Source organism: Serinus canaria, chromosome 13 (assembly GCF_022539315.1).
Source record: "Serinus canaria isolate serCan28SL12 chromosome 13, serCan2020, whole genome shotgun sequence".
Lineage (NCBI taxonomy): Eukaryota > Metazoa > Chordata > Aves > Passeriformes > Fringillidae > Serinus > Serinus canaria.
This window is the reverse complement of record NC_066327.1, coordinates 16,806,462-16,914,406: the sequence shown is the minus strand read 5'-3', so window position 1 is coordinate 16,914,406 and position 107,945 is coordinate 16,806,462. Positions and strand designations below refer to the sequence as shown.

The window sequence follows — 107,945 nt, the reverse complement described above, 5'->3', positions numbered from 1 at the left end:
AAACTTCTTAAACCACAGCACAGCAGCAGCAGAAGAAACAAAGAAACCTCACTACAAAAACTTCCTTGTTGTCTTCTTGGGTGTTTTAAATCTGAGATAAATTGAAAAAATTAAATTTCAGCACCTGACTGGGAACTTGGTCCCTGTCTCTCTTGAGCCCTTCCTGCTCAATTAGCCAAAATATTTTGGAGATCAGTGTGGTTCTCTCTGCCCACAGAGTGCCAGGATGGCTCAGGCTGGGAGGGACCCCACAGGTCCCAGCAGGGCCATCCCAGAGCTCAGGGACAGGATTGTGTCCAACTGCTCTGGAGCATCCCAGAGCTCAGGGACAGGATTGTGTCCATCTGGAACACCCCAGAGCTCAGGGACAGGATTGTGTCCATCTGCTCTGCTCCAGAACATCCCAGAGCTCAGGGACAGGATTGTGTCCATCTGCTCCAGAACATCCCAGAGCTCAGGGACAGGATTGTGTCCAACTGCTCTGGAGCATCCCAGAGCTCAGGGACAGGATTGTGTCCAACTGCTCTGGAGCATCCCAGAGCTCAGGGACAGGATTGTGTCCATCTGCTCTGGAACATCCCTGCTCTGGAGCAGATGGACACAGGGAGACCCCACAGGGCTGATTCAATTCTATAAAAGAGCTGTAAAGTCCTGCAGGATTCTCTCCCAGATTCCCCCCCAGGATTTCAGCAGCAACCAAAGGCTGTCCCCAGCAAAGGTCTCCCAGCACACCTGGGGTGTCCCAGCCAAGTGTCACAGAGTGAGCCAGGGCTGGCTCTGAGCCTGCAGCAGGGATGGCACAGGGATCACACACATTTTCCTGGCCTCATGCCCAGGGATTTTTGCTTGTGGAAGGCTCCTCTTTGTTTTTGCTGAATCCCAGAATGACTGGGGTTGGAAAAGATCCCAGCCCCATCCCCACCTTGTCCCCAGCCCAGAGCCCCGAGTGCCACCTCCAGCCCTTCCTTGGGCACTCCAGGGATGGGGATCCAACCCTCCCTGGGCAGTTCCAGTACCTGAGCACCCTTTGCATGGGGAAATTCCTGCTGTGCCCACCCTGAGCCTGCCCTGGCCCATCCTGAGGCCGTTCCCTCTCCTCCTGTCCCATCCCCACCTGGCTCCAAGCTCCAGGTCCATGAGCTCAATTAGCACTGGCCTTGATGAACCTGCAAGCTGGGCTTTGCTTTTCCCTGAGATTTCAGAGCTTCCTTGCTCCAGGAAAGCCACGGAGGCTGTGCCTGGCTGGGCTCTGTGAGAGCTGCTGCCACAAGCCTTGCTGCTTCAGAAACTTCCCCAGTTTCATGCTCAGAGAGAAAAAAGGAAGAAATGTTTCCCTCCTGCCTGAATGCAGAAGCATTTGAGGGTAATGAAGAGCTGAATTCCCAGCATCCATCCCAGCAGTGATGGATTTTTGGGTGAGAGATGATGGGAGCAATCATTTGACTGGAGCAGTCAGATATGCTTTAGCACCTGCAGTGATGACTCAGGAGCACTCTCAGCTCCATCAGCTCCTCTCATTTCCCCCTGGAACGTTGGAGATGTTCCACTGTGGAGGTGCCAGCCCGTGCAGGGGCTCCCAGGGAGCTGTGACAGCCCTGGCTCCCCCTGACCCTGAGCAGAGCCCCAGCCCTGTCGCACTGCAGAGGGGCTCTCTCCTGCCAAAAATGACTTTTTAAGGCCTTTCCTGCTAAGGCCGAGGCTAATCCAAGAGTAGGTCCTGGTGGGAATAAGCAATGATTCTTCATGAATAACAATAGCACAATCAGGCCCTAAATGAGGCATTTATTCAACCTTTCTCATCTGCCTTCTGTAAATCACCTTCCCTCGTGTCCCTGGAGGAAAGCACTGACTAACCCCAGCTTTATTCCAGGAGGCAACAGCAGGAGGAAGGAGGAGGTTGGAAATGATATTTCAGGCATATTGTGCCAGCCCTGCTTGGTCCATCCCGGCAGGGAGTGGGAAGTGTCCTTCAAACAGGGTCAGTGCAGTGCAAATGCACACAGGGGGGAAAGAGGAGCCTCTGAGCATCTGCAGGTCCCTGCCCCAAGTTCAGCTCTGCAGAGTCTAAAGGGACCCAGAGGTGCAGATTGCTCCTGTTCTCTTCAAACTGAGACTTTGCAGTACCTCATCCTGTGTGAATGAAGAATTCAAAGTTTGGTATTAGCACAATCTCCTCCTGCCTCCAAAGACCTTCCTGCACTTCCCACAGCTTTCCATTTGTTCTTTCCAAATGTTCTCTCCCTCCAATAGGGAAGGAATTTTCTAGGTTAAAATCAGAGACAGAGAAGACCCCACTTATCACCCCAGCCTCTGTCTGGGCCATTTCTTGGGGCTCTGCTCTGCTCTGATGCACAAAAGCCCAGCAGGTTTCAGTTTCATGATCCTTCTGCAGAAGTGTGTGAAACTTCCTGGGTGCAGAGGCTGTGCTCACCAAACCACGACTAAAAGGGCTTGAATGGGACAGAATTTCCCAGGAAAAAAATCCTTGGGCACAAGGAAAAAAAAATCCTGTGTTAATTGAGCTCTCCAAGTGGTGCCAGCAGCCCTGAGAGAAATAAAAATTTCAGGATGTCCCACAAAGAGCAGAGGAAGAAAGGACAGAGGCAGCAGCCCTTGGGTGGCTCTGGGATGAGGGTGGGGTTAGTGGGGAGATGGAAAATGTACATCACTTTTACATCAATGCCCAAAATACACAGACAGCTATTTTCTCAAGTGACTAGGAATAGTTTAGAGATTTTTTTTTCCCCAATCAAATAGCAGGAGGGAAAATAGTCTGCAGGGGCTGGTGAGGAATGAGGGGGTTTTGAGGGAGGATGTTACAGAAAGAACAACTGCTCCTTTCTGCCATTTCTGTCCCTAAAATCCAAGCTGCTTTTTGTGGTTTTGGAAGAGGAGTGTCCCTGTGAGGAAATTAAAAGCTGACAATGCCTTTGCTCCCTTTGAGCTGACAGGAGCTCAGGAGACAACAATAAACAAACAAAATGAGCCCGAGGAGAAGGGGAGCAGAGGAATTGCTCAGCACCACCTCCCATTTCTGCAGCTTTGCCTTAAAGCAAAATGCAGATTTTGAGAGAAAAAGCTGAAGCACAGAACCAAATGAACCAGAATAAACAGAAGCAGCTTTCCCCTGCTTCCTTGGGGGGAATTCAACAGCTCCAAGTGGGTTTTAGATCTTGTGCCATTCTCATTCATCTGTGGCCTCCCTCACTTCACACTGTCAGTTTTGCTGAACTGCTCTGCATGAAAAGTGCTTTTGATGTTTGGCAGGGGACCAGCAGGAGAGAGAGAGATGTCAGCAGCTCTGCCCTGTGGGGATAGAGCTGCTGGATGGGGCTGATGCAGCTGGGAATTCACTGGGGCTCAGTCCAAGCAAAGCCCTCCTGCTGCAGCTCCTGCTGTCCCCCAGCTCTGAGCTGGGGCTCCTTGCAGGGAGCAGAGAGCCCCTGGCTCAGGGAGCTGCTCCTCCAGGGCTGGGCTGCTCTCTGGGAGAGGGAGAGGGCACAGGGACTGAGAACAGGGGAGAACACAGGGATTGATCACTGAGCACAGGGATTGATCACTGAACACAGGGATTGATCACTGAGCACAGGGACTGATCACTGAGCACAGGGACTGAGCACTGGGAACAGGGGAGAACACAGGGATTGATCACAGGTATTGATCACAGGAACTGATCACTGAGCACAGGGACTGAGCACTGGGAACAGGGGAGAACACAGGGATTGATCACTGAGAACTGGGATTGATCACTGAACACAGGGATTGATCACTGAGCACAGGAACTGATCACTGAGCACAGGGATTGATCACTGAGCACAGGGATTGATCAGTGAGCACAGGGATTGATCACTGAGCATAGGAACTGATCATTGAGCACAGGGATGTTCACTGGGATCAATCACTGAGCACAGGGATTGATCACTGAGCACAGAGCAAGGGAGAAAAGGCACCTTCACCTGTCCCCTCCTGGCTCTGAGTGTTCATCAAATGAGGGAACTCTCTGTACTCTGATTCCCTTACCCCACTCCCTCTGGAAGACAGCAGAGCTGCTGGGAATTCCTGCCAGGGGATGCCCCAGCACAAGAGACCTTTCTGCCCATCACAGCAGTGCCAGCAAAGCTCCTCTGTGGTGTTTTTACTCCCCAGGGAGTTCCTGTGCTGGGGTTAAGGCCGTGTTCCACCTGTCCTTGGCCAGCTTTTCCCTCACTGGAGCAGCCTCAGTGCTCTTTGTCCTGTCCAGGGAGCCATGTGAAGGAACATCCTTGCTCCCATCTCGTTCTTGGGAGAGGCAGAGCAGCAGAAAGCACTTCCATGTTTGATATTTTCTGGAGAGGAATGGAAAGGAGAAGGAGACAAACCACTCCTGAAAAACTTGGTGGGGCAATGCCAAGCCATGAGCTGTCATTAAATGAGAGAGCCAGCTCTGCATGAATGGAGGCTGAGGTTTCCATGGGATCCCCAGCAGTGCTGCATTTATTCCCTCAGGAATTCAGGCAGGTGGGGCACCAGAGGACTCCTGAGCCCTCCCAGGGGCAGCACTGAGCACACCCCCAGTGGTCCCAGCCCAGGCTGCTCCTGGAGCTCAGCAAACACAGACAGGACAGATGCTGGGATGTTTTGGCACAGGCTGCTCCCCTCCCAGGCTCTCTGGGGAGAGGAGGAAACCAGGAATTCATTCCACTCTCCTCAGCCTTGGATCACTCCCAGTTTGGCCAAAGAGAGCTTTCCTCCACAGGGGAAGCTTTCCTGGAGCAAGGATCCTGCAAAGGAGAGGAGCTCCAGCCCTGGGGGGAAGGTGCTGGTCAGGCACTTGGAGCACCTCGAGCTTGGCACCAGATCTTTCCCTTTCTTCCCCCTCAGTCAGAGAAAAGTGCTCAGGATTTATTCCCTGCTCCCTTTGTGCCAGCAGAGCCATTTTTACCAGCTGACCATTGCCCAGAGCTTCAATTTCCTGCTGAAGATTTTGGTTTTTAATTTTTGTAACGAAGCTGGTCCCAGAGGTCCAGAAATTCCTAATTAACTTTACCCAGTTTTCAAAATAACCAAACACATTTTGTCACTAAACCCTGAAGTTTTGGAAAGAAGGCCCAGCCCCAGCTGGAGAGGGTGAAGTTCCCTTTTCCCTGATCTTACATTTCCCTCTAGTGGCCGAGCCCTCGAGCATCAGCAGCCAAAGGAACTCAAGGTTTTCCTGCTTTGCCCTTTTTTTTTTAGTAAAATGTTTCTCTTTAACCTCGTTGTTCCCTGCTTGTCTTGCTGTGCTCTGTGTGAAAACTCTGCCTTGCTGTCCCCTCCCCAGGGTTCGGGGATAACAGGACACAGGTGCTCCCAGACCCACCCTGTTTGGGGGAGGTAAACATCCTGTGCTGCCCAAACCTGGGGGCAAAGGAGGAGTTAAAGGTGGGTGTGAGGAGGAATAGTTTTGGTTCAGGGCTCTCCTGGGACTCTCAGGCCCAGAAATGTTGTTCTGGTTGGACAAGACCCAAAATTTCCTGTTTCTAGCAGGGCTCTCTCCTTGGTGCTCTTCCAGAGAAGTTCCTCAAGGCAAGGCTGACTTCCAACCTGGGTAAGTCTGACTGGATTCCAATATAGTAAAAAGCAGGAGAAGATTTAGGAGAAAAGAATCTATCACATTCCTCCATCTTCACTTCATGGCAAGCCAATAATGTGAAGAAATTGAAGCTTAAAAAAATACCCTGTGAAATAAGTTATTTTAAAGCCATTTTGGTTATTATACCTTCTAATCAAAGGTTGTTGGGGCAGAGGGGCTGTAAAGTGTCAATCTGGAGCCTGTGGGATGCACCAAAAAAAGCTCCAGAGAGACTGCAGGCTGTGGTTCAGGACATGCTGGGCCTGGGACAGCCACCTCCACTCTGGAAAACTTTATGGCACAAAGTCTGAGCTCTGAGGGTTCAGAAGCAGAGAGCTCATTTCTCTCTCTATTTGAAATGAGTCTCCACAAGAAGCTTTTTCAATGAAAAGGGTTTCTTTCTCATAAATACTTGAGAGCAGACATGGAATTTCTGTTCACCTCAGGAAGATGATGCCATGTCTCTGGCTTTGTGCTCGTGTGTGTGTGTGTGTGTGTGTTTTTCTCCTCCTCAAACCACGCTGATTCTGTCAGAACTGTCTGAGCCTGGAAGCCTCCTGAGCAGGCATTGCAGAACTGAGAGTGTGCCTTGGGAATGCTGGGGGAGAGGAGCTGTGCAGGGCCCGGGCAGGGGGATGCACAGAGCAGCAGGGAAACCTCCAGGGAGAGAGGAGAGGGTTAATTACATTAACCCTGATAAGATTTTAAATGGTTGCAGAGATGGTCTTACTGGTAAAAGCCAAGCTGGGGATGTGTTTGTTTGGGATCTGCTGCTGGGTGATGAGAAAATCACCCAACAACTGACCCCGGGCTTGGCAAAGCAGGGCCAGCTTTAACTGGGGTGGTTTTAGGCAGGGTGATGGAGGAGCTGTGAGCAGGAGCAGAGGGGAAGGGGGAGCCTCTCCCAGGCAGCATTTTCAGAGCAGCCCTTGCAGATGAGGGCTCTGTGTGCCTGAACAGGGTCTGGGGGCAGGAGCAGCACAGGGAGGGAGCTCAGAGGCTGAGCCTGCAGGGTTCACTGGACCTGCCTGGGGGAGCTGAGCTGCTGCAGGAGGAGCCTCCAGCACCCCCAGAACAGGGAACCCCAACCTCAGAGTGCTTGCTCTGCTGCCTGCAGCCCCCAGTGCTCTGAGGGGAACTGCAGGGCTGGTTCTGCCCTGGTGCCCCCCAGTTAATGGGGAAGACCTCTGGGAAAGGAGGAGCTGCTGGTTTTGCTCGACCTGTTGGTCTGTGCCCTTGGTTTCTCTCAGTGCAATGGAGCTGAGACCACGTTGTGCTCACATCTTTGGTGTTAACCCAACCCACAGAACCCCTGAGGGGGGAAAAGCCCTCCCAGCCCATCCAGCCCCAGCTGTGCCCCTTGTCCCCACTGCAGAGCACCGAGTGCCACCTCCAGGTGACACCTCCAGGGATGGCACAGCAAACCTCCCTGGGCAGTTCCAGTGCCTGAGCACCCTTCCCATGGAGAAATTCCTGCTGATCCACCCTGAGCCTGCCCCAAGAAGGAGCAAAGCCAGGTGTCTGTTTAGGCTCTGGCTCCTGGCAGCCCTTTGGGCACAGAGGAGCTGCAGGGTGGATGCCCAGCAGAGCCTTGGGAAGGGGCACAACTGCCCAGAGGCTTCTGATTCAGCCAAAAACCTGAACTGAATACAGGGAAAATAACAAAAAGGGGAAGTAGACTGGAGAAAATGACTGATTGTACATTTTTTAAGGAATTGCTCTGGAGCTTGTTCATTCTGAGATGAATTGGGAGCTTTAGCCTTGCCAGTGAGCTCACCCTTGGTCTGAGCCTCTGATGGGGATTTATCCATCAGAGAGTGCCCTGAAGCTGCTGCACTTTCTATGGAGCTCCCCCTGGCAGATCAGACCCTGCAGATCAAAGCTGGGAGTGAATTTCTGACTCAGAGGTAACAGACACAGTGTCATCCTCGACGGTGGAAACTCTTTGTAGGATTTCTTTCCCCTTTTGAAAGTTATTTGCCTAAAAGAAGAGACTGAGGTTGTAACTGGAGCACATGACAGAAACAAATGGCGAGTTTGTGTTCCTTTAGTCAGGTACCTCAGTCTTTCAGTATTTTAATTGTGCAATATCAAGTGCCCTGGTAAATCCCCCCTGGGACTGTGAGAGTGCCGAGACTGTCACTGTGAAATTCTTGGAGGGAAGGAGAAAAGGATTGAATGAGGTTATCAAAACAATGAAGGGAGTTGCAGAGGTGGAAGAGGGAAGTGGTGCCATTTTCTGCTGTCAGTTGGTTCTTGGGGCAGCGAGCTTGGACAGCACTGATGGTTTGGGTGTCTCTGAATGTCAGAGCTCATTAGAGGAGCCTGGAGTGCCAGGATGAGGGGAACGGCTGAAAACTGCCAGGCAGTGCTGGATGGGATTTTGGGAAGGAATTGTTCCCTGGGAGGCCCTGGCACACATTTCCCAGAGCAGGTGTGGCTGCCTCTGGATCCCTGCAAGTGCCCAAGGCCAGGCTGGAGCAACCTGGGACAGTGGAAGGTCCTTTCCCTTCTCCTGTGCTCCCCATTCCTCTCTCCATTTCCTCCAAAACAACACACTGCCCACAGTGAGAGAAAATCTCATTCCACTTTTACCATGAGTGCAGGCTTTTCCCTCTTCCCAAATCTCTTCTCCCAGAGGTGCCTCCACCATGGTTGTTCCTGGAGTAGCAGGGCAAAGAGCAGTGGGATAAAAAGACCAGTTCAACCCCTGGCATGAACTGTGTGCCCTTTGCAGGGCTGCCCAAAGCCAGTCCCCTTGCCCAGAGCAGGTTCCTGGGCTTCATCCTCCCAGTTCAGCTCTTTTGGGCTGAAGTTGGCCAAGGTTTGGGCTTGAATAATTTATTTCCTAAGAAAGCCTTGGCAGGACTTTGTTTGGATGTCATCTCAAGGCCTTGCAGTCTGGCTCTGGGTCATGTGAGTTTTGCTGGCACCAGCAGTGAGACTTGCAGTCATGGTGGGAAGTGCATTCCTTGCCCAATTTCAATGTCAGCAGCACAGCTGAAGTTTCTGGTGGCAGCAGTGACCTCAAAAGTGTTAATGAGGTCAGAGTTTGGAGAAAACGTTCAAAGTTTGGATAAACTGCAGCTTCTCTTGGGCTTTTTTGGGAGTCACCCAGCTCTGGGAGGATCTGGCTGAACACTGCAGATCAAACACAGGGTAAACCAAGGCCTGGCATTAAATACAAGGAAAAGTTAAAAATGGGTGTAAAGTGTACAAATTTCAGGCAGTGTACATGATTCAAGTCAAGAGTTTCATGCAACTTTATTTTATTTCCATCGCAGCAGAGGAGGTTCAGCTGAATGCCCTTGAGGGAAGGGAGTGTGGAGGGAATGAAAAGGAATAACAGGCTCAGTGTGGTTGGGAATTTCAGGCATTCCACATGGGAATGGAGCCCAGGCTGTGATCAGAGGGATGAGGAGCAGAGGGAGGCAGGGGCTGGCAGGGGAGGAGGGGATGGGGACAGGGACAGGGACAGGGTGGGCACAGGGAGAGAGGCCAGCCTGGCCAGCCCAGAGCAGGTTCTTGTCAGGGACAGCCTGGGGCTTCTGCTGCTCAGGGTGAGCACTCAGGAACAAAACCTTCCATTGCAGCGGTGGCCATGCCTCCTCCCTGCCCTCTCTGCTGTCCCCATGAGTGGCTCTGCCCCCTCTGGGGGTGCCCAGAGGCTCCTGGTGACACAGTGACAACGTGACCCGCTGGGACTTCCGTGCTTTCAGTTTGGCTTTGCTTTGTGAAAGTGCTGCAAAGAGAGCAGCCACCAAAACTGACTGAAACCACAAGCCCATTACTAACTATGGGTAAAGCCCAAAGGAATAACTTCCTTTGGAAGGGCTGCTGTGGATTTGGTCACACAGCTGCAGCTGCAGTTTGCAGCAGAGAATTGGTGCCTTTCTGTCTAATTCCAAATTCTATTGAAAAAAATCACCTTCAGACTTTATTCTGATGTTTTACTTTGCCACCAGCTAAGCACTGATGAGAATTTTGAGTTGTGTACATTTAGCTGTGCTGCTTATGAAATGAAATCCTCCTTGTTTGTATTTATTCTCCACTTTAACTCCTACTGCCATTCCCCAAGTCGCAGGTACAAATAACAGGAGGGAAATCCTGACCTGGGGAGTTAAACACAAAGGTTTTGTTCATTCTGAGTTAAAGATTCTGTTATTTAAATGAGCAGAAAGATAACTGCAATTCTTCAGCACCTGGAAACCAAATCAGCCAAATCCAGAATTGGTGCCAGTCACCATCCATAGGTACAGGACTGTGCTGACATGGGAAATACATGATAAGAATTGATTGGTCAGTGTCCAGTGGAACGTGGTGGGGCTTTGTGTCAAAGGGAAGCATTGGGAATTCATACTTGAAAAGGTTTTCTTTGCAAATGAAGAAAATCAGTTTCTTTATTGTGGTCTGTAATGGTAAACCCAGTGCAAACTGTGCAGAATGTGGCTCAGGGTGGGCATCAGCAGGAGTTTCTCCATGGAAAGGGTGTTCAGACCTTGCCCAGGGAGGTTTGGAGTGCCCATCCCTGGAGGTGTCACCTGGAGGTGGCTCTGGGCTGGGGACAGGCTGGGGATGGGCACAGCTGGGACTGGGTGGGCTGGGAGGGCTCTCCCAGCTCTGGGGCAGCAGAGGAGCCCATCATTGGGCACAGCCAGCACAGTGACAATGACAAGGGACAGCAGCCAGGGTCAACCTTGTGGCTTTTGAGGTCAGGCCAGGTCTCCCAGCCCGTTCTGGGGAAGTTCTGCAGCCAGCCTGGCTTGTGACATAACAGAGCTGCCCTGAGAGCCCTGCCTGCCCCTCTGCCAGCCCACAGAGCTGCCCTGCCAAGGAGGGGCAGCCAGGGAGCTCAGCAGGAACCAGCAGAGCAAGGACAGAGCCAAACTGTGCCAGGACTCCCAACAAACTCTGGGAATGGGGGGCTGGGGCCTGGGGGGCAGTGTCAGGCTCAGGGGGGATCCCACACACAGACCCAGCCTGGGGCTGCAGCATCACCTCCCTCCAGGCAGCCATGCCAGCATTGTCCAGGCAGCCATTCCAGCATTGTCCAGGGGCAATTCCAGCATTGTCCAGGGGCAATTCCAGCATTGTCCAGGGGCAATTCCAGCATTGCCCAGGGGCAATTCCTTCCAGGAGTTCCAGGAAAGGGTGCCCAGGCAGTGCCCAGGGGGATCTGCAGCCCCCATCCCTGGAGGTGGCACTCAGAGCTCTGGGCTGGGGACAAGCTGGACTCCAGGGTCTGGGAGGGCTTTTCCAGCCCCCAGGAATTGCTGGGATCTCTGGCTCCTGCAGGGCCATCACAGCCTGGGCTGTTCCTGCCTGAGGATGTGCTGGGCTTACCTGGGAAATGCTGCCTCTGCTTCCTCTTTCCCTCTGTGGTTTCAGCACAGTTTTACATCTCCACAGGTTTGTAACAACCAAAAACGCTGCCGAAACTCAGAGCCAGGGAGTTTTTTTTTCACTGAAATTGTGAGTGAAGGTGGAATTTTCTATTTTTTTACCAAATGCTTCATTACCCCAGAAAGTCCTCACTGAGGGGGAGGGAGATCCAAACTTTTGGGAAGAATTTTCAATCAAAACTCATCAAGGCTGGAACCACAGGCAAAATGGATAGGAATGGGTTGTGTTAGCAGTTTGCTTTCAAGTGCCTAAAAATAAGATTCCCCAAAAGCAGATTTTGAAATTTTACATAAAATGTTTCTACTTTTCTTTCCTTCTGTTTCTTTCTTTCTTTTTCTGATTTTATTTCTTCTCTCTGCCTCCCTCCCCAAATCCATCAGGACAACTTTGAGTGCCTCATGTTCTAATAATTATGGTGAGACTTGAAACTCTTCCCAAGGAAATCTGAAATCCTTCCTGTCTCTGTATGGCCAGTTCAGCTGCCCAGACCTGAACTGATCTGAACAAATGTCAGCACTTTTCCCTTTCAGCCCAGCCAAACCTTTCTGAAGGGCAGAGCTCTCCTGGGTGTTTGTGCATCCACACTGCTGGGATTGATTGATAATTATTGGAAACTTGCAAACAGCCTGAGCATCACCTGGAGTTTTAAATGAATTAATTTGAAAATTAATTGAATTTAAAATTTATTTAATTTTAGATGAATTTAAATAATTTAATTTTAAATTAATAATGGGATAGTGCCTGTTTTATTCCCCATGTGCTCCAGTGGATGCTGGGGGGATTCCAGCTCAGCTCCCAGCCTCCTCCAAGGGCAGCAGTGGCACCACCTGGGATGGTTTTCCTTGGGGCTGGGATCAGGATGAAGAGCTCTCAGTGCCACATCAGCTGTTCCTGGAGCACTCCCAGGGCTGGGGACTCCACCCCCTCCCCAGGGATCAACAAAGGGGATTTTCAATTTTTTTTTTCTTTAGTTTTGACCAGGATTCCCCTTCCAACTGAAAATCTCAGTTCTTTTAAGAGAAGTGGCTTGAGATTTTCCTCCCCAGACACTGAAGTGGGTGGTGGGGAAGGTTCACTGAGCTGCTTTTCACTCTGCTGGATTTCAACACCAGGGCTGGTGGGGCTTTTATATGAAATGAGAAGTGGAGGTGAGGAGTCTCATGGTTCGTGTCTGCAGTGACGACAGAGGCTGCACAGAAGTCCCACAGAGCTCTCTGCACCCTCTCACACGTGGTGTTACTCCAGGGAGTTGGAGCTTTGCTCTTCCAGCCACATTTCTGCCTTGCAGGGCTCTGATTTCCCACCCCAGGTGCCTCTGGCTCAGCTCTGAGCCAGAGCAGCGTGAGGCAATGACACCTTCAATCCCTTCACAAAAATCAAGGTGATTTAGCAGAGTTTGTGGGTCTCTTCATCCCCATCTTTCCTTTTCTTTGGTTTATTAGATAGAAATAAATCTGCAGTGCAAGTGAGTGAAGGTCTCACTCCCCTGCTCAGCCACAGGTGCTCTGAGGAGACATTTGTGCATCAGATAAAACAATATTGGTGTGGTTCCTTTCTCTCTCCATGAACATTAACTGTCAGGAAGGGGCAGTGCAGGTGCAGCCCCTGTAGTTCAATGGTAATTTCAGAGTTGTGCCACTGGGAACCCAGGGCTGCTCAGGACCTGGCTGTTCCCAAATCCCGGCTGTGCCTTTGTGAACAAAGGTGTGGAGCCACCTCCCAGCCTGGAATAAACTTTGCCCTGGGTTATTCCCAGCCCTGCAGCAGGTCAGAGCTTTGGCTTTCCTTGGAATGTCACCCCTGGGGCAGAATTCTGTGCAGGGCTGGGTGGGGACTCCAGGGATGGGGCTGGCTTGGGTCACACCCCACACCCCGGGGCTGTGGTGGTTCCAGCTGGGTCTCTGGGGCAGTTTGGGGATCCCTGGGGCAGTTTGGGATCCCTGGAGCAGTACAGCCTGCCCTTGCAGGGGATTCCCTGCAGACCCAGCTGCAAGTGCCCTTCCATGAGGATGCTCAGAGCCCTTGAGCAGAGTGTTTGTTCAATTCAGCTGGCTGAGGAAAAAATTCTCCTGCCCACGTGCTCCATCCCCTCTGCACACCAGGAACTGGTTTATACTGGGCTGGCTCATCCTTTCACTCTCTGGTGAAAGTGGTTTTCTGCTGAGCTCTCCAGACATGATCCCAGGACTGTTGTCAATCAGGATTGAAGCTGATTTGCTCAGGGCAAACAACAATTCCTTTGACAAAGCTATTCATGGTTACAACTGCCAGACTAGAGCTCTCTCCAGTGGTTCTTAATCTCAGGCATTAATTAGAGGTGGAGGGAACTGACGCAGGAGGTTTGAAGTTGATATTTTTATTACAGGTGCAAACAAGCGTTGCATGAGAATATCAGTGTTTAACTGCTGAGCTTGTTCCTGGAGAGGTTCTGCAATGCAGGGCTTCTCCTGCTGCCCCTCCTTGCCTCAGAAATTCCAGAGCTCATGGGGAGCCAGCCCAGCTTTCCCTCAGCTCTCAGAGTGCTGCAACACAAACAGATGGGACTCCTGATTATTTGTGTAGGAAAGTGGAATGTTTATTGCACAGCTCCTGTTTTATAGGAATATTGGAAGGAACTGTGTTCATCCACTTGTTACCAATGCTCTGCCAGTTTATTGCTCACTAAATGGCCAGGGTGCACGTTCCTTAAACCCTCTAGTTTTGCTTAGTTTACTTATTTTCTTCATGGATTCTGATGGGGTTTTTTACAGGTGCAGACTGTTTTTCTACTAGAATGAGTTATTTAAACTGATTCTCATTCTCTCAACTCCTTCTCAGGGGAACTTAAGCTAGGTACTAGCTGTACTGAGCTGAGGCAAGGCTTAAGCTAGGGCTTTACAAAGCTTTTCTTTATAAGGTCTGTAACCTCAGAGGAGCAGTGGCAGTGCTGGGTTTGCAGCTGAGCCCCACGGTGGCTGTCACCACGGAAGGAAGTCGTGTCCCTTGTGGTGGAAGCCACTCTTGATTGACTCCCTGCTGCTGGGGAGGCTCTGGTGGAGACCAGAGGAAGTCCCCAGTTCCTGGGTCACTCCCCGAGCTCTGCTCACAGGGACTGGGGCTGCTTGCAGCACTGCCAGGAGTGTCCTGGCCATCTCACCTGCAGGAATAGGCAGGAAAAGCCAGAAATATAAGGGAAAGTGAAGTGATGAGTTTGTGGGGAAATAGCTTAAACAAATGGATTTGGGTGCAGATGAACCCTTGTGCCCTGCAGCTCTGCCCTGAGGAGCTGGAAAGAGTTTCATTCAATTTCCAGCTAGAAATTGTGAGGATTGTCCCCCCAGGTCCTTCAGAGCAGTCAGGAAGAGACAGAGGAGAGCCCCCACTCGCTGTGTGAGAGCTGCAGGGCTCTCACATTTATTTACTGGCCAGGAAAACATCCTCTTCTCCCTGAAATCTGCAAGTTCCACTTTCATCCCTTCATATCCTGCCCACAAGAAGAGCAGAACCCAGCAGAGATCTCCTCTCCAGGCACAGGACCAAATGAGCTCCCAGAAGTGCAAAAAGCAGTGAGTTTTTATTTGAATTGTGTTTCCATACACAACCAGGATCATCCCAAAAAAGGCATTATGTTCCATTTTTTGGGCAAAAAACAACCCAAAGTACAAATCCATGAGCATTTTATATGTGAAACACATCCTTTACTTGTTTTTTTGTTTTGTTGGGTTTTTTTTTCCATATCTCCTCAGGCAAATCACAAAATTCCTGCTCAGCTCCAGGAATTTACTGGCTGAGTCAATCATTCCACCTGGCTGAAGGACACTTTTCTGTGGGGCTGTTGAGGTGTTTAATCAGGGTGATGTCAGAGCACAGGGAGGAGCAAGGGAGCACAATTCCCAAAATGAGCAACTCCAGGCACATCCTCCTCCTGGCTGGCCCCAGCAGGAACAGATGTGCTCACTCCAGGCAGGAGGTTTCATCATTCTCCTGGGAAAGTCCTTGCTGGAAGTTCCCTCATGCAAAGCCTTCTCCTCACTCTGAATTATTCACAGCTCTCCAGCCTGGTGCCACGGAGCTGCAGGAACAGGGATGTGCTGCAGGACAGGGGCAGCCCAGGACAGGGAAATGGGAGAAATGGATTTGTAGAGATTCTCAAAACCTGACTGGAAGCTCACACAGCCTTGCAGAGCTGTGTGCCAACTCTGAGATGAGCTGTGCTGCCTCAGGGAGGCCATGGAATAGAAATCTCATTGTTGAGAGAGAGATGGAACTGGAAACAAGTTCCAAAAGATGGCCTTGGAAAAAGATCAGATGTTTTAGAGAATTAGAACTGTGAGAGATGATTTGTAGCAGGACCACGAGGGGTAAAAATACAGGTGACTGGTGTTAAATATAGGTAAAAATATAGGTAAAAATATAGGTAAAAATATAGGTAAAAGTATAGGTAAAAGTATAGGTGATTGGTGTTAAATATAGCTGAAAATACAGGTAGAAATATAGGTGATTGGTGCTAAATATAGGTAAAAATATAGGTGATTGCTGTTAGAGGTGTTAGCAGCATTGTGTGGCTACAGCTAATAGGCTGGAAACCATTTCTGAGGTGTTGTAAGCAGGAGATGGGCTGGCTTCTGATGGAATGGTGTTGAGTTTTACATCTCTTATGCCTCACCCTTCATCGAGACTGATAATGGAGCAAAACCTTTTAAAATGCCTCTCAGTGACCCTGGGAGCTCTGTAAAAGCTGGGAAAACCAACAAGAGACCATGGAGATTGTCCCAATCCCTGAGGAACTGGTACCAAGGTCTGCCCTGTCCCAGTCAGAACTGTGTGGTAGCACCAGAGTGAGCAGGAGGAGGATTTGCCATGGCACCATCCCCTCTTTGCTGTGGGTCCTGGAAACCCTCCCCTGGCAGGGCTCCTGAATTCTCATTTTAAAGGGCTGGTGACAGCATTGTCCATTTGTTCCATGGCTGCTGCAGAGGGAATGTGGTGTCACAGAGCAGCCCTGCAGTCATTCCAAAATTGTCTTTGGCTTTCAGAAGTTCAGGGATGCTTCAGTGGTTCACTGGTGAAAAGTTTTTGCTTTCCAAATAGGTCTTGTATGACCTCATTGCCTCAGTCATGGGAGGTGTCAGAGCTCTTATTACATCATTTAAAGTTTCTTTTCCCCACCTTGAGGAACTTGGAATTTTCTGACAGATAAAAAATGATGTAACAAGATGCCTGGATCCTGTCTGGCACTGAGTGTTCCTGTGAACTCCTGAATCCCTTCTCCTGAATCCCATCCTCAGCTTGGGTCCCCAGACTTTAGCACAAAATAAATATTCATACATTAATAAATAATAGCAAAATAGGAAATTGTCACAACTTCCTTTTTCTTCCAGGTATGTCCCTGAGAGCTTTAATTAGAGAATAATGGAATATCCTGGGCTGGAAGGGACCCTCAGGGATGATCAGTCCAGCTCCTGGACACCCTGTCCCTGAGCATGGTCCAAACTCTCCTTGGGCCTAGAATGGCCTGGCTGGGCTTTGTCTGAAAACTCCTTTTCTAGGAGCTGTCAGACAAAGAAAATGCTCCTTGAATTTCAATGAAATGAATTTATTGGGCTTTTCCCTTGACTTTCAGTTTGCAGTGTTATTTCCCCACCCCCAGCCCTGTAACACAGCCCAAGCAGAGCTGGTGGTGGAGTTCAGAGTTACAACATCCCCAAGAAATGAGTGCAGCTCAAGAGAAGAGCCCAGCTTGCAGCTGGCTCCTCCAGCTGGGGGCTGGCAGACTGATATCAGTATCAGGTTTTTATCTATGTCAGATTGCAGTGTCAGGTTTTTATCTATGTCAGATTTATATCAATGTCAGGTGGATCTCAGTGTCAGGTTTATATCAAGTCAGGTTTACCTCAGTGTGAGGTTTATATGAAGTCAAGTTAATCCCAGTGTGAAGCTGATCTCAGTGTGAGGTTTATATCAAGTCAGGTTAATCCCAGTGCCAGGTGTGGGTGGCAGCAGTGGGCTGGTACAGAGGAGCAGGGGTCTGCACTGCACTTTGGAGCAGCACTGAACCATCTCCCTGTGCATGCCCTGGGAGGAGCCTCCTCAGTTCCTGAGCCAGAGAGGATTGATAACTCTAATTCTGCAATAAATCTATCAGAAATACCAATTCCTCCTGGATCCCTGCTCCACATTCCCGGAGCACCTGTAAAGATTTGCAAAAGCATCTCAAGGAATTAAGCACCCAAATCCCATTGACTCTGCAGAGTCATTTACTGAGGAAAACGAGATTTGGCTCTTAAACCCCTTTGGAAATGTCACACCTCCCTTTTCCTCTCTTTACAAATCCCTGTGCAAGGCACTTCTGGCTCTTCCTGTTCCTTTTGTCCCTCTGGAGCTGTCCCCAAGCCCAGGGGTTTGTGCAGAGGCACCCAAAGCTCTGGGGTTACACACTGTGAGCTCCTGGGGCAGCACCAGGAGGTGAAATCCCCTTTTCCCTTCTCTCAGGGGGCACCAGCTCCTGCTCCATGGATCCCAGGTGCCATCCTGGGCTGGGCACAGCTCCCACCTGGAATGTGGGAACTTCATCAGCCTGTTCTTGGTTAGGGCAGAGCTCAGTGGTGCTCCTGCCCATCTTCCTGTCCCCTCCACCCCGGGAGGGGGAGATTCCCAACATCCCCATCCTGGCCAGCTGCTCCAGTGGTAACAAAACCAGATTCATCTCTGGCCTATAAAGCTTTCTGGTAGAAGTTGGATATAATTTTCCCCTGTGTTTTGTATTTTTCTCAAGGCTGGAGCTTGGTTCAGTGATTCCGTGGAGTGGCTTAATGGGAATTTTTTAGGAAAATTCATTGGTGCACTAATATGACACAGTATTTCCTGATGAATTCACATAAATGACTGAATTATAGATTAAGAATTATAGAATGATATATAGAATTACAGATAAAGAACACTGTTCCCTTCTCAGTGCTACTGCATTAAAAATCCTGGGAATAAAAGTTGATCTTTGGCATTAATCTGCCAATGGGCATCCATGGAAAATGGATTCCATAGAGAGGAATCATACAGATTGTACACTTTTTATCATTATTCCTTTTCCCTAAGTTACACAGGGTTTTTCCCCCCTGGATTGGGGTGATTTCTTTGTCATTCCACAAAGCAAAAATGTTAAGAAAGGAAAGCTCTTTTCAAATGGGCCTTTTCTGCCAAAAAGGAGTTTTCCCTCAGCATTGAATAAAGCACAGACAGGGTTTGCACATTCTCTGTCAGTGTCAGAGGGGAAGCAGAGTGAGGAGATGGGGAGAAGCTGCTCCCCTCCAAATTTCCCCTTCAGAATCAATGAGCTCATAGTGGAAAACCAGGCTGTCATCGAAAGAGCTTTTCACAATCTCTGTGTTTTAATATTTAAAAATTCCTCTGGTGGATCACAGGAAACCATCCCATCATGGGAGTTCCACCCAGAGGTGTCTGTGCTCCAGGACTGGTGTTTGGGATTCTTGGCATAAAGTTTGGGCACCAGGTCACTCCTCATGTCCTGGGACCAGAGCTGAGCCAAGGGAATTAGGAAGGCTTGATGCAGACACACACAGAAAATGTGTGTTTGTTTGTATGAATTATTGTTTATTTGTGTTGATGAGTAACTGTCCATGTTCCAGCAGTGAGCAGCACTTGAAGAGCTTTGTGGAGCTCTGCACTGGTCACTGTGGCTACAGAGACGTGCAGCCATGGAAGCTGAAAAGGGATGGTGAGCAGGGAGTGTGCCCATAAATTCCCTGCTGCCCTTTTTTGTACCTGGGACTGGTCTCAGCTCCCAGACTCCTGTCACTGCTGGCTCGCTGTTATCACAAAAGGGATTTTGGATACTGCAAATTGTCTTAAATGGGAACAAATCTGTGCCCAGCCTGGGCTCTCCCTCCTTGTGCCCAGGGCTGTGTTTGCTGCAGGAGGGGAGGGGTCCCTGCCCCCTGAGCTGCTCCTGTCCTCACTCCACAGTGGGCTCTGGGGATGAGGACAAGCAGGTGAGCTGGGAAATGGTGCCCAGCACAGCCTCCTCTGAGCTGCCCTCAAAGGCACCCAGGGACCAGGATGAGAGGGGACACCTTTGACACCTGGAATGCTTTGGGAGTGCCCAGAACTCCATCCTGTCCATTCTGGCACTGACACAGAGCTCAGGTGAGCAGTCAGGGGCTGCTGCTCAGTTCTGTGTCAGGAATGGCCCCAGGATCCCCTCTGAGCCACGTTCAGCATTTGGGGCGGGAAGGGAGCAGATTTTGGGTTGTTCAGCAGTTGGGGTTGGAAGGGAGCAGATTTTGGGTTGTTCAGCAGTTGGGGTTGGAAGGGAGCAGATTTTGGGTTGTTCAGCAGTTGGGGTGGGAAGGGAAGGGAGCACTTTTCCCCTCCCCTCAGCCCCAGTGCTCCGCCCGTGCCCAGCTCTGCCAGAAGCTCTGGCACAGGGAATTCCCGTGTTTGGGGAGCAGGCTGGGCACTCTGGGATTCATCAGGGAGTCATCAGGGCCACCTGGGAATGCAGGCCTGGGGTTGTGTCCTGGGGCCTGGGAAGGGGTCACAGCTCAGCCCCAAAGGTGAGTGTGACCCCATTCAAGCCACATTTCTTGCCTGGCCCCAGCCTGGGGGGACAGGACAGGGGAATGGCTCCCAGTGCCAGAGGGCAGGGATGGATGGATACTGGGAATTGGGAATTGCTCTCTGGGAGACCCTGGCACACATCTCCCAGAGCAGCTCGGGCTGCCCCTGCATCCCTGGCAGTGCCCAAGGCCAGGTTGGACACTGGGGCTGGGAGCACCTGGGACAGTGGGAGGTGTCCCTGCCATGGCAGGGGTGCAATAGATGATTTTTAAGGTCCCTTCCAACCCAAACCATTCTGGGATTCTGTAGCAAAGGATCAGGATTCTGGCACTACAATCCCTGCACTGTGGGAATCTTGCCCCTGGAAAGCCCCTGGAATCAAGCTGTGTCTCCATTAATTCCTAAAGTGTGTCAGGTTGAGTTTCAAACCTGTTTTTTATTTTTTGCTTTTATAAGCAGTGTTTGCCTGGCAAATAATAAGAATTGTGTTCAATTACTTCACAAACAATAAAAGAAAAATCCACACAGCCTTTCCTCATTTTCAAAGGCCATGTGGAGCACGGGGCTCTTCTTATGCCTGAGGTCTAAAAGGAACAGGAGGTTCAGGTTTTATTTAAAATCTGCAGTAAAATAATGTGCAAATAACAGGTGTCTCTGAAATAGAACTAATTGTTTATTTTTTGGTTGACTTAAGTCTCAATTCATAGAACAAACACAACTGGGAACCAGCAATTAAAAATTATTATTCCATTTCCTGCTGATTGATGTGGGAGCTGAGATTAGAGGTCATGTAATTATCTCATGCTTATCAGGTAGAAAGAGTTTTAGTTTATTGAACTTTCTCTTTCTGTCTTCATCCTGTGTTTCCCATCAGACACTCTGGGAGTTTATTATCTCCTCACTCTTCCTCTGTGGTGAAGAGACAGAATGAGAGACAGAAAACCAGCCAGGAAAAGAAATGACTCTGGCAAACCACTAAAGGTCGCTTTACAATCTCATAATTTCATTTCCTCCTCGAAGTTTACCTGGGAGTCCCAAATATTTTTTTTTGGGCTGTAGCTGTGGCCCAATGTGAAGTAGGAACTGCAGCCACGTGTTGCAATCCTGCGGCATTGCGGTGGCAGGAGGGTTTATAAGCTCCCCTTTCCTCTGCACACTTTGGGACCAGAGCTTTGTTTCCTCCTCATCTCAGAGCCAAGCTCCAGCTGCAGCTCCAGCCACAGGCTCCCCAGGCAATGGTGAGAACTCATTTCTTCTTTACTCTAATGCAAATTTAGCATTATTTATTTGAGAGTGGACTGAAATAGTTTTGGGGACTTTTCCTCAGGGCAGTGTTTATGTCCTGATGAAGTTCAGCACAGGATGTCCACCTGTAAACGCTGCTGGGGCTGTGCCTGTGTCACCAGGCAATAACAATCCTTTGATTGACCAGGGCTGGTGTTCCTGGGCTGGGAGTGCTGCCAAGCTCCTTTGTATGGCTGTTCTGTCCCATTGGCTCCTGCCTGAGCTGGGGCTGGCCCAGGTGATGTCCAGAGGTTCCTTCCTGGCAGGAATCCTTTGGAGATTCTCAGTGAAGGAACATGGGCTCAGTCCCAGCCCTCGAGCTCCAGAGGGGACGCCAAGGACACTCTGTCCCTGTGCTCAGGTGAGACCCACCTGCAGAGCCTCCTGCCCTGGGATCTCCAACATCAGCAGGACCTGGAGCTGCTGGAGAGAGCCCAGAGGAGCCCTGGAGCTGCTCCAGGGCTGGAGCCAGGCTGGGAGAGCTGGGGGGGCTCACCTGGACAGGAGAAGGCTCCAGGGAGAGCTCAGAGCCCTTCCAGGGCTTGAAGGGGCTCCAAGAGAGCTGGAGAGGGACTGGGGACAAGGATGGAGGGACAGGACCCAGGGAATGGCTCCCACTGCCAGAGGGCAGGGCTGGGTGGGAGATTGGGAATTGGGAATTCCTGGCTGGGCTGGAATTCCCAGAGCAGCTGTGGCTGCCCTGGCAGTGCCCAAGGCCAGGCTGGACACTGGGACACCCTGGGACAGTGGGGGTGTCCCTGCCATGGCAGGGGTGGCACTGGGGGGGCTTTGAGGTCCTTCCAACCCAAACTCAAACTGTTCCATGATTCTGCAATTCCCTGATTCCCTGAACATTTGGTGCTGGAATATTCTCATTTCTGAAGTGCTCAGGCACTGGTGGTGTTCAGAATCTGAGTTTATTTCTGATTAATTTTTCAATGAAATGTTGAGATGGGGGAGGGGTGCTCTCCCACATCTACAATGTGAATTATTTCCATGCAAATTATTGACTGGTTTCATCAAAAACCTGAATCATGCAGCTTCTCCCTCAAAGCAGGAGAAACTTTTCTATTTTGGAGGTTTTAGTTGTGATGAATGGAAGAGAAGGCACAAGTCCCACTGCTCTCCCCCAGTCTGAGCTGCTGTTTTGATGTTTTGATGCTCAGTTTCAGGTTTATGAAGGGTGGTGATGAATTTCATGTTTCTGTGACAGAAACCAGCAATTTTCAGAAAGTTGCCAAATGAATCTTTCTGTTGGAAATTCCAGCTAATCCTGCCTGAAATCTAAGAGTGTAATGAAGCAGTTATTAGCACTGCTAATAGGATATGATATATTTTGGAGCTCTTTTCCAAACCTAAATTATTCTGTCATTTCTGTCCAATAATAACTGGCTTTTCCCTGAGCCTTGTGCCCCTCTCTGAGCACAACAGGAGCTGCTGCCTCTCCTGGACACTCTCCAGACACTTTATTGTGGCTCCTGGTCCCATTAAGAGCTGGATACAAATCCAGAGGGCACTGGATGATTTATGACCAGGACTTAGGATGCTCAGAAGAGCAGGAGCTGCTCTAGGAACTGATCTGCTCAGGAGCACACTCTGCTCTCTAGGAATCAGGAGAGCTACTCCTCTTTCATTACAAAGAGAGTGGTTTGGGAGGAAAAGAAACAACTCAAAGCACTTAATTTTGTGTTTTCCACTTGCATTCAGCCTCCCACTGTAGTTAGAATAGGCTTTGAAAATTATATTCACCATCTCTCTCAAAGTGATTATATTTCTGTTAATTTGGTTTACTCTCCAGTTTGAAAAGGTCTGGAAGTGTACCTAAATCACTGTTATTGAAGCTTTTATGCACCCAGTAGTTAGGACAATGTTTGGCAAAGGTGTTTGGTGTTTTATGGAGAGTTCTGTGGTGTTTGGAACAAATTCAGGAGAAATAGCCATTTCTATATTGGACATAGAGCAGCAATGATCTCCACTCCCAGCCCTTCCTGCAGACAGCTGGGCACTGAACCCAGGAGGAATTTTGGCTGGGATTGTTCAGAAGCTCAGGCTGTGAGAGCTCAGCTGGATTCCAGAAGCAGGAGCAGCACTGGGGCTGGCCCAGCTCTGCACTGGCCCTGCTGTCACTTGGTCAGAGATGGGGACAGAACCCTTCAGCAGCTCCTTGGGGCTGTCCTCAGCCCCTGGGTTTGTGGGACTGGGGATGAGCTGAGCCAAGCTGGGCTTTGGGTGGCTGGAAGGTGATGCCATTGATCCTTCAGGGCAGTGCCTTGGCCATGGGGAGTGATGGAATCACTGGGGCTGGGAAAGAGCTTTGGGATCACCAGTCCAGGCTGTGCCCATCCCCAGAGCACCCAGTGCCACCTCCAGGGATGGGGATCCAAACCTGCCTGGGCAGCCCCTGATCCTTCATCCAGTGCCTTTTCTTTGGGATTGGCCTCACTGGACCAAGCAGGGCCTTTCCTGCATGAGGAACATTTACTGGGGGCCCAGAGCCACTCACACAATTCCTGTGGAGTGATTCCTCCTCTAAACTGCCTTGGGATGAGAATCCCAAGTGGATCAAAATCCTGGCTCCAGCTCCAGCAAGATGCTGAGATTCCATTTTTTAGGAATCCCAGAGTTCTCAGAATGGGAAGGTGTTCCTCAGCTCACTGGGACTCATTTTGTGTCCTTGTCACCCTGCCCAGCCCCAGCCTGACTCTGGAGCACACTCAGCCAACCTCAGTGAAGTTTAATAATTGGTTTTTTTCCCCTACAGATGTCTCACCTCCTCTGTGCCTTACTGTCCCTGTTTTCCTTTGCTGCCCTACTGGAAAGTGCCCAGTGGAAACTGCAGGAAAATGGTAAGGAAATCTCTGCTTAGACCCAAAACTTTGGAATTGTAATTGTGGCCACTAGCACAGGATCTGTTAACTCCAGTATCTTAGGCCAAGGCCAAATGTTTATTTGTTTGACAATAATTAATTGGAGTTCATGGAAAAATATTTAAAAGTCCTAAAATGTTTTCCAACAGCATATTTGCAATATTTGCATTAGTAACTGTTTTATTTCCTATTCCTTCTCCTTGTGGTCAAAGTCTCAGTCACACAGCCTGGATGCAAAAACTGAGACTAAGGGAACAGCCCTAAAAAAAGGGGAAGAATTAGTTGTGAAAAAGAAAATATATTTCTGAGTAAAACCTAAAACCTAGAAATAGTTTATCAGCTTCTCTGGTAAAGAACTTAAATGTAAATCCATTTGTGAAAATACAGGGTAGGTAGTAAACAATTCTTTTGAATAATTTCTCAGAAAATCGGGCTAAATTCAGATTGTCATCTCTTTCAATGACTTATCTGCACATTAAAAAGAATATTTATCCTGGGGGTTCCCCGGGAGGGATTGGATGCTGAAAGCAGCAAGTCTGTTTGTCAGCACTGAGAGTAAACTCTGAGTTTGTAGATTCCCTCTGCAAACTCCCAGGGAGTTTGGGAGGCTCCCAGGCCCCTGGAGCTGAGGTTCCATATTTAACAGGTTCCTCAGAGTTTCTCCTTGGTGGCCAGGCCTCCCTGGGGGAGCTGACTGCAGGCAGGGCTGCGGGAAGGGCTCAGCCCGAGCTCTCCTGCTCCCTGTGAGCAGCTCCCGACATCTCCTCCTCTCCCTCCCCAGTGTTTGTCATCGACTCCCGCTGGGACGCCGAGGCCCCGGCCACCACGGTGGAGCTGAGCTGTGGCAACCCTGAGGAGGCAGTGCTCTGGACAAAGGACTCCAGCCCTTTCCAGGAGGGCAAACAGAGAGGGAAGACGCTGAGAGTGGCGGTGAAGGAGCTCCCGGACGCGGGCAACTACAGCTGTGTGGGCGAGGAGAGCCTGAGGGTGCTGAGCTCCAGCCTGCTGCTGATCGCCAGGATCGGCCCCGGCGGGCGCCTCCTGAGGGACGCCCTCACAGCCTTCCAGGGTACGGCCCCAGCGCTGCCAGCGGCCCCTCAGGCTCCGGAATGGCCTTGCAAAGGGGTTCTCTGTGCTGGCAGGGGCAGGGACAGCATCCCTCCTGGGGCTCTGGGGAGTGCAGCTGATGAGCAGCACAGGAACTGGGGCCGTGGGATTTATCTGGGATTCTCCAGGATGATAGGGTGGAGGGATGGGAGGAATTCCTGGTTTGGAAAATCAGGGCTGCGTGACAGCACCCAGGGAAGGGCTGGAGCTGGGCCAGGGCAGGCTCAGGGTGGATTTTGGGGAAGGTTCTTCCCCCAGAGGTGCTGGCACTGCCCAGGTTCACCAGGGAGCTGCCAGAGCTCCAGGAGAGCTTGGACAGCGCGCCAGGGATGCCAGGGTGGGATTTGGGGGCTGGGCAGTTGGGCTCCATGATCCTTGGGGGTCTCTTCCAGCTCAGGAGATTCCAGGATTCTGGGATTTGGCAGAACCAGGGCCTGGCCCAGGTTTGAGGTGCTGTCATTTGGGCCTCTCCATTCAGGAGACAAGCTTGGGATGTTTTGCATTTTCTGCATGAGCCTCACTCATCTGAGTCTCGTATTTGAGTCCCTCACGGTGCTGCCAGGGAATCTGTGAATTCAGGAATTGTTTCTCTCTGCCTTGGCCATTTTGACAAACAAGAGTAAATAACCCCTGGTTTCTTTCTCTGTCTAGAGCCCAGGACATTTCTGAAGTGTGAGGCAAAGAACTACTCTGGAATTTTCACATGTTCCTGGATGACAGAAAATAATCCAAATGTGAAGTTCACCATCAGAAGCCTGGAAGGGTAAGAGTCTGTACTTCCCTTCCCAGGGCAGCCCTTGGTGTTACTCTGTGCAGGATTTCAGGTTGTTAGGGGCAGGCAAGTGGGGGAGATCTCTTTTCCAAGTCTGAACATCCCCAAAATGTTTTGAGTCATTCCTGGGACAAAGTTAACTTAAAAAGGGCATGGAAGTCACTCAGAAATTGTTAAAGCCTTGAAAAAGGAATGAGTCCAAGTGGGCTGGAGTAGCCCCTGGGTCACTTAAGCAATAGCAAAACAGTCGGTGGAGGGCAGAGGGGAAGTGGAGCCAAGGCAGAAAGAACCACAGCTCCCAGGGCAGGGTGGAGTGGGAGGCTGCCCCCACTGCAGAGCACAGGGCCTGACAAGGCTGGGCTGAGGAACCCTGCAGAGACCTGTGCTGGGAACCCTGGGGGGATTTCCTGCCTCCCACTGCCCCAGGAGTTCTCCAAGACATGAAGTGCTCCAGCAAAGGTCACCTCAGCCTGCTAGAGGAGAAACAGCTGCCAAGGGGTGAAGCTGGCTGAGACAAAACCAGAGCCAGCCTCAGGTGGTGCTTTGGCAGCCTTTGGTGTTTGTTCTCCAGTGGAGACTTCTCAGCCCTCATTCCTTCAGCAGGGTTTGGGAGAGGGCAAAGGGACAAAGCAGGAAACTGGAGCTTGCCATGGGATGGTGGGATTGGGAGGTCCTGGTTTAGGTTTAAATATTAATTCCTGCTGCTGAGGCAGGGGTGAGCTGAGGCTGAGAACTGACATTAATCCATCCCTCAGCACTGGGAGTGTGGCAGCTCCCACTGACCCTTTTCAGGCAAACCAAACCATTTCCTCCCCAATGCTGTTGTTGTGGCAGCCCATTGCCAGGACAAGCAGCATTCCCAGTCCTGTCCCTGCTCTGTTCCAGCCCCCAGGGAAACGTGTCCTGCAGCAGCCCCGTGGCTCTCACCGAGGGGGCCCTGACCACCTACACAGCCCAGTGCCACAAGGAGAACTTCTGTCCCTTTGCTGAGGAGCAGCAGCCCATTGACATCATCCTGGAGGTCATTGATGAGGTGCTCTATGAGAACTACACCGCCAGCTTCTTCATCAGGGACATCAGTGAGTAGCCCAGCAGTGGGGGCTGGTTCTGAGCTTTATTTTGCTGCTGCCAGTGGGAGTCAGGGCTCAGCCCAGCCCTGGGAATCCCTGCCCCGTGCTCTGTGAATGTCCACCAGGCCCCAGTTACAGGAACAGGGGATGCCAGGACAGAAAAGGATGAGGAAGTGAAGCAGCAGCATCTTCCTGGCTTGTGACCTCCAGTGCCCCAACACCCACAGGTCCCTGAGTGTCCCCAAAGGATGGATGTGGTTGGGAAGGGCCAAGGCAGAGAATCCAGCAGGCTCCTCTCTGAGAACTGCTCAGGCTGTGGATGGTTCCCTCCTCAGCCATTCCCAGCCAGGCTAGGTTCCCAGACAGGCACAGGGATGAGAGGGCTCTGAGTTGTGGCCACAGGGCACAGGAAAACAAGGCAGCATCCTACAGAGACAGAGCTTTTCCTAAATGCATTGATGGTCAGCAGTGCTGAGATATTCCTGTGTGTCCAGCAGAGCCCTCTGCAACCCTCCAGGCCAAAACAAGAGAAGGATCTTATCCAGACTGAGCCTAGGAATGTGCTTTATTTTCCATAAAAAGCACCCAAGGCAGCTCTCACACCTCAAGGCTGCTCCTCTCTTAACCCCAAGGCTCCCAAAGCTCATTCCCATGAAACTCTCCCCAATGATACTCCAAGAGCTGCCATTCAGCTGGCACCAGGAATTAATTCCCTCTGTGTTTTCCCTTGCAGTAAAGCCTGACCCCCCCCAGTGCCAGCACGTGGCCACCAATGGAACAGTGACCTGGACATATCCCAGGACCTGGAGCACCCCAAACTCCTACTTCCCTTTGACTTTCAAGGTCAAAGTTAAAAGCACAAGGAGACACAGATACCAGGTAGAAACACAACATTTGAGACACCATTTTCTTACCTGAATAGTAGAAATCATTTTTGCATGCGAGAATAATCAACTAAAATTAAAAACTTTAAAAAAAATGGTGCTGAGCCCCAAAAGTGGCAAATTCTGTCCTGGCAGAAAAAGCCTTTCTCAGGTCCATGAGCAGGAAGGTCTTTGAGGCAGCTGAGGACAGAAAATCCTGTCCAGCATTGCATGGTTGTGTTTACTAATTCATTAGGAGGCCGTGCAGGGCCTCATGTGGGAAAATCCCAATTTCCAAACCCCAGGATCTGTGACACGAATTTCCTGCTGAGTTGTTCATCCCTGGGCAGCTCAGGTTTTATGGGTGATTGGAAATCAGAGCTCAGTGACTCACCTGGAGGCATTTCTATGGCATTTCTGGTCTTTGCCCCCCAATTCCCAGTTCATTAATGGGATTAATTACCTGTCTCAGGGTTAAATCTCCAACGTGTGCCCAAAATACCTCAGACACACACTGGCCTGCCTTGGAGGCAGCATCCCACAGAGACAGAGCTTTTCCTAAATGCATGAATGGTCAGCAGTGCTGAGATATTCCTGTGTGACCAGCAGAGCCCTCTGCAACCCTCCAGGCCAAAACAAGAGAAGGATCTTATCCAGACTGAGCCTAGGAATGTGCTCAATTTTCCATAAAAAAGGGAAAGCCTCTTGCCCACCGGGCAGCTGGCACTGCCCCGGTGCTGCCCCTCCTGGGTCCAGCACTGAGCCGGGCAGGCAGCAGGAATGGTTATCCCGGGTTATCCCGGGTTATCCCGGCTTTCCGGGGCAAACCAAAGGCACCCAGGGGATGTTTCCCGCTGGGGATGGGTCCAGCCTGTCCAGCAGATGGGGCCGTTCCCCCGGGCTCAGTCCCGGCTCCCGGAGGTGTAAGTTCCTGCATCCCTCCGGGAGGGGCTGGGGATGCTCCTGAGCCAGCACAGCCCCAGCCGGGACTGGCACGGCACTCAGGAGGAGCAGCCTCTGGATCTCAGGGCTCCTGCTCTGGGAGAAGGAGGAAAAAGAGAAAAATACAGATTAACAAAGCACCCCTTTATATAATGAGTGTTTAGGGTTGGGTTTGGGTCATTTATAACACCAGGCTCAGTGGGTTTGGGTCACTTTGGGACACCCCTCAGTGGGTTTGGGTCACTTTGGGACACCCCTCAATGGTCCCTGAGCTTTCCAGCTCTTTCTGCTGAGCTCAGGTTCTCCCGAGCCCCAGGAGTTTGGGACCCGTGGGAGCCTTTAGGACCCCAGGCTCTGGTGGGGGCTCAGTGACCCTTCCTGGTGCCCCATGGTGGTCCTGCCCCCCCTGAAGGAGCTGTCCCTGTCCCCAGGTGTATGACACAGAGGAGCAGTCGGTGCAGCTGCCCCCGGGGCCAGCAGAGGTGTGGGTGCAGGCCAGGGACCGCTGCTACCTCAGCTCCTGGAGCCCCTGGTCCTCGCTGTGCAGGTAAGGACCCAGCCAGCCTGGGCTGAGCAGAACCACAGAGCTCTGGTGTGAACCCACATGGAAATGAAATTTCTGATGTTGTTTCACAGATAAGCAGTGAGGAGGGTGGCACAGTGCTGCCAGAGAAAGCAAAGGATGAATTGGCACAAGAACAGAAGCACAATTAGAAGAGAAGTTTCCATTTGAGAGTCTTAAGAAGCCATAACTTTTTTTATTTCTGTAACAGTTGAATGTGGTCCTGATTTTGGCAGCTCCTAAATCCCCCAAATTCAAGTTACACTTTTAGCATCCATCATGTCACATGAACATGATTTTGACATGTTGCTGGCAGCTATTATTTTATGTCCTGCATATTATTATTGTTCCTTTATTTATTTCTTATTTATTTATTTATCTAGTATTTATTTATCTAGTATTTATTTAGTACTTAATATTTCATTTATTTATTTATTTATTTATTTATTGACTTTGCAAGGCCAGTGGGTGGCAGTTGCTGCTCAAACCACTGCATGTGTTAACTTATTTGGAAAGTCACTTCCTGAAAGAAGTGTTTGCATCTTCCATTATTTAATGATTTAATTATTTGTTTATTTGTTATTTATTTGTATTTATTTCTGTGGGATTGTGCAAGCACAGAGAGTCTTGGCTGCCTGAGCAGCTGGGTGTGGGGTACCCAGGCCATCCTCACCCTCCAGGACACTGGGCTAGAGAAGGAACTGCAGGAATTGCAGAGCTCTGGGGATGTTTCCTGCTGCCCTGTGCCAGCTCTCTGTGCCCACAGCTGCTGATGCCCAGCTGGAGAGCTCTCCATGAGGGATCCATGGAACTGGAGCCCACTGGGAGCACTGGTGTGAAGGCAGCTCTGAGCCTCCTCTCACCCCTCAGGAGCACTGGGAGCCAGGAGCTGCATTTCTCACCTCCCAACAGCCTCCCCTGCTCCCACTGCGGGGGCCTTTCCATGATCCAGCTGTGCCCAGGGCATCTCCAGCTGTGGAATTGCACAGGGCACAGAGTCAGGAGCCCTCAGGGCAGCTGGAACTGCACCCCAGGGTGTGAAATCCCCCAGAGTGTGGGTGGGGGTTAATGATGCCATGAAATCAGACTTTTAGAGCAGAGATTTCTGCAGCCCACACTGCCAGAGTGCCCCACCATGTGTTGGTGTGTTCACAGAACCTCAGGGAAACTCCTCCTGGCACAGCCAGGGCCCAGCTCTGGGAGGAAGCAGCAGTTGAAACCTTTGTATTTTTCATGGAATTGTTTGGGTTGGGAGGACCTTGAAGCTCATCTGTTCCAGCCCTACATGGGCAGGGACACCTCCCACTGTCCCAGGGTGCTCAGAGCTCCAGCCTGGCTCTGGGCACTGCCAGGGATGGATCTTTGTCAAAACACTGAGCCCTGACTTCCAGGAGGACAAAATACTCTGAAATATCTTTGAATATTCAGGCCTTAATATTCTCTGACAGAATCACTGACATTAAAGTCTTTCACTGCAACCATGCTTCCTTGTCCCAGTCTTAGCCATGGGAGGTAATTTAAGATATTTAAACACTGAAATGTGTGAAGTATCTGATATTTCAGAAAACTGCTGATAATTTTTTTACAAGACCTGTTGGTATTAAGTTTACATGTCTTATTTTGGCTATAAAGGCAATTTATGTGCTTGTTTACAAAGGAGCTAATAATAAATACACCTGGAAACAAGAAAATTTGGTTTCTTTGTGGTCTTTTTAAGAATGATTGTGTCACTGCTCACTTTTGTACCAGAGGATCAGACACTATTTCTGTCTCAATGTCTGCAGGGCAAATGAATTGTTACTAATTAATAATACCAAATTCCCAGCCTGTAAAAGTGCAGAGGATGGCCCAGCCAAGGGAGCAGGGTGTGCCAGCAGGATCTGCTGAGCCCTGCCTGCAGGAGGGGAGAGCTCTGGGCTTCTTTGTGCTCTCCAGCTCTGAACTGAACCCGCCTGCCCCAGACTGGAGGGCTCAGAGGCTCCTCCCTGGTGTCAGAGGTCACAGAACCTTCCTGACCCTCAGGGTTTAAACCTTGAAACCAATCCCTGGAACCTCTCCTGAGCTTGGGCCCAGCCCAGTCTCCGTTCTTGGAATATTCAGCTGAATGTTAGTCCTGACAAAGCCTAAATTGCCCTTTGCCTTTCAGGATGTGCCTGTCTGTGCCATGAGGCCAGAAAGTGAGAGAGGCTTTAGGGGGAAGGCACTGGCTGAGTTTATTCAGGAAAACAACAAAGCTCAGCCTGGAGCTGCCCCTTTCTCTGCAGGAGTCAGCTCTGGCAGGTGGCTGCTCCCTGAGGAATACACTTGGCTTTGATCCCCCGTTGTCCATCCCCTGGGCATTCCATGGACCCAAGTGCCTGTGAATGTCTCCTCTGGAATTGTCAGGCTCCCATCTCTGCCTAGATTGGATAAAAAGCAAAAAATACTCACTGTGGTGGCTCCACACTAAGGAGATGACATTCTAACGTGCTCCATCCATCCAAGAACATGACAATGGATGTGTCAGTCAGCCCCTGGGCTTCTCTTCTTTCTTTCCTCTCCTTTTGCATTGTAAATAATCTGGAAACTCTGGATAAATGTCAAGTGCACAGATACAAGCTGCACAATGTACAAAATTCCCCCCGCCCAAAAAAACCCTTTAGATTGCAAAATCCGAATTTCGGACATAAAATTTTAGATCTAATTTATTCCTGAGAGAGAGGAGTCATTGACTGTACAAAACCCAGATTTTTCTGCTTTTTTCCCTGCTCTTTTTCCCAGGCCCCACCGTTCCCTGGGAAGGGGCAGCTCCTCCAGCTTTCCACTCATCCCCATCACTCAGCCCTTGGCTTTGGGCTGGGTACCACACCTGCCGAAATCTGCTCTGAACAGAGCCTGACTAATTGCCCCCAGGCTTTTCTGTGGGTGCTGCTCGGCTCAAGGAACGCGGGCAGATGAAGCCTCGGTGTCCTTAATGAGGCACTAATTGGTCACGGTAGGAATTTGCTGTTCTCCAAGAGCTTCAGCCCCTGAGCTGGGCAAGCAGGCACTTGCTGAGAGCAAAGGGGGGAAAAAAGCTGATGTTTAATTAGGGGTTCTGGGGGAGAACACAGATTTCAGCTCCAAATGCTTCACATCCACCCCTCCTCCATGCTGATCTTCCTCCCACCCCTCTTCTTCGTAAGCTGTAGCTTCTCTTTTAGAAACGTTTTATTTTTAATAAAGGGAAAACCAAAGTACATCCCCCAACCCTGCTGTGAGCCATGGAAACACCTGGAGACCTTTCTTGAAATGTCACTTTGATTGACATTTCAAGAAAGTCCAAACACCTGGAAATTGCATCTTGAGGTGATTTCAGATCAGTCCTTTTCAAATTAAGGACTGATTTCAGATCAGTGCTTTTCAAAGCCCATTCTGTGGAAGAGTTAAGCCATTAATGCTTTATTTTTGTGAAGAATCAGCTCAGAACCATCAATGGGCTTGATGCCTTGTGAAGGCTGACCTAGAACAGAGACCAGACAGAGCTAAAGAATAGAGTAGGGATTTATTAAAAGGCCTCAACAGATCCACCTTGGGCAGCACCAGAGCCCAGCCAGGCCAAGATGACCCAAAATGGTCCCAAAATGCACAGCGGGGCACGGGGTCTCTCCCTGGGATCAGCTCTGCTCCATTTGCATGTTGGGGTTAATTGTCCAATTACAGCTTCAGGTTATCCAGTCCCATCCCTCTTGTTTTTCTCTCTCCAGCCCACGGGGTTTGTGCTCCTGGGCTGAGATTTGGGTCATTTGTCCTTGGTGCCCAGCTGGAGCAGGAATTGTTTTGTCTCCCTGCTCTGTGCAGAGCTCACCATGCCCTGATGTGGATCTCAGACCCACACACTAAAGCAGCACAGAATGGGAAAATAGAAAACCTCAAACCTGAGGCATCAGTCTGACACAGGAATCAAAGGGTCCCTGGGCTGCCTGCAGGATACCAGAACCACTCCTGGCACTGTGTCCCAAAGAGTTCAGGAGGGACAAGGAAAACAAAGATCAGCTCCAGCCTTTGCACAGCCTGTTGGGTTTATTTTTAGTTTCTGAGACAAAACACGAGACCTTCAGCAGGGCTCTGGCCTGGCCTGACACCCACAGTGCTGAAGGAAGGCTCTGATGTCCCACAGGGGTGGAAAACAGGGAACACTGATACCTTCAGAGGCTGCCTGGAGCAGAGGCTGGGCAGAGTTACAGCAATAAATAGGTTTTTATGGAAATCCCTTCACAGGGCACACCTTGGGCAGTGCCAGAGCCCGGCCCTGGCTCCACCCCAGATGGACTCCTGGCCATGAGTTCTCCCCCTTGGATAGGTTTGGCTCCATTTCCATGCTGGGGTTCAGTGTCCAGTCCCAGCTCCAGGGGATGCAGTCCCACCCTCCCAGGTTGCTCTCCTCCATTCCCTGCTGTTTGCACTCTTTGGGCTGAAGCTGCAGCGGTGTCCTTGGTTCTGGGGCTGGACAAGGATTGTTCTGTGGGACTGAGCTGGGAGGAGACCTTGCTGACACTTTCTAGGGAGTTCAGAGTTATTCACCAAGGCAGAGTCTGGAAAATAGGAAAGCTCAAACTGAAGGCATCATCTCCTTTCCCAGGCAAACACCCAAAGGCTGTGGCACAGCCTGAACAAAGGCAGCCCTTGGTTCTCAAACCCTGCATTGAGCAAGACTTCAAAATCTGATGCTTTAATTGCACCTGGGCGGACAACCCTGAGCCACCCACCCTGGCTGGGGCTGGGGATGAAAACACCCAGGATACCAGGGAGGGGAGGGCCCCCTGTGACTGCAGCAGCCCTGGCTGGACCCTCCCTCAGTGACAAAGTGGTTTTTTCACCTTTTCCACATGCTGTTCGTCATCTCTGTGGATGGCCTGCATGGGAGGCTCTCCATGGATGGGTGGGTGCAGGTTCCTCCTCTGGAATGCAGCCAGGGAACATCCTGCCCTGCACTTAACTAATGACCTGCTGTGGCAGCATTTTTGGCATCCCAGTGGTGCTCCAACCAGGCCTCCAAAGCTAAAAGCAATCTAAAATTTGGAATACATAATAAGTGGGAAAATTTTCTTACTCTCAGAGAAATGCACGCTAATATTTTACCACATGTAACACCACAGAATTGCTTTTTCTTCTTCAACAGATCAACTTGGAAGGATGAGAATTTGGGAAACAAACAAGATATGATGGCAAAGGTAGAAAATTACAGGAGTTCCACAATAAACTTACAGGTATTCGCGGGTTTGCTGATGAGGACAAAATTGCTCACAATTCTTCAATAGAAATGATTGATTTACCATATTTACCCTAAGTTCAGCAATTAGTCCTTACTCACCCAGCTTTGGGAGGCAGCTGTTCCTGTACACATCCCAACATTTCCTTTCCAAGGAACTTTTTTCCCACTGTGGTGCTTCACTGCCCACGTTTGCTCTGTCAAACTTTAATTCATGAGGACAAAGACACCACAAGGTCCCTGAAAATGCCAGCAACACTTGAGGTTCTCAAGTGGGAATGCCAGACCCAGTTCCACCGGGCTGGCCCACGAGGTCACCTGGCTGCCCACACCCTCTGTGGCCCCTTTAGGACAGACCCATTTTCACTATCTCCAGTGATCTCTGTGGCTCCTCTCATGGTTGTGAAATTTGTTTTGCTCCCATCTAATTGGAATTTCTCTCCCTGCAATTTGCTCTGCTCCCTCTTCCTTTCACTCTGCAGCTCCAGGAGGACTCTGGCTCCTGTTCCCTCTGTTTCCTCCCTCTCCAAATGGAGCCAACCCCTTCTCCCAAGTTCTCCTCTGTGTTTCACCCCCCAGCACTTGGTGCTCCCTCACGGGCTCTGCTCCAGCATTTCAGTGCCCTTCCCTGCCAGGGAGCCCAGAACTGTCCCAGGGCAGCAGCTCCAGCCTCACCAGGGACACCTTGGGAATTATGGACTGAAATTCAAGTGTTGGAAAATCTCCCTGCATGAACTGGGCAGGATTTGTATTCCCTGAGAGGGATGGGATGGGATTGGGATGGGATGGGATTGGGATGGGATTGGGATGGGATGGATGCTGGGGCTGCATCCCAGGGGACACTGGGAGCACTGGGCTGGGCCCTTTCCTCATGTCAGGATCTGCCAGGCTGCAGTTTTAGTGTCAGGACACCCCTGGGGGCTGTGTGTGCTCCAAACCCAGGAGGAACTTGTGGCACAGTTTGGGTTTTGCTCCTGTTGCCTATTTGCTCATAATTGTCCATCAGCCACAGACGTGTCCTGAATCCTCCCCACGAGTTGCTGCATGCTCCTTGCCAGGATTTTCTCCAGAAAAGCTCCCCAGGACACAAAATCACCGACAGCCCCAAGCAGTGGGATCCAGACCAAGCCCAGTGCAAACCCCACCCTGCCTTTTGTCCTCTCAGCCTCGCGGGAACACATGTCCAAATTAAGGAAAAAGAAAAAATGTAGAACAAAACCACTAAAGGGCATTCAGAAAATAAAATTCCAGCTCCAACTGGATCTTTGCCCATCCTGGAATTTGGATTTGATAGTATTTATGGCTTTTGTTAAGTGATGAGAAATTCAACATTTATTGATTACCTACATTCTCAGCTCAAACCACAGCTCAGAAACAGCTCCAAAACGCCCCCCCAAAAAAAGAATTAAGCCCTTCTGGGATGAATATTTTGGCAAACACCCAGCTGGGATTATTCTTCCCTGGGAACTGCGTTGAGCTGTGAGTCCCCATGGCAAGAGCAGAGCAGGCAGCCCTGAGTCAGCCCTGGCTGCTGGGGCTGGAACAGTGAATGGGACTGGGCTGGGCTCAGGCAGGACCATCCCTGCTCCATCAGCACCGGGACACGCAGCCCTGCCCCTGCCCAGGACAATCCTCTGGCCCTGCCCTGGGCACCTCCTTCCCCAATCACCTGCAGGGCATTTCATCACCAGCCCTGGCTATAAATGGAGCCACGGGGCCATGGCCACACTGTCACCTCCTGTCACACCGCAGGCAGCTGAGCTGGCTTGGGGACAGCCATGAAGGTCACCCTGGTGCTCCTGGCAGTGGCAGCTCTGTGCCTGGCATGTGAGTAACTCCCTGGGCTTTCCTTCTGGGAGGTCCTCAGGGGGTTCCTGCACTGGGTGGGTGGGAGGGAGGGAGGAGAAAATGGGATTTTCTGGTTAAAATCCTGTTATTTAGCACCGTAATAGTTTATAACCCAGCTGGGGCTGGGCTGGAGGGAAGCTGCTCCTTGCAGGGTGTAGCTCAGAGCTGTGTTCTGTGACACCTCAGAACCACCTGGTTTTATCTGTTTATTTTTAAATTTCCATCTGAGAAGGGAGCTGGGAGCTGGTGAGGTCCTGCCCCTGCCAAACTGATGGAGCAGGGGGACAGCTGATGATGCTCAGGCCACATAAAACAGCTGGGAATCATGGTTGTTTAATCTCATTTTTCCAGGCTGCAGAGAGATTTGAGGGAGAGGTTGCTCTAAAAAAGAGGGAACTGGGAGGAATTTCTTCAGCCTTTACTTGGCAATTTTATTTTTACTAAAAAATTTCAGTAAAATGCATTTTTAGAGAAAGATAAGTGCATTAAAAAAGTGCAGGACTCCACACCTCGCAGGTAGTATAGAAGTTTTAAAGCATTATGAGCATTAAAGATGCAAAATAACAAAAATGTTGAATGCAAAATTCTGAAACAAAAGAATCTTTTGAGTAGCTCTGAAGAGGTTGCTCTGACATTTGTCTCAGTCTCAAAATTCTTACGAAAACCAGCAGTTTAAATGAAATGTGATGGAAATAATTCATTCAGTGTTTCATTAACTGCAGGGAAATAAATAAATATTCCTTCCATTAGAATTCCAGGAAATCTCTTCCTTGAACTTTCTGGTTTATCTTGTCTGCTTGAAAACTTCATGAATCAGCACTTTCTGAGCCACACCTTTATTGCATTCACTCCATTTGCAGAGTGGCTCCTAAAAGGTTACCAGAGAAAAAACCAGATGTGAATGGTTGGGGGGCAGTGGAATAAATCGAATCCAATTCCAGAATAATGAAATCTCAGTCAGCCTCTGGTGGCAGGGATGGAAACCTGGCCTGGAGCTTTATTTCTGCTCATTTTCTTTATGCTGAACAGCTGTATTTGATGTGAGGGTGTAAACAGGTTTGAAAAGAAGTTTTTTGTGGAAGTTTAAGCTTTGAAGATCAAAAAAAGCCAAATTTATTCTGAAAGACAATTGTTAGAGCTCTGCACAAGAACACATTTGGAAAGTTTAATCTTTAAAGATAAAAAAAAAAATAATCCAGATTTAATCCAAAACCACAAGTGCTAGAGCTCTGCTCCAGGACACATTCCTGCTCCTTCTGCACAGAAATCTCTGCCTGTTACCCCTGTAAGGCCCAGGATGTGATTATGGGACAGCAGAGGGGCAAATACATTCCTGAGGAAAGTGAGAAATGTGTCAGCAGCGTGGAGCCAGGCCAAGGAGCTGATTGCTTTGTGGGAGGTGTAATCAGCATTGTTTGGAAGAGCTCCTTGAAGCCCCACCTGAGGACAGGGCTCTGCTCCAGAGGAACGAGGTACAAACAGGAGCCAGGCACCTTAAAATCCATTCTGAAACAAGGGAAACACTTCCTAACGTGGGACCGTGAGCCAAAGTGTGTTATCATTGTTATTTACAGTCAATATTGTGTTTTATTCTCATTATTGACAGGAAACACAGCTAAGGAAGGGACAAGTGGTTTGCTCACAGTCACATGCAGCTCTTGGTAAATTCAGGAATTAAACCCCAGTCATGCTCAACCAGCAGTTAATCCTGGACAGTAAATAGAAAATAACAGGATGAACAGTAAATGTAATATTGACTGCTGGGCTGTCAGTGGTTCTGTGGTGAGCAATGGCTCCATTCCCCCATTTCCCCAGCAAAGGCTTTCCAACAGCTGTCAGAAGTTTCTAAGGTAAATAATGCACCAACCCCTCTTGTTCAATAGGTTCTGACCCCTGGGCCTCACTAAACACTGCACAGCTCTCAGTATTGAATTTCAGGAGGTAAAAGATTCAGCTCTGCTGAGTGAAATCATCCTGGTTTGCACCTCAGTGTTCATTAACTGTGGGTTTTCATTTTCTCTTTTGTTTTCATTTTCTCTTTCAGTTTCCACTGCAGATGCTGCCACAGAGAATGAGGTGAGTGATTTCCTTTTTCCCAATATAAAAATAGAGAATAAGAGGTAAAAAATTATAATACAATAACATGAGGTCAGAAAATCAACATGTTAAACTTTAATTAAATGCTGCCAATTTATTGAGGTTTCAGTGAAAGTTCTTGAGTTTGGGATATGGGGTTTCCATAGAGCTTTCCTGACAGCTTTCAGATGTTTTGACCTGTTTGGCATTCTGGGCAAGAAATTGGGCAAGGAGAAGTTTTAGGCCAGAGAAATCTATATTTAAAATAATAATAATTACTTGGTGAAGACACTATAAGGCTTTTTGGATGACTTTTAGCTCCTAAATGAGGTACCTGGAGATTCTCATTCTGAGTCCTGTGGGGTCAATGTCTGGAAGAAGGGAGGGGGTGGAGCCCATCCCTGAAGGGTCCAAGGAAGGGCTGGGTGTGAATTGATCCCACCTGGATTTACTGAGTGGTGTGATCAGATAATGATAAATCCCAACACTCTGCTCCTCTGTGTTGTCCCAGGGACCCCGTTCCTGCCCAGTCCCTGTCACAGGCAGCCCCCCTCTCAGCTCTGAGCAGAAATGTTTCATTTTTGGGGCTTGGCCTCTGCCCATAGAGGTGGTGTCACCTCCCTGGCTGTGCTGCACCAGAGCACGCCCCAAAATTGGATATATTAATGATTTCTATGCATGGAGGAGGTGTCACAGTAAAGCAGATGGGGCTCAGTTTCTTCATGCAGAAAATGCCAGTTTTTACTCAGTTATCTCATATTTATAGGAGTTCAAAATTCGCTGTGTCAAACCCAATTGGATAACAATTCACTGCCAGTTCATTGGCCAGTAAATGGAATTTTGTGCACCCACCAAACCTCTTTATTCTTGGATTGTTTACACATCTTCCTCATTGATTCCCACTGCACCAATTTCTTGGTTTTGCAGGTGCAAACTTATTTTTCTCACAAGAATGAATTGTTGTGCTGACTTTTCATTCTTACGATTTTTCTCTCGGGAACAAGCAGAGGAGCTGCCCCCAGCCCCAGCAGCAGGCCTGAGCCATGATGTTGTAAATCCTTTCTTTGTGAGGTTTCCCCTGTTTGGCCCAGGGGTGTGAGACTCAGGGCTGCCCTCGTTGCAGGTGGACTGCAGTGAGTACAAGAAGCTGGAGAGAGGGAGGCCCATTTACTGTGAGAGGCTCTACCAACCCTTCTGTGGCTCTGATGGCAAAACCTACAACAACAAATGCTCCTTCTGCAAGGCTGTGCTGTGAGTACTGAGCTGCCCACACCCCTGGGAGCCAAAAGCTGGGATTTCCACCCCATAAAAGTGCTGGGTTTCTTTAGGGCTGGTACTTCTCTGCTCCTGTCCTTTATGCCATAATTGTTCCTCCCACTGATAATGTCCAACTCATCTAAAGAACAAATGATGGTGAGAACTTCCTATTCTGGTAGGAAGTGTAAAATAGGCAACTAAAAAAGACCCAGATATTCAGGTCTGAACTTCCTATTCTGGCAGAAATTGTGAAGCTGGACACTAAAAAACTACTTGGATATTTGTGGGAACAATGTCCTATTCTGGCAGGAATGGTGAATTTGGACACTAAAAAATTCCTTGGATATTTGTGGGAACAATGTCCTATTCTGGCAGGAATGGTGAATTTGGACACTAAAAAACTACTTGGATATTTGTGTGAGCAATGTCCTATTCTGGCAGGAAGCATAAAATAGTGAACCAAAAAATGACCCAAATACTTGTGTGTGCAACTTGCAGCAGGCACTGTAAAGCTGAACACTAAAAAATTATTCCTGTTTGTGTGAGGAGCTTTCTGCAGGTACTGTAAGATTCAGTCACTGAAAAATACCCTGATATTTGTGTGAGCAGCCTCCTATTCCAGCAGAAACTGTGAATTTGGACAGTGAAGAGTCCAATGAGCAACAGAGACCTGACAAAGCACCTGCACCCAACGCAGGTCACACCAAAATTCAGAAGTGGTGCTGGCAATGTCTTGGGTTTATGGATAAAGTGTGTAATTTTGCAAAGAAAGCTGTTTACAGACGAGAGCCCTGATGGCTGCTGTGAGTGTTTCTGGTGTCCCCTCTGTCAGCAGAGGGTTGAGAGGCTTTGGTGCAGCTTTAGGTGCAATGCCCGTGTGTTTTCCCTGCAGGAAGAGCGGAGGGACCCTGCGTGTGAAGCAGGCAGGAGCGTGCTGAGGACAGCTCCACTCTGCCCCTCCTGCCTTTCCTCCTCCTGCCATGCCAAGCCCAGCCTGGGGAGAAGTGCCAGCCCTGCTGTCCCTGCTCCAGAGCTGGGACTGACACTCCTGCCTCGCAGCACAGCTGCTCCTGTGCCTTCACAGCAGCCCTTCCTTGGATCTTTGTCTCCATGGCTGAAGTTCAGATCCTCTGACAATGCCCCAAGTCTCCCCAGCTCATTTATCAAATGTTTTCTTTCCTTTACCCAGAAACTTCAGCAGGTATTTTTTCCCAAAGGTTTTCAGCTTTCCCAGGCACTGCTCTGACTCTCCCAGTTTTGTAGCTGAATTTCAAGTGCTTGTTTTTCATCCCTCTCTGTACAATTCTGGTTCCTGTATGTTGTTCAGCTACTCAGTGTACTTGTTTATTAAAATAAAACTTCACTCTATTTCTTTTGTCCATGGTGAACTTTCTAGAGAATTTATTGCATCCATGACTAACCAGTATTTCTCAAATTACAGAAAACTGTGGTGGAGCAGGGGCTAGGTCCAGAGGTAAAAATCCAAAGCTGGGATATAGAAGTTGTATATTCTGGAATTTATCCCCCAATCTGGCTCTTTTTTTTTTTGCTTTAAATGAGACAAATCTGGTAAAATGTAAGACTGTAGCAGTCTGTTAAATCCTGTCATTTAAATGGGGACATTCATTAATCTTTTCATTTGACAAATTTCAGAACCTAAAGAAATTTGTCCTGCTCTTAAATCCTGATTACCTTTGCTGTTAAAGTAATTTATGTCTTTTACTCAATACTTGGACATGGGAATGTATTTTCCCAGAATTAACAGTGTGAATGACTGACCTTATTGGAGGAAAATTTTGGAGCAGCTGGACACAGAACAAATCCATTCCTATCCTTAATTCTGTTTATCTGGAAACCAGGTCCCAGCAATTAGGCAGCAGGAATGAAAATGAGGAAGGTAAAGTAAAAGTTCCTCATAGTTCAGAGGCTTCTATAAAGAAGTTCCTAGAACAGAGTGAAAAATATAAAGATAAGAAAACAAAGATCAGATTGAGAAAACAAAGGGAATCTCAGAGTTTCCTCACAATGCCAGAAAAAACTGATTTGTGGATATTTGCTGCCTTCCAGCCTCATGGATATTCCCAGCCACTGCTTTGGTTTGTTGGGATATTTAATGGGCTGTGCTTGTGCACCAAACCTGAGGCACCAAAACTCTCATGCAGCCCCAGGAGTGATTCAAGAAGCTGCAAGTCAGAGGTGTGAAGCACCCCCTGCATTTCCCTGGCACTGCAGTCTGCCCCTGATCATTCCTGACATGGAATCCCTGGGATCCCTGGGCATGGATCCTCCCAGGAGCAGCAGGAGAGCAGGACCTGCCTCCCTGGGAGCTTTTGCCCTCCTGGGAGCTTTTCCTCAGCTCAAAGCTGGCAGAGCCCAGAGGCACAGCAGCTCCTGCCACATACCAGAGCACAGAACATCAGCTGCAAATTGCTGCCAGTGACAGCTGGAGGAAATGCTGGAGAGGCTGGCCAGGCTGGCCAGTCGGGTCTGTGGGATGGAGCAGTGCCATGGAAATGGGGGCAAGGGAAAATGAGCAGAGCCTGAGTGAGCTGAGCTCGGGTTCTGTGGGACAGGAAATAAAATGCTGGTGTGGAATAGGAAACAGAACAGATCCTGCACTCAGGGAAATGAGAGTGCAAAACTCTGCCCTGGAAAGGTACTTAAATACCTGGTGTGTCTTTGTAGCTGCTGTATTTACAGCTGAGGGACAAGGAAGGGCTTTCCTGAGGTCCTACAAAACATTTATTTCTTTCTAGGACAAGAGGTGATGAAATCTGGAAACCAGACAGTGGGGTCCCTGCAAAAGCAAAGCCAGAATAAAGCTGGCTGGGGTGAGCACAGCACCATTCTCACCTGTGCTCCTGCACCTCAGATGTTCTCTTAGAAGCTTTAATTTTGGAATGTTGAGGTTCTGCTCCCTGCAGAATTAATTACTGTGTAATTAACATCTCCTTTGGTGATCAGGAGTGTCCAAGGATGGAGCTCTGGGACAGTGGGAGGGTCCCTGCCCATGGCAGGGGTGGGGTGAGATCTCTGAGGTCCCTCCCAGCCCAAACCATTCCATGATTTATGGTCAGCTGGGATAGAGAACATTCATCCCTCAGAAGGTGAAAGCTTAAAAACATCTACTAGGGATGCTGCTAAGCACTGAGAGTTTGTGGGGTGCAAAACTTTGGGGTTTTAAAGGAAGGCATTAATTCCCTCAGTCCTTTTGTTTTGATTCAGCAATGCCTGTGTCAGAGAACCAGGATTCTGAAACCTCCCTAAAATATAAACTGTGTATGACCAAACAGCTTCCACCAGCAGTAACTGAGAAACAAGAAATGCAATGTGATCTTTTGTTTGGCAGCTGATCAAGGCCAGAACAGAATTTTTATTGATGACTGCTCAGCATCTCTGATTTCTGATTGTTTTCCTTTGGGGTTTAGTTCAGATATCCTTGGGTGCCTCGAATTCTAAATTTTCCCACAGATGGCAGTGGAGGGAGAAAGAAATGCAGGAACCCAAAACCCTACAGAGATTCATACAGCTGATCTATGGGATAAAGCACAGGATTTCTGTTAGGAAAAAATGGGGTGGTTTTGGTTTCTGCTGTCTGTCTTGTAACCACTTCACCATTCACATTCTGTGACTGTTCCAATGACAGCTCAACCCAAAGCCCTGCCCAAATTCCTTAATTCCATTTAGGTCTGCTGTGTCCTTCAGGCAGCCTCCTCTTGCTGCCACCTGTGTCCCCTGCCTTGGGCTGAGGGAGGGCAGGACAAGCTCTGCTGGACCTGGCTCTGCTCCTCCCACAGGAGCCCTCACTTGGCTCATTTTTGGGGCTTTTTGGATGTTCTGCTGTTTTTGAGGCTGTGTTGCTGTCTCAGGTTGGACTCGGTGACCTCTGAGGCCTTTTCCAACCTCAGTGATGCTGTTGACACATCCAAAATCCACAGGGATTGGCAAGAATTTATTTTGTTATTCCTACTTTGCCACAGAGTGTTGTGGATTCCTCTGGGGTTGTCACTGAACCAACAGCTGAGTCTTTGCATGCTGTCATTCACAAAAAATAACTCACCAGCAGTCTGCTGGCTGATGAATGAGCCTTGTCACCCAATCCCTCGGGGCTTGCATGAAACATGATTTTAAAACGTTGAGGGAATTGTGATTTCTGCTGGGATCCACCCAAACATAGCCATTAAAACAAGGCTTGGGTGCAGACCTGCCCAATGCTGCAAATACACCTGTGGGGCCAGGGTGAACTCTCCAGGGAAAATCCCTTATAAACCTTGCAGAGCCTCCAGAGGAGGGACATGGGGTGGGGATGGGTCTGAAGAAGCCATGGAGCAACAGCTGAGGGCACTGGGATTGTGCAGCTGGAGGAGGCTGAGGGGAGACTCCTTGGGGCCTGCAGCTCCTCCCGAGGGGCAGCTCTGATCTCTGGGACAGGGACAGGCTGGGGCTGTACCAGGGCAGGCTCAGGGTGGGTTTTGGGAAAGGTTCTTCCCCCAGAGGGTGCTGGGCACTGCCCAGGCTCTCCAGGGATGGGCATAGCCCGAGGCTGCCAGAGCTCCAGGAGAGCTTGGACAGCTGGGCTGGATGCTCGCTGAACGCTGCAATGGTTTGGGCTGGAAGGACCTTGAAGCCCATCTCATTCCGCCCTGCCAGGGGCGCCTTCAGCAGCCGCGGCCGCCCCGAGCTCCATCCCGCGTGTGTCCCTCGGCTCGGCAGAGCTGGGACTGCAGCCGCGCCAGCCCGTCCACTGACTCCCACGGCTGCCGCTCTGTGCTGAGCGAGCCCAGCCCCAAACGGAGCCCTCAGAACCCCCGATGCCCTCGGTGCCCTCGGTGCCCTCAGCGCGGCCCGGGCGGTGCCGCCCCCGCCGGGCGGGGCGGGCTCGCAGCGCGGGCGGAAGCGGAAGCGGCGCGCAGGAAGCGGCGGCGCTGGCGGAAGGGGCCGCGCAGGAAGCGGGGCCGGGGCTGCCCCGCGGCCACAACCGGGGCGAGGGCGACGAGGGGAGCCAGGGTAGGTGAGGGCAGCGAGCGCCAGGGGCGGGCAGCGAGCGTCAGGGGACGGGGGCGCGGCCGACTCGGCCCCCGGGGCGGCAGGGCAGGCAGCCGGAGGCCGCCGCCGCCTCCCGGCCCCGCGGGCTCGGGCTGGCCCCGCTGTCACAGGCCCCGAGGGCCCCCCGGGAGTGAGCGGCGGTGACGGGGCTCTGGGGGAACCTGGTTTTCCTCGGCTTCTCTCGGCACAAACCACCGTCCTGGCGTTTCCCCCGCTCCGGGATCGCCCCTCGCTACCGGCACTGCCAGGCCGGCCCTGGCTGCTCTGGCCGCGTTTGTCCTCGTTTCTCGCTGCTGCGGAGTCTCCCCGTGGTTCTTTAAGCTTTTTAAGGTCCGTGGGGTGTTTACCCATCCAGAACAGAGCACGTCGAGCTGTTGTTTCGTGCGACGTTCGGTGTCGGGAGTAAATTGAGGTGGGGGCCGCAAATCCCGTTTGCTTTATTGGATACGTAAAGCTCTTCCTGCTGTGGAATTTGTCTTTTATGTTTAAATGGGGTCAGCTCGCTGATGCAGAATGAGGTGTTAAAGCTGTGCTCATTAGCTCAGAATAACCCCAGGAGGAGCTTTTATTGTGCAGAAAATGCAGACTCATGGAGACAAATCCTTCTTCTCCCCCTTCATGGCAGGGACGGGTTGCGCTGGTGTCACTGGCAGCATTTTTCCTGCCTTGGTTCTTAATATTTTCATTTCTCTTGCCTTTTGCCCCAGTGCTTCTGCTGTTCTCTTTCCTGCTGGATTGTTCCCAGCACCTGGCTGTGCCAGCCTGGAAGGTTTTAGGTTGTGTTGCAATCCTCTGTTCAAACTGAGCTATCCCAGGTGACTGGGGACTGATGTTTGCCTTGGAATTCAGTCTATAAATAGTTAATTTTATGAGGTTGATCACCCCAAACTGAGCCCTTATATCCTGCCCCCAAAAGAACAAACACAGGGTCTTCACTCCTGGCTGGAGAATTCCCCCAATCCAGAGGAGCAGAGATCCAGTCAAACAATAAATCCAAGTGGGGATTTATAGTTCGGATATTCCCCTTTCAAATAAAATAATAGCAACAGGCAGGTGGTAACTTAAAATGCACCCAAAATGTGTGGAACCACGTGTTTTGCAGTAGCTAGATCACAGTGGAGCTGTCAGCATTTCAATTTTTGACTGCAGCGAGGCCTTGCTGAAAGCTTTTCCAAAATCTGCCTTTTTTTACTGGTTGTTTTTCCTCGATCCAGTGAATTTTGGCATCCAACCTGTTTAACAGGTTCACTGAGCTGGTGATGCTCTGCCCTCCTCATTCTTGTTTCTTGTGTTAGAATGAAATAAATCTTTGCCAGGTACAGTCATGAAAGGATCTCTCAGCATCTGTGGAAGGTGATTTTGTGTTAGCAGTGAGTTCATCTTTGTTTTAGTTGCTGATGTGTTGCTTCCATGGCAATTGTGGGTGTTTTTACACGAAGCCTTGGAGCCCCAGAGCCTGGCAGTGCTGCAGGGGGAGGATCCTGCACGCTGCTTCCAGTGACCCCCAGTTGTTCTGTGCCTTTGATCTGTAACTCAGCAACCTGAACATTTTTCTTGCTGTTCTCACCTCCCAAGAGGAACTGGTTTGAGGGATTTTAATGGGGCTTTTTTGGAGAGTGATCAGCAGGAGCCCTTTTTTTTTTTTCCAAAAAGAAGAATAAATCATTTTTCTGCTGGACAGACTTTGGACTTTTATTTTGCACTGGAACGTTGTAGTTGGTGCTGAGCTGGTGATCCCTGCATGGCTTCTCTGTGACTGCCTTGATCTCAGAGTGGGCACTCTGAAGGTTTTTTATTCACAAAAAGAGCTGATCTCTGGTTAAACCTATGGTGATATTTCTTCATCACTCCCTCAGCTGGGAGGGTTTGCCTGAGAATCCTCAGGTTTTGTGTGAGCCCTTCTGTCTAATCAAGCCACAGCTTGTTTTTTGCAGCTTCACTGCTGTTCCCTCTTGCTGTGTCCCTCTGTGTTTCAGAATCTCATGACTCTGTGCCCTTCTCCTCCCAGCAGAGCTCGCAGCAGAGATGGGGCCCCGGCGGAAAACTGCGAAAGCCGTGAGCAGGGAAGGGGCAGAGTCTACCAAAGCTGAGGAGCCAAAAGATTACATGAACCAACTCTCTCATGAAGTGCTTTGCCACATCTTTAGGTGAGCAGCCTGGCAGAATTCAGTTCAGTGCTTCTTACTTTTGAGTTGTTTGTTTTTTCTCCGACTTCACCTGTTTCTGACACAGCAAACAGTGGATGTACCACAGCTGGAGTGGGATAGAAAGGGGTGACAAATGTTTTTTTCAGTCTGCAAAATTCATTTGTAAACTGAAAATTAATTTATGTGAGTGTCATAATGAAGAAGAAATAAACAAGTGATTTAATTCTGTTATAAATGCTGATTTAAGAACAGAAATGCACTTTGGGTAGGGCACAGTTGAGGTGATTGTTTGGGAATTGTTGCATCTGCAGAAGGGATCTGGCATGAGGATCTGACCTCCCCTGCAGCAAAGTCCTTCTCCCAGATGTTTGCTCAGCCCTGTTACCCAAAACATAATGGCTCACCCACAAGTTCTTGGAAAACAGCAGCTCTCCAAAACATTTGGGAATTGAGCTTGCAGTATGTGCTAGAAAGAAAGTAACTTAATCAAACCTGTTGAGGGAAATGGCTTGGTCAGCAGGGGTTGGGTTGGTTTGCATTGTCTTTAAGGAAGAAATCCTTCCCTGTGAGGGTGGGCAGCCCTGGCACAGGGTGCCCAGAGCAGCTGGGGTTGCCCTGGATCCCTGGCAGTGCCCAAGGCCAGGCTGGAACCGCCTGGGATAGTGGAACGTGTCTCTGCCCATGGCAGGGGTGGCACTGGAAGGGCTTTAAGATCCCTTCCAACCCAAACATTCTGTGTTTCTGTGATATACCAGAACCAAATTATCTGTGCATTTAAGACTCCATTTGTGTGACTGTTCCACACTCAGTGCCAGGAGCTGCTGAGTCACTGCCCAGCAGAACTCCGGATTGAACTCGGGGCAATGCCGTGGGAGAAATGCCCCAGTGCTGCAGGCAGGCTGTGCTTTGGGCCAGCTGGAGGCTGCAGCAGGGGCTGTTTGTGCTGTCCCCAGGTACCTGCCCTTGCAGGACATCATGTGCATGGAGTGCCTGTCCCGGAAGTTGAAGGAGGCGGTGACGCTGTACCTGCGCGTGGTCAAGGTGGTGGATCTGTGTGCAGGGCGTTGGTGGGAGTACATGCCCACAGGTGAGCTGCTCCCTGCCTCTCCCCTCTGCTCTGTAAACCTGCACTTGCTGGGGTCTTCCCTTCCTTTGCCTGCCTGCCTTGGGGAGTGGCTTGCCAGGTCTCTGTCTGCGTGCAAATACAAATTTGGCATTGCTGTATTGGGTCATAGGTTGGACTTGATGATCTCAAAGGTCTTTTCCAAGCCAGTTCATTCTGTGATTCTGTGACTGGGAGTGCTCTGTAGGCACCTGTCAACACAATCTGTGTTTGTCTGATTGCTGGAAGGGAGCTGTTTGCATGCAGGCAGCAAAAAATACAATGGAGTGAGAAAACAACTCATCTGCCAGCACTTAACAATGTAAGGATAAGTTGTGATGTCACACCTGGAGTCACCTGCAGATCAATAGATAAATTTGTCAGTCTGGGTGAACCCTGTGAGTACCAGGATTTCTGTTGGGTTTAAAATGCACTGCTGAGATTTGGTGGGGGGCACAGCTAAAATGAGGGAATTCTGAAAATGAGAGGATTTGCAAATTGAGATTGACTGTGGCTGGTATTAAGCAGGTGTTTAGACCTAACCTAAAATTGGTGTAAATACAAGTCACTTAGCCAGTTAAAATCCTTTTTATATGCTGTCTTTCACTAGAATAAAATAAACCTTTGCTTTAAGAAACCATCCTGTTTCTGTGAGAAATGTGTGGTGAATAGTGAACTGAAGTAAGGGATCCAGCTGGGATCTTTTGACCCATGGAGTTGATAAATGGAATTCCAGGAAAAATAGACCCACAAAGCTTCCTGTGAGGAGGGAGAGAGCAGAGTGAACCCTGCAGCCATGCAGCTCCTCTGAAGGAAACCCGTAGCAAACCTGCAAAATTCAAGGCAGAGGAGTATTTAGGTGATGATTTCTAGAATGTGGAAGTAAAAGAAAAGCTATTGCTTCACCAAGTGCATCTTTTCAACACCGCAGAACTTGTACTGCCACATAGAGAGAGAAGTGTGTTTGGCTTTCCCTTCAGAGCTGAGTGTCTGCTGCCACACCAATACCAAATGTGTTGTTGTTGTCTTAGGTTTCACTGATTCCAGCTTCCTAACGCTGCTGAGGAAGATGCCAGACATTGAACAACTTTATGGTCTTCATCCCAGGTATCTGGAAAGGCGCCGGGTCCGTGGCCACGAAGCTTTCAGCATTCCTGGAGTTTTAGAGGCTTTGCAGGCCTGTCCAAATTTGCTGGTGAGTGGCTGGACTTGGGAGAGAACCTCCTTCAGCACTGTTAAAAATTGTGACAGGGACTTGGTGCTTCCAGGGCTTTGGTTTAGGCCTGGCTGCACAGGGAGGAGTTAATTGTGACCCTGTTTGCTGATGACAGCTATTTTTAGTTGCACCACTGGGAATCCCAGGTGCTCTTAAGCCCAGCAAGGAATTAAAGCTCCGATCCCTCTGCTTTTAAACAGACAAGTCTTGCTAGAAATGAAAAGTGAAATAAAGTTGCATTCTGTAGTTTACATGGTTAAGAGGATGTTGTTGTTGAACTGGTGTTAGAGCATTTGCTTTGCTTCCTTTTATCCAGGGTGTTGAGACCTCTCATTTAGAGCTGGTGGAAGCTATTTGGACATACATGCCCCAAGTCCACATTTTAGGGAAGTTTCGTAATCGTAATGGTGCTTTTCCAATTCCTCCTGAGAACAAGCTGAAAATTCCTATAGGAGCTAAAATTCAGACTTTGCACTTAGTAGGTGAGTGTGGTCGTGGTGAAGTAGTTGGCTTCAACACAGATGGATTTAAAGGCTTTGAAACTCTGCAGATTTGTAATTCTTTGGAGGAGAGGGAGTTTGGGCTGTGGCATCTTGGAGATCTTAGTTGGATATTTGATAGCAGGTGCAGAGGGCAAGTTCTAAAGAGTTATTGACAAACCAAGGTGAAGAACTTGTGTTTCAAGTGTTCACAGCTTTTCTCACTTGCCACAAAGCACAGAAAAGCTTCCTTTTGAGAGCCAGGAATTTGTCATGCAGAGGATTAGTTTAAAGCTTGTTTAAAATGTTTGTTTGTTTTGTTTATGTATTATTAGGGGTGAATGTCCCTGAGATTCCTTGTATCCCAATGCTGAGGCACCTTTATTTGAAGTGGGTGAGACTCACCAAACCACAGCCTTTTAAAGATTTCCTTTGTATCAGCTTACGTGCTTTTGTCATGAGGAACTGTGCTGGTAAGAGGGATTCTTCCTGTCTGAAGGGGATGGTAGAGCATGGAGGAAATCTGGTTCTGTTAATGTCTTGGAATTTCACATTCTGAGAGCAGCCCTTGTTTGATTTGTGGTGTTGGACAGAAATCTCTCCCTGTCCTGTCCCTTCCTTGGTGCTGTGTGGTTCTGTTGACTTCCTGCTCTAGAGGGATTTGTGTGGATGTGTTTTAGTTCTTCCATGGGAAAATTCAGGGAGAAGTGAACAATCTGCTCTGTCTTTCTGGCCTTGTTGTGTGCAGGACCCACAAACTCTCTGAAGTATGTTCCCCTGGTGACAGGCCTGGCTTCTGCCAGGAATCTGGAGCACTTGGAGCTGGTCCGTGTTCCATTTCTTGGAGGACTTATCCAGCACGTGGTAGAAGACAGCTGGAGATCTGGTGGGAAACTCCTACTCCCTCATACCTAAATAAAAATAAATAAATTAATTAGCAAATTCTGGGGGCTTTTGGTCTGTAGCATGTTCTTTTTTGAGTGTTTGGAACTATGGTCATAGTGCTGAACATGCTCTGTATTGGTTGTAATTTTGATATTCTAACTGCAATTAATTCTTAATGAGCTACATTTGCTGATGAGCAGAACCAGGATTGGAGGAGCTGGGTGCAAATATATGTTTTCTTGATTTGCTGGAAAAGGTTAAGACAAGACTGGTGAAAATGTGTAGGGCTGAGGGCTGTGATGTGGGGCTGAAGTGTAAGAAGGCTGTTCTTTATTTGCCAGGTGGTTTTAGGAATTTGCACACTATAGTTCTGGGAGCTTGCAAGAATGCACTTGAAGTGGATCTTGGCTACCTCATCATAACTGCTGCACGAAGGTACCTCCCTTCAGATCTCTCTTGGCTTCCCCTTTTTCAAAATGAATGTCTTAGAAATGACATCCAAGAGCCAGAACAACCATCAGAGCTTAAGGAATACACATACAAACTGTGCATAACAAGAGTGTCCTGTGGTCAAAATAACTGCAAATACCCTCTGAGTCCTGCCAGAGTCTCTGTTTTGTTAGAACAGGGCACTTTCTTGAGTGTTTTCTGTGTTTTGGCCTGAATTTTGACAGGAGCAATTCTGAATTCCCTGCAGGTTGCACGAAGTGCGGATCCAGCCTTCCTTGACCAAAGATGGTGTTTTTTCTGCTTTGAAGATGGCTGAACTGGAATTCCCACAGTTTGAAACTCTTCACCTAGGCTACGTTGATGAGTTTTTACTACAGTGTATGACACTTTTTATATCCATAAAAAACCCACAAGGATTACAGAAATCGCTGTGTTTTCCATCACGTTCTCAGTGATTAATAAGAATATTAATGTTGCATGTGTTGAGGCTGCTGATCTCATACAGCCAATCTGGTTTTCCTCTTACCTGAGGCTGGGAAAGCTGAGCTTTATTAAAGGAATGATTTGATCAGTAAGGAGTTAAAAAATCCTGCTATAAAAGGCAAATTTACTGCTGTGTCTGCTCCTCTCTTTTGTAGGTAAAATGACGAGTACGGACTTGGTGAGGTACGGCTTGGCTGATGTGGTTGAAAACCCAGGAATTATTACAGATATTGGTATGAAAGCTGTAAATGAAGTTTTTTCTTTCATCAAGTATCTGGTCATTTACAACTGCCCACATCTACATAACCCAAATAATTGGATCACAGGTATTGCACACCTTTGAAATTTCAGAGCTATTATATGAATTTCTGTGCTAAACCAGAATTTCTCTGCTCTAGTACTGCTTGTTCTGTTGTTAGTAAGTACAGTAGATGATGCTTGCTTTGGGGCCATGGTGGTGCTGGGAGCAGGATGGAGATCCAGAGGGTGCTGCTCTCAGATCTGAAAAGGGGGTGGTAAACAAGGAGTGAGGTGGGAATCCCTCAGGAAAGGCCTCTCTTGTGTTCCCAGACCACTCGAGGTGGACCCGCCTGGTTGACCTGACCCTGGTGAGGTGCCATGCCATCAAGCTGGACTCTTTCAGCCAGTTCATCGAGTTACTGCCAAGCTTGGAGTTCATTTCTCTGGACCAGATGTTTAGAGAGCCTCCAAAGGTAAATTCCAAGGAATGGTTTGGCTTTTTCTCATTGCCAGGGTTTTTAATTGTTTCCATTCCATTGGCACACCAGTGTGCATTCTTCTCAAGGCTGTCATTAATTGAAGGGATTGGTAATAAATGACTTTGGTTTGCAGTTGCTTTTAGCATGATGTGCTGGGGAGAGGGCTGCTACTTCTACAAATGGGAGTAGTGGCAGGGAATGAAAGTGTGACCAGAAAATAAAACTCCTTGATTCTATCAAAAGTAAAACTCACTCATTCTCTCAAGGTCTCTGCTGGTATTTCACTGTGCTGCTGCTTTTTGTATTGTTCTTTCCTCTTAGACCTGTCTTTAGAATACCAAGAGGTTTTTATGATTTTTTGATGGGTGAAATAGGTGTAGTATTTCCCTTTTGAAGTGCGTTCAGAGCTTAAGAATTTTATTTCTTCCCGTTGTCCCCTCCCACGCTGTAACACAAACCCTTGGTAAGCTGCTGGCAGGCAATGCAAAGTGTAAAACCTGCTTCCTTTGGCCATTAATGGCACCTTGTGTGCTGGGAAGGCTCTGATCTGCTCTTTGTATTCATGCCATCATCCCACAGCAAATTAATAGATTAACACAATTAATAGATTGAAATGAAGTGCTTTGAGGACTTTCCCTTTCATTAGGAGTTGAACAGTGTAAGTTCTTGGTTGCCAGCCTGAAGATGGACCCCTGCACTCAGGACAGTTTCCCTGGCAGTGTTGTGCTGTCCCAGACATTGCAGCAAAGTGGTTTCCTGGTGCCTTGAGGGGATGTGGAGAGAACAGCTCCATCTTCTCAAATCTGAATTTCTGCTCTGTTTCAGGGCTGTGCTCGTGTGGGCCTAAGTGCAGGCACAGGAATTGGGGTCTCCTCTGCCCTGGTGAGCAATCAGAACTCCAACAATGACAATGACAACAATAACAACCACCACAACAACAACAACAACAACAACCCCAACATGCACCACAACAACCACCAGCAGCCCAACGAGCAGAACGAGGAGAACGAGCTGCGCCAGGAGGGCCCCGCTGAGGAGCAGCAGATTGGGGCTGAGGGTAATCCTGGGGGGCTCTGGGGGGATTTGCAGCTGAGGGGAATCCTGGGGGGACTTTGGGGGAGGATTTTATCTGCATTCCCACTCACACAGGCTCCTGGTGAAGACGGGAATCTGCATTGAAAGCTTGTTGCTCTTTCAGCTCCTGGTGGGGAGCTTTAATCTGAGTGAACTAAACCCCAAAAGTTAGGCTGGGCTTTGGCTACAGAGATGTAGAACAAATCTGAGATACTTTGTGAAACACAGAGGCTCACCAAAGGAATCCAGGCAGTTTTTATTTATTTCCTGTGGGTGTTTGAGGGCTCAGTTTGTTCTCTTTCCTGTTCCTGACCTCCTGTTGCCCTCTGCAGCCCTGAATGAGATGGAGGAGGTGGCACAGGAGGAAGGGGAGGCTGCTGGGCAGGGCCAGGATGAGCTGCCAGCTCCCAGCCAGGCTGTTCCCATGGAGGTGGATGAGGAGCAAGCAGGTAACTGGGTTTGGGAAGAAATCACCTCTTGGTATCTCTCTGAGGGATTCATTTTCCACTCTGAATCTGGTTTTGGATGTTTGGCTTCAGCAGGCTTGCCTGATTTTGAATAATGATGTTAGCACAGCTTAGTTCTGTGAAGGAATTTATTCTCTGTTACAGCCCAGAGCTTTCTTTGCATGTGCAGGGAAATACCTTGACCTTAAACCTGATTTTGTGCTCAGCATAATAAAAGTCAGAAGGCTTGAATGAACTTGTCCTGTTGCTCTCTTGCTGTTCATGGCCTTAGTTCTCTCACTGCAGCACTTGGGTTGTTTTTGCCTCTTCTCAGGCCGGCACCCAACTTGTTCCAGTGTTCAGTCTTGATTCTTTTATTGCCACTTCTTGCTGGACAATATAATTTTCTACTGAACATCCCAGCAACATGAAGTAACACTCCATTGGGACACTCCTCCCCTCCCAAACCAGAATGCTTTAATGCTGAAATGCAGTATTTTGCCCTTCTCCCATTTAGATTTTAGTGAGGGACCCACAGAATGTGTGGCTAAATTGACTCCATTTAATTCCTTACCAGTTTTTCAAGCAGTGCTAAAAGTTTTTCAGCCCTTTAATCCATGCTTGGGTAATTTTTACATGAAATGCTGTTGTTCTCCTTCTCAGGACCAAGTGGAATTCAACCTGCTGTAAAAGCAGCTCCTATTACCATCCATGATTCAGACAGTGAGGATGAGGAGGAAAACATGGGCACTTCCAGAGCCTGCATCTCCAACAGCATTGCACAGAGTTACTCAGATGGGGAAGAGAAGAGCAGGGATCCAGTGGAAACCAGAGAACCTTCAGGTGTGCGACATTCCTTCTTAAGCTTCAGTCTTTCCATGTGGTTCAGGTTCATTTCTTGCTTGGTTTGGAATGTAAAGTGAAGGTGGGGGGACATGTTTGAGCTGCAGTCACAGGTCTTGCACAGAAACACAGATGGTGCTGCTGCACTGATCAGAGACCTGCAGCTCCCCTTTGGGATTCCCAATGGACAGAATTTATCAAGCCTGTGAGCCCACAGTGTGGATGTCAGTTCTGGTTTCAGGGGAGAAAAAAATCTGTGTTTGGAGAGAATTTACATCAACTTTTGTATTGCCGCTATCTGGGATTTAGGGCTTGGGTTGTGTGATGAGCTGAGAGGATTCGTACAGACATTCAGGTGGAATTCCTGCATGGAAAGGGGGCTCAGGCCCTGGAACTGCCCAGGGAGGTTTGGATCCCATCCCTGAGGGTGGCCCAGGAAGGGCTGGAGGTGGCACTCAGTGCTCTGGGCTGGGGACAAGGTGGGGATGGGGCACAGCTGGGACTGGGTGGGCTGGGAGGGCTTTTCCAACCTCAGTGATCCTGGGATTAGGTTCTGTTATGATTTGTGTGGGTTTTCATTCACCTGGGAGCTGAGCCTGCTGTTCCTGCTGGCAGCACTGCTCAGACCCAGGAGGGGGAGCTCAGGGTTGCTGCTGAAATGTGAACTTCAGTCCTGTCTGTTCCTGTTTGATTCCTCACATGTATTCCTCATATTTAAGAAAACAGAAGCCTCTCTAGATCTGATATTAGAAAAAAAATCCCCCCTGGGAGGGTGTGAGGCCCTGGCACAGGTGCCCAGAGCAGCTGGGGCTGCCCCTGGATCCCTGGCAGTGCCCAAGGCCAGGCTGGACAGGGCTGGGAGCACCTGGGGCAGTGGGAGGTGTCCCTGCCATGGCAGGGGTGGCACTGGGTGGGATTTAAGATCCCTCCAACCTAAACTATTCCATGGTCTTTGATTCTGTTATCAGTGTGTCTTTCACATTCTGTGTCTGTGTGAGCAGTGAGCTGCTCTGGACAATCTGGTGGATTTGTGAGGCAAAGCCTCCAGCACATCACTCCAAAAGTAGCTGCAAGATGTTCCAAAGGTGCAGCAACAGCTACAAATACTAATCATTCCCTTTGCTGGGGAGATTGTCCCTGGCCCTGGGCTGCCCTGTGTTAGTAGCCTGCACAGAGGAGCCCTCAGGTTTGTTGGGTTTCTCACTGCTCTCCCTCCCTTCACTCCTGCAGTGAGCGGCAAAGGCAAGACCCCCCTGCGGAAGAGATGCAGCAGCAGCCATGGGGGCCAGGCCAAGCAGTTCCCCGTGGAGGAGAGCAGCTGTGAGAAGGGCTGCCAGGTGACCAGTGAGCAGATCAAAGCTGACATGAAAGCAGCCAGTGACATGCCCGAGAGGAGCAAGAGCAAGGATTCCTACGGCAGCTGCAGCAACGCGCCGGGATCCACGGCAACACCCAGCTCCTGCAGTGCTGCTTCCCCCAGCCCTGACTGTGCCCAGGCAGCCCAGAGCCACTCTGCTGGCAGCAGCCCAGCTGCTGGAGAGGAGTGCAGGCAGTGTGGCTGCTCTCCCTGCAGGAGGGATGGGTGCAGCGAGAGGGAGCCCGAGGAGAGCTCCGTGTGCTCCCGCTGCTGCTCCCGGGCGCAGCGCAGGACGAGCGGGGGGTGGGATGGGGAGAGCCCCTCCACCAGCAGGGCCTGCAGGGACGGGCCTGACTTTGCACTTAGGACACTGCCAGACTGTGGGGCTGCAGGAGAGCCTGGGCATGACAGGACTAGTGGGAGTGCCTGTGGGGCTGGCAGCCAGGAGCAGAGCACGCAGCCCCCGGGCTGGCAGCTGGACTGCAAGGAGGAGTACCCACGGAGACCCCTGACCAGGGCCAGGAGCAGGCTGTCCCACGTGCCTCTGGTGTCAGAGCCAGGTAGGACTCGCACCCAGAGTAGGGGCTGAGTGCATGCAGTGCTGCCACGAGACAGCTCTGAGCAGCTGCAGCTCCCCAGGAGCTCTGATGTGCAGCTTGTTGGCCGGGGGTTTAAACCTGAGTGGTTTGAAAGGGTCAGAGCTTGATGGAACAGAGGTGCCATCATCAGGTTTCTCTGAAAGTGCCACTGACTTTTTCCTCCATGCAGCTCTTTCTTTTTGTGTTCTTCATAATTCTAACCAGTATTTGCTTTACTCCATTGAAAAGCAAATTCAATTTTTTGGTTCTCTGCCTGCCTGTGGAAGCTGTGATTCATAGAAACAGAAGTTGTCTCTCCATTAAAATCCTCCCTGCAAAGGCAGCAGCTACACTTAGATCTGAACAAGAAGGCAAAGGTTATTACTGGTGCTTTATCAACTAATGAAGTCATAATTACAATTGAGCCAGGCTTGTGGACCTGCATTGGGTTCTGCTTCCAAGGGTTTAAGGCAGGGTGATCAAACTTACTGAAAATTGTCCTTTTGTTAAACACCTTCACATGATTGTTTTGTTCACCTGGCATAAAATAAAACCCCTGAAGGGCTGGAATGAAGGGAGAAGACAACAGATGTGAGAGGGGAACTTGCTGTTTCTTTCAAATATGCTTGGTTTCCAAAATAATCATCTTAGTGTGGCACAACCTCATATATCCAGGATTCTTTGCTGGGAATGTCTGGCAGGTAAAATGAAACTGAAAGATGAAATGTGATGCTTACACAGCTGTGAGTGTTGGAGGTAGGGATAATTGAGGGTAAATTCCTGCCTCTGTTAACATGGAATGATTCAAACACTTCATATCCTGGTGTTCTTCCAGTTTATTTAATGCTCCCACGTGTTAACAAAGCCTAAATCACCTCTGATCTTCTGCAGGTAGATGCAGCTCAGGTTTCAAGAAGAGATCTTGCTAATAAATTTAAAATGTCTGGTTTCTACCTTAGGACCAGTAATTAATTTGGGGATCTTTGTGCACATATGTTTTAATAAAGATAGCTTAGTTTTAGTAAAATAATTTCTCATTTTGCTCTGTTAATGACAGAAAATTAATTCTAGGGCATTTTTTCCTCTTTCTGTTGGAGATAATGCTTGTGGTGATTTTTTGTCAAAGACTCATCTGTTAAATCAAGCAGGAATTAGAGGTCCCTGGTGGAGCTTGGGAACATTAAAGGATTTTGTACCTGGGCATCCTTTGCAATATTAGGAAAAACTTAGTGACAGTTACAAAGAACAGATTTTCCAGAAGTTTGAGATAATTTCTCCTATTTAAACATTAAAGCTATTTTGGGTTTTGTATTTGTCAAGGATGTTCTGTTTCCTGCAGAGATTCAAGTGTAACCTAACCATGAATCTTTTCTTTTCCTGGCTCCACCTCTTGCTGTGGTGTAGGTTCAGCATTCCTGGGTTTTCACCTCTAAAGTTATTTATTAATAATCTGAGCACCAGGCTGACAGTGGGGTTTGAGCAAGCAGAGATCTGTTCTGAAGCCAGGCAGGTGTTTGGGTGTACCTGTGGGAAGAGTTGGCATGGGCTGTTCTCAGCTGTCCTGACATGGAGCAGAGGAAAGATTTTGCCTTGTTTTTGTTTCCAGAAGTAGCAAAGCCAAAGCCAAGGCAAACCACCAAGAGGAAAAGGACAGCTGACAAATCCACCAGCACCAGCGACCCTGTGATTGAGGATGATCATGTTCAGGTAAGGGCTGATCCTTCACCCCTGCAGCTTCATCACCATGAACACCTCTTGGGAACTGAAGCTGTGTTCTGTTAATTCATATCCTCCTCTATCTCATAAAATTCAATTTATTTTTCTTTCATTTTTACCATAATTTTTTTCTTTCATTTTTCCCCAGGTACTGACTTTGAAATCCAAAAACCTTGTAGGAATCACATTGACCAACTGTGGAATAACAGATTTGGTGCTGAAAGACTGCCCCAAAATGATGTTCATCCATGGTATGTGGTTCATGTCAGGGCTGCCTCCTCCCTCTGGCATTATTGGAAGTTCCAGGAAGAATTCAAGTCAGGCCACTGCTCATTTTGTATTCATCAGCTGCATTACTGATGAATTAGATCTCCAAATATTGCTGCTTCCCACTCTGAATGGCTCTTAGAACAGCTTTAATAAAGATTAATATCTGAAAATCAACAGCTGAAATGATCTGACAATTAGGGAGATGAGATGTTTATTGAAGAGAGGTAATACAGTAATTAGGAGTTGATGAAATGACTTTGAGTACCTTGTTTTTCTCTCATTTCTTCATTCTGCCCCAGGTTTTTCAGCTGACAGGATGATACTTTTGCTCCTTGACATGATAAAAATCTGTTTTCAGTGCTGGCACTTAGGTTGCATTAGTTTTACATGCCAGGGTGTGACTGCTCCTGCACTGGGTCATTTATTGTTTTCTGCACCATCCAAATGAAGACTTTTTCTTCTGACATCAGCTCTGCCTACTTAGCAGAAATAAAGGAATTCTTTCTTTATTCCAGAGTACTTAGAACACACATTGATTTTGAAGGAAATTCTCATTACATGAGCAGTGTGCTAGAAAGGAAACAGTTTTATTTTCCATTGTGTGGCTTCCCAATCCTCCGTGTTTGAGCTGATTTTGGAAGTTGTGGCAGTCCTCAGAGCATTTCAGTGAAAGGAAACAGAGGGAGGAAAAGGTTATTAGATGAAATCTGACATGGCCTTTCAAAAGGCCACTTCTGGCAGGGTCACAGCAGAAAGCTTTGAGTAATGTGGAGAAAATGAAGAGCTGGGCTAGATCTGATATATTTGTATAATCTTTTGGGACTTCTATTGCTTGTTTGCCTTCTTTTGAACCTGCCAGCCTTGAAATGCTCTGACAGGAGGCTCCTGGGGTGTTTTATTTCCTTTTCCAGCCACCAGGTGCCGTGTGCTGAAGCACCTGAAGGTGGAAAATGCCCCCGTGGTGAATCGCTTTGACTACGCCCAGTGCAAGAAGCTGAACATGGATCAGGTGCTGGATCAGATCCTCAGGATGCCCCCAGAGAGGAACAGGATCATCTACCTGCGTCCCATGCAGCAGGTACAGAGCCAGCCTGGCCTCCTGCAGCTGGGCAGGAGGGGGACAGCAGCACAACCCTGAAATTTGGTGTTTACACCCAGCAGGGCTTTTATGGCAGAGCCTGCTGCTTGGATTTTAAGATACTCTGCTGGATTAAATATTAAAATTCACTATCTCCAGAACTGATTGCATTGGAGGATATTGTAAACTGCACTCCTAAAGGTGCAGAACTTCATATCCAGCATAAACAGAGCAGGTGATTTGGGATACAGGCATCATAAAGTCACCCTAGGACAGGTGCATTGAGTTCATTTCAAACTGAATAACTCAGACTGAGAGCCTGGGTGCTCCTTGTAGCTGTGTGTGAGCAGAGCGTGGCACAGGGATCTGAAATCCTTGACCCATGTCCTGCTAGACTGAGGAACAGCAGAGGTTGAGATTCTGGAGGCTCCATCCCCTCCTGATGCTGGAGTGGGACTGGGAGCCACCCTCTCCCCCAGGCTGTGAAGGAGGTGGAAGCAGGGACATTTAGGGAGTTGTTTAAATCATCTGATGAGGATTTGTGAGGGCTTCATTTAAGATCTGGAAGGTTGGGAATGTTTGATTTTATCCCTCTGAGCTGCTGCTCCTCTCCTGCTTTCCTGTCTTGGTTTGCCAACAAGGAAAGGTTGATTTTACATAAAATCCTTAAAATCAGCTTTGCTTTGAAACCACACCTCTTAAAGGACAGTGGTAAAAATATTAGATGGGAATAAAACCCCAAATCACTTATCCCCTCCTTGCAACAAAAATTCTGAGGAAAAAATGTAATTTTAGACCATTCTGTAATTTTATTTCCACACTGGAGTTGGGAAAGACATCAGAAATGAGACATTTCCCATCCAAGAAGAAGATAAACTGGCAGAGCTTCCCTGGGGAGGTTTCACTCCCCTCAGTCCTGTGTTTCTTTGTGCTGCTAAAATTCTCTCCCATTGCTGCATTTCCTGGGGATTTGGTCAATATCTGTTTGCTCTTGACTCTGCAGCCCCTGGCAGTGTTTGTGGTGCTCACAAGTCTTTGTCCCCAGGTGGACACGCTGACTCTGGAGCAGAAGATCTTCAGTGGCCCCTACCCCTACCACATCTGCATCATCCACGAGTTCAGCAACCCCCCCAACGTGCGCAACAAGGTGCGGGTCAGGAGCTGGATGGACACCATAGCCAACATCAACCAGTGAGTACTGCCTGACCCTCCCCGGGGAGCCCTGACCCTCCCCAGGGAGCCCTGACCCTCCCCAGGGAGCCCGACCCTCCCCAGGCGAGCCCCGACCCTCCTCAGGGAGCCCCGACCCTCCCCAGGGAGCCCTGACCCTCCCCAGGGAGCCCTGGGACACCATAGCCAACCTCAGCCAGTGAGTACTGCCCTCAACCAGGGAGCATTTGCCCTCCAGGGACTCTGCCAGGGTGTCCTGGAGCAGCTGCAGCTCCAGATTTGCTCTATTCTGTCACCCAAATTTTAAAAAAAAAAACCCTTTGGTTACTACTGAAGGTTGAATTCTGGTGGTGCAGTGTAAATCTAGTGTCAAGATGCATTTAATATAAAACAGGCTGTGAACCCATGTGGAAAATCCTATAAATTTTCCAGCAATAACCTCACATTCACCCAGCAATAATTCAGTTGTACATTAAAGTTGTTGGAATAGCTGGGAAATGTCTTCAAAGCTGAAAACAAGTCATTTTAAAAAGAATGATTTGCTTCAGGAAATAGTGTTGGGTTCTGTGGAAGGTGATGTTCAGTCAGTATCAGCTCCTGAAAATCCCCAGCAGCAGGGAATTGTCAGTGGATCTCATCCAGCAGCTCTGAACTGTCCCTGGTGGCTGTGGTTGCTCTCCAGAGTGAAGGGCTGGAGGCTGAGCTGCTGTGAGGGCTTTGGGGCAGTTTTTCCATGGATTCAGGCTCATTGAAGGGAAGGTTGTGTAGTAGGAGTTCTCCTTTGCTCTTTGTCCCTCCCACCTGCCCATTTCCTGGCTGTGACCTCTCCCTCCTTCTCCCCAGAGAGCTGATTAAATACGAGTTCTTCCCTGAGGCCACCAGGACTGAGGAGGACCTGAAGAAATACCCCAAGTACCCCTGGGGCAGAGACATCTACACCCTGGAAGGTGAGAGCTGTGGGGAGCTGAGGGCTCTGCTCAGCCTCCTGCTCAGAGAAGAGCTTTCCACCATCCCCAGAGGTGTGGAGAATATTCCTTGGGAGGAAGCTGGGAAGCAGCTCAGTGGGGCAATAAGTGAGGAGCTGCTTTGTGTGATCAGAATTTGAGGGGTGCTGTTTTCCTCTTGGCTCCTCACCTGTCCCTCTCCAGGCATTGTGGATGGTGCTCCTTACTCCATGATCACTGATTTCCCCTGGCTGAGGTCCCTGAGGACAGCAGAGCCCAACAGCTACGCCAGATACGACTTTGAGGACGATGAGAGGAGTGAGTAACCTGCTCTGGTTCTTCACAGATTTCCTTCTTTGGCAGTGCCTCCCTTTCCTTCTCAGTTTCCTGCTCCTTAGGCTGGTTTTGGTAGATCTGTTGTTTAAGGTGGGCTGGAGAGAAGTGAGAAAACTCTCAGAAATTTGATATCAAAGTTAAAAACTGGACTTGGAAACTCTGGCACGGTGAGGATGTGGGATAGAATTTACTGCAGATGTGACTCTTTCTGTTGAGGAGCTACTGAGTCTGCTCAGATGTGATGGTAGGCAGGGCTTGGGACTCAGCTGATAACCTTGCTTGGTAGCAGAGAAAAATAATGTTCTTCCATTACTTAATTAGGAGAGTCCTGGTTAAAAATACCTCTACCTTCATTAGAGGTATTTTTAATTGATCCAGGTTTGGATATTCTTACCCAGCTCCAGTTTAGGAATCTCAAGAGGACCAGGAAGGGATTTTTTTTTTTTTTTTTTTGGGGCTATACTTTTTCTCTGGTTTTATTTTTTAATTTCTTTTTAAATTTTTATTGTGGACTGATGTAATTTAATTTCATTTTAGCTTGGCTTGATGCCTGTAGTTCAGTATGAAGGCTGAATTACCAAAGAATTGATTAGTATTTAAGAGTCAGGATGGTAAAAGGGTCAAGGTGTTAAAGCCATGAAAACTCAGGAGAGCGCTGCTGCTTAATTTGCAATTTATAGCAATTGCTGGTGTTTATAAAACATTTAAGTAATGGATAACCTGGAATTCTGTCAGAGAGGACTCAGGGAGAGGCTTTGTGGTGCTCTGGGGTTCATTCCACTCCCAGCCAGTTGGACATGGGGGCTGGAGCTGTGGAGCTCTGAGGAAGGCGGGAGAGAACATCCCTTAAAGGCGGCCGGTCGAGGGAGGCCTTTCCTCTTTGCCTCTTTTGCCAAGCCTGAATGCAGAGCCAGCCTGGCTGGGGAACACTTCTGGGAGAAACATCCCCTTTTCCTTGCTGTCTCTGCCCAGCCACCATCTACGCCCCGAGGAGGAAGGGGCAGCTCTCAGCTGACATCTGCATGGAGACCATCGGCGAGGAGATCTCGGAGCTGCGCCAGGTCAGGAGGGGCGTGTTCCAGAGGGTCGTGGCCATCTTCATCCACTACTGCGACGTCAACGGGGAGCCCGTGGAGGATGACTACATCTGAGGGCTGCCCCCAGCCTGCCCTCCCTCCCCCTGGCACTGCTGGCCAAGAAAAAGCAGGATTTTTTTTTTTTCCAAATGCAAAGCATTTCCCACCGAGGCGCCCTCGGCTCTCCCCGTGGCCAGGAGGATGTAGTTAAATGTAAAATGGAAAGTACAAATTGTATACTAAGAGTTGTACATAGAGGAAACAAAAAAAACCCCACAAAAACAAAACTTCCTAATACTGAGACTTTATTTCATATGTTTATACAATTTAATTTAAGTTCCATTTTAATGAAGGCCAATAATTAGGAAAGGGGAAGAAGATTTGAACTTTCCAACCCATACAATTCATAGCAGTATTTTTTTTTTCCTTATAAACAACAATTCCATTTGCTGTGTTCAAAAGAGTCATCAGAGTCTCTTTTAATCTGTGCCTTTTTCTTGAGCATTTAAGAGTCCAGTCTGAGTAAACCTGTTGAGCACAATCTTGGTGTCTTGTGTGCATTTTTGGAAGGGTCAGAATATTCTCCAGCTGTTGCTAAGAAGGTCAGAAGCAGGAGAAAAAAAAAAAAAACAGAAGTAGAGAATTTGGTGATCTGTGGTAGTTTCTAGAGATATTCAACCCATTTTTTGGGGGGAAGGAAGCCCCCATGTTTAGCACCTTGGAAGCAGAATGTTCTCAAGCATTTTGTACTGTTAGATTTCATTTTCTTGGTGTGTTTGACTCTGTACTATGGAAATCAAGTTGCTGATTGTTGGTTCCAACCTCCTGAACATAGCTCTGCCCGTTCAGGCTGGCTGGAGGCTGAGCTCACCCTTCAGGCAGGCAGAGCAGGGGATGTGGAGCTGCCTGGTGGCCGTGGCAGCACTGACTCAGCCAGGGAGCTCTGGGGCTGCCTCGTGCTCCTCCTGAATGCACATTTTCCACTGGTCAGTAAAAACTGCTGCTATTTGCCCCAAATGTGTGTGTGTGGTGCATTGAAAGGTGCTCCCAGTGCCTGCAGGTGCTTGGTGGGGATTTGCTGCCAGTGAGGTGTGACATGCACATTTTGATGTGGCACTCCCAGGGCTGGCAGAGGCCAATTCCCAGCTCTGGCCTGGTCTCTCATCCATGCTTGTTTAAAACTGGTGTTACCAGCCTAGAAAATGACACTTCTGAGGTAAAAGCTGTACAGTTTAGACCATTTTATCCAATTTTTCTCATCATCCTGATGGTGATTCTCTGAATTTGGGCTAAATGTGGCTAATGGGGATTTCTGTGATGTTTAGCTCTGTAAAACTGAGGTGAAGCTGCTCCACACAGCCAAGGCAGGGTTGGTTTTCTCTCTGTGGGAATTCTTGGGATAATGTGGAACTAGAAATGCGTGGGATAAGAGGGAGAGAATGGTGCCTAGTGGGAGCATTTCCTCAGCCCAGCTCTGTGCTGACTGGAGGTGGAGCACTGAACACCAGAGAATGTGAATGTTACTAAATTTGCTTTAATGCAGGATCACAGTCAATGGTTTATTATAACTCTTATATTTAATTAACCATAGATAATGTATTCAATGATATTCAGCCAAAACAATTGTGACCCTTTCTAGAAGTGTTTCAAGTCCTCTGAGTCATTGATTCTGTCAGATTTACCATTTTAGTCCAGAAAATGTTTCTGAGTTCCTGGAGTATTCACCACGTCTCCAGCTGGTATCTCCTCACTGCAGCCTTTTGCAGAAGTATTTACACAAATAAAGTGTTTGTTTATGTTCAGTATCTCTGGAAGCAGTTGAACCTTGCAGTGATTTTGCCCTCTGAAATGTGACACCCATTTTACACCAGTGCCTGAATGCCCTGGGTCCATCTCCTGAGGGCTGGGGGCAGGGAGGAGCTGGGATCTTCTGGGGATTTGATCTTTTGGCTCTGAGCTTCCTCCTCTCTGCATTTCCTGGCAGTTCTGGGCACTTTTACTCAATCACAGGGGAGGCTTTCCCTGGCTCTGCCCAGCTCAGCTCTCCTTGGAGCATCCCCGCTGTTTCTGTGCCTGGAGTGTGGCAGGAGGAGCAGCTGCTGTCCCTGCAGGGGAGGGGACAGTGCTCCTGCTCCTGCAGCACAGGAGTTCCAGCTCTCTCTGCCCCTGTGGGGACAGGCTGGGGGCCAGCACAGCCCCTGAATCCAGGGGTGTTTGCACCTGGGTCCCAGAGGGAGCTCCCAGGGCAGCCTGGCCAGCACTGAGCTCCAAGGTAAGGAGATGATGGAGGAAATGTGACTGCACCACCTCTGTGCCCTTCGTCCCCTGGGTGTGGCTTTGGGGAAAACATGGAGCAGGAATTTCTTCCCTGGGTCAGCTCTGACCCAGCCACTCTGGGGAGGTGAAATCTTGGTGGGGTTTCTGTCCCTCTGTGCAGGTGCAGCCAGAGGGGGCTCCTCTTACAGTCCCTGAGGAGCAAGGAGCACCCCAGGTCCTGGTGCTGCTGGGAGTGAGCCTGAGGTGACTCTGGCTCTGCTTTTCCCACAGCTCTTCCTGGAAGAGGATGCAGAGATCCCAGCTGGGAGAGGCTCAGGTGCCTGGAAATGTCATCTAAATAGTGCAGAAGGTAAACAGGGAAAGGCCAGGGTGTGTTTGGGCACAGCACAGGGGGCACAGCCTCCTGCTCCCTGTGCTGGGGCTGCTTTTCCCTCTCCTTTGGGAGGAGGGCAGAACCAGTGCTTGGGTTTCAAAAAGGAAAGGATTTGGGAAGTGGTTTTGTGTGAGAAGCTGTAAGGGGTTGATGGAGACAGGGATGTTGCCCCTGCTCTCCCCAGGCTGCTCAGGGTGTGAGGATCCCCTTGCCCAGGATTTCCAGTTCTAGTTCCCAGTTAAGCAATTCCAACTCAACCTCTTGTCAGGGTGGGACAGGGACACCCTGGCCCTGTGTGCACTGCATGTGACAGCAGGACCAAAGCCAGGGCCCATCCCCTGGAGAGCTCCTTCAGCTCCTCAGCACTCCCTGGGTGTTGGCAGGAGATAAACTGGGGATTTATTCAGCAAGATTTATACAAAAAGTGCAAGAACTAAAAGCTTTGGTATATTTTTATTGAGTCTGTATTATTAATCCCCTACAGATTTCTTGCCTTTTGGCCTGGAATGCTCAGAGGTGGCTCAGGAGCTCAAATGTGGAGGAAAAGGGGATCCTAAACTGGGGAAGGGTTCCCAGCTGCCAGGTACAGAATGGAAATGCTCTCCTTGGCTTCAGCATGCCCAGAGCTGGGTGGGAATGACTCAGTGCCTGTGTGGGCTGCCTGCTCCCAAAGCAGCTCCTGGCTGGAGCTGCTCCCTGCTTTTATCTGTGCTGGGAACGAGCTGGACACGATCTGGGCCCCACTGGCTGGTTCTGGGCACGTTGTTAAGTCAGGCTTAACCAAGAAATGCCTCAAATACCATCAGATTCTCCCTCCTCTTGCTGAGCAGGGCCAGCTGGGAGTGAGCTCCATCCTAAGCCACAGTCCTGGGTGAGATGAGCTTTAGGCTGCAGATACCTGCAGTAATCCCTGGACTGAGAGTATTTGGAAATGCAAAAGCAGCATTTATGTAGCTAATGCAGCATTGCTGACTGTGCACAGAGCTCTGGAGCCAGAGGGGACAGGAGGAGCAGATGAGGTAAAGTCAAAGCCATTTTGAGTCAGAGGCAAGGTGAGCATCATTTACCTGTCAGCTCTGCAGGTTTTCAGTGACACATTCCCAATGTCTGTCCTCCCTGAAGTGTCCTTTGGTGGAACAGACACCCCTGGAGGAGCAGAGTTTGCCAAAAAAGTGTCTCTGGAGCAGGGGATCCACTGCCCCACATCCAGGGGACCCTTGGCTTTCATTTCTCACAGGAATGAATCCCTTTGGATGGCTCTGATCCCATCAGCAGCTCCACAGGGACCTGGGAATCCTCCAGGTAAGGGGCCAGGACAAAGTGGGGCCTCCTGGACTGCAAATAACTCACAGCTGGGAAAGAACAAATTCCTGTGAGCAGGGGGACAGTCAGGACCAGGGCAGGGACTGTCCCCTGTGCTGGCCCTGCTGAGGGACCTCCAGGGGGTCCCGTTCTGGGCCCTCAGTCAGGAGGGACCTGCAGGGGCTGGAGCATGCCCAGGGAAGGGAATGGAGCTGGGAAGGGTCTGGAGCCCCAGGAGAGACTGAGGGAGCTGGAAAGGGGCTCAGCCTGGAGAAAAGGAGGCTCGGGGGAACCTTCTTGCTCTGCACAACTCCCTGGGCAGTTCCAGTGCCTGAGCCCCCTTTCCATGGGGAAATTCCTGCTGTGCCCACCCTGAGCCTGCCCTGGCCCAGCCTGAGGCTGTTCCCTCTGTCCCTGTCCCTGGAGCACAGCCCAACCCCTCGGCTGTCCCCTCCTGGCAGGAGCTGTAGGAAAAGCAAAGAGGGGCAGATTCCCCTCCCTGCTCCAGCCCCTGGAGCCTCCTGAGGGGCAGCTGGGAGGTGGCAGCTGCTCCCAGCCTGGGGCTGGAGTGCCAGCAGCAGCAGAAACGAGCCCAAGCTGGAGTTCACTGCCATGTCCAGAGAGGAGCTTTTATTTTTAGGAACAGCCACTGGAGCACAGACACTGAGCACAGGCAAGGACTGGCACCACCAGCCAAGATGGGCAAAGCTGAACTGGGAGGCCACAGGAGCAGCCAGGGCAATCCAGAGTGGGGCTTTCCATGAGAGCCCTTCCTTTCCAGGGGAATTCTCCACTGCTGATGGCCCAGGGCACTGCTGGGTCACAGGAGCTGTGCTGGGATTACTGGCTGAATGAGCAGGAGCTGCCAGGTGGGTCCTGGCAGGAGGGAGCCCAGGGAGGGATTAGAGGTGTCCTGGTGTCCATCCAGGACATGGACATTTGGTGTTTGGAATTTCATCTTGTTGGAAGGGGGGAGCCTTTTCCCAGTGAGAGCCTTTGACCATTTTGGCTGGGGAGCCACTGCTCCCACTGACAGAGCCTTGGGAATGTTGTCCCTGGAGAAAATGGGAGTTTATTTTCAATTAAAAAGAGATCTTTTCCTAATGCACATAAAAATAAAGGAGAAAACAACACCTGAAGGACAAAGCAGAACCCAAGAACCTCTCCCTGTGCTGCTGGTTCCATCTCACTCCAGGAAATTTCACACCAAGATTTGATGCCCTTCAAAGGGGACAGGGAAAAGCTTTTTTTCAGGATTTCTTTAAGAAATTTGACACTTGAAGGTGAAACCAACCAAGCTGTTCTGCAGCCTCCTGTGCCCAAAGCCCAGCAAACCCCTGTGGGCACTTCCACAGGGGGAGGATCACAGCACTGAGGCAGCCCTGGATGGTTTTTTTTCCAAATTTTCAATAATGGCTTTTTTTCACTCCACAGTTCTGGTGTCAAGAGTAAAGTTAAATGACTTTTTTTTTGAAATAAAACCCTGTAAAAACAGGTCATTGCCAACCAGCTCCCAGAGATGAACCAGGAGCACCTTCCACCACAAACACCAAGAATTTGTGTCTTTCCAGCAGCCAGCAGTTTTCTACCTCAGCATTCCAACTGGGGCTGTTTCTGCCCAGGGTCCTTCTGAATCCTACAGGAAAGGGATGTGAAGCTTTACCAGTGACTTTGCTGTGGAAGAAGTATTTAAAGAAGTCAGACACCACGGCCAGGAAGCCACTTGTTCTCCTCATGCACAACATTTCTCCTACTGAGCAGCATTTGTGTTTGTTCCGAGCGGGATTTGTCTGTTTGCAGTAAATACCTGTCACATAGCAACAGAAATATTACTAAATAATAATACATAGAATGTTAAGCTCCTTGGTCTAGAAGCTTTTAATGAAAAAAACCACACGTTCCTGATAAAAAATAATAAATAATGTCAGCTTCTCTTTGTACATTAAAAATATCTGTACATGGTTCCACGACATGACAAAGTACAGTTGTATTTTCTAGGCTCAGGGTGGCATCTTGGGGTAGATCTTCACCTAAAAAGGGTCGAGGCTCGTGGTCTTCATCCTGCAGGAAAATCCTTTTCCCAAATTTGTGGAGTTCAGAGCCTTGCCCACCCTTTCCATGCAAAGGGGGAAGCAGCCCACGAGGAACGTGGCAACACCGACATGCAGGAAGCAGCTGAGGACTGAGATCTTTGCAAATGTGAGAGTGAAAAGTCTGGAAAACTTCTTGCCTCGACTGGAAGAGACCAGCAACAAATAGAAAAATCAAGGTGGCAAAGGTAAGTAGAAGTCTCTCTTCCAAATGCAGCTAGAAAAGGGTTTAGGTGGTTTGTTTTCCAAGATGGCACTTAGTGATCCATTGGCTCTGGCTCCTGGCCAAGCTTCTGCTGCCTCAGAACGCCCAAAGTTTGCTGAGGGAGGGATGGGGACAGCTCTGGGCTCCAGGGCACGTCCCATCCCCTGGGAATGGCAGAGCAGGGCCATGGCTCTGAGCTGGGCTGGCCCTGCTGGTCCCACTCAGCTCCTGCACACCCTGGGATCCTCCCTGGCCAGGAAACACCACCAGGGCACTGCAGAGCTCTGCTGGGTGGGGGAAGCAGCAGCTGGGGCTGGAACCAAGGGCAGCAAACATTTCCTCTTGTTCTCCTGGAGAAAACATGGGGCTGCTTCTCCCCTGGCAGTGCCCAGGCTCCAGGCAGAACCAGCAGGGATGGGGCAGCTCGGTGCCACCCCACAGCTGTGACTTCCAGGGTGGGGTGAGCTGAGCAGGGGCAGCTGGAAAGGGAAGGAGCAGCTGGAAAGGAGCAGAAGGAGTCCCTGCTCAGGCTGGTTTGGAGCTGTTTTGGTCTGGCCTTGCCAGGAATGCCTCACTCCTGGAGCAGGGCTCTGGCACAGCTCCAGCTGCTCCTGCAGGGACAGGGACAGGGAAGGGACATCAGTCCTGACCTTCCCCATGCTCCCACCCAGCTCCCACAGCTGGACATTCCTGGGAATTCACTGCAGGAGGCACCAGGACAATGCAGATGGATGGATTTTCAAGTGCTGCTGTCTGTGAATCCTTGGGATGTCCTAAAAGGCCTCTGTTCCTCCTCTGCTGGGCCAGGACTAGAAACAGGACTCCTGGGACTCAGGGTCGGTGTGGATGGGAAGCTTCTCCTGTTGCTGGTGGTGCCCGTTGTGTAAAACCGTGTACCTGGCAGGGGAACACAAACCTTGGTCAGTGCCAGCTCAAAGGCCAAACTGATGGAAAGGGAGATCAAGCAAACCCCAAGGTGTATTTAGGAGAGTGATTCTTCCAAATATCCAGATCCCACATAAAGTGTGAATCCTGGCTTCGGGAATGAAATCTGCAGTGCGGAGCAGTCAAAGCAATGCCTGGAAACCAAGAAGCTGCTGGGTTTCAGGTGTCTGAGGGGAGCTGAACTGCCTGAGTGTGGGCTGAGGATGCTCCTGCAGGAATTCCCAGCTGGATGCTGGCTCCCAGCATGGCCAGGGCACTGAATGTGCAGGTGTTTCCCTTCAACATCCCTTGGAACTCCAGCACTTCAAACAAGGATCGGGAATTTGAAAATGTGCTCCCAACGAGTCACAGACAGCAGAGACATTCTGCACCTCACACTGAACAGACTCCAACGAGACCACAGAGAGAGAACAGAGCTGGGACTGATGGACCAGGTCAGACAGGGACACTGTGGGACACAATCCACCCGGGAGACCTCGGGAATGCCAAAGGCTCTGCCACAGATGGACACAGGGACAGAGTCCTGACACGGGGGCAGCTCAGCACCATGGACAGGGACTGGGAAATCCAGGGATCCTGATGGACAAGGACTGGGACACCCAAGGATCCATCTGGACAGGGACTGGGACACCCAAGGATCCATCTGGACAGGGACTGGGACACCCAAGGATCCATCTGGACAAGGACTGGATATCCAGGGATCCATCTGGACAAGGACTGGGACACCCAAGGATCCAAACCTTCCTCCGTGTTCTGCGGCCATCCCAGAGTGGAGCAAGAGCAGCAAGAGCAGGCGGTGCTGATTGTTAGAGGTTCATTAAGCTAAAGAGGAGTCATTAAGGTGTCCCAGGATGTCGTGTGGCACAAAGTGTCTGTCTGAAGCCTCTGGCAGTGAGTTCAACACTTCCAGCTGTTTACCCTGTGGGGAAAGAGGACTGCTAGGACAGGAGGAGAGAGCATCCCTGGCGCAGGGAGTGCCAGCTCAGGTACCAGCACATCATTCCTAAAATATTCCCAACATCTCCAGGAGTCTGTTAAGGGTGTCCTCTGCTGCCAGGCCTTTGTGTTCTGTGGGGTTTTCCATACCCTGCAGCCTTTCCCTTCAAATGTAAGTTCAGAGCCCCCTGCAGTTGTAGGGCATTGATTTAGTGCTGGATAAAAGCTGGGATTTTACAGCCCTGCTTTTGTTCTCACAAAAAGTTTTTGTTCTCTCTCTTTCCCTGTGCCTTCACTGATCTCTCTCTGAAAATACACCTCATTTCTCAGCTCTTGGTACCTGTGGGGAGCAACTTTCAGAGAAATTCTCATCTGCACTTGAAATTCAGCTGCTTCCCCTGCAGGAACACACCTGGTGTGCCTCAGCTCCCACCCCATGGATTTGCCAGGGATTTATCCTACAATGCCAGGAGGAAGCAGCACTGGAACCCTCCCTGTGTGGGCTAAAGGCTTCAAGAGAAAGCAGCCAGGTAGGTGTGAGAAACAAATACATCTGAGGGAGCTGGAATTTGTGTGCAGGGAAAAAACCATTAAAAGGGTTAAATGCATTAAGTAAATTATCTACAGCAAATTAATTCCTGCCCTGATGGGCTCCTTGATGGGATTTGTGCTCAAAGAGAATCCCAGGCTGTCCCTTCCCCAGATCCCAAAGCACCCCCCCAATAAATTAATTATAAAACAATAAATCCCAACAATGGGAAGGCCCTGCCCCTCCAGGGCCCTGCTGCAAGCCCTCCCCTTGGCCCTGGAATTGTGCTGATGGCCACTTTGGGGACAGCTGTGCTGCCAGCCCCAGGCAATGACAGCTGGGCTCAGCTCTGGGCACCAGGGGAGCTCTGGGGCTCTGCAGGACAAGGAGCTCCAGCTTACTCTGGGAGTTTGGCAAATCCCAGGGAGAAGGCTCCAAGGGGATGCAGTGGCTGCACTGTTCCCACTTCCACCCCTGCAGAGCTGTCCCCCACACCAACCTGGGCATTGGTTAGGAAAGCAAAGCCCAGAAATGGCTGGGGTTTGGCTTCCCCAGCTGGAATGAAAAGCAGACACCACTTCCCAGAGGTCCTGCTCAGTTCTCAGCCCTGGGACCAGCCCTGAGCCCTCAGGGACAGGAACTGAGAGGGTTTGGATCACACTGGTCATGAATGAAGAGAGGGCAAAGCCAGGCTGGCCCAGCCACAGCTGAACCCTGCTGGCTGAGGGATTTGTGGCTGCACTCCTGCCTTTCCCACCTTCCCAAACCCTCCAGGGTGTGCAGCTGCCTTTGCTCTCTGTTCAATAATCCCTTCCCACTTTACAGCTGCTTGCTTTATTGATTGCTTCCCTTTTGGACTGGCAGGAGGTGCTTCCTGCTGTCCTGACAGTCCTGGACACTCAGGGAGGTTCTGCAGCTGGCCTTTGTGCAGGGAGGGACCTGAGCTGCCAGCTCTGGGCTTTTGCCACTAAATCCATTCTCCCTCTGCTCAAAAAAGGAAGGACAATAGGCAGAGATGAGATTTTGCTGCAGAAATAGGGGTGGTGGGGGGATTTTTGGTGTGGGGTACCTCAGGTCTCACTGGGTGCACAAATAGCTCAGGAAGTTTAGACATGAGCTACAAAAAAGGTGCTAAAGCCCAACTTTGGCTGCATTCACAAATCCCTTTGTAATTTTTGTATTATAAATGCAAAATACTGAGTTACTGAGAGATCTCCAGAGAATGCAAGAACAGAAGAGAAAATCCAGGTATCAAATTCACTGAGTTCTGGGCTGTTCACTTCATTTGCTTTTCTCATTCTCCAAACTTTTCCACTTTCAGATATTTTCCCCTTTTCTGATCTGGAGCAAGTCTTCAACTCCTCGTGAGATAAAACAAAGAAGAAGAAAGCAGAAAAGAGCAGACTGCAATTGATGTTCAATGCCTTTGCTGCTTTTATCAGGGGACTGATCTCCCCACTGTGATATTGCAATTTTGGGAGTGAACATGCACTGCCTGTGTCTTCATTTCCTCCTTTTCCAGATGCTGAAGCCCAGCTCCAAATGAAACAATTCCAAACACTTTTCTTCCTTCTTCTACAACCAGAAACTCCCCCAGGAGCAGCCACCATCCCACCTGGAACAGATCCCCCAGGAAAAGGCAAGTAGTGGCTCCCACTGTATCACAAACCTCTTGTTATTTGCAGGAGCACCCAGGAAAGATTTGCTGGGACCAGAGGCAAACAAGATGAAATGATGTAAAATGGGATAAGCTGGGAGGACTTGCATTTGGCTTGAGCAGAATCCTGTTCTCAATAATGTGTTTTTATACCATTTTTCTCCTCAACCACTTAAAATAGTGAAAGGTAGAAGAGGTTTTGAGGTAAGAGTTGGCTGGAGCCACATTTTAAATGGAACTGAGCTTCCAAACTGAATGAAGGATTGAAACTTTTCCAGGATTTGACAACTGTGTTGCTCCACAATTTATCTTGCCCTGCATTTTCCTTTCTCTCCCAAAGTGATTTTGCTCTGGAATATTTGCAGCAGCACTGCTGGAACTTCACCCTCCAGATCCATTGCTCCAAGCTCTGCTGCTCCCAGAGGGACTTCCAAGAGCAAGAACAAATAATTGATCTGCAGTGGGGCTGTGGTGAACAATCCCTTGGCAGAGGTTATTTCAATGAACACATCCCTGAAATCAGCCTTGCACCATCTGCTCCGTTCCAGAATTACAAATTCTGAATTGGAAAACAGCAGAATTCATAAACCACTCTGGAAGAGAGGGGAGGAGAGCAGCTTCAGGAGATTTTTGTGCTTTATCCCAGCCTGGGCTGGCTCTGCTCTGCCCCATTCCTGTGTCAGGAATGGATGGAAAAGAGTTGTTTTTTTTTTTTTTTTAATCTGTGTTTTATGGCAGCCACAAAGCCCCAGGAACCAACCCCTGGAAGTGCAGGATGGGTCTGGGTGGCACCAGGAATTCCCCAGGCTGGAAGCACCAGGAAAGATCCCAGAGATGGAGCTGCAGTGGGCCAGGAACAAAATCTGAGCCTGTTCTCCAGGACATCAGCAAGGTCCCCTCCTGCTGCCTGCCTGGAAAGGAACTTCTGGTATTTTTGGAAAACAGAGAACTGGGAGAAGTGTGACACAAAACCCAAGAATCTCTGGAATTCCCTATTTTAATCTGTGATATTTTTCCACTTTGAAAAAGCAAAACCCTCAAATCTGAACTCCCCCAAATGTCAGAATGAACTGGGAACAAAATGCATTGCTCCATTTCCATCTTCTGCTGAAAAAAAGAATCCACAGAGGCCAAATTAAATGGAATTTCACAAAGCATTTGCTTTTAATGCAGCTGCATATGAAACTTCCACAACTGAGAGCAGAATTATCTCTCTCTCAGCATTCCCAGGTTCACGGACTCCAGAAAATTAAAAGCTTCCCAGTAACTCTGTAACCTCTGGGCTGAATTTATCCTGCTCCCATCCCTGCAGTGAAGTTCTGCACTTGGCCATCAGCATAAAACCATTAGAGCAGGGTAAGAATAAATTGAATTATCCCATTACAGCCCAATGTGAAAACCCAGATCTTGGGAAAACGTTGGAATTGCTGAATTATTTACATGGCTCTGACAGCAATGTTGATTTTAAAGTCCTTTGTAGTCAAATCTAACCACAAATCTCTCTCTGTCTCATGACAAGTGTTTATTTTCCCACTCCTGAGCAGTTAAGCTGAATCTCTTAATTATCTTTAAATCAAATAATGCTGTTCCGACCTTGGGAGCTGAACTCAGCCCTCGTCATTCTTTGCTAAATATCAGGCAGAGGTTTTATAAAACATCTGCCTCCAGCCCACACCACCCAGCTTCCAGTGCAGTTTGTAGGATTTCTGCAGAAATCCAGATGTAAAATCAGCAGTTCTAAAGTAAGTCAATACTTATTTCTCTTGAATAACAGAAACATTAAAAAAAAAAAAAAGGTAAAAAGGAGATTTTTTTGTTTTTCTCTGACAAGTCTCAGGAGACAGAGCATCTCCCAGTATGTTTGTGTCTCTCCTTTTTTTCCCCATTGTTCCATGGTTTCTCTTTTTACTGGCAAACCAAGACTAAACCCCCTCCAGTCCCTTTATTTTTGTGTTTGCAGGAGCTGTGGATCCTTTTCAAGGAGGATGTTTAGAAGTGCAGGCAAATAATAACCTGAAATAGGAGCTTGAAATGAAATGTCCAAACTCTTCAGCATCTGCTTTCCTTTTGGTTTTCTCCTGCTAAATTTCACCCAAATTTTGTTTCCCTGGGACTGCAGGTGCTCTTTTCCATCTTCCTTTTTTACCCTCTTTATTCCAGGCTCTGTTAATGATTTTCTCTGTGATCCTTTCCAATCCCCCTCAGCACAATTGCTGAATTTGATCATTTTCCCCTTTTCCCACTCTCCTTCTGCTTTCAGCTGCTCCACCTGAATAATGTTTATAATTTTCCCTATTTTCCACTGCAGGATGTTTTGCTCAACTTCAGCTGGAACCCCTGGAATTTGGGTATTATGAGGAGGAATTGGTGATGGAAACCAAGGGATCCACCCAGGACCACGAGGTGGGGATGGCCCAGAGCTGCTGAGCTCTTCTCCTATAGTTCTGTGCCACTTTAATGCTGCAGGAGTTGATGTTTCCACAACAGAAGCAGCAATTTGGGCACCAAAGGACAGAAATGAAGCAGGTTTCAGAATCAACGAGGAGCTCCTTGTTTGCAGTGAGTGAAATGCATTTGCTAATTGGAAACCAGGGTAAACAAGTAAACAAATGAGAGAGGCCACTCATTTGGGGCTGTGGGGAAGAGGAGCCCTTTCCCCTTCTTCTCCCATTAACTCCCAATTTCCATTTCTCTCTCGTTAATGTTAAGCCTGGCACTCCATTATAGGCACTAATTAGCTCCAGATTTTGGCCTGCAGTTGGTTTTTGCACCATAATTAATGCAACAGCCATAAGAGCCCCAACTCTGATAATGAGGAGAGCACTTGGAAGTGCTCAGCCACAGCAGAAGCACAGAGCAGCCCATCAGGAGCAGCTCACAGCCACCCCCAGATGGGAGCTGCTGCCTTTAAGTGCTTCAATTAATGAAACACCAGCAGGATCAATTAATAATATTCAAATGGAAGATAAAGATTTGTTTGTTTTTTTTTTTTTTAATGGAGGTTTCACCACTGGCATAATTAAATTTTTTATCTGCTGGGGGAATAAACCTACATTTGTTAAAGCTGTGGAGTGAAACAGTGGCAAAGCCTGGAGCTGTTCAGTGGAGTTTGTCAGGTTTCAAATGTGCCACAGTGGGAGAATCCCAGAATTTCAGGCTGGAAAAGCCCTCCAGCCCATCCAGTCCCAGCTGTGCCCTGTCCCCAGCCCAGAGCTCCGAGTGCCACCTCCAGGGATGGGGATCCAAAGCTCCCTTTCAGTATTTACCACTCTCCCTCTGGGAATGGATGGCTTTTCCCCACTGAAATACCCAGTGGAAAATGGAATTACAGCTCGTTGAAATCTGGCAAACAATTCCCCCTCCTTCCCTGCTTTGTGTGTGAACAGCAGAGCTTTTTTCTAGGTGTCAAAAGCAGATTTTCTGCCCAGCATCATGAGCTTGATAACAAAGGGCTGGCATGTGCACGTTGTTCCTGTCACTCCTTTGGGCTCCTTTCTCAGGAGCAAATGCCACCAACTCCCTCAGAGCAGCTGGAGAGTTCTGCTCCCCAGGGAATGGCTCACCCAGCCCTCCCTGCCTTCTGTCCTGCCAAATCCACAGTTTTGTGTCCTGGGGACTTCTGTACAGCCCCAAGGTGGTGCTGGGAAGCTGTGCTGGCCTTAAGGCGTTTCATTTAAGGGCTGAAAATTGTATTTTCTTCTAATGGAGTAAGACATAAAAATTAAATAACAAAATACCAGTTAAATAATAGTCAATTAAAACCTGTTAAATTTAATAAGGAAAAAACAATTTAAAATTAATAGTAAATAACTTTGTGATGCCTTTAATATCTCAGTGAGAACCTGTGGTAGGTTAAACTCAGTAAATCTTATGTATCAATCTTATCACAAGTTTAATTTAAGTTTATTTGGCTGCCCTTCCTCAGGCCTCCATCCTGCTGAGAGAGCAAACACCAGGTTCCACCGTCTTGTGTTCAGTGTGAGTTTCTTCTCCCTTTCCTTCTGTATCCAGATTTTCCAATTAATAATTCTGTGCTGTGATTAAAGTAGCACATTCCTGGCTTTGGACTTTCTCCCTTACAACCCACTGGGTGTGAATCTGTACAGCTTCATCCTGAGATTGTGAACAATATTAATTAATTGTGAGCTGTGCTCCTCATCCTCTGTCAGCCTTTTATCAGGATTAAATGTCACACCACAGATGGGGACATTGGCAGTGGGTGCTGAATTTGAATAAAATCTCCAGATTCTCCCTGCACAGCCTTGGTTTTGAGTGCAGGCTGGGATTTCAGGCTCCCTGTGCTCACAGAGAATTCCCAGCCTCCTTCCCTGGGCAGTTTCAGGCAGTGCAGGTTCCCAGCCAAGGAGCACAGCTTGCCTGGGGCTCTGTTCCTTCCCCTGTTCTCAGGAAGGATGATGCTCCCCTGGCTCATCCCCTTCCCTGCCAAGAGCTCTCTCCCAGCAGGGTCAGATCCTCTGCAGGAGGGGGACAGGAGCTGCTGCTTCATCTTGCTGTGATTCAGAGGCTGCTGAGTCCCCAATTTCTGCCACCCTGTCCCCAGCCCTCCTGTGCTGCTGCTCTTATCCCACCTCAGCCTTCCAGGAGTTCTGGGATTTTATTCTAATTAATCCCATGAGGATCTGTGCAGGTGGTGCCAGGCCCTGCTCCCTCTGGGATTTCAGGGACCCTCTGAACCTCTCTGGAACAAAAGCCTGAGGGAAACCTTTTTTTTCTTTTTTCCTCTGAGCATTCTAAAGAGCAGAGCCTCAAATCTCCTGAAGGGGCCCTAAAGAAAAATCTCCAGCTCAATATTTGAATGTGCCCTGTCCAGGGCAAGGAGGGGCAGAAATCTGAATATAAGGCACAGCTCATTTTGTGGGGAGGATGAGGGGAACCCAAAAAACAAGGGACCCTAAACAAGGAGATATTTATTTATTCTCTGATGGGTTTGGGGTTTTCTTTTACTCAGAGTAAAACCAGCTCTCAGCAGCTCCTCTGGAGATCATTCCTTAGAGAAATTCCCTGTAGAATGGGACATGACATGAAGAGTTCCACTGATCAATGAATTGATTTTGAGCACAGGAGGAGGCAACCAAGGCCATCAAAACCCTTTATTTCCATATCCCTGCTGCTTACACAAAGCTATTTCTGATATTTTGTGCTTTCTTCTGGTCCTTCTGCAGATCTGAGTGTCTTTCAGAGCCACCTGTGAGACTCCACCTGTCCATTTCCTTTTCCACATCAAATTTGCTGTGCAGAGCAAACCAATAAGTTCAAACTCCTGAAGGTTGTGCCATCCCTTGGTTGCCCCTGGGCCTGTCTATTTTCTGCTCCAGAGGAGATGACACAGTCCATAAATCTCTGCCCTAGTCCCTGCTTTGGTAAATAAAATCTGCTCAGATTTATGTCTGCTCCTTCCTGAGGAAAAGCAAAGCAGTGATACATGTGGCAAATGGAACAGAAAATTGCTTTTCACCCATCAAGGTTCCAGTGTAACTGACTAAAGTTTGGGCTCTCCTACAGCAATAACTGGTCTCACAAAATAAACCCAATTTTGTGCTATCTAAAGGCAACAAAAGATGTGCATGCCCAATAATTTAGCAAGTGGTTTCAAACTGAGAGTAGGTTTAGGTTGGATACTGGGGGGGAATTCCTTGTGAGGGTGGGCAGGCCCTGGCACAGGCTGCCCCTGGAGCCCTGGCAGTGCCCAAGGCCAGGCTGGACAGGGCTGGGAGCACCTGGGACAGTGAAGGTGTTTTGGGGTTGGAACTGGATGAGGTTTAAGGTCCCTTTCAACCCAAACCATTCTGGGATTCTCTAAGGAATGAGGATCACGCTGCTGCCTCAGAGAGGAAGGGAAGGAAATTTGTGTTTATTTTGGCAGAGCTTTAGCTGTGCTAAGGAGCCTCCAGAAATCCAGGCCTTCACTGCTCCAGCTGCCCAAGGATCCCTGTGTTTGGCCAGGAGAATAGGGCTGGTCCAGGGCTAAACCAAACCCCTTAGAATCAACTTGGCTTCTGAAAAACAATTTATGAACCCAGCATCCCACCCTTTTGCTGAGCCAGTTCTGAATTGCTCCCTTTCATCCTCTCCAGCTGTAATTCATGTTGCTTAATTAATCTTAATGAAGTGTTGTGGGCATCTCTGGAGCTCAGTTCTCTCTTTATTTAATTACACTAACACACCATATAATGGTCTCTGTTTGATGGGATGTTTTGCACAAGAGTTTAATCCAGAAGCTGAAAGAATTAATTAGTTCTTAGAATGTCTCCAGAGGGTTGGCTGAGTAATCTGTGGGTTTGTCACAAATGCCTGGACTCTTCTGTGACCAGGATTCATCCCTGATCCTGCACACCTTGAGCCACAAAAACATTTCCCCTTGCTGGGGCTCTCAGATCCCTGTGGGAACTTCTGGAGCAGGAATCAGAGAAACAGGAAGATCTGGGATTGGTCAGGAGTTTCCAGCTGGTTCCTGCTCCAAAAGCTTTACCCCTGTGCCCTGGCCCCTCTCTGCACACCCACGGCCTGAGGCAGCCCCCAGAAGGGATCAGCTGCCATGGAATGGGAATTCCAGCAGGGAATGATGCCCCTGTTTGCCAGGGCTTGGTGGGAATTCCCTTCCCCAGCACCTCCTGGGACCTTGGCACACCCACGCTGATTTCTTTGCCCAGCAAGGCCTGGAGCTGCTGGGCCTCCTCCTCTTCTCTGCCAAAAAGACCCTGGGATGGCAAAACACAGAACACTGCAGGGCAACTCCTGGGGCAAGGACAAAGGGCAGCAAAGGCAGGGACTGTCCTGTGTCCCCCAGGCTCCTGATGCTCCTGCTCTGCTCGACAGCTCCACTTGTGATGATTTTGTCCGAGATCTTCTCTCCAGCTGTGATTCCTTCAGGAACACAACTGCAGGGCAGCACAGGAGTTCCACAACAACCCTCCAAGGCTGGGCTGCTTAGGATGAGCGCCAAACTCACTGCAGAAGTACAATTCTTCCCAAAGACAGACAAGCAGAGCCTGACTGGTTTGCTCCCGACATTTCCATGGACTTTCTGCTTCTTCTTGGCCCAAGCAGGGAGGTGTGGATGTACCAGCCATCTCTGCAGGGATCTGCGGGTCAGGAGAGCGCGGTGAGTGCTGGAGACTCAAGAGCTGAGGGCCAACTTCCATCCATTCTTCAGGAACTGGCTCCATCCCAACGGAGGGAGAGTCCAGGGGGGCCAGGCCCTCCCAAGCACGGCAGCTGGCAGTCCAGTGCTTATGGCAGAACCATTCCAAGAGCTATGACAATGACACTGTTGATAGCTCTGGAAATGGCGCTGCCATCGGCACCACGCGAGGCTCCGTCCCCCCCTGCTCCTCCTCGTGCTCCTCAGGGGGAAGGAAGGAGGATGGAGGAGCAGCTTCGGCTCAAATCCCTGAAATCTTGAGGAAAAGATCCCAGTGAGGGTGGCTGGAGAAGCCTTCAGAGGTGCTGGCTGCAGCCTGCTGCTGGAATGTGCCCTTGGGACAGAGAGCACACACACACACACACACGCACGCTCACACACACACACACACACACACACGCTCACACACGTGTCTGTTTCCCCTTTTACCCTGGGGTTAACTGGAAAAAAAGGGAAAGCCTCCCTCTCTTTCCTCATTCCGCCGTCCATGGCAGTTTTCTCTCCTTCCCTTTGGATCCAGGCCAGAGCTGCTGCCCAGCCCTGGAGTTCCTTGTGCTGAGAAAAGCACATGGAGCTGGCAGGGCACCCGCTGCACCTGCCCAGCAAAGTGCCACAAATCCAGCTCAGTTCACCCTGGGGACACTGCTTGTGAAGCACTGATCATCCTTACTGCCCTTCCAGGCTGGGGATTTCCATAGGTTCTGTTCCTCAAAACAGAAGGATTTCTGCTTTGGAAAGCTGGGCAGCCCCTGGTTTCTGCTGCTGAACCCTCTTTCACATCTCATGTACAGCCAGAACTGCCAGCAGGGATCATCCTTACCACACCAAGGGGGTGTTGATGTAGGAAAAAAGACCTAAGGGAGCTTTTCCTCCTCCTTCCAGGCACATCCTGCAGCCTCCAAGGGGAAAGGTTTGAGTTACAAGTTGAAAGCACTTTTTCTGGTGCCTGAGGTGTTTCAGTGAGCTGTGCTCCTACAGCAGGAGCTGACACTTCTCTCTCAGTGCTTCTAAGCCTCAAAAAACCCCAGCATGATCTCCAATAACTTTTGTGCAGCCTCACTGAGGATCTCATCAATAACAGCTATGACAAAATCAACTGGGGGGACATAAACAAGGACAAAGAGAGGAGCAGAAGAATAAGAAGCAGTTTTCTCACCAAAGTTCTGTCTTCAGACCAGGGAAAATTGGCCCAGAGCACCTTTTTCCAGTGCATTTTGATTTTTTTTGTCCTTGCTCCTTGTTGCTTCCTGAATCTGGATAATTTTGCTGCTGTCCTGACCTTGAGGGAGGTATTTGTCACTTTGACCAGGGAAAATCCTACCAGACCAGATGGGAAAGGTTTTGTAACTACTTTGCATATATATGATGGAAAATCAAGATTTTCCTCTCTGTGCTCAGCAGAACCAGGAGAGAGGTGTTATGCCCAAAGGTCACAGGGTTTGGCAGCAGCTCAGATTGGATTGTTCCAGGCAGAGGCAACAACTCCCCTGGAGAGCAGAGAGAGCAGCACACCCAGCAGAGCACCCCTGCAGCCTCTCTCCAGTGCAGCTTTTTGGGGAACTTGCAGCCAAGATGGATCACAACAAAGGGGTGGACACAGGGATGCTTCCAGAGGGGTGAGAGCAGACAGAAACACTCACAGAGGACATTCCACAGACAGCTGGCACAAAGGACTGAGGAAATAACAGCTGGGTACAGCTGCCATGGAGACCTTTGAGTGCTCAGTGAAGCCTCAGATCCCAAAATGTGAGGAATCCTGAGGTGTCCCAGGCCAGGCTGGACAGGGCTTAGAATAACCTGGGAGGGTGAAAGGTGCCCATGGCAGGGGGTAGAAGAGGAGCCAAAACCATTCCATGAGTCTGTGTGTCCTGCAGGCCTGGGAGGGATGGTGGCAGCTCTCCCTCAGTGCTGGGGGTTCTGCAGAGCAGCTCCAGGGAGCAGATTGCAGCCTGAGCTCAGCTCTGCCTCCCTGTGTGCCCAACCTCCCAGGAAACCTCCCTGGGGAAACTTCCAGATGGAGGGAACAGAAACTGCCCTGAACTCTGCTGGTGTAAAGGAGCTGCAGAAATCTGCTGCCTTGCTGAAATCTGTGTGCCTAATGAGGAATGAACAAAAGCACTGAGGGGAAAAAGGAGAGGAAGCCCCTGCCTGCCCCAAATCTGTTGGGATATTGCAGGTTCAGAGGGAGCTGTGCAGTGTGCCCAGGATTTGGGGCTGTAGGAGCCTGGGGCTGTGGCACTGAAGGGAGAGGGGCATTCCCTGGGTCCTGTCAGTCCCTGTGACTTGGCAGCCCAGGTCCCACACAGGGAGGCTGTCACTGGGACCACCAGGATTTTCTCATCCTGGGTGAGCCCTGCTCTTTTCCCCTGCCCTCGTTCCAAAACCATTTTGAGGAGGAAGACAATTCCACACTTATTTCACTCCTCTGGAGCTGCACGTGTCAAGTGCCTGGCCCTGGAGCATTCCCATGGTGGCAGGAGCCCAGCTGGAACCTCTGAGGGAAGGGGAAGCCTCTGAGCTGTCAGGTTTAACCAACTTAAAACAGGTCTTGGGCTCTGCCAGGGATCCAGGGCCTCCCCACCCTCACAAGGAAGAATTTTTCCTGATATCCAAACCCACTCTCTGTATCCTGCTTCTCTCTGGGTGCTGCCCACTGAGGGACCCTGCAGTGCTGCAGCCTGGTCCTGGGAGTGAGAACAACCATCCCAGAGGGGAAAATCCCTCTTATCCACATTACCCTGCAGCAGGAGCCCACTCCCAGTGCCCTGCCAGACACCACCATTCCCCTGGGGCTGCTGCCTCCACCCCACACAAGTGTTAAGCCATAAACCAAGGAGGGTTGACAGTGGGTTGCAATAAACAGTGAACAGACAGAGCTGCAGTAATAAAAGAAGGGACTTACAGAGCATGGTCATGGCTAGACAGGAGCTGGTCTGCTGCAGAAGAGCAGGAGGAGCTTGGAGACAGAGGAACAGCCACTTTTAGTGCAGGAAGGAGCAAAGACAGACACAGTGAGGGAGTTAAAGGGGAAAAAGGAAAAAACACAGTGCTGGTTAATTGGGAAACAGCCCCACATCAAACCCTGAGCAGTCAATGGCATCAGTCAGAGCTACCTCCCCAAACCTCCCACTGGAAGGAGCCCGACTTCAGTGTCAGAACCATCTGAGCCATCAGCTGGACTCCTTTTCTCCTGGGGGCAGAACCTTTCCCAAAATCCCCCCTGACCCTGCCTGGCCCAGCCCCAGCCCTCCCTTGGGTGCTGTCCCTGTCCCAGGAGCAGAGATCAGTGCCAGGTTCTCCTCACTCCCACAGAGGCTGAACAGGGCTCTGCCCAAGGAGGGATTTGCAGGGATGTCCGGGGGCTGCAGGAGCTGCATCCCTGCCTGGGAGGTGGGTGGGACACTCCTGCAGGATCAAACATCCCCCCTCCAGCTCTTTGAAGCTCTCCTGGCAGCACTTGTGGCAGTGTCACTCCTAATTGCTTCCCTGCCTGTAGAGCAGTTGCTTTGTGCAGTTCTTGTCTCAAAAGCTGGCTCCAAGTGTTATGAAATGCTTTCAGTGCTAATAAACACCAGCTCTGGTGCTGTGAAAGCCTGTCACAAAAGCAGCCCAGGGCATGAATCTCCCTGAATGCATTAATGTGCCTTTAATATATCAGTGGGAAGTGGGACTGCTCCTGTGCACTGACAGATCAATCTGTGATAAAGTTACTCATAGATAACATTAATGTGAGACATGACCAGTTTCTTGATTTTTTTCTTGAGTTTGCCTGTTTGGCCCTGCTCTGTTTCATGCAGCTTTGCAAAAGGATAAATCCATATTTTTTCCTTCAATTCTTAAATAAATCTCCACAATATATTGCTGTGCATTGCACTTAAACTGTTGTTTATGTGTTTTTCCAGAAGTGGCTCCACTTCAGTGGTGGAAAAAGCACTGCCAGGACTCAGAGCCTGGACAACACAGGGGTTAAAGGAGTTGTTAGACTTCATTTTGAGAGAGAAAAGGATTTCAGAGCAGGAAAAGGCTCCTGTGGGGATGTCACATCTTTGGGCTGTGACATCACATCAGGGCGAAGGATAAAAAAATGGAAGGGGTACCCAGGGAGGTTTGGAGTGCCCATCCCCGGAGGTGCCCCAGGAATTCCTGGAGGTGGCACTCGGTGCTCTGGGCTGGGGACAGGCTGGGGATGGGGCGCAGCTGGGACTCGATCCTGAAGGGCTTTTCCAGCCTCGGGGATTCCACGATAACACAAACACTTCAGAGATAAAGCAAAAAGCTCTTTAGTGCCACGTGCTCTGCCGTTCCTGAAGTGCTTTGATGGCTCCGTGGAATGACACAAATTAACAGGCTCATTAACAAACCTTCTGCCACATCTTCAGGAACATCTCCGAAGGGTGTCAGTGACAGTGGCAGACACAATCCACACTCGGGGACGTGATTGACTTTGAAACCACTGCCAGGGAAGGCTGAATGAAGCAAGATGGGAATTCTGGCTGCTCTGAGGGGAAACAGCAGCAGAGGGAGGGGAGGAATTCCAGATGAACCGTGCAATGCTCCTGTTCCCAGCCCAGGACTGCCAGAGCCAGGAAAGGGCACACAGCCAAGCCCACCCCAAGGATTGCTGTGCAAAACTCATTTCAGACTGGGCCTGGGATGTGGCTGTGCCTTCCAATCCAATTTAAGGGCAGCCCAGCAGAAGGGCTGGGTAGGAGCCCCTGGGGAGTTCCCAAAGTGCCTCCTAAATCTGATTACCTGCATTTCCAAATGCTCTTTTCTGGGTGCCTGGAATGGTCTGTCACAGCCACAGAAGAGAAACATCGATGCAGAAGTGAGGACTGGAAATCATCAGCCCCTGCAGGAGCAGCCTCAAGCAGCTGGATTGGATAGGAATGGAATATTTGCAGGGCAGGATGTCACTCCCACATTCCCACAGCAAAAGTGCAGCTTCACTGGTGGCAAACCCAAAGCAAGGCTGGCTCTGGATCAGCTCCCAGGCCAGATCACCCACTCAGGATGCACTGAGCAGCAGATGGTGGCAAGGATCACCTTTGCTATGCCAAATAAATCAACCCAAACCCTCAAATGCCAATTTCCTGGTTTGAAATGAAGGTTGAAGGTAGAAAGATGCTCAGAGCTGCCCAACGGCTGGGCTCACAGGTGGGTGAGCACCACAGGCAATGGGAGGGATCCCAAAAATGGCAAATTGTGAAAAACCAGTAACATCACAACAGATGTGCTGAGAGTCCTTGACACCTTCCTGGAAATAACAAATTTCTGGCCAAAACATCTTGGGAATAACAAGGTTTTCTCTCCCACAGACGTTCCAAAAGCCTTAAAAGCAATTTTAACACAGCAACAGGGAGCTTTTCCACATTGTGACTTTACAATGGGGTGCTGCATACAATGCTTAAATAAATTCTCTAGCAATCAGAAAGGAAGAGAATTATTGAAAAGAAGAGCAAAGAAGTGAACCTAAAATTAAAATGCACTCACACAATTAGCTCTGAGTTGTAGATACTGCTGCCCCGAGGAAGAACAGAACATGACAATAATTGCTGAGGTTTTCATAGAATTTCTAACCCTAAGGCATGTGGAGCTCTTTGCACACGCTGATCTGCATTGTCTGAAAACACTTTGCTGATAAACCAAATTAATCTCTGGAGAGGAGAGAACCAACCCAACACATTCAAAGGTCAGTTGAAACAGAAGGAGAGTAGGTGGAGAGCAAAGTTCTATCACTAATAGAGTTTATTCAGGTACTAAAATTAGTTTTAAATCCTATTTTGGACCTCTGGAATGAGTGGAGAGACTGGCAAAGGACTGGGAGCTGGATTCAATAGGTGCTGCACTATGAGGGATGGCTGTGGTTTATCTAAATGCAGTTGGAATGTGGAGAACACGGGGCTGGGGGCTCTGCCCTGGCCATGGACCCCTAATTCCAGCTGCAAGGCAGACCCTGCCCCACCACAACACCCTCACTGCCCAAAGCACACATCGTGCCATTAAAGCAGACAAGATGAGTCACATCTCAGTCCTTACAAAGCTCCAGGTGCCCTGCAGAGCCTCAGCTCCCCCACCAGACACACACTGATGCAGAACTTCTGATCCTCAATCTTGCATTGGGCCAAAGGACAAAAAGGGCTTTAGCTGCCCTGTAATCTCTTTTTCCAACATCCAGGCACATTGAAAGAGATTATCTTTCAAAAATGGAAGGAAACTGTGCTATTGTAAAACTCTAATCCCCTCTCTCCTTTGTAGGAAACAAGACAAATATCTTGATTTCACTCAGCACAATTACAAGAAGCTTTTCTCTTACCAGAAGCTCTCTGCTCCCTCTGGGGAGGCATTTTTGGAGCTGGGACAGAGCTTCAGCAGTTCCTGCTCTTTGGGGAAGGAGGCTCCTCTGACACAGGGTGGTAACTTGGGCTTTGTGGAGCACCCACATTCCTGCACCTGAGGGTTCCTCTGCTCCTGAACCCTGCAGCAGATCCCAAATCTCCCCTAACTCAGCCCAAATGTGTCTGAGGGACCTCTGATAGTCACAGCTCTCTGTGCCCTGACAGCCCCTGGCACAGGGAATGGCACTGTGCAGGCTGGCACTGATGCCAAGCTGGAAAACCACGCCAGGGAAGATGGAACATAAGTTTGGTGGTAAATATTGGCAAAGCTTCATTAAAAAATTAAGAAAGCTCCTTCAAGAAATGACAAAACTCTTTTTTTAGTTGTTACTGAGTCTAATCATCCCCCATATTTTTAGAGAATCCCTTTCCAGGTTGGCAGCTAATGAAATTTAGGTGAAAATCAAATTACCTCTTGACTATTTAACAATATTAGCATTTCCAGGCAGCAATCAGATCCCCTCAGCTTGGGCTTGGTCTGGAGCCACTTCTGCTGGCACAGGGAGCTGATCCCTGAACTGAAACCTCTGGAGTGGAAAACACATCTTGAGCAACCTCTGGCTGCCCTGCCCTGGGCAAAACAAATGAAATATCACTGAACTCACCATTTTTAAATGCTCATCATTTGCTGTGTCTCTCAAGCTTTTCTCAGGAATTTCCAATAAAAGGATTTAGTGGGAATGTGCTTTATCAGCATCTTGGCAAGGGGGGAAACTCTTCCCTGGTGGTGCCATGAATAAAGGGACTGCTGGAGAAGGGGCAACACAGACCCCAAAGCTCTGCAGCTGCCACCAGCACAAAAATTCCACACTTGCCTCCAAAATCCCTCCAAAAATGCCCAGTGCAAATCCAGTGTGAAACAGGGAGTCTGGGGAACGGAGGGGAGGGCAGAGCAAGCCCAAAACACCCACCTGGGGTCCATGAACTTGTCCTGAAGGAGAAAGAGCCTCTCAAAGCTCTGACTCATCTTGCAGGATCATTAAAATTCCCCAAATTCAACCCTTTCCAACCCCCAGCACTGACTGTGCTGCTCTGCCTTGGGAACTCTGTGGTCTCTTCACCTGCCTGAGTGCCCAGGGAAGGATAAAGAACAGGAGGAGGAACAGGAGGAGATATTTTACCTGTCAGTCCAGATCCTGAGAGACCCGCTGGACACACCAAGAACAGCTCTGAGGGACAACCCCCGTGTTTCCTGAGCTGAGCCACAGCTGCAGCCCATGAAATCCCACCCTCAATGAAATCCCACCCTCCCAGGTGGGGTGGGATCACTGCTCCACCCCCAGCACCACCTGTGCTGTGGGAGTACCCTGGCTGAGAGCCACACATCACAGACCATTCAAAAACCATCACAGACCATTCAAAAACCATCACAAACCATTCAAACACCCACACAAGACATCCTATGGTTCCAGGATTCTGTGATCACTCATCCTTTTGCTCCACAGCATCTCTGACCACTTTCCTACCACCAGGGATTTATTTTTATTCCACTGGATCCATGGAGCTGTTAAACCTCTAAAAACTGGAGCCCGAGCTGCTGCACTCCTGTTCCAGTGGCAGCAGGGAGCACCGGGGCTCACTGCAGTTCCACCCCACCAAGGTGCTAATTTCTGCTTTTTCCCACTTTATTTCTCTTGGCTCATTCAAGAGAAAAATCAGGAAGTGTTTTCCCTTGGAGAAATTCAATTGACATTTGGAGAAGACCTCTCAGTGGTGGAAAAGGAGTGGTAAATAAACCTCTCACCAGAGCTTTCCCTGAAGAGAGCAATGCAGGGCTCTGAGCACTTCTGAGAGCAAATGGGAACACAGCAGAGTGACCTCCCTGACCCAGATGTCCCAGAGTTTGCCTGCTCTGATCATTGCTCAAATACATTTCACCCAAAGTCATCTTCTTTGCTATGGCAAAATTTCACAACTTGTTTTATGCAGGAATCCCAGCAATGCTGACCTGGCTCCCCATCCACTTGTGCTGTTCTGAGTTCAGTGATTCCTGGAGGCAGGAGTTTGTTGGTTTGTGTTGAATAAATATCTACTCGTGACAGAAGAAATGCAAACACTCTGTTTCAAGGGGAGCACGGCATTTTTCGGATGATTTTGGCTTTTTCAGTCTGGTGTTGCACAGAGCCCTGAACACCCAGACATCCCCATCTATTTACAGCTCAGTATTGTGCTAACTTTTGTCATAGCTGAGTTCAGCACAAGGTCTGTCCCTCTTGCCACTGCTCTCCCTGCTAGGGGACAAAAAGCAGCTGTAAAATCCCACTGCCACAACCTCCCCATTTGCAGAAACTTTTGGTCCCTTTCCTAAAGAAGATGCAGCAGGCAACATCCACAGGGTCGAGCTGTTCCCTTCGGAACAAATGATGCCAAAATTCAGACACAGCTTCTGCATTCTCCCAGCTCTTTCTGGGCACATCTCTGGAGGAACTGCACATATCTGTTCCCTACAAACCCTGGCTGTCTGAGCACCTCAGGATTGCTTTTGTCCCATCCCTTTCCAAGCACTGATACCACCAAGGTACTGCAAAATGAAAGCAATCCTGTACAAACTCCTCTTGCTGGTGGCTGCAGGCTCTGGGCAGCCCTGGGCTGATGCCTTCAGTTTGAGCTTTCCTATTTCCCAGACTCTGCCTTGGTGAATAACTCTGAACTCCCTAGAAAGTGTCAGCAAGGTCTCCTCCCAGCTCAGTCCCACAGAACAATCCTTGTCCAGCCCCAGCACCAAGGACACCGCTGCAGCTTCAGCCCAAAGAGTGCAAACAGCAGGGAATGGAGGAGAGCAACCTGGGAGGGTGGGACTGCATCCCCTGGAGCTGGGACTGGACACTGAACCCCAGCAGGGAAATGGAGCCAAACCTATCCAAGGGGGAGAACTCATGGCCAGGAGTCCATCTGGGGTGGAGCCAGGGCCGGGCTCTGGCACTGCCCAAGGATTTGAAGGCCTTTTCATAAATCCCTGCTTTATCCCTCTAACACTGCCCATCCTCTGCAGGCACAGGGGCAGACTCACCTCAGCACGTGCGTGGAGCCGTTGATGGTGGTGGTGGAGCAGGGCACGGTCTGGCCCAGGATGGAAGGCCTTCGGTAGCGCTCGTCGCCGCAGCACAGGATGATGAGGAAGGCACGTCTGAAAGCCTTGTTGAGGAAGGCGTAGAGGAAAGGGTTCAAGCCCGAGTTGATGTAGCCCAGCCACAGGAAGGCCGTCCACAGCTTGCCGGGCACCGTGTAGTTAATGAAGGGATCCACGATGTTGGTGACAAAGAAGGGGGCCCAGCAGAGGCAGAAGCAGCCCATGATGATGCACAGGGTCTTGGCAGCTTTGGTCTCTGTTTTCATGCGGTGGCTGCTGTGCTGGTCGGGGGGGCCCTGCCGTGGCTCCTGAAGGCCCTGCCGTGGCTCCTGAGGGCCCTGCCGTGGCTCCTGAGGGCCCTGCCGTGGCTCCTGAGGGCCCTGGTGTGGCTCCTGGTGGTGCCGTGGCTCCTGAGGGCCCTGCCATGGCTCCTGAAGGCCCTGCCATGGCTCCTGCTGGTGCTGCCATGGTTCCTGGGGGCCCTGCCGTGGCTCCTGAGGGCCTGGCCGTGGCTCCTGAGGGCCCTGGCGGGGCTCGGCCGGGTTCCCCGCGCGCTGCAGCAGGCGGATCTGCCGCGCGTGCGCCCGCGCCGTCACGTAGATGCGGTGGTAGGCCAGCACCATCAGCAGGAAGGGGATGTAGAAGGCCACCACGGAGCAGGTGATGGCGTAGGGCTTGTTGACCATGAAGATGCAGTAGGTGGAGTTGGAGGCCTTGTTGAACTGCCTTTGCTGGATCTGGGGTGCGGAGGGGAGGGTGAGGCAAGGAAGGAGGGAAGAAGTGGGAATCAGAGAATGGGTTGGGCTGGGAGGTGTCAACTCTGTGCTCATAATCTCAGTGCTATCAATCAATTTATGAAGCTTTCTCTACAGTCTCAGGCCAAATGTAGTGCTCTCTTGGGAGTCAGAGTCTCTCAGCACAGAAACTCTAAAATTCTCAGCGTCCAGGACTCCAACAGGGAGGGACCTTAAAAATCCTCTTGTGTTACTCCCTGTCATCGCAGGGACACCTTCCACTAGACCAGGTTGCTCCAAGCCCCATCCAGCCATCCTTGGACACATCCACAACCTCCCTGGGCAACCTGTGCCAGGGCCTCCCCACCTCCCAGGGAAGGATTTTTTCCCTAATATCCCATCCAACCCTGCTCTCTGCAGTGGGCAGCCTCTCCCTTGTCCTGGCACTACAAGCTCTTGCTTTTCCTACCAAGAGAATAATCCTGCCTCGTATTTAAGTGGGAGCAGCACAGGCCAAGGGGACCAAGGACTCCTGAGGTGTTGTCAGGGGCCAGCTGGGTTTTGCCTCCTTTCCAAAGACTCCTCACTGAACTCAGAGTGAATGTGGTTAAAATCCTCTGCCAGGCCACCCCTGTCCCTGTGTCAGTCCTTCCAGGACAGAGCCACCTCAACCCCTCCTAAAGATCCCTCCAGAAATTCAGCAGCCCCTCTGCGCTGGCAACAAGAAGTTTCTCCTTTTTTTCCCCCTTTCCCTGGAACTTGCTTTTTAGAGAAGATCCAGCACCCCCCCAGCACACTGGATGGGTGTCCCTGCTTGGCTACTCACCAGATCAATGATGCCAATGCTATTCCAGCCCTGCATGATGGGGAGGAAGGAGATGAAGGTGGGGATCACCCAGCAGCCCCCCAGCATCAGCGCGATGCGCAGCGGGGTCATCTTGTTCCTGTACACCAGGGGCTGGCAGCAGATGGCATAGTACCTGCAGGGCAAAAATGGGTCAGAAAGAAGGTTCTTCGTGCAGAAAAGCCAATCCTTTATTCCCATAACTCATTTTTCTGTAGTTTTCATAGACTTTGTGTTCGACCCCAACTGGCTGGCAGTTTTCCTGCCACTCAGTTCATTGGTTAGGAGGTATTTGTGTGTACCTGTTCAGACTTTTTCTGTTCACAGGTATTTATGTATTTTCTTTGTGGATTCTCATGGGACAGATCTTTTGTTATTAAAGGTGCAAACTGGTTTTCTTCAAAAGAAAAATTTGTTCCGAAAAATTTCTTCTGAAAAATTTTCAAAATAAGAAATTAACAGGCCTAAGCCCGGATTTGATAAAGCTTTTCTCTTAGAAGATTCCTACCTGTATGCAACACAAAAACGGGACAGAAACAGTCAGAAGAGACTTTCAAGCCTTCTAAAAATTAAATTCTAAAGCTCTTTCTCCAGCTGCCTTTCAAACCAGAGGGAAAACAGGAGTCTGTATCCTGCTTCCATGGGGCCTCTCACACGGAACTTGGGACATTTCCCCAGGTTTCACAGTGGCTGGCAGAGAAAAGCCACAGTTTTCTGCTTTCCAAGGAGAATAAGGCATAGGTAAATGCTGTGGGTTGTCTGAGGTGGCAGGGCAAGGGAGAAATCCCATATTCAGCCCTGCTCTCCCTCTGCACCGAGGATGTCCCCACCCTCCAAGGAATATCCCTTCCTTTCTGGCAGCCTCAGCTGAATTTCCTGCACTGGGCATTTATTTTGACAAGGCTGCAAAAGCTGTTAGCACAAATTAACAAAGTCTCCCAAAGCTGTGAAACTGGCAGTGAAATGAGGTGTGTTCTTCCATTTCCCAGGATTTCACCTCTTTTCCAGCTGGGCTTTAGCCTTCCCAAGGACAGAGCAAAGGTGTCTTTGCACCATCAAGGGGATGTGCCCTGAACTCTCCTCCCTCCTCCTGATCCATTCCAAATATCCCAAGTACAACAGGTCCCTGCTTCTAAAACAGTTATGACCTAAAATGTCTTCTCAAAGAGATAAGAAATCAAATTGTCTTTTTGTTTGATCCCTGTGCCACTCCCTGCAGGTGGATCTCTCCATCAGGAAGGAGTAGCAAACCTAAAACTGGAAATCTCTGGCTCTGAAATTGTTATTTATTCCTAAGAAGACCAGATCAGCAAATATCCAATTGCAGACTTTCACTGGTCCCGACCTGACAATCGGTCTCAGGTTCCCAATAGAATATTTTTTTCTCTTTAGATTTTTGGATTTCAGCACCCTCTGTAAAAAAATTTTATGAGGGCAGCAGAACCATGAATTAGAGGAATTAAATTAGCAAACACATGTGTGTGTATTAAAGAGCTGCTCTTTGAGCTGTGCATTTATTTCATCAAGATTTGAGTGGGAACCAAGAGCTTTGTCCTAAACAGGCACAAAAATACAAGAATTTCCATTTTTTCCTAAGGCTTTTTTTTTTTTTTAGAGTCATGTGGAGTCAACCAAATTGCTTTATTTTGATAAAATCAGATGATATATTCCACACAGAGGCTTGAAATAATATCAAAGTGTCAAAAGAAAACATTTCTTAAAAGTCTCTTTGAAACAAGATTCAAAATGTCACAGGGGAAAAACGCTGAAACAGGCATTCAACTCCTGCAATTTGATAATTCCTCTGTTCTCCTCTGGTTTCCTGTGTGCATGAAAAGTCAGCCTGATCCTCTGGAAAGCTGCACTTCCAAAAAATACGAATTGCCAGGAGCTGATCTTTTAGAGCTGTGGGTGAAATGTTCTTCTGGTGGAGCTCCAGCTCCCCTGGGGCTGATCCCTGTCCAGGAAATGACCTTGGAATTCCATCAGGAATTCTGGGGAGGTTTATTGGGACAGAGGGAGCTTCAGAGCTGCTCCTCTGACTCTGAACACAAAGGATCAATATTAAAAAATTAATTTAAACTATTTCATTGTTTCTGATCTCAAAGTCACCCACTGGAAGTGCTGGACATCAAAGGCATCAAAGCCAAGGCAGGAGAAACTCCATTTCTTTGCAGAAAGGGCAAAAGAAGAAATGCAATAAAGGAAAGGATAAAACCAGCCAAGCCAGCAGCTCGCCTTTGACAGGTTGGATAAGCAAACAGGAAGAGAAAACCACTGCACACTGATAATTAACTGCAGCAGGAAAACAGTTCTTGCCAGCAGTTTGAGTGATCCCATTTCTCTGCTCCTCTCCCTGCTGCAGCTGAAAGAATTACACTGAATTGTTCCTGCTATTAAAGGCCATTAGAGTAAAAATTATGCCTGTAAAAATGACACCTTAAGCTCTCATATTTCTTCCCTCCCAGTGATTCAGCAGCAATTTTCCTCCACTTTCACGTCAGAAGATTTTATTTTATTTCCCTTTGGCTGCTATCAGAACTTCCCCCGTGCTCAGCCAGCCCAGCTGGGCTCCTCCTGTCACTGTTTTGGGTGACAAAGTGCCCTGAGCAGGGTGTGGGTGACAATTGTGTGATGGGGAGGGAGGCAGAGGAGAGCAGCACCCACTCCTCAGAGCCCAGCAGGGTTTCCATCCAGGGAATCAGGTATCAGACAGCTGTGGGTGCCTGGGAGTCACAGCTGGTGCAGGAGCTGCTGGTTGGATGTCTGTGGTGGCCTGAGCATTTCAGCAGCTATTTATTCACTGGGAGAAATGTAATTCTATCTGTGAGGTTGTCAATATTCTTAGTCAGAGGCTGGAATAAAGACATGCTCTGTGTTGTGCTCCATTCCAAGCAGAGCTGTTTTCCTGGGCTCCCAAGGAATGGCTGTCACATGCTGCTGTGGCAGAGTGATGGATGAACTTAAAATGCAATACATACACATGATTAATACCATGTCCCGGCCCAATTAAATATTAATTCTCTCTATTATCAGTCAACTTCCTCACAAATGTTCACTTCCCTACTCCCTCCAGCAGAGCAGCTGATGTGAAACCTCCTCTCCTCTGCAATGACATTCTCCACTGAAGGGGAAACACAGGAATCCCTTCCCAGAGCTGCAGCTCTTCCAATAAAGCAAAGGTTATTATATTGTAACACTTCTCCTTTTCCTTATCAGACATTTGCCACCGGGGTGAATCAGGTGCTAACATTTCACAGGTGGCTGGAAAGAAGAAATCCATCATTTCTCTGGCCTCATGTCTCTCCTGGCCACTGCAGAAATCACAGAATTACAGGGAAGGTGTGGAATCCTCTGAACTACAGGAAGGGACTTGGGAAGGCACCTTAAAGATAATTTAATTCCTCCCCAGCCATGGCAGGGACACCTTCCACTATCCCAGGAGATCCAAGCCCGTCCAGCCTGGCCTTGGGCACTGCCAGGGATCCAGGGGCAGCTACAGCTGCTCTGGGCACCGTGCCAGGGCCTGCCCACCCTCCCAGGGAGGAATTCCTTCCCAAATCCCACCTATCCCTGCCCTCTGTCAATGGGAACCATTCCCTTGTCCTGGCACTCTCTTTCCAGCTTCCCCCAGGCCCTGGAAGGTCCCAGTTGGAAGCAGTTCCACAGTTCCTGCAGCTCCTGGATCTGCCTGCCAGCAGCACAATGGGCTGTGGGCCATGGCAGGGAATTATTGATTTATCCAAACACCTCCTGCATCCCCTGGCTGTGCCAAAGCTGCCCTGGAGTGCTCAGCTCCTGCCTCAGCTCCTCTGAGGCTCTGGCCCTGCTCCTTCCTGCCTCCTGGGCACTGCAGAAATGGAGCTGCAGGAGACCATTCCCTGTGCCTGGAGAGAAATGAAAGCATCTCCTGCTTTGCAGTGCAGTTTGGAGCTGGGAGCCTGCAGGCACTACCCTGCAAGGAGCTCTTCAGCTCTCCCAGACAGACAAATCCACCCCCAGCCTTATTAACAGCCTGGCTCTGGGGGTGGCCCACACTTCAAAGCATTTGGTGTCATGTGCATATGGAAAATGATGTACAGAGCATATGCTGGATCATCCTGGGGCCAGGATGAGCCACAGAACACTCACTGAGCACTCACACTGAGTAATATTTCACCCCCTTAAATCATCTAGGAAAAAAAGAAGCCAAAAGATAGGAAAACTGGGGGGAAAAGAAGGCAAAAGGATGGAAAAACTGGATAAGAGAAGGCAAAAGGATGGGAAATCTGGAAAAAAGAGGGCAAAAGGATGGGAAAACTGTGGGTGCTACTGGCTGTCTCCCAAAGTTAGGGTGCAAGTGTCAGTGGGAAGTCACTGCCCTTGTCCTTGTCCCTCAGGGAATCCAGACTGGGACAGAGTCTCCAACTGAGCCCTGACCAAGTGATGAACCTAAGGAGCCACAATTTCAATTTATTTGCGCCTTTGGGAAATTAATCCCACACTGCTGTTGCTGATATTTCAGTGAAAACAGGTTCTGGCCTCTGTATCACCAGATTTTAACATATTTTGGAAAGCACAGCTCTTTCTATTTTCCTTTTTCCCACTGAGCAAATAAGCTTTGGGCTCTCATTGTGCCAAAGAAAACAAAGTTCTGCATCGTTGGTCCAGAAAAAGAAAATGCCCTAAAATGATTATATCTAACAAAATTAAATTCTTATTAGAAAAACAATGGCCTGCTGGTGTTGAGATAATTACACTGAGAAAAATGCAAAAGAGAACAGTTAATTGGAGCTGGATAAATTTAGCAGGGCACACAAACAAATGTATGTTGCCAAATGGAGAGAGGGGCTCCTGATGGTCCCCGTGAGGCTGAGGTGTGTGAGGGGTATTGGCAGCAAGGGTGGTGAAATAAATGAAATATTTCTGGAGGGTTTGCAAAGATGGATAAAGGGCAGAGCGTCCCTCAGCCTGTGCTGCTGCCATCTGCTCTGGGATTTTCCTCAGTGCTCTCTGAGCTGGTGTCCTGCCTGGCAGGGACAACTCCACAGCTGTGTCACCTCTCGGTGTCACCTGCCTTGGGGACAGGCCCAGCTGGCCCTGCCTGCACTGTCTCTGTGCTCCCACCCGAGCTGTCAGATCCAGGTGAGACAGGCACAGGAATTCACAGCCTGGGCAGAGCTCCACCTGGAAACTGGGGCATTTAATCAGACTGTAGCCATTAATTGCTGCCAGCTAGCCAAAGTTTAATCACTCTCCCCACTAACCCTGCCCTGGTGGCCCTGGTGGCTGGGCACAGTGGCTTCCTCCCAGCCTGGGCAAACACCCTGTGCTCCCAACCACAGCCTGGGCATCCTTTGGGCACCAGGCAGTGCCTCGTGCCTGTCTGTGACCCAGGGGAAGGGGGCGAGCAGGGAATGCTGGGCTGGAGCCCCGGAGCAGGGCAGTGCCCACCCGTGTGCCCAGGGCCACGCTGTGTGCCCTGGCACAGGGACAGGGCTGCTGTCACAGGATGTCACCACAGGGCTTGGGAGGCTTTACAGCATCACCTCTCCCACGGGGCTGAGCTAATTTGCGTCCATTAATGGTAATTAATGTTTGCAAGCAGCACAAGGAGCAGCTGTCACTCTCTGGCTGCATCTGCCGTGCCTTAGCCCTGGCTTAGCAGGGATTTTGGGCTGGGCCTGAGCAGAGGATCAGTCTGGGATCAAAGGACACACTCAGGGCTGCTTTGTGGTGTGCAGGTGTCTGACACACTCCAGCAAACAGAGCAGCCACAGGAACACAGCCCTGGGGGGACCTTCCCGGGCTGGGGCAGCCAGGAGGGGGCAGGGGGCAGGCAGAGGATGCTCCAGCTGCACAAAGAGGAGCCAGATGTGCATCCAAACCCCAGCCCAAGGACATCTGGGACCTGTTTGTTCCTCTGTTGTTTTCTCCACGCCCCCCCCCCCCCAACGACTTTGAGAAGTAATTGCATTGCAAATTGGACTGCAAATATTGGAGGAGAAAATTGCCTCTCCTGACAGGTTCGCTGTGTTTGGAGGCTCCATCAGAGCTTCTGGGTCTGTTTATCTGCAGTGCAATTATTTTTTATTGCACTGGCACAAAGAATGGACATGTATGCATAAAACATGCAATAAATAAATATTTCAGGGGTAAATCTCTCTAATATATTAGAATATCAAAGAGATGATGAAAAAGCTTAAGGCAATGGCAGCAAACTTGGAATTCAGTGAGCCCTGAGATACCTTTGCTACCTTGGAAAATCCCTTTTCCCACTGAGACTGGCAGAGGCTGTCTGCAGTACTTCTCTCCCTGTGTCTGAGCAGTAAAATCAGTTTATTACGTGGTGAATTCTCCAGATTTTCTCCAATGCCTTTGAGAATTCAAGCCTCAGAGCTTGTTTCCTTCTTTTCCAGAGGCAGCAGTGGAAATAGATACAAGACTTTAACAGATAAAAGTCTTTTCAAGCAAGGCTTTGTGAATATGCTGAAGGGAATGGCTTTCAAACTGAGTCTTTAGGATTAGATTAACCACCCAGTTTTCCTAAAAAACCCCTTAAAACTCACACCTGCATGCCCTGAAATAAAACAGAAGGCAGGAAATAGATCACAGAAAAACTACCAAGCAGAAGCAGCAGACTCCCATAAATTCTGAATGAACACAAGAGCAAACAGCTGGAAAAATTGAATTAAGTCCTGGGAAGGAAGCAGTGCTGCCCCTGCACCCAGGGAGGATCAATGCTGGGCTGAGTCATCCTTTCCTCCACAAAAACCTCTCATTCATCCACCTGCTCTGCCCTTCTGGGGTCATCCACCACCCTCTCCTCATCTATTCTGGCCCCTTCACACTGTTCTCAATCAGTCCTCGCTGTGGAAAAAAACAACCCCAAACCAAGTAAAAAATGTCAGAGAAATTCAAGTTAATGCCAAGGGCTCAGGTGGAGGGGTGTCCCTAGAGCATCAACCAGTCCAGGCTGTCCCAGGATCTTGGGGACAGATAGGGACAGGGAGCAGGAGCTCTGGACATGGGGGTCTCCAGGAGGGCAGGAGAAAGGGGGAACCTCCTTTCTGTGCCCTCTCACAGGAGGTTCCTCATCCCCTGCTGCAGAACTGGGGCTGAAATCCCATTTTCCCTTCTCTCCACAACCCTCTCTATTTAATTAAGAGCCTGGAGAATCAAACTCCAACATTTCAGAGAGCAAGGTCGTGTCCAGAGCACGGTGCCCAACATCTGCTTCCCTGGTAATTGGCCCGGAGTGGCAATTTGTCAATGGTTTGAAGATAATGAGCTTCCCATTTGTGTTCCAGCCATCTAAACTTGCAGAGAAGGACAGGAGCTGTGGCTCTTGGATGTCAGCTTCTCTCTGGATACAAACCTGCCTGTGCTGCTGCCCTGCCTCCCACCCCACAGCACTGCTGCCCATCAACACAGAGGTTAAGCAACTTTTCTTTGGAGTCTGGCTGCACTCAGACTCTCAAGGTACTGAAATGCCACACATTTAAATATCAGCTGCCACAATAACAAGAATAATTATGGTTATTTTGGCCCTGTTAGCAATACTAAGTAAAAGAGTTTTTAAAGGTATTGAACTCTCCAACAGAACTCAAAACAAACTCCAAAAACCAACCTCTAAAAGTATTATCAGAATAGCCAAAATGTTTTCCACTGAGTGTTTATCTTGTGAAAAACTCTTATGGAAGTTCTGCCATTTACCCACAAATCTACAGACAGCAGTCAAACAGAATTGTTCACCATAAATTATTGAGGCTTTGGGCTTTGTTTTTCTGGTGGCAAGAAAAGTTTGAAAGAAAGGAAAGTTTTTAGGATCTCCCAGATCTGTGCCCAATCCCCACCTGGTCACCAAGAGCTCTGAATGTCACATCCATGTGACACCTCCAGGGATGGGCACTCCAACCCTCCTTGGGCAGCTCCAGGGTCTGAGCACCCTTTCCATGGGGAAATTCCTGCTGATCCACCCTGAGCTCCCCTGGTGCACTTTGAGGCTGTTTCCCTTCATCCTAGGAGCAGAGGAACCTCTCTGCTGGAACAACCCCCTGTGCACAATGTCCCTCCCTCTGCCCCAGCTCAGCTCCCACCTCTGGACACATCAGAGGTGTTTTTGCTCCAAAGGGGGAACAGAACCACACCTGGTCAGTGCTGCCAACAGAGCTGTGCCCAGAACAACCCAGGCCCTCCTCACAAATCTCATCCCCTTGCAAACTGCTCTGCCCTCAGCAGGATTCTCTCCCAATCAGCCCCTGGGAGGGATTTATTGCTCTGCCATTCCAAGCAGGTCCATCTCTGCCCTCTGGCAGCTCAGGATAGCCCAGAACTCTCCGAGCCTTGCAGCAGTGCCCCTCTGCAGCTCGTACCTGTCCAGGGAGATGCAGCAGAGGTGCAGGATGGACGCTGTGGTCAGCAGCACGTCCAGGGAGGTCCTCACCAGGCAGAACATCTCCCCATAGATCCAGTTGTCCTGAACCAGCTCCATGGCTCCAAAGGGCATCACCAGCACCGACACCAGCAGGTCAGCAAAGGCCAGGGAAACGATGAAATAGTTGGTCTTGATTTTCCTGCAAGGCAGATCACACAGTTAGGGTGGGTTCAGTGCAGCAGCCTCCACACATGGACAGAGATTCCAGCTGGAATTTGGGGTTAATCTGCTCCATCACACTAAAAGCTCCTCTCTAACACACTTCTCACTTCATATGGTCACCTGGGCTTGTTCCTGGTTTTTAAAGCTAAATATCCATCATTTTCCTGGCCTAAATCTTTCTGCTCATCCAGAGGAGGCAAATGGATGCTCACAGCCTCTGCACGTGGCTCAGCCTCCCACCTTGCACTGGAGACTCTGGGGTGGAAGAAAGGGCTTTTATTTTAACTTTTAAATGGAGAATATCCTTCCAGAAAGCAGTGAGAATAATCTAGACTGAAGCTGTAATTTTAACTTGAAGAGTACTTTTAAAATCACAACAATAAAATAGAATTAAATCCATTAAAAATCCCACGCAGCACATGAATAGAGGCTGTTAAATCTCCTAAGGCTAGGCTGACAATTCCCAGGGTTAGCAGCAGCCTTGAGACAGGAATTGTGCCTGTGACCCCCTCAAATCATGAGCAACATTTGCTAAGTTGTGCTGGTGCTCTCAACCACAACCAGACCTTGGTCTGTGTGCTCCTGATGAGCTCATTGGGAAATCTGAGATGGAAAGGGGCCAGAGGCCAACCTGTATCTCCAGGGAGTTGCTGCTTAGGGGTGCTTTTCACTGATTTGTCTCGTTTTCTACAGAGAATGCTAAAAAGATGAGGATGGGAATTAAAATGGTGCCAGCGCTGCGGGATAAGCCGAGGGCAGGGAGGGTCTGCAAGGCAGGGGCACTCCCTGGGGCTGCTCCTGCCCTTGGCTCACCTGGAGCCCCTGGGTGGGCTCACCTGAGCTGCCTGTCTGGGCACAGGGCCACCAGGACCAGCAGGTTGCCATCTCAACACCACGACGTTCGATGTTCGTGCATCTGGGACTTCACCCACGGTAGCTATGATATTTCCTGAAAAATCCCTTTGCCAGGATTTTTCTCCTGAGAAGCTGAGAGGCCTCAGAGGAAAAGAAAGAGAATAATTCTCTGCTGCTGTGGAATGCAACAGGTGCATCCTTGATTGGTCTCATGTGGTTGTTTCTAATTAATAGCTAACCACAGTCCAGCTGGCTCGGACTCTGAGCGTCACGAGCTTTTGTTATCATTCTCATTCTAGGCTTTTTCTTTCAAGCCTTCTGATGAAATCTTTTCTTCTCTTCTTTTAGTATACTTTTACTATAACATAATCATAAAATAATAAATCAGCCTTCTGAAACAGAGTCAAGATTCTCCTCTCTTCCCTCGTCCTGAGACCCCTGGGAACACCAGCACAACCCACGGCAGATCCCCGTTGTTCATCAGGCAAACAGTCTGTCTGCTTGCTCCTGAACAGCTTTTACAGGCAATTCAAACACCCCCAGTGCTCACAGTCACTGCTCTGGTCCCTACACCCCCAGCCTCTGCACCAGGTTTGTATTTCAGGAGAGTTGTTACTGCTTGGAGCCTCTGTCCGTCAGCCCAGACTGATTCATGGAGCTGGGCTGGATCTCTCCTTTCTCACTGGAGGAATGCTTTAAAAAAGCCCAGAGCAGCCTGTGCTGCAGCAGCCAGGAGGGGCTGTGTCCCAGGGGCTCACCTGAGCTGCCTGTCCCGGCACACGGCCACCATGACCAGCAGGTTGCCCAGGATGGCCATGAGGATGACGGCGGAGATGAAGGAGAGCAGCAGGATCTTCTCCGCGATGCCGAAGCCCTCACTCCAACTGGGGGGAGCCAGAGACAGAAGTGGGAGAAACAAGGCTCACTCTTGACATTTTTAAAAGTTTAACAAGGGATAAAAGGGACAGGAGACAGCTTGACAAAGTGTTAAAACAACTTTCCTTGTATACTTTTTCATTGACCTGATCAGATGCATATTTATGAAGATTATACATATTCAAATATTGCTTTGAGTTCTTTTACATGTTCTGGGGATTCTTTAGTTTTGTTTGATTCCTGACCCACCATTCAATAGTGCAGATTTGAGTTTTGGGAGTTGTGTATTTCATTTCCTCACAATGTACATAACATTTCCTCACAATTTATATGTCATTTCCTCACATCTCCATTCTCTTTACACACAAACAGTGATTTTCCATGCAGAAGAATTTTGGGTTTGTTTGTTTGGTTTTTTTCTGGAGTTTTCCCCATTTTTTTAACAAGGTTTTAGTATCATATAACCACAGAATGGTTTGGGTTGGAAGGGACCTTAAAACTCATCTCATCCCACACCTTCTGCTGTCCCAGGGTCTCCAAGCCCTGTCCAGCCTGGCCTGGGACACTCCAGGGACGGGGCAGCCACAGCTGCTCTGGGAATTCCATCCCAGCCCCTCCTCACCCTCACAGGGAAGGTTTTTTCCTTCCCTGTAACCTCAATTTCCCCTTTTCCATTCTGAACCCATCACTCTTTGTCACCACAGCTCCTGATGTGATGTGACAAGGACTAATGGGTTCAAACTTTCCTCAAGACAAGCATTTTACATCTTCAGTTTTAAAATCTACATAATGTTTCGCCTTTTTCTCTCTTCACTCTGTGCTACAAAACACAAAACAGTCTGGCTTTTTTTTTTTTACCTTTTTTTTCTTTTTTTTACTTAGTAATTTTTCCAGAGTTAGGGAAATGAAATAATTTTGTTGTCCAAGTGCCTAATTTTCCCCTACTCTGAGATCAATAATTCCTTTCAGTTAACAAAGAGGAAGAAAAGAAAAAGTAAGAATAGCACAAACTCCCCCTCCCCAGTGTCAGCCATATTTTAAATCTGCATTTCTACAAATAATTTGCTGTTAAGAAAAAGAAAGGAAGTTTTTGGGTTTTCTTTTTTTCAGAGCTTGCAAAAGAGAAAGAAACACCCAGCATGCAATAAATTCCTCATAAACCTGATTTTATGACAAAATTTTGAGTTGTTTTTCTCCTAAAGCTATTTCTAATGATATATCCTGAATAAACTGCATCCTGAACCTTCACCTGCTTGTGTGACTTTACTTTTACAGGTGGGGAAGGGATTTTTCCTGTTATCAAGTGTGGCTGGAGATAAACTGGCATTAAAAGCATCACTTGACACTGATTCAGCAGGGAAATTCCTTCTCAGCCTACAGAGCCGGTGCTGGACCCCCAGGATTAACGCTGGGAGATTGCCCAGGGCACTGAGAAATGGAACTGTTATTCTGCTTTACCTTGACTGGCCCTGGGGTCACTTTTCATTTACTAAACAACATCCCAGCCTTTTCACACTTTATCTCGCTCTCCTGATTTGGAGAAAAGCTGAAAGAGATTAGAACCTTCTGGCACACAGAAATGTTGAGTTTTACTCACCCAAACAAGCTCTGGAAGCCAGAGGAGCACAGCCCTGAGCCCCTCTCTCCAGACACTGCCTGGGGTTTTTTCACCTTTGTGCGTTTTAAATCCACATTTCCCACCCTGGGCTGAGGGTGGTGGCATCCTGGTGGCATCCCTGGGCAGAAGTGGTCACCACCAGGCTCTGAGCAGAGCCCAGCAGGGCAGGAACTCCCCCTGGCACACCTGGGAGAGGAACTTTAGCTCTGAAATCACTTTTGGGAGTGTTTCCCTCGTGCCATTTCCCACTGCTCCCCTGGGGAACATCTCACAGGCAGATCCCTCACTGGGGGCAGGAGGGATTTCATCTGGGCTCCTTCTGCCTCTGCAATAATCCATCATCAGGAATACATGTTAATTATTCAGTCTGAGTAATTCCAAGTTGTTAATAATGGAAGAAGTGGATATTGCTGCAAATTGAAATCAATGGTTTGCATAACATCTTTTATCAGATCCGAGGGCTCTGGCTCCCAAGCCTGCTCCCCTCTTTAATAAAGCAGAGATTGATGGGTTTGCTATTATGAGGAAATGAGATTCAGGCAAAATGATTGCTGGTTAGCAGGAATATAGAAATCACTTAAGGAAAAAGGTGAAATACTGATGGGGAATGAATGCTTAAAACCCACATATGGACATATTGAAAAAGCTCTTCTGCATAGTCATTAATGTGAAAGTAAAAAGAAGGGTAATTACTCTTTCAAGCTCAATTTTCACTCTCCTGTAAACACTCCAACTTTTCTAAACGAGCTCAAGTGCTTTTGCATATTTTCTGCAGCAGTTAAAGAGCACAGATCAGTCATGGGGGCAGAGCAGGCACCTTCCCTGGATCCCACTGCACACAGAGGGGAAACCCTGAGATTAAAACCCTCAGAAAGAGCTCTCCTGGTTTAACATTCCCTGGGTGTGGGGAACAGAGGGCTGGGCTGATCATTTCCAGCCAGGGCTTTTCCCTGGGTAGTGTTTCATAACCACAGAGAAGCTGGCATTGGCCTCTCCTCTTTCCTGCTTCCCTGATTATTCCTAGGCATAAAAAAACCATCAGCTCTTAGGCACCTACAAATCAAGATAAGCTGTTTATCAGTAAAGCTGATAACGTGGCTCAGTACAGAAACATGACAATAGGGAAGTGATGATTTGATCTCTGCCTTCCCAGCTGCTACCACATCCTTTTCTAAAATATTAATCAGAAGTCAGCATTAATCCAGAAGCATTTAATTTCCTTTAATGCCTTTAAATGCTGCACTGCTTCACTTCAGCCCGTGCAGATGGCAGGACAGCTCCCAACAGATCCCAGTCAATTATGTCCTTCACTTCTGTTTTAGAAACAGACTGAAATTAATTAAAGTATTGACAGGCCAGGGATAAACAGCACTCCACGTATCAAAATAACTCCATCATATGATTTGCTTATTTGAGAGTTTTTTTGAAATAAAAAATCAAATAAATTGTGGCAGTGGGGTGGGAAGGAAGGGATGAGGTTTTCTCCTTTTGAGCTGGTTTGAAACAAAACTCCTGATACCATCACCAGCCCTGGCCCGTGAATCTCCGGAGGCTGAAAGCTGCAGTGCTCCAGAGAATGAAGTGTTTTAAGCAGCTGATAATGATTAAAACCAATTGTCAGGATGAAGCAAAGAAGACAGGCTGTTTGAATGTTTCAGAAATTGCTGTGTGGGCTGGAGCAGTCAGTCCGTGCTGGGAGCACTCCCCAGTTTGGGGACAGGGACCTGCTGGGCTGCCACACATGGGGGGACCTGGGGAGACCCTGGGACCTCCAGCCCTGCTCCCACCTCAGCCTCCGGGACTGAATCTGGAATATCCTGAGCTGGGAGGGACCCAGAGGATCACCCAGCCCAGCCCCTGGCCCTGCACAGCCCTAAAATCCCACCCTGGGCATCCCTGGAGCAGTGTCCCATTCCCTGGGGAGCCTGGGCAATGCCAGCACCCTCTGGGGGCAGAACCTTTCCCAAAATCCCCCCTGACCCTGCCCTGGGCCCTGTCCCTGTCCCAGAGCAGAGACTGGAGCTGCAGACCCTGAGGGACATTTCAGCAGCCAGCCTGGATCTGGCTGTACATCTCCTTTCAGTGCTCATGGGTGATACCAGGTGCTCTGCCTGGAGAAGGGTTCAGGGCTCCTGCTGCTGTATTTTCGTAGAATCACAGAACCACAGAAAGCTTTGGCTTGGAAAGGATCTTAAAGAGCATCCAGCTTCACTCCCCAGCCATGGCAGGGCCACCTTCCACTAGAACTGAGTCAAGAATTTCTTCCTAACACCTAATCTAAATCCTTTTATTTGGTTTAAAACAGTGCCCCCTTTTCTCATCTCTGTCATCTCTATCTCCATCATCTCTATAATCTCTTCATCTCTGTATCTCTATCTCTATCTATCTGCATCTCCATCTCTATCTCTCTCTATCTCCATCTCTCTCCATCTCTCTCTCCATCTCCATCCCCATCCCCCTATCTCCATCTCCATCCCCCTATCTCCATCTCCATCTCTTTCTCCCATCCCCTCAGCCTCCTCCAGCTGCACAATCCCAGTGCCCTCAGCTGCTCCCCCACGGGCTCTCCAGACCCTTCCCCATCCCCTGTCCCTCCTGGGAGGCTCTCCCAAGCTTTAGAGAGATTGTTCCCCCTGTGGTGCCCAGCCTGGCCCAGGACTGGAGGTGATGCTCAGGGAGCTGCCAGTGCCCAGCCCAGCAGCCCTGAGCTCTGCTCTCTGCTCTCTCCCCAGCTGGCAGCAGCAGAACTTCTGCCTTTGCCCAGTGGGAACTGCATCTGGGGCTGAGCACTCATCCAGGACAAGGAGCTGGTTTGTCATGGTCTGAGCCAGAGGCAGGAGTTTGCACCTGGGGAATGAGCCAGGCCTGGGGAGCTCTGGGCTCTGCACCTTGGCAGGCAGCAGATCCCCAGTTAGTTACATAATTTACACCCACATGTGAGCAGATACCTCTGCAGGGCTGATGCATGTGAGTACAGCCCTCAAAACCCATTAGACTGTCACCTAGAATAAAGCTAAAATTAACTCATGAAATCAGCAGGAGATTAAGATCACAGTATTTACATGGAGCTGCTGCAAATCCTTTGGGAAAATAAAGGTTTAGGCTCACACCAAACATACTCTGAGTGCCCAGATTCCTCACAGAGCTGAGAATCTGAGAATTGTTGCCTCCTGCAATGGCCAGGTGCAAAACTGGGGTGCACAGAGCCCACAGCTCTTCAGGAGTTGTGCTGCTGCTCCTGGGCTCAAAGCATTCAATGCCCTGTCTTATTGCACCTTTTCCTGTCAAAATTCCCCCAAAATAAGCCCTGCCCTATGCCCAGAGATTTGTACCTCTTGATCAAAACCCCCTCTGACAGTTCTCAGTCATTCTCATTCTGACTTCTTTTTCTCAAACCTTTTTTCCCATCTTTGCCCAAAACCTGGGACTTTCAAGATGTTCAAATCAGAAACCACGAAGGTCCTGCTCTGCTTTTTCAAACAACATCTGCAGTCAGGAAAATACTGTTAGATGAGAGGCATTTAGTCAAGACCCTTGGAAGGGTCCTGGCACGAGGCTGGGTATTAAAATAGCCAGGCTGTGCCCTTTTCCCACTGCCTGTTTCCACCTTGGACAGCAAAAGACAAATACAGCTATTGGCTGTCTCACTTCTGATATTTCCTGGAGAGTTTCCCAGTTTCAAACCTCCAGAGGAAAAAAAAAGTTCCTTGCAGTTACCCCTGCTAATGGAACTCTTGGCACAGATAGGATAAAGCATTGATTTCTAAAATACATTTTATTTGAGACCCTCCCCGACCCCCTGTGGGACTCTAAGCCACACAGAAACAGTTCCCAGCTCATTTTGAGCTTTACTATAAAAAAAGCAAAGTTTATTAAAGATAATTCCAGTGCTGGCACTGGAAACCCCCCAGCCCCTGGTGCTCACCAGCTCATTTTCATGCCCTCCCTGGTGTGGGGGCTCCAGACAGGTGTCCTCTCCAAGCAAGGCCATGGAATGCCCTTGACTCCAGAGCAGAACACTTGGATTCCTTGGTTTTCTTTTAGCTAAACCCCCTCCTCCATCCCCAGCTAAGTGCATGTTCTGAATACCCTCCACCAAGCCCCCACCACATTTCTCACTCCAATAAACAGGGGAGGAGGCCCAGGTGCTCTGAGGATGGGCAGGGCAGGCTCAGCTCAGATGGAGCTGATGCCACCCAGGGTGCAGGACCAGCCTGGGAAGCTCTGGGAGTGTTTGTTAATTGTTTAATTGGGGCTGAGCAGGGCAGGAGCTCCCAGCAGGGAGGAACTGATCTGCTGTTGTGGTGCGCATACCAATTTCCAGTTGTGTTATCTTCCCTGTTTGTATTGTTCTCCCCATTTTGTAATGTTCCCCCCAGTTGTAATCCTAAGCCTATTTTGATGGTTCAGTCCTGGTTTCCCCCTCTCCCTGAAATGGTTCCCTCCCAGTCTGGGCACACTGCCATGCCCTTGTCTCCACCCCCGTTCCCATAGCAACCACCCCACTTGTTACATTTTCCCCTCCTCCAGGGCCCTGTCCATCTCCTGGGGCCCTGCCCATTTCTCCAGAAACTTCTCCCTTTCTCACAAGGTGATTGGGCAGGTGCTCCGGGCCCCTCCCTAGCTCTTGTATCATTGGTTCTCGCCCGTGTCAGTT

General features: G+C 49.3%; 4 protein-coding genes across 5 annotated transcripts; 3 read left to right on the top strand and 1 right to left on the bottom strand.

Annotated features, from left to right (window-relative positions):
• Positions 1-23,591: 23,591 nt before the first annotated feature.
• On the top strand, positions 23,592-29,002 carry IL12B (interleukin 12B). The gene is made up of 6 exons (XM_009091547.3): positions 23,592-23,676; positions 24,479-24,766; positions 25,456-25,567; positions 26,462-26,655; positions 27,380-27,525; positions 28,883-29,002. The coding sequence occupies exons 1-6, from the start codon at positions 23,592-23,594 to the stop codon at positions 29,000-29,002; spliced, it is 945 nt and encodes a 314-aa protein (XP_009089795.1).
• A 6,900-nt stretch (positions 29,003-35,902) lies between these two features.
• Positions 35,903-40,792, top strand: LOC103817381 (serine peptidase inhibitor Kazal type 9). The gene is made up of 4 exons (XM_009091546.4): positions 35,903-36,070; positions 38,136-38,167; positions 39,291-39,418; positions 40,317-40,792. Exons 1-4 carry the CDS (start codon positions 36,022-36,024, stop codon positions 40,360-40,362), a joined length of 255 nt encoding a protein of 84 aa, XP_009089794.1. The 5' UTR covers positions 35,903-36,021; the 3' UTR covers positions 40,363-40,792.
• A 3,534-nt stretch (positions 40,793-44,326) lies between these two features.
• FBXO38 (F-box protein 38) lies at positions 44,327-64,644 on the top strand. Of its 2 annotated transcripts, none has more exons than XM_018915586.3 (22): positions 44,327-44,431; positions 46,482-46,617; positions 47,571-47,704; positions 48,751-48,914; positions 49,252-49,417; positions 49,750-49,887; positions 50,163-50,300; positions 50,641-50,734; positions 50,997-51,127; positions 51,388-51,558; positions 51,803-51,945; positions 52,777-53,008; positions 53,358-53,474; positions 54,135-54,314; positions 55,545-56,231; positions 57,856-57,956; positions 58,114-58,216; positions 59,147-59,313; positions 60,359-60,504; positions 61,327-61,430; positions 61,632-61,745; positions 62,736-64,644. In XM_018915586.3, the coding sequence occupies exons 2-22, from the start codon at positions 46,496-46,498 to the stop codon at positions 62,912-62,914; spliced, it is 3,531 nt and encodes a 1,176-aa protein (XP_018771131.3). In that variant the 5' UTR covers positions 44,327-44,431; positions 46,482-46,495; the 3' UTR covers positions 62,915-64,644. The 2 variants fall into 2 exon arrangements, with proteins under 2 accessions (XP_018771131.3, XP_030085089.2); XM_030229229.2 differs by having other exon boundaries at positions 44,334-44,431; positions 46,479-46,617.
• A 5,192-nt stretch (positions 64,645-69,836) lies between these two features.
• Positions 69,837-102,023, bottom strand: HTR4 (5-hydroxytryptamine receptor 4). Its single transcript, XM_050979868.1, has 7 exons — positions 102,016-102,023; positions 101,553-101,678; positions 99,716-99,916; positions 91,344-91,497; positions 90,282-90,520; positions 89,724-90,095; positions 69,837-69,983 (listed from the first exon to the last, which is right to left on the bottom strand). The coding sequence occupies exons 1-7, from the start codon at positions 102,021-102,023 to the stop codon at positions 69,896-69,898; spliced, it is 1,188 nt and encodes a 395-aa protein (XP_050835825.1). The 3' UTR covers positions 69,837-69,895.
• Positions 102,024-107,945: the final 5,922 nt, after the last annotated feature.

Bases quoted from the DNA above. Each gene is read 5' to 3' on its own strand.
- FBXO38 (XM_018915586.3), top strand. From the start codon at position 46,496: ATGGGGCCCCGGCGGAAAACTGCGAAAGCCGTGAGCAGGGAAGGGGCA. The intron at 49,888-50,162 runs GTAAGAGGGATT...TGTTGTGTGCAG, and splicing joins TGTCATGAGGAACTGTGCTG to GACCCACAAACTCTCTGAAG. The intron at 57,957-58,113 runs GTAAGGGCTGAT...ATTTTTCCCCAG, and splicing joins TTGAGGATGATCATGTTCAG to GTACTGACTTTGAAATCCAA.
- HTR4 (XM_050979868.1), bottom strand. The intron at 91,498-99,715 runs GTACGAGCTGCA...TTTGCCCTGCAG, and splicing joins TGCTGCATCTCCCTGGACAG to GTACTATGCCATCTGCTGCC. The intron at 90,521-91,343 runs GTGAGTAGCCAA...TCCGCACCCCAG, and splicing joins GCATTGGCATCATTGATCTG to ATCCAGCAAAGGCAGTTCAA.
- LOC103817381 (XM_009091546.4), top strand. From the start codon at position 36,022: ATGAAGGTCACCCTGGTGCTCCTGGCAGTGGCAGCTCTGTGCCTGGCA. The intron at 36,071-38,135 runs GTGAGTAACTCC...TTTCTCTTTCAG, and splicing joins GGCAGCTCTGTGCCTGGCAT to TTTCCACTGCAGATGCTGCC. The intron at 39,419-40,316 runs GTGAGTACTGAG...TTTTCCCTGCAG, and splicing joins TCCTTCTGCAAGGCTGTGCT to GAAGAGCGGAGGGACCCTGC.
- IL12B (XM_009091547.3), top strand. From the start codon at position 23,592: ATGTCTCACCTCCTCTGTGCCTTACTGTCCCTGTTTTCCTTTGCTGCC. The intron at 23,677-24,478 runs GTAAGGAAATCT...CTCCCTCCCCAG, and splicing joins GTGGAAACTGCAGGAAAATG to TGTTTGTCATCGACTCCCGC. The intron at 26,656-27,379 runs GTGAGTAGCCCA...TTTCCCTTGCAG, and splicing joins CTTCTTCATCAGGGACATCA to TAAAGCCTGACCCCCCCCAG.